Consider the following 144,179-nt stretch of genomic DNA (forward strand, 5'->3'; position numbering starts at 1 on the left):
ATTGAAAGCATCATATCATCAGATAGGGCCCACTGCGATCTGACCTTTGTTTTATATCTCTAACTTCATATCCTGAAACTTCCAACTTGCACTTTCACCCACGCCGAACTTCTTGTATTTCCCAGCCTCCCCGACCAGACCCCACCTGCTTCTAGAGCTCTCTTCTGCACCACCATCCCCCCCACCACTGTGGCCCCGCTGGGAGCATGGATGCCTTTCAGACCCTGCTTCCACACAGATCCTGCCACCATTCAGGGGTTGGAATTTTTATAATGGGGCTGGCCTGAGACTTGTGCGTGTCTCAGAGAGGCTGGTACACAGGGACCCCTTGGATAGTTTAACAACATTTGTTCCACATGTAGCAGGTGGATGCAATCTATGGGTATTTTTAATTTCCCCTCCAGCGTGCTGGGTGCCTCCACAAAAGCAGGACCCCGGTACATTTGGTCAAGTGTGGACATCTGAGTTCCCGGTATCATATTTTCAATTTATTCCATTGGTATCTTAGCATGGATATAGAGTGATATCCCTATAGACTGGCACCCAGGGCCACTTCCATGTGGCTTTGCTGGCTGTGGTGGTTTTGTAAAGGTCAGGAATGTCCTTCAATCGCGCACGGTTACCCTGCACTTTTCATTCCCCAAGGAACATGCCAGCCTTTGTGAATTGTGAGTTCCTCCAGCCTTTCTTGAACCTGTCTCCATCTCCAGCCTGTGCCATCTGTCAAAGTGACAGGCTGCCTTTGGGGAAACAGGATGTCCTACTCTGTGTTTTAAAGTTCCCTTGGGTGTCTAGACTTTGTCCTAAGATCCAAGTTCTACTCTTCATCTTCTCCATGACTTCACACACGCTTCATGAGTTTTTAAGGATGAAGAGGCGCTTTTTTTTTGGTCTCTGCCACTTAAAAATCGCCTTGCCGTGTGTTGTGGCCCCAGGATGCTATTTTACTTGCTGAAGAGGGGACCCTTCTTTTTGTGTGTATGTGCTGGACACACAGCATTTAACTTTGATTGCTCGCCCTTGGGGTTGTGGTTCCATGTTTCAGGCTTCTTTCCCCTCTGATTTCAAAACTTTATTCACTACAACCACTGAAATCGGTTTGCATTTGCTCCACAACACTCAAAAGCAAGAAGCATCACATTACTTCTCCTCTCCTGATCAAGTTCAATCTGCATCTCAACCGCTACTTACCAGGGCAGTGAGATGCCCAACGTCACCCATTGTTGGGGACACTCTCTCTTCCCCGGGGTCACCCAAGGAGCCAGTGGAACTTGCACAGTCCTGGAAACGTGAGGAAGCATCTCTGGTCTTCAGGCCATCACGGCCACCACTGAGATTCTCATGGCCTATGTTGCCCATTTATAATGGATGGTGTTCCAGGGCGCCTGGGTGGCTCAGTTGGTTAAACGTCCAACTGTGGCTCAGGTCATGATCTCATGGTTTAGGGGTTTGAGCCCGTGTCAGGGTCTGTGCTGACAGCTCAGACAGAGCCTGGAGCCTGCTTTGATCCTGTCTTTCTCTCTCTCTCTTTGCTCCTCCCCTGCTCATGTGCTATCTCTGTCTGTCTCTCAAAAAATAAACAACATTAAAAAACAAACAAACAATGGGTGGTGTTCCTTCTTCCTCCAGCTTGGGCACAGCGTTTGTTCGCTGTTGTTCCCCAGAGTCATACCCCTGAGGGCCCAGTACCCAGCATCTGTGTGCCACCCCTCAGAGGCCCTGCTGTGAACGTGAGGTGTCATTCTCACCTTGCACGGACTCACCTTCCTCCCCTCCGTCCCCACAAGTCACCCAAAGCCCCAAGCTCTAGCCTCCATTCCTTCCCATCAGGCAGAACCAAGCTTAACTCCTCAGTGAGGAGGGGCCATCTTCTAGGTTTTAGATGTAGCAGTCACTGTAGGTACACTGCCCCTAACCCCAGAGCTCACCTTTCTGGGGAAGCCAACAGCACCTTCCTGCAGGCCCCCGACACTCTGCCCAGGGACTTCTCCAGCTGCTTGGCACAGGGGTGTGCCTGGCCCAGGGTGCGGGCCAGAAGTACCCAGAAGCTAATGTCTCGAGAACAACTTCAACCAGTGATGAATAGCACTTGGTGGGTAAATACACCGGTTCTGGGCCCCTGGGGTGAGACAGTGCATGTCTGTGTTCCCCACAATCTCCCACAGGTCCAAGTAGGATGAGCCCAGGTGTCCCAAGTGGTAACCCACTCGTTAACATACCCACTTTGGTTCCCTTTCCCTCTGCTCCCCGACATGTGACTCCTGGGATCATCTCCCAGATTGTGTGCAAATCTTCGTCTTGGGGTCTGCTTCTGGGGACTCCAAACTAAAATTCCTGGCAGCTTCTGTTCTGGGCTCTAAAACCCAGAATCTATCAATACCTCCAGAGGCGAAGGAGTCTAGACCCTGTCTGCCCTTATCTGTTAAGAGAGGCAAGAGAAGAGAGAAAAATGACCTTTTCCTCCTTGGGAGAGTTTCCTACCACAAAGAGAATATGAGAAGTGAACACTCCAATACATCTTCCTGCCATAGAGCAATCACACACTGAACACCTACTGCATGTCCAGCCTGATCAGGGCCACGGAGTTGGGGTGATGAAGGAGAAAAATAAGAAGGTGTTGGGGCATCCGGGTGGCTCAGTCAGTTAAGCGACCGACTTCAGCTCAGGTCATGATCTCACGGTTCGTGGGTTCGAGCCCCGCGTCGGGCTCTGTGCTGACAGCTCGGAGCCTGGAGCCTGCTTCAGATTCTGTGTCTCCCTCTCTCTCAGCCCCTCCCCCACTCAAGCTCTGTCTCTGTCTCTCTCTGTCTCAAAAATAAATAAACATTAAAAAAAATTTTTTAAAAGGTGAAAAACTTGATACTTATGCCCTTAAGATCAGGAACAAAACAAGAATGTCTATTCTCACTGCTTCTATTCAACTTCGTACCTTGAAATTTACAAAAGACACTGGAACTAATGAGTGAGTGTACCAATATTGCAGGACATAAGATCTATATACAAAAATCCGTTGTATTTCTTTTTTTTTAAATTTTTTGTTAAGATTTATTTATTTTTGAGACAGAGAGAGACAGAGCATGAACGGGGGAGGGTCAGAGAGAGGGAGACACAGAATCTGAAACAGGCTCCAGGCTCTGAGCCGTCAGCACAGAGCCCGACGCAGGGCTCGAACTCACAGCCCTCGCAGACCGCGAGATCATGACCTGAGCTGAAGTCGGCTGCTTAACCGACTGAGCCACCCAGGCGCCCCGAAAAAATCCATTGTATTTCTATACACTAGGTACCAGTGATCTGAAGTAGAAATTGTTTTTAAACATTACAACATAGCAACAAATATTAAATACTGAGAGGGTGAATCTCACAAAAGATACGCAAGACTTATCCACTGAAAGTATCAAACACTTTTGAGAGAAATTAAAGAAGACCTAAATAAATGGACAGATATATGTTTTTCATGAGCTGGAAGACTCAGTAGTATTAAGATGTCATTTCTTCCTAAATTGATCTATAGATTCAATGCAATCCTATTGAAATCCAAGCAAATTTTCTTGTAGAGAAATGAACAAGTTGATTCTAAAATTTATATGGAACTACAAAAAACCTAGGATAGCCAAAATGAACTTCATAAAGAACAAAGTTGGAGAACTAATACTGATTTCAAGACTTATTATAAAACTATAGTAGTCAAGACAGTAGAGTATTGGCACCAAGATAGACAAATAGATCAATGGAACAGAATACAGAGTCCAGAAAAATACCGCACATTTATGAACAACTGCACTTTTACAAAGATACAAAGGCAATTGGGTGGAGAAAGGATAATGTTTACAACAAATAGTGCTGAAACATTTGGATATCTATATGCAATAGCATGACTCTGATCAATGCCTTACCCAATATACAAAAATTAACTCAAAGTGGATCAAAACCTAAATGTAAAATCTAAAACTATACAACTTCTAGAAGAAAAACATAGAATAAAACCTTTGTAAGTGTGGGTAAAGATTTTTAAATAAGACACCAAAAGCACAGACTATAAATGAAGAAATTAATGATTTGGACTTCTTTGAAGTGAAAAAAATTCTGCTCTTAAAAGACACTACGAAGGGAATGAAAAGACAAGCCACACACTGGGAGAAAATACAGGATGCATCTGATAAAGAATGTGCATTCAGAATGTGTGAAGAACTCTCAAATTTTAATAATGAAAACCAAGCAAGCCAATTAAAAATGTAAAAATGATTTGAACTGATATTTCGGCAAAGAAGATACATGGATGGTAAATAAGCATATGAAAAGAAGCTCAAGATCATTAGCGATCTGCTAATTAAAACCCTAGTGAGATAACACTGCACACCTAACATTGTAAAGGCTGATCATATCAAATGTTGGCGATCATGTGAAGGAACTGGAACTCACACACTGGGAATGTAAAATGTCCCAACCAACTTAGAAAACAATGTGTCAGTTTTTTAAAAAGTTAAACATACACCTATACACCATATGATCCAATCTTCCACTCCTATGTATTTACCCAAGAGAAATGAGCATATGCCCACATATAAATGTTTGTGGCAGCTTTATTTGTAATTGCCCCAATCCAGAAGCAACCCAAATGTCCATCAATGGATAAACAAGCTGTGGTGTATTTACCCAGCGGAATGCTACTCAGTGGGAAAAAGGAATGGACTGTTGCTGCACATAAAAGCATGGATGCATCTTAAAAAAGGGGGGAGGGGGCGCCTGGGTGGGTCAGTCGGTTAAGAGTCCGACTTCAGCTCAGGTCATGATCTCACAGTTGTGGGTTCGAGCCCTGCATCGGGCTCTCTGCTGACAGCTCAGAGCCTGGAGCCTGTTTCAGGTTCTGTGTCTCCCTCTCTCTCTGCCCCTCCCCCACTTGCACTTTGTCTCCCTCTGTCTCAAAAATAAGTAAACAAACAACAAAAAAAAAGAAGTATGGATGCATCTTAAAATAATTATGCTGAATGAAAGAATCCAGATAAAAAAGAGCAGATAAAAACCAAATATATCTGAATGATCAAAAAAGAAAACTGCAAACTTTTAAACCCCAGGCTTAGACTCCAGTTAGTGAAGGACACATGGATGGTAGAAAATTATTAGTGACCTGGAGTGCAAATCAGGAAATGTCACTTGCATTTTCAAAGGTGGATGAGAAATGGCAAGTGGCTTTCAGCAGTCAGAATCTCCCTGTTAATTCATGTGATCAGATGTAAATGTTCATCCATCCAAATCAATTCACCTGCAGAGAATCTGTTCTTTTTTTTTTATTATGGTAGATGATTTCAAACAATAAGAGTAGACTACACTGTATAATAAACTCTCATGTTCTCATTACTTAGCTTCAACAGTTTTCAACTCATTGCCTGTTTTGTCTCATCTATATATCCCTGTAACTCCAGCCCCAGCATCATGCGATTCCATCTGGAACTATTTGTTTGTATTTCTACCAAAAAAGATTATTTTCAGTCTCTGTTTTAAATTTCTAAGAATTCAGAACCAGTCCTGGCAACTTCATCTGAAAATCTTGGAGGAGTTTGGGAGGAATGCAGGACTGCCCACACATTGATAAAGGAGAAGCGATTTCAAGACATTTTTCTTAAGGGGAGGAAAAAGGCTGGTTTTCTCTGTTTACAAAAAAAAAAAAAAAAAAAAGGTGGATTTTTCGGTAGCTAGTGGGCAGTGATATCCGATTAAGCTCTATGTGACAGTCCCAGGGGCTGTTAGGTAACATGACTATTATTCAGGAAAGAAATGTGCATTTTTAGATGGAAACGTGCAACCTCTCCCCTGTGTGCGTTTGGGCTCATAAGGGCATCCACACTTGCTTTTATAGGAGGCCACTAGGTATGGGAGATCCCTGAACAGATGTTGCGCTCCTGGGAGTGCTTCTAGGACCTCAGCTCTCTGAAAATGTTTTCATGAGACAATGGGATTCTTTGTTCTTTAAAACCTTCAAATCTCTCAGCAACTGCCTTCTCCTCCTGCTCCTCCTCCTCCTCTTCCTTCTCTCCCTTCTTCCTTCTTCCTCTTTCTCTTCCTCCTCTTCCTCCTTCTTCACCTTCTCTTTCTCCTTCTTCTCTCCTTCCCTTTTCCTCTTTCTCCTTCCCCCTCCTCCTTCTTCCCTTCTTCCTCTTTCTCCTCCTCCTCCTCCTTTTTCTTTTTCTTCTTATGCTTCTTCCTTCTTCCTCTTCTCCTTCCTCCTCCTTTTTCTTCTCAGATGCGATAACCATACAAGTTGATGTCAAGGGAAATATTGCATTGAATCCAAAGCATTTTCAATGAGAAGGAAGTTGCTTTGGGGGCATTAAGCTCCTTCTCTCCTTTTTTTTTTTTTTTTTTAATTCAGGTATCCTATATATAAACAAAGTACGTGAATCTTACGTAGATAGTTTGGTGAATTTTTACGTATGTATATATTTGTGTAACCATCACCTAGGTGAAAATGTGGAAGTTTTCCAGGACCCCAGCAAGCTCTCTCATGCTTATCCCCAAGACAGGTGGCATGCCCGATCCCCTCCTTTGGATATCTGTATGACGGCAACACTATTCTGACTTGTACAATCAGAGGTATGTTTGCCTGTTCTTGAACTCACCTAAATGAAGTCATGTATTTTTTAATGTTTACTTATTTATTTTAAGAGAATGAGAGAGAGAGACAGAGGAAGAGAGGAAGAGAATCCCAAGCAGGCTTTGTGCTGTCAATGCAGAGCCCGAGGCAGGGCTCGAACTCATGTGAGATCATGACCTGAGCTGCAAATCAAGGGTTAGATGCTCAGCTGACTGAGCCACCCAGGTACCCCTGAAATTATGTATTCTTTTGTGTCTACCTTCTTTCATTCATCATTGTCACAAGATCCACTCAGTCATACGTAACAATAGTCCATTTATTTTTTACTAAAAATCATTATATGCATACTGTTCCGCTGTATGAATATGACGCAATTTATTTTTCTCTTCCGGTGACGGACATTTGTTTTTTTTCCAATTTGGGCCTGTTAAGAATAGCCACGATGCACCCAGTTCTGTGTGTTACAACCAGCTTCTTCCAGGCCGTGCCTTGCCTTTCCATTCTCTTAAGCTGTCCCGTGATGAAGAAGGGTTCTTAATTTTCATCAAGTGTGATATATTTATTGTTTCCTTTATAGCTACTGCATTCTGTGCTTCTAAGAAAGCCTTGCTTGCTTTCTCTAGAAAACATATGTTGTTGTTTTACTTCCGTGTTTATGCCTCTAATCACTTTCAATGTAAATTTTTGTCTGTGATGTGAGGCAGGGGTGACGATTCATGGTTTTTCCATTATGGATATCTGAGTGACCCAGTACCACTTATTTTTTTTTTACGTTTATTTTTATTTTTGAGGGGGGCAGGGGCAGAGAGGGAGAGGGGCCGAGGATCCAAATCTGGCTTTGCGCTGACAGCAGAGAGCTTGATGTGGGGCTCGAACCCATGAACTGTAAGACCATGACCTGAGCCAAAGTCAAGCCCTGAACCGGCCGAGGCACCTAGGCGTCCTGACCCAGCACCACTTATTGAAAAAGCCCATCTTTCCCTCACTGAAATTCAGTGACACAATCATCGACCAGGCAAGTGTGGGTCTGTTTCTGAACTCTAGTCTAGTCATTGAACTCTTTGTTCATCCTAATGCCACTGACAAGCCATTTTAATTTACCTTTACAGCAACTCTCAGTACCTGATAACATAAGTCCTCCTACTCTGCTTTTCTTTTTTCAGATCATTACAGCTGTGTTAGGCCCTTTGCATTTCCAAATGAAGTTAGAATCAACTTGTCAATTTCTACAATAAACTCAGAATTTTTATTGCTATTGCATTGGCTCTATAGATCATTTTGGGAAGAATAACATATGAACAATATTGAATCTTCTGATTGACATGGTATATCTCTCCATTTATTTAGGGCTTCAATGTCTCTTGAAAATGTTTTGTAGTTTTCCATGTAGAGGCCCTGCATACCTTTCATTAGATTTTCCTATTTTTAAATTAACAATTCAGGAAACAACAGATGTTGGCAAGGATGTGGAGAAACAGGAACCCTCTTGCACTGTTGGTGGGAATGCATGTTGGTGGGAAAACAGTATGGAGTTTCCTCAAAAAATTAAAAATAGAACTACCCTATGACACATCAATTACACTATTAGGTATTTATCTAATACAAAAATGCTGATTTGAAGGGGCACATGTACTCAATGTTTATAGCAGTTCTATCAATAATAGCCAAATTATGGAAAGAGCCCAAATTTCCATTGACAGATGAATGGATAAAGAAAATGTGGTGTGTATATATATATGTGTGTGTGTGTGTACACACACACACACACACATATATACGTATACATATATATATACGCATATACGTATACATATATACATGTATATACATATATAAATGTATACGTATATATGTGTACGTGTGTATACACACACAATGGAGTATTACTCGGCAATGAAAAAGAATGAAATCTTGCCATTTGCAATGATGTGGATGGAACTGGAGGGTATTATGCTAAGAGAAATAAGTCAGTCAGAGAAAGACAAATACCATATGATTTCACTGATGTGTGGAATTTAAGAAACACAACAGATGAATATAGGAGAAGGGAAAGAAAAATAAGATAAAAACAGAGGGATGCAAACCATAAGGGGCTCTTAAATACAGAGAACAAACTGAGGGTTTCTGGAGGGAGGATGGGAGGGGGTGAGATAAATGGGTGATGGGCATTAAGGAGAGCACTTTTCTGGGTGAGCACTGGAGTTATATGTAAGAGATGAATCACTGGGTTCTACCCCTGAAGTCAAGACTACACTATATGTTAACTAACTTGGAAATAAATTAGGGGCACCTGGGTAGCTCAGTTGGTTAAGCATCCAACTTTGGCTCAGGTCATGATCTCATGATTTGTGGATTCAAGCCCCACATCGGGTTCTGTGTTGACAGCTTGGAAGCTGGAGCCTGCTTCAGATTATGTATGTCTGTCTCTCTCTGCCCCTCCCCTGCTCATGCCCCGTCTCTCCCTGTATCTCAAAAATGAATAAACGTTTAAAAAAAAGAAAAGAAATTTTAAAACATGTAAAAAAAATAAATGTAGAAAAAAGATTTTCCTATTTTTGTACTGTAAGTGGCATTGTTTTAAATTTTATTTTCTAATTGTTGTTAATATGTACACATGCAATTTATTTATTTTGCTTTATATGTTATTTTAGAAAGAGAGAGATCACAAGCAAGGGAGGGGGAGAGGAGAAAGAGAATCATAAGCAGGCTCCACGCTCAGCACAGAGCCCAATGTGGGGCTCAATCCCACAACCCTCGGATCATGACCTGAGCCAAGATCAAAAGTCAGAGGCTCAACTGACTGAGCTACCCAGGTGCCCTTATACATGCAATTTAAAAAAAACACTGACCCTGTATCCAGTGATCATTCTAAATTCCCTTATTGATTCTCAGTTTTCTAAAGATTTGTTTCTATCTATACAGTGATGTCATCTGCAAATAATGATAGTGTTATTTCTTCCTTTCTAACTTTTATACCTGTTAGTTTTTCATTCTTGTCTTATTGAACTGCCTAGGATTTCCAATATAATGTTGCACAGAAGTGGTGAAAGTGGGCAAACTTTCTTGTCTGTCATCTCAAGCAGGTGGGGACACTGTCACTGAGCTTGTCGCTACTTATTTACTCCCCAAACCCATCAAAGAAGTGGAGGAGGGCATCACTATTTAGGTCATATGTGCCATCTTCCTTAAGGAAGCAAGGTTTGGAAATACCGGGAACCAAAGCGTTCTATAGCTGGGGCTCACCATTCTCAATTCTTCTACTCAAAACAGTACATCCAGGACCACGCCACTCTCAGTCACTCTGTATTTTCTGTATTTATTGTTGTATGGAAATTTCAAGTGATCATGACAAATCTCTCTAGGATATTCTCCACACACCGTGGGCCCCACAGGTCAGGGGGGTGGGTGGGGCTGGAATGAATTAGTCAAGAATTGTGCGCCATTGGGGCAGAAGTGAATGGTCCTTCCACTCCGGTTCTGGAGAGCAGCCAACTCAGCATCACTAAAGGAAGAGAGATAGTTGGGAAGTACTCCCTGGCTTTGGACTTAATCACATTGGTGACAACTGCCCTTCAAAATCTTCTCTTCCCTGGGAATTCTGGGTGGGCTAGGATAGCTGTCTCTGTTCTCTGATAAGCTTTATACCCCAGTGTCCACCATGTCTCCACCGAGAAAACTTAATTAGGAACCGCTTCCAGAGAGATTCAACTTGGCTGTGCATTAGAATCACCTAGACAGCTTTACAAACTATCAAAGCCCACAGTCCACTCCCAGAGGTCCTGATTTAATTGGCCTGGGGAGAAGGATCCAGACACCGGGACTTTTTACAAAGTTCCTCAGAGGATTCTCAAGTGCAGCCAGGCTTGCCTAGTCATATCATGCAGCTTATTAAAAGAGTACCCGAGGGGCACCTGGCTGGCCCAGTCGGTTAAGTGCTCGACTTCAGCGCAGGTCATAATCTCACGGTTCATGGGTTTGAGCCCCACATCAGGCCCTGTGTTGACAGCTCAGAGCCTGTGTGTCCCTCTCTCTCTGTCCCTCACACTCTGTCCCTCTTTCTCTGAAAAAGAAATAAACATTTAAAAAAAGAGTACCCAGGGATTCTTTTCCTTGTCCTCTAAGAGTTCATCATCTAACCAGGGGCATACTGGTTAACCCTGGTATCTGGGCGGAGATCCTGGGTGTCTGTGAGCTCCTTGGACATCGGTGCCCGAGGCTGTGAGGCACTTCAAAGTCAAGTTTAGAACTCACAGACTCCCCTCCTGAGGCCGCCCTTGGTTGAGTGTGCTTGTGTATGTGACTGTGTTATAGCAATAGTCCAGAGAGGTGAACTCAGAAGCCTTGACCCAGATGCAGACAGTTACACCCATGAGGGAGGTTGGCAGTGAGAGGTCCTGATGCTGTGCTGTGGGAAGGGTGGACCTAGGGCTGGATCACAGAACAGAGGCCTCTTCTCAAGAGGCTGTCACTACTCAGCTTTGGCCAACATCACCGTCAAGGAATGTGGGCCTGGTCTCAGCTCATCTCCCTATTTTTTAAGAGACGTCAGAAATCTGGATTTTCTGTTAAATTACTTGATTTTACTGGGTTGGGCTCAATTTTATTTAAACACACACATGAAGTGGGAAGACAAAACACGTCTACAGACTGGAATGGGACTCAGGCCCTCAGAACTAGAGGGAAGAGAAGACCAGCTCCTTGTGTTTTGGACTCAATGTGGACATTCCTCTCCTTGCCAGGGGTCTGGGGAGAGGTGCCACATGGTCTCCTGTCCGTTGGCTGAGGCCCAGCCGTGTCTCCCGTTCAGAGGCTGCAGCTGGGAGCCGGGTCCTGGAGAGCGGGCCCGGCTGTCCTGCACAAATCAACCACCAAGTAACCGTGTTCCTTGCTACCTGCTGCCCGTCTGGCTGCCACACAGTGAGGTGATGAAATCTTTGTTTCTTAGTGAAAGATGGCCCCCAAAGAAGCCAGCTGCTGGCATGAGGGTTTGAAGAGAAAGCAAAGGAAAGAGGATGGCCTTTGTCCAGAAAGTGGCAATGTTAGATGGGGTAAAGCTCAGCTCTGTGGGGGGCTGTGCCCCCCATATGCTCTGTTCATAGACAGTTAGAAAGCAGTTAGCGGGACTGTCTCAGCAAGTGCCTCCAGCAGAACCAGGTCATGGAGAGAAAGGCTGAACCTCAGAGAACGTGCCAAGGATGAGAGAGAGCTGGGGGCTAGGTTGTGATGAGCACTGGCTCTGGGGAGTAGTCAGAGGCTCCCGGGATGCCTGCACTGGTGTGTGTGTGTGTGTGTGTGTGTGTGTGTGTGTGTGTAGACAGTGCTAATACACTAGAAACCCTGGGGACATGTCACACATCATAGGCAAACTGAACTAGTGCTTGAGGCAGGGTGGCAGCACAGTGGCTCTTGACCTGAGCCCAGCTCACCAGGGCCCAGAAGCTCCTGCTTTGAGGATGGGACAGCAGGAATTTCCCCCACCCAGAGATCCACCTCCCCCACCCCCCACCCCTGCTTTCTGTGTATGGCTCCCTCTCATTTCTTCCCAACTCTGCATCTCTGCACTGGTTTTCCTTCACCATTATCAATCCTGGGCCCTTTCCGCTCCCCTCCTTGCTCTCTAGCCCTGCCCAGCTCCTTTTTTCCCTCTGACTTCATTCCATGGCTTTGCTTCCTGTTACCTGTCTCCAGCTCAGAATGGGAGGTCCAGCAGGGCAGGGCCACATCCCCTCCTTCCTGTTCTGGCAGTGCTGGGCACATTCCAATGCCCAACAATACCTGCGGAATGGCTAAGGGGGTGAAAGGGCTTGAGTTCCTGGAGGCTCATGGCCAGGTCCTTGGCTCTAGCAGGAATTCCTCCTCTCTCCCAGAGACTTTCCTTGCAGGTTCCATGGGCATCCCAGGTACAAGGGGGCACTTCCACACACATCTCCACCTCGCAGGCCTTTGCTGAGACCACGTATCTAGTCCAGGTCTGTGTGGGTACAACAGGCCCAGGCTCTACCACCCCAAGGCTCTCAGCCCACTGGGACAGCCAAGCCAGCACTTGGGCAAGGGCCCTGGGAGCCAGGAGAGGCATCCTCAAGCCTGGGAGGCGAGGAGCAGACTCTCAGAGCAGGTAGAGGTTGGTAGGCGGTTTTAAGGAGGGCTTCCTGGAGGAGGGTCAATCTAAGCTGATCTTAGAGAAGGTAAAGCAAGGACGGGGAGAGTATTGCTGGGGTGAAGGAAGTTACATAAGCAAGGCGTGGGCAAGACAGGTGTCTTTAAGCTGGAAAGCTGGTGCTGAAACTAGGACCCTAGGAGTCAGGAGAGGAAGGATCCTTGTCCACTGGCCACCTGGTCTAGCCACTACAGTGTGTAGAGAAGGAAGCGGTTTACCCAAGGTCACAGCACATTAAGTCACAATGCTAGGACTCAAACCCAGGCCCCCTGACTCCCAAAACTGAGCCCAGCCTCCTCCCTGACATCAGAGCAAGGGAAGAACACTGACCCAGGTGGTAGGCTTAGCCGGTCTGATGCTTTCAGTCTGTCCTCACCTAGGTTGTTTTTGCTGAAAAAACAGGTATGAGGAGTGCCTCCTCCTCCAGGAAGGCTTCCCTTCAGGCCCTTATCTTCCTACACCAGCTTTGTGATCTTCCTCTCCCTTTATTAGTCCGTAACATCTGTAAACATCTCCCCTGGAGGGACAGATCTGCCTGTGCTCTAGGTCCTCAGAGGTTGGCACCGTGCATGTTGGTGGCCTGTACTGCTGCGTGAATGCTGTGCCCGTCCTGGCCCAGACCTTGTCTTGAACTGGCTCCTGACCTGCTGGCAGCTCCAAGCCTGTCTCGGCTGCACACTCACCCTTCAGCCGTTTGCACCACTCCTCGATGATGACATGCACATCCAAAGTCACATCCAGTTCCACCTCTGGGTCCAGTTTGAAGCTGTTATCCCGTAGGGTTCACCCTGCTTGACCCTTGCTCCTTGCAGAGCCCACCCTTGGACACCCCCACCCCGGCATCGTCCAACCTGTTTTCCCACCGTGGTGACTAGCTTTGTGGGGACCCAGGCCCCAGACACATTCGTTCTTCCGGGGCAGGCCTTTGTAAAATGACTCGGGTTTGGGCTCAAGTGGGAACGACAAGACGGAAGACGTGAGAAGAGCCTGGAGAGGGGTTCCCACTTCTGCCTTATGAGGGTCTGGGAACACACCAGCCAGGCTGATGAAGGACACCCTCCCACGCCTCCCCACACAGCACTTAGTAAACAGCGGAAGGACTGAACAACACACTTTATTAGAAACGCTCCTCATTCATCAGTCAAATTCACATTAAAGTCGGGGGAGGCGGTGCCGTCTGGGGCTCTGGGATCCCACTGCGGTGACAATTTCCAGTTATAACGGAGTCTGGACACAGCTCTGGGAGCGCACGAGAGATGCCCGACAAGGGTGGTGGCGGCATCCCCAGGAGAGGACCAGGCTCGGGACCCGCACCCTTACGGGTCCGGGGCCACCTGTGCAGCCCCAAGCTGATAAATAAACAGCACATCGCACACACGCTTGAAACAGAAACAAACTCGTTCGTGTCTCCTAAAGTGAAAAAATAATTCGCTCAAATAAAGCTTTGTGACGGCTAGGTACATCCGAATGGACAGTTGCCTAGAGTCCCTCAGCACCCCAGGAAGGCTCCCCAGCCTGAGGCCATCATCCACTCGGGTGTCACAATGCCCCCACTTCCCCCATTAGCACCTTTGGACTACATACTGCCCTCACCACATTCCTCTTTTAAAATGCCACCAGATGTAAGATAATAATAATCAAGGCTACACTCTGTCCCCGGGGTGAATTAGTCAGACTCAGCTTCCCCGAAGAGAGGTGCCTGGGGTAGCTAGGGAACTGTGGGTCAGCGGTGGGGACAGAGGGTACATGAAAGGGTAAGTAAACAATGTGCAAAGAGGTAAGCTGGAAGGGGTCTACACACGGCTTTGTCCACTTGCCAATTCTGTCATCAGGCATCCCTGGGTAACAGTCTTTCAAAGGAGCACAAAGTCCCAAGGTGTCAAGAGAGCGTCGGCACCAAGCTGCTTTCGTCCTTCATCATTCGGCCGCACTTTCCTCCCCGAGCTGGCCAGTCTTCCCCGGCCCTGTCTGCACCCGGGCACACCACAGCGAGCCTCCCGCCCAAATGTTTCATTCATTCTCGTGAATAAGGAGACACGCTCTCTGATCAATACCGGGGCCGTTGTGTCTTCTTGGTCGGGGGGCAGGATCTCCGCTGGGCGCAGGCTCCGGGCTCCTCATGGCTCCCAAGGAGGCGCCTGACTTAGGAGGGCTGCCTCCAGGGTGGCAAATACTGTTGGCAAGGGACATTTCACTTTCAACGTTGGGAACGCATCCTGGTCCTTTCCAAGAACGGAGTGTCCTGGCGCTCTGGGGCGAGGAGGAGGACGCCTTCCTGAATGTACTGTGTGACTGTGAAATGACAGGCCCAGGCCCTGCTGTGTGTGGGTCCCCCACTGCTGCTCCTCAGCCTCACTGGTACTGCAGATAGTTTTTGAGAGATTGAGGCAGGGGCAGGGCGCCGATGTCCTGTAGGCGCTGGCGGCCCAGGGCCAAGCGGATGGATCTCCGGCACAGGTCCATCAGCGGCAGGGGCTCAGCTGCAACGAGAGGAAAGTGGATTAGTCTTGCCGCTGCCTTCACACACCTGCTCACCCCTGCCTACCATCTGCCCACCACAGGCGCACCTGCTCCTCTGATCTGGCCTCCAGGTCTGGGACTCCTCCTCCGGGAAGGCTTCTTCAGTTATACTAGCTGGAGGCTTAGAGCAGGGGTTTTCAAACTGTGGGAAGCAACTGATTAAAGAATCCTGAAACCGGGGCACCTGGGTGGCTCAGTTAGACTAAAGAATCCCGAAACCGGGGTGCCTGGGTGGCTCAGTTGGTTAAGTGTCGGACTTCGGCTCAGGTCATAACCTCACAGCTCATGAGTTCAAGCCCCGCCTCAGGTTCCGTGCTGGCAGCTTGAAGCCTGGAGCCTGCTTCAGATCCTGTGTCTCCCTCTCTCTCTGCCCCTCCACCGCTCACTCTCTGTCTCTCTCAAAAATAAGTAAACATTAAAAAAAAAAAAAAGAGGGGCGCCTGGGTGGCTCAGTCAGTTAAGCCTCTGACTTCTGTTCAGGTCATGATCTCACAGTTGGTGAGTTGGAGCCTGGCTGCGGACTCTGTGCTGACAGCTCAGAGCCTGGAGTCTGTTTCGGATTCTGTCTTCTTCTCTCTCTGCCCCTACCCCTCTCACACTCTGTCTCTCTCTCCCACTCAAGAATAAAAATAAATAAATAAATAAACAAAAAGAATTCTGAAATCAATTCATTGGATGGTGACCAGCAATTTAAAAAAATAATTAAAAAAAAAAAAAAAAACAAAGAAGAAAGACAAGAAAGAGAAAATGGAGAGCAATGACCATAGCAAGAGTAAGTATTCCACGAAAGCTGTTTCTCTGATATGCATGTTCCGTGTGTCTCAATGGAAAAAATACTTCTCTCTGCAGGTCCCGATAAAAATGAAAGCCTCTGACCTAGGAGGGGATCTGCAGTGGGCTTCCTCTTAGAAACAGGTTAGGCTTGGGGAGGCTGTTTGAAATTCCGTTGAACCCTCAAACTTCTCCTGTAGCACCTTTTGATAATCAGCAGAGGGATGTATTTTCTTCTAACATCCAGTTCTGGGAAAATTCATGAATTAAAATTCATAACCCATAGAACATCTGGATGTGGGACCAAGTTTAACTAGTTTTATTGCACATATTTATTAAGCTCTTATTCTCTTCCAGGCCCTCTGATTGGACCTAGGTATACAGAGATAACTAAACCAAGTCCAGAGGCAGTCCTGGAAGTAGAGAAGGGCTCAGGGCTGGAGTTTAAGCAGGTGAATACTTGTAACAGAGTGTAATAGATGCAATGATTCCTAAGTGCACAAGGGGCAGAAACTGGGCAGTTCCTATGGAAGAATTGTTTGAAAGGTTCAAAGAGAGGATTACTGAAAAGGTTTTGAAGGATGAATAGGAGTTTTATGTCACGTTAGGGAGGGGAGTATTCTAGGCCGAGAGAGCAGGCAAAGGCACAGAGGCATAAAACAGCCTAGAAGGTCTGGAGGGAGAGGAATGGTGCTGGTCAGCTGGGTCAGGAATGAGAGGATGGTGGTAACATGTTGTCTCATATGGCTTGTATAGGGCTAGTTTCCCCAAGCTGATGGTAATACATTAGAGGCCTAATGCTGCATCTTTTTTTTTTTAAGGTTTTTGTTTTTGTTTTTGTTTTTGAGAGAGAGAGAGAGAGTAGGGGAGGGGAGAGAGAGATAGAAAGGAAGACAGAGAGAATCCCAAGCAGGCTCTGCGCTGTCAGCACAGAGCCCAGTGTGAGGCTCATGACCCCAGCCGAAATCAAGAGTCGGACACTTAAGCAATGGAGCCCCCAGGCGCCCCCTGAAGCTGCGTCTGAACGCTTTTTTGGTAACAGAACAAGTGACAGTTTAAAAGCATCTATAATGTGCTAAGATGTCATAAAACTGTAAGTAGTGAATACTAACACAAGAGTTGTGATAGGAATAATATAAGGGATGGGAAAGAGGTCAAGAGTGTGTTTTGGAGGAATTTTCATTTACGAGAGCTGTGGAGTTAATATGGAGAGCCATTCGAGTTAAAGTAGGACGTGGCCGGTGCACTGGAAGCCACACACCAGAGTGTCCCCAGCTCTCCTTCACTCGAGACGAGGCTGTGCTGTGTGGCATATCCATGGGGAGTATTGGTGGCTTTAAACATTCTTGCCTCCGTATCCTCTTTTGACCCTCATACGAACACTCATGTTGGCCAGGGAGGCCTGGCCTCCTGTTTTTCAGGCCCAGAAAGCAGATCAGTCACCGTCAGTCACATGGTCACACAGTCACCATGCCTAGACCCACACCCGACACCTCTCTTGAGGCATTCCCATAGCTACATCCTGGTACCCAGCTCTCCTTCTCCCTGTCCTCCCATCTGGTTCTGATCCAAGCTTTGCGCTGCTCCCCAAATCATGCCTCTGTGAACACCCCCTCCCAAATCCCAATCCTCCTATCTAGTTATAGTTACTTTATATATATTTATATATTTATATATATTTATATATATATATTTTTATATTTATATATTTTTATATTTATATTTATTATTTATATTATTTATATATATATTTATATATATTTTTATATTATATATTTATATATATTAAATATATTTTATATTTATTTATATTTATTTATATTTATTTATATATATTTATATATATTTATATATACATATATATAAATATATATATATTTATTTATATATTTTTTTATTTGAGTATAGCTGACACTCAATGTCACATTAGTTTCAGGTTAACTGTAGTCACTCTTTACTGAAGACTTATGTGGTCAGGTGCTGTGGGGAACTGCTCACGTGAATGTATTATCAAACTCATATCACAACAACCTTTTGGGGTAGAAGTTATTATAACTATTATTATTACTCTCATTTTATTGATTTATTTTTTAAGTTTTTTTTTTTTAGCTTATTTATTTTGAGAAAGACGGAGATAGCATGAGTGGGGGAGGGACCGAGAGAGAGAGAGGAGGGACAGAGGATCCCAAGCAGGCTCTGCAGTGTCAGCGCGGAGCCCAATGCCGAGCTCAAACTCACAAAACCATGAGATCGTGACCTGAGCTGAAGCCAAGAGTCAGATGCTTAACCGACTGAGCCACCCAGGCACCCCATCCCCATTTTAAGGAGGAGGAAACTGAAACACAAAGAGGGTAAGTCACTTGCCCAAGGACTTATGGCCGGTAAGGGCCCAAGCCAGGAGCCGGTCCCCACTCGTGGCAGAGCCCACGTGGGCCCTGTGCACAAGGTGTCCTGACCAGAAGTGCACTCTTCCTCCACTTAGACAAACGTGGCAAGGGCTTTCAATTCCATTCCTCGTCACAAGCAGCCTGTGAACTTCTTAAAGGACATGACCCGACTCACCTGTCCTAGGACCTACAGCCCTCAGTCTGCACACAGGGGGATGGCCCGGAAATTGTCTGTTCAGTGAACAAATTGATGTTCTGCCTTGGGGCATGTCCTCTATAGGTGTTTTAAGCTATTGGAATAAATTGCTCTTACCCGGAAGCATGTCTGCCTTAGCTCCCCCATGCTCCTGTAAATCCTCCCCCGACCCAACAGGGCAGTTTTCAATTCAGGTGGGGATTTAACTGTGGTGGGGATTCAGTGAGCTGGAAAGTGTAACGCACTTAGCATGATAACACAGAGTAGGTGTTTAACACGTGCCATTTCTAGGTATCTCCTCCCCACCCGTGCGTTTGTTTGGTTGCCCTTGGTGAGGATAAGCTTGGGGAGGGCTGTTAACAAGGTAGGTTTTGGCTCTGAGGGGAGAGGGGCTGGCACTTTGCATCAGGAAAATTCTGAGCTGTTAATGTCTGATAATCATGCCAGAGCTTGAAAGCTTCCTTAAATATTTTAAAGCTCTAGGCACACATCAGGTCCTCAATGCCCAAAATGCTAAGCCTTGTCAAGCAAACCCAATGCCCTGTGTGTTCCCTGCCTAGTTAGGGGCTGAGGAGGAGGAAAGAACTCTGTTTATCCTCATTCCTCTGTGGTCTTTGAAATCAGTCCAGAGCCCAACTCCAAAGGAAGTGAGAAAGGGGGCTGGGGCTGGAGTTCAGGGCACATCTTTAGCTCTGAATAGGAAATAAAAATCATCTCTGCTAATTTCTGAGCGACCTGTAAACTGAAGGCTGCACAGCAATGCCAGAGTGCACAGAGCAAGGCCTTGCTGCAGCCGTGGAACTTCCAGCACTTCAGGGATGCCCAGTGTTGGCTGGGCCCACCCTCCAACTCCTCTCTCTGACTCCCCTTGGCTTTGGAAGCCTTCGGAGAACTGCCACATGCCGAGGCTTGGAAATGATCAACCAGGTGGGAAGAGAAACACAGAATCTTTCAGCACAGGAGCCATTTTCAGAAATGTTTTCCAACCAAAACGACAATTGAAAAGGAGTCATTGTTCACAAAAGCACATATGCAAGTGGCCAATAAGTATGTGAAAAAGTGCTCAACTTTATGAATCGCCAGGAAGTGCAAACTGACACTATAATGTGACTCTGCTGTCTGCCAGCCAGAATGGCCAAAATGGAAACAAGGCAATAGCAAGTGCAGACGAGGAGACAACTGGAGCTCTCATGACACTGAGAGCATGTAAGCTGGCACAACTGGTTCGGAAAACTAAAGCTGAGCCTGTGGCCTGCAGATTTCCTTCCAGTGTGCACCAGTGTGCTAAATGCAGGTACACGAATGCTCATAGACACATTATTGGTTTTTAAAATTTATTTTGAGACAGAGACAGAGAGCGAGCAGGGGAGGGGCAGAGAGAGAGGGGGAGAGAGAGAAATCCCAAGCAGGCTCTGCACTGTCAGCACAGAACCTGATGCGAGGATCAAACCCACAAACTGTGAGATAACAACCTGAGACGAAGTCAAGAATCAGACGTTTAACCCACTGAGCCACCCAGATGCCCCAGAAGCAGTATCTGTAAGAGCGCAAATCTGGAAACAATTCTACTGTCCACCAACAGTGGAATGTAAGTGTAAATTGTGTATCTTCACATAGCACGACCCTAACCAGCCATGAGAAGGAGGACCCACAATTATATGCAAAAACACGGATGAATCACAAACATAATTTTGAGTGAAAGAAAAGTACATTTTGTGTGACTTCACCTATAAAGTTCCCAAAACAAGATGATGACATTAGGGCAGTGGTGATACTGGGCAGGGGGCGATTAGGCAGGAGGAGGGGTGCCTGAGTGGCTCAGTCGGCTAAGCAGCTAGGCAGCTAAGTGTCAGACTTCAGCTGAGGTCATGATCTCATGGTTTGTGAGTTCGAGCCCCGCGTCGGGCTCTGTGCTGACAGCTCAGAGCCTGGAACCTGCTTTGGATTCTGTGTCTCCCTCTCTCTCTACCTCTCCCTGGCTCACACTCTGTTTCTCTCTCAAAAGTAAATAAATATTAAAAAAAAAAAACAAACAGGAGGGACAGGAGGAAGCTGGGGGACAGGTATTGTCCTGCTCTTTGAGTTCTGGTTGTACCTGTGTGTTCAGTTTATAGAAACCATCCAGCTTTGTCACCTGAGATTTGCATGCTTTCTGCATATTTATACATCAAAAATGCATTTGCATTAAGAAAAATAAAAGGTCACTGACTGAGTGGGGAGTGCCTCCACTCCATGGTTGGGGGGTGTGGACACAAGCCAGATGTCTTCCCAGCGGCTTCAATGGGGCCAAGTGAGGAGAGGAAGCTGGTTCGGAACCCCGTCTCCTGCTCCCACCACCAGTGGGCCAGGCAGTTGGCTCACCTTCTTGGGACCACATTTTTCTCATCTGTAAAGTGGGGACAGCAACACTTCCAGCCACGTGTTGTGACGATAGTATGCCACAGCATGCTCCTTGCCTTAAAGACATTCTCTCTATGGTAGGTCTTATTTCAGGCCATCAGCCCAAGAGGCACCATTAAAAATAGTAACAATTTACTTATTGTGTTTCTAAAAATGCCTCGGTACATGGTCCTAATTGACAATGCTCTGCTCTTGATGAAGATTTATTGAAGCTGGGGCTGCATGTCTGGTTCCACGCTAAAAATATCACAAGGCAATCATTTCCAAGGTTCTGTGGTGACCTGAATTCTTCCGTAACTCTCTACCAACCCCTTGTACAACCCCAAGTAAGCCACAGAACTTCTCAGGGACTCTGTTTTGCTGTCAACAAAGTGGGGAAGTTAGATCATCTGGCTTAGAGAGTCCATATCTGTGATGGAAACGGTGAATGGTGGAGATTTCACACAGGGATTGGTGGCTTAAGCAGCTTCCCTGGGCCCCTTGAGGTCTCCTCTGCTCGCAGTAGAAGATGCCAAGATGTGAGTCCTACCCTACATCCATCCCTACGTTGATATTTTGAAAAAAGATCAACAGTTTAAGGTCAGGAGATGAAATTCTTTTGCAACAGCTATAGACAGTGGTCAGCAGATAGGGGAAGGTTTGAGCGCCAGCCTTGAAACCTGAACTTCAGTACACGTGGGTACTGTTTGTTTTCGGGAAAAGAAATGAGAAGACACGCATATGGGCAATCACATACATGCTCTATGTGCCTGACACTGTGCTAATCACTCATCCGTAGACTATGGTTTTGGTGTCAGAAGACTCAGAGAATTCCCTGCATGCCTCTGGGCCTCCCCTCATGCTGCTCCTTCAGCTGTCAGAACCCCCGCCCGCCTGCCAGAAGCCTGCCTCCTCTATAGGACCCCAACTACGTGTCACCTCCTCGCCAATGGCGTGGCTTCTCTGCCTTCTGTGTCTATACCTGTCAAGTGTCGCTCCACTTAATTACACAAATGGACAAATATGTCATTACGCATTCACTTCTAAAATATATGGCATCCCTGTACCAACCGGCCCCATCATGCTCTGCAGGGACCTCAGCTCATATCTAGAAAGCATTTGGAATCTGGAGTTTTCTCTTAGCAAGCTTCACTGTTTCCCCAGCAAAAAGTGTTGTGACTGCAGCTGGGACATAAGCAGCGTTTTCTGATGAACTGTCCCAACAAGCGTCACTGGCACAGATGGTCCCCACAGCACAGGTGGGGTCCGCGTTTTTCCCCCGGGATAGAGAGCGAGCGAGCCCCTTCACGAGCATGGGAATGCTGCACAACAGAACAGTCTTAAATAATGCATGGCCTTCCCTAGCAACACTGCGGAGCAGGGACGTGGGAAACTTCCAGAGGGGAGAATCCGGAACAGAGTGTGCTAGGAAACACCACCTGAACTGTGTGAGGCTGTGCCTGAGGCGGCAGCCTGGACCCCTGGCTTCTACCTCTCCCGCCCATGTCTCTCGAAAGGGCAGAGGAGATGTGCACCTGTGTGCACGTGTGTGTTTAAAGGGTCTGACAACAGTACTGGAAAGCAAGACAGGCAGTCAGCAGCCTAGACGTTCGGATAAATTCTGGGAAGACAGGAACAGGACGGTGGAAAGATCAAGCAGAGAACTGGCAGCCCTGTGCACCAGGGGTGGACACGGCTCTCACCAAAGGAGCCCTGGAGAAGCCCCAAGCTCCAGCAACAGAGGGCAAGACATGGGCTTTCATCAGGGTAATCCCTTGGAGAACTACAAGCTCAGCATCTGGGACAGCTGAAGCCTCGGGGAAGCTCCTGGTCAGCGCTGTGGTCAAACAGAGATGCCGAGTGGAGCATGAGCCAGCCCTTCTCCACCGCAGAGGGCATGCTGGCCGGGGGGAGATGCTTCCATCTGGATGAAGCGCCCGTGGGTCTGGCCCGCCCAGCTCCCTGACCCAGTCCTCTCCAGAAAGGTGGGTCCAGAAAGACAGCGCTCCCATCGCAGGGGAACTGCACTGCTATGGAGCGAAAAGCAGCTACACTTCAGATTCTGAAAGAGGAGCCTCTGCCCACCCAGTCTGATTGTTACTCAAGGAGGTACTCCTGCAGAATGAAAACGTGCTCCAAGAAACAGGATGGCACGAGTTTCCAGGAAAAGGAGAGAGGAAATGGAACATGCATGTGAAGGAAGGTGGAGTGATGGGCATGAAGAGCCGTTAGATCTCCTGCCTGTGGCCGTTGCTTCTCTCAAGTGCCATCCTCCCCGTGACGCTCTCTGCCTCCTCACTTCTGGCCCCAAACCTCAGCCAATCTTCCACTGTGCTCTCTGGAACTGCAGCTTTGTACACAGAAAATGGCACCCCTGACTTCCCCAGGAGCTCCCCCCACCTCCTGCCTGAAGGGTCCGTAACATTCTCTCCCAGACTCCACGGCCCCTCGGCCTTCCCTGGGGGCCATCTGTGCCCGCAGGCCCAGGAGGCGGGCAGACTCCTTGCACATCTGAAGTTCCACACCTGCCATTCGCTTGTGAGAATTCCCAGCTCCTCTTTGCACCCCTTGGCTCTGACCCTTGCTTCTTTCATCCACTGACCTCTGGCCCCTTGTTTGTCAGGGTGCTGGCCCGGCCTCCCAGGTCCCCTCTCCGCCCACACCTGCTGCCTCCACCTCTGACGCAGTCCTCCACAGGCACAACCCTCTCATCACTCAGGCTCCTGGTTCTGGACCACCTCGTGCTTGGGACACTCCCCTCCACCCAGTGCCCACCCCTGGGTCATGCCACGGAGCTCAGCCACATTCCCTAAATGCCCATTTCAGCACCCCAGTCTCTGACCACTGGATCAGCTTCCCCCACTGTGGCCACAGGACCCTCTCCTTTTTTGCTCAACCCATCAGCATTCTTTTCTTTCACCTTCCTCCTCACCCCAGCTGAATGATTCACCATCCCCAGCGACAGCGACAAAGGATGGGGGGGCAGACGGGTGGGATGGGTAGCCACTAAGTGGCCGGGGGTGCAGGGCTGGAGACTGAGAACGTACAGGGAGCTAGGAGCCCCTTGAGCTCGGTTCATCTCTGTTCAGGTCCATTTCAGGGCCCCCTCGCCCTGAACCTGCTGCACAGCTGAGTGAAAAGTGGCTGAGCAGCTGGCAGCCCTGGGCTGTGGCAGGCCTCGGCCACCAGCTGGCAGGGTGGCTTCGCCTTCCTCCTTAGGGTCTCAGCCTCTATCAGCGTGGCAAGTGGTTTGGCAAGAAGGCTCAGGGTCCCTTCCACAGCTGACACTTGGCAGAACGGAAATCAGATTTAATCCTGGCAGCGGAGGGACTCTGACTGAACCCAATCAAATTAGGCTTCAATGTACATGAAAAAGTGAACGGCAAGGCTTCCGTGAGATAAATGTTAGATGAGCCTTGCAGATCTAGGGCCATGGCTCTCATGCTAGCACAGGCAAGGTGGGCTTCCTGGGGGAGGTGGTACTGAGCCATACTCTGCTGTGTTATCAAAGGCAGGGCTGGGTGCTCGGAGGCCGCACTCAGGCTTACCAAGTGAGACTCATGTTAGCCACAGGCTCACATTAGCACTGCCGAAGGAATGAAGAGTCTTGGTGACCTGAGTCCTTCATCTGAGGGCCTTCTATCCATGGGTGCTCTCTGCTCTCTTGGCCCGGATCTAGCAGAGCTGGGGTTGCCTGCCCACTCACTCTGCCGCTGTGCCCAGGCCCCGCCAAAGCCAGTGGGTGGGTGTCGGCTGCTGCCTTCACCCCACTGTGAGGAAGAATGAATGGCTCCAGGCAGGTGCTGGAGGACTCGGGCCTCTCTGGGGATTTGTGGCCTCAGCCCTGTTGAGCTGCCTCAGCCCCTAAGCGGTTGCAGGCTGAAGAAGCCTCTGCGTGTTTAGGCTGTGGGGGGGACTGGGGAGACGGAAAGAAGATCCCGTCACTTGCCCAGCCTCTTGAGAGCCTGGCAGGGGTGTGGGGAGCGGTGCTGGAGAGAAATCCTAGCTCGGCTTCCGTCCTCCTACAGGGCCAAGATCAGTCTCTGTTGACAGCAAACTTGAAATTTCCCTGAATGATGTAAGATCTCTTCGCTGGCCCATTCTGCAGATGGGGAAATCAAAGCATGAGGACATCACTGTTATTATTTTTTTTTAACGTTTATTTATTTTTGAGACAGAGAGAGACAGAGCATGAGTGGGGGAGGGGCAGAGAGAGGGAGACACAGAATCGGAAGCAGGCTCCAGGCTCCGAGCCATCAGCTCAGAGCCCGACGCGGGGCTCAAACTCACGGACCGTTGAGATCGTGACCTGAGCTAAAGTCGGACGCTTAAATCAACTGAGCCACCCCGGCGCCCCAGGACATCACTGTTATAATCAAAGTCTTCTTAAGAGGGCTTGGAGGGACACCAGAGGCCCAGTGTCATTTTGTGGACTTTGAGGATAAAGTCTTGTCCCTCTAATGCAACGATGAATCACAGATGCAGGCACTCATCATACTTCTACTTCTAAACTTGCTTTGCAGGACCTGAGCAGGGAGCTGGGCACACAGGGGCTCCCGGGGCTACAGATGGGACAGGGAGATGAGAATGAATGGTGGCAGCCCAGCTGGGTTTGTGTTTAAGAGCAGGAATTGTAAGGGGGGTTGTGAGAGCCAGGAAGAGGGGCACCTAGCCCAGCCTGGGATTATCCAGGATGGCTTCCTGGAGGAGGCTGCAAGTAAGAGAAGTTTCAGAAGATGAATAAGAGTTAGCTTTACTGCTGGGTGAGGATGCCTATTGGCTCCAAAGCCATCTCTCTAAGATGCGTTCAAGGAATCTCGTTTGTGTAAGTAACATTGGGAAAAGTTCACAGTTTTCTCAAATGACACTTTGAGGAAACAAAAACCAGCTGTTGAAGATCTAGTCTGTTAAAAGAAAAAGTCAGCGCGCTCCCTTTATTGGGAGTAGAGGCTGTACCCTCGATCTTAGCCAAGTGTCCATGAGGGTGCCCAGGCGAGTCCCAGGAGTGAATGTACACTGAGATGGTGTGTGCCTCACTCTTCAGATGAAGACATTTCCAGAAAGGCACATGTCCCTTTCCATTCTCATGTCCTTGAATTCTGACTGGAATGATCAGTGGTGGTGTTCCTGGAGCCTGAGGAACATTTCATTTTGGAGGGGAAACTAAAATGACTATCGACCTCAACTCGACAGGTACTTAGCCCCTGCTATTACCTGAGTCGGGGACAGCGTCACACCAGCCTCTACATCGGCCCCAGTCTGGGACCCTCGTGAGCCATCCATGGCCCAGGAGCATCAGCTTCAGCCGGCAGCCTGCTGGGAATGCGGGAGCTCCGGCCTACCGCGAACAGCTGCATCAGGCCCAGCAATTTCACAAGGTCCCCAGTGATTCCAACACAACGGTCTACAGGCCTGCTCCATGGGGCTGCTCCACACACATCCCAACACCCAGCAGAGAACCCACGTATCTCCCCCGGCCCATCTTCCTCACCACTGTGCTTCTCTGGTGGGATCCCTGTCCTAGGGGCCATGTCTCAGGCTCCTAAGCCCTCCTCTGCCCTCCAAATTGGCCCCACCAGCAAGCCCTGCCATGCCCACCTTCTAAACACCTCGGATCCATCCTGATATTGTCTTCACGACCAGCCCTCTGGTCACCTCCTGACCCCGCCATGAAAAGCAGCCTCCTGAGCATCCCCCTGCCTTTGCCTTCTCCCCATCTAGTATAGCTTCCTCTCTCTGCTGGGTGAGCCTGTCCCCCAAATACTTTCCCCAGCAGAGGCCTGTGAGTGGTTCTCATCATTATGGTGACTCGCCTGAGGAGTTCATGGGACAACCCCTCTTGGAAATATTCTGTCCTGTGGCCAGACATCACCATCTAACTTTCCGTTTGGGAAGTGTGGTTTCCCTACCCCCGACCTGTGATAAATCCCTGACCACCCCAAATTCCCCTAGAATCACTTCCTGTTGGTGGTGTTCTCTTCACCCCTGTAGATGCTGGGCTCCCACAGGTAGGGACTGGCTCCTATCCTTGCTGCCCAGCCCTTAAGGCTCTGCTCTGCACACGGTGGGTGCTCGGTCCCCGGGACCAAGGAGGCAGCTGCGATGAGCCTCATCTTTACAAAGGAAGTGGTATCCCAGCTCTTCTGGTGCAAGAAACACAGTTTTAAAAAGTAGCCCTTTTACATTGCCCTAAGCTGGCTGAAGAACCCTCCAGCAAGGTCCCACCGGCGGACAGAATTAGCAACACATTGCGCCAGTTCCTCGGTCTGGTGGAGGGATGTTCCTGACTCAGCCGAAAAATTTCCCAGAATATCTGGCTGTTTTCAACTTGGGGCTTGCCCTGGGGAGCTGCACGATGGCTGGACACCCTGGCTTTGGATGAGGACAGCCCCTGGCCATGCGGGGAGAGCCTCAGGGAGGTGGGGGGGAGGGCTCTGGCTGTGATACACCCTGCACCACGGATCGTCCTATGTTCCCAGAAGTCTTCCCTGCTACTGCAGTCCTGGGAACAGCTTGGTTGCCCCTACAGATGCTGAAAGAAACACATCCAGCATGGGATGACCACATAAGAGAGCACAATGGTCCTTCGGAGACAGTTGGTGCAGGTCCCATCCAGGGCAGTGCTGGGGCCCTCAGGGGTGGGTCCCCCTTTCTCATGGTGTGTCCCCTTCTAAAGGAGAAGAATGAGGGGTGTGGGGGCAGCAGGACTTGCCGACCACGTAGCAAGACTTACTTAAAGCCATAACAATGAATACAGTGTGGTATTCGAACAGATAAACTAGAAAAGTTCAAGAACTAAAACTAAATAAGCCATTGTTTACACGTATGTCTATAAGTGAAAAATCTAGGGGCACCTGGGTGGCTCAGTCGGTTAAGTGTCTGAGTTCAGCTCAGGTCATGATCTCGAGGTCCATGGGTTTGAGCCCCACAGCGGGCTCTGTGCTGACAGCTCAGAGCCTGGAGCCTGCTTAGGATTCTGTGTCTCCCTCTCTCTCTGCCCCTCCCCTACTCATGCTCTGTCTCTCTCCACCTCTCAAAAATGAATAAATGTTTAAAAATAATTTAAAAAGCAGTACATGAAAAATCTATAAGGAACAATAAACACAAAATTCAGAGAAGTGCAGGTTGGCAGGGATGAACCACGGATGTGCACGGGGGTATCAAACTGCCAATGTTCTAGTCCTTGGGTTGGGGATGGATTCACGGGAACATTAAATTATAAGGAAGTAAATACATAAAGAAGCAAGTTAGAATGAAAGAGGGCTATGCATGGCTCTGATGGCAGTATATCACAACTAAGGATTGTGTTTAATCCAATTCTCTGTATCAGAGGTTCGGTCAAAAACAAAAAAAGAGAAAGAGCAAAAGTGAGTGAGACAAGTCATGGACTGGCCTCTATCTGGCCAGAAGCTTGGCCAGAAGACAATTTATAGCTGAATTCGAGCTGATGAGTAATAACGGAGTCACCCTCGCCTGCCGAGAACTTAGAGCTGCTTAGGAAAAGGTGCCGCTGGAAGGAGACACAGCCCAGGCCTGGAGCTGAATTCTGGCTTTAAGCGGCCAGCTGCTTCCTCTGTAGAAGGGGGACGATGCCTGCTTTGTCGGTTGTGGGGGTGTGGGGGCACGAGATGAGGGGCACGGGCTTAGGCCCTGGCACACCTGGGTGATCAAACGTGACAGCTATTGTTTCAGAACAGTTGGTCCTTTAGAACAAAGTGAAAGCAGCTGGTGTAGACAGCGGGACGGACACCCCGTGTAGGATGCTTCCACGTCAACAACTGCTGGGGAGGCCCAGCAGCTGGTGCACCACGAAGCCCGCATCCGAATCTAGCTCGGTGAAATCCCAGACTCCAGCCCTCTCCATCAGCCCCTTCTACTTTGGGGATGTTCCTCCAATCTTTTCATCAGAAGCAGAAGCATGAGGAAAGCCATGAGGGTTGATCTATTTTCAAAGTCTATCTTGGTGTTCTTCTGGGCTCTTTGGCTGCATTTTTGGCAATAATAATAGTAAAAATCTAAACAGTCACAGCAAGGATGTACATAGCACTTCTAATGTCTGGAGATGGTCTAAATCTTACTGTACTTATGCCTCACTATCACCCAATGAGGTAGCCCACTTACAGACTGAGGAAACTGAGGCACAGAGAGAGGTTAGGTAGTTTACTTGAAGCCAGCTTCAAGTGGTTAAAAGGGACCAGAACTCAGGCAGTGTGGTTTGGGACACACCTTGTGTTGGCAGACTCTCCTGGGGAAGTGGGGTGACAGTCACTGAGGAAGAAACCTAGGTCTGCTGATTGTCCCCAGTCTCTTTGCCCCCATGCCCCAAGACTCATCCTTGCTCCGTGTGTGTGTCAGGGAGGGGTAGCTCTTTCTTTGTGCGTGGAGATCCCTGGATGGACTGGAGGTGAGCCCCTGGCCCAACAAAGCCCAGCCATGGCTGGCAGGCAAGTGGTGAGATATGGGGCCAATGAGGGACTCTGCCTAGTCAGGGACAGCTACTAATGCGTGGTCCGGTCCACCTGGTTGCACCTGGGATTTGGTCTGAAGAATTTGGAAAGGAGAAGGAAGCCAGAGAAGACTGCCTTCCACTGTCATCCCTTCCTGAATCAGCCCCAGGGCCATGTACCCTGCAACCATCGAGGCTAATGGGGACAGTTGACTCCTGTTTTCTAGCAAATAGCCAAGGTCAGGCAAACTTCCTTCCACTTGGGAAACGTCATCACCCTAGCCTCTTGCTAAACAGCATAAGCCTCAGGGGTTTAATACGAAGGCCTTCTAATGGATTTATGGTGTTTATTTGACCTTTCCAAGTGTGAGCTCAGAAACAGGCCCAGAGGACGATGGTGGAAGCTTGTTTTTCTTAACTTAAGCAAAGCTGATGAGTAAACTGAATTCTTGGATGGAGTCTGCCTAGTTTTCTCACCCTGGCTCCCCCTCCTTTAGCCAGAGGATCCAAGTAGCTCAAGAGGAACCCCGTATTTAGGGGATAGCTTGGGAAGAGAAAAAGTGTGTCTACTGAAAAGCGGCAAGTGATGATGTCTGTAAATAAAAATGTTCCGTGTGTAAAGAGCCATGATACAGCATAATAGCTAGCAAATTTGCAAACTCCTGCTCTATTTCCATTTCTCATTTCAAGGCAAATGGCTCTTGCTTTAGATAACTTTTTAAAAAGTTAATGGTCAGTACATGAATGAAAGCCACTTCTAGTATCACAGATGTGTTTGGATTTTAGACCAGAGGCGGCCAACTCCAATGCCTAGGGGCCAGAGGGGTGGCCTGTGTGAATGGCAGACGCAGGTGTGGGCAGTGGGCATGAGGGTTGGGAGGGGGAGTCCTCCACTAGAGGGCGCACACAAGCTCCAGCCACGGATCCACGCAGGAAGGTGCATCCGGTGTTACGGATTTCCTGCTCTTTCCAAAACCCCTGACATCCAGATTCTTATGTGACATTTCTGTGTCAAAACATTTCTAGGGCCAGACACAGACCCGAGCTAGTGGTGTCGGTTCACTGCCGAGTGAAGCTCATCCACCACCTTGTCAGAACCTGGTTAACAGTCATCCCACCCTGGGGGGAGGGGCACCCCCATCCTCGTAAACTTCTGGAAGGTCCGATCTAACCACGGAGGCACAAACTCGATGGGATCCAGCAATGTGCTCACTGTTCCTCTATGCTGAGGATGACCCGAGCTATAATATCCACGATGACACATAAGAATCCTGAACTTCACAAAAACCCCATTCTCTCTCTCTTGAGCGTCTCTCACCATGGATTCTGAGTATTCTGATTGGGAAGATCTCACTCACTTGGTCACCAAATGCACCCACTCCTTCGCACTAGGTTTTCCTTGTGTAGACAGACTGGCGAACCAACCAGGTTGGCAAAATGTACAACCTCCAGGGTTAGGACACCTGGCAGTCCAGGGGCACTGGAGGGATCACCACAGAGTATCAGTAATGATACCACCACCACTATCCCACCAACGGTAATAATGGTTAATATGGAGCTCGCCCAAGTAACAGACACTTGCCCTTTGGCAACTCATTCAGTCCTCCTCATCCTATGAGGCAGGTACCATGTTTACCCTCGTTGTAGAGACGAGGAACTCAGGAATCGAGAAGTCGTGTGATTCCCAAGGTCACCCAGAAAAGAGGGCAGAGCTGTTGGTCCCAGAATCTGTTCCTCACAAGACACTATTCAACACCCGGAACACTGATGTACTTGGTGTAAAATGTCCATATCTATTTTCCCATAAAATCAGACACCTTCTTATTTCTTATTTTACTCCAGACAACGGGTAGCAGATGGTAGAGGTTTAGCAACGAAAATATATTGGTAGAGAAAAATGACAGACAAAATTAATTTTTTGTTAGTATGAGTTGGACAAAGGCAGGAAAATATTTTAGTTCCGGTTGTGGCAAAACCAGTTTCTTAAAGGAACACAGATTGAGAATCCCCTTGACCAATCTTGCAAGGTGCCAAGAGAATAGATCTTAAATGAGAAGCTCTTACCACAAAAAAGATAAGGTACTAGGTGATGGGATGGAGGTGTTAGCTTCCCCTGCAGGGGTAATCATTTTGCAATATGAAAGGGTATCAAGTCAACACATTGTATATCTTAAACTTACACGATGTTGTATGTCAATTATATCTCAATAAAGTTGGGGGGGGGGGTGGAGGCTTGTTTCCCAATTATAATAATAATAATAAAACAGCCGAAGACGGGCAGCCGCTGCCCTCTGCTGGGCCCTGCATCTGGGCCCAGCTCTGCCCCACTAGCTTGAGATGCATCACCTCTCTGGGCTGGCATAGTGAGCCAGACACAGCACCATCATCCCATGTTATTTCGCAGCGAGGAAAACAAGCCAGGAGGCTTAAGCTGCTGGCACAATACTACAGACCTGGCGAGGGGCGGTCAGCGCTGGTGGGTATTCGCTATGCTTTCGTCAATTACCCCCTGGAGTCCTATGTTCCCTGAGGATCTGCTGTGTGCAAAGCTAGGTGCTGGGGAATCAGAAATGAGTCAGACACCCTCAATTTGGGGAGCACACAGTGTCCTAGGGGTCATGGGGGATAAAGGGTGCTCCCCAGTGCCATGCTCAGAGTGAGTGAGTTCACCCCTCCAATACTTTCTGCATGAGCATAACCGCCCTGTTGACTGAAGTCTGGAGACAGCTTCCTTGCAATGAATTTATTTTTTAATTCAGGTGAGGTGGACCTAACATAAAATTAACTATTTTAAAATCGACAATTCAATGGCATTTAATACATTCACAGTGTTGTAGAGTCATTACTTGAATCCAGTTCCCTTTTTATCCCTTTTTATCACCTTTTTATCACCCCCAGAGGAGATCCTGTACCCATTAAGCAACTAGTTCCCACCATCCCTCCTTCCTCCAGCCTCTGGCAACCACTAATCTGCCTTCTGTCTCTATGAACTTATCTATTTTGGATATCCCACATAAATGGAATCATACAGTACGTGGCCTTCTGTATCTGGCTTCTTTTATTTAGCAACAATGTCTTCAGGGTTCCTCCATGTTGTAGCATGTATCAGAACTTCATTCCTTTTTATGGCTAAATAACATTCCATTGTGTTGAAATGCCATATTTTGTTTATTCCTCTGCTGATGGACATTTGGGTTGTTTCTACCTCTTTTTTGGCTGTGTCTATGTATATTTGGGTACAAGTATTTGAACACCTGTTTTCATTTCTCTTGAGTATATAACGAGGACTGGAATTATTGGGTCATGTGTTGACTCTATGTTTAACTTTTTGAGGAACCACCAAGCTGTTTTCCACAGTGGCCACATCGTTCTACATTCCCACCAGCAATTTCCCCATATCCTTGTCAACACTTATTTTCAAAAATGTGAATTTAGTTGGATGAGATTCCTGGAGTGAGAGACAGAAGACCCAGGTCTCGGCTGTGCCACAGACTCACTATAATATGGTAGTAATAGCGGCCAGCATTTCTACGGTGTGTGCTACACCAGGCACTATTTTAAGAACTTTCCGCAAACTAACTTCGTTTAATCCCACAACAGCCATCGGTATCTTCCTTTACAGATGAGGAAAATAAGTCACATGGAGGTCATAACCTGCCCGAGATCACTCAGCCAGTGAGTGGTTCAGGAGGGATCCGAGCCCAGGCAGTGTTAACGAAGGTTCTAACCGCCGCACACAGGGCGTCTCTGGGCTGCGGTTCTCAGCCTGCGTGAGGCAAAAAGGCAGGTCTCTTGGCCAAAGCCACAGGAGTTTTTTGCAAATGAATTTTTATGTAGAACCACAGGTAGAAGGGAAGGTGACCAGAGTGAGGGGTGGGGTCTCAGGTAATACCCTCAAGGTGGGGCCTTGAGGACTTCAGAGGAACAAGGTTTTGGGACTCCTTTGCAAGACCCACGATTCTGGGAAATGAATGTTGACACAAAACCTCAGACTTTGGTCCAATGGCTAGAAAGGGCACATTATTTGATACACCTTACATTTACCAAGCATGTTGTCTCTTTTCTGAGGACCTTCACAAATACCCTAGTTGCTATCAGAGTGAATCATTCCACAAATACACTCTAGAATATCTGAGGCCCTAAAGACTTCTATTTACTAGGATAGGCTTTTTAGGAACCAAAGAGACCTGCTGATTTCAGTTAGTGCAGACTGGAGAATTCCCACTCTTTTCTTGTCTTGGTTTCAGGTCCTGTGGCAATCTCCCACAAGCTGGAGCCTCTTTCCTGTCTTGTCAGTTCAAGCTTGGGATCTAAAATAATCACCAAGTATTGAGCACTTACTACATGCTGGGCCTGGTGCTCAGAATTTTTGACACATCATCTCCCTTAATCCTCACTGCAACCCGTGAAGAATCCATGTGCCTTATCCAAAACCCTAGGGCCAGATTGTTTCAGAATTGAGAGAGTTCCAGAGTTTATTAATTAAGTTGCATATGCCATGTATTGCATAACATCCCTGTGGTCTGGGGCAGCGCCTGTAATCAAATACATTAATATTTCTATAGTGAGACCTATGAATATTCACACTGAGGGAAATAAGGAATGACTATAAATAGGCTCACACCCGTTCCAATGGAGTCTGGCTGCCAAATGAGTTTGCCCCAAACTTAGGAATAAAGTTCTGGTGTTCACAACATAGTCCTGCACCAATATCTCTGTTTTACAGAGAAATGAAGCTCTGAGAGGTTACATGACCGGCTAATTGGGGTAACGTAGCTGGTGAATACTGGAGATAGAATTTGAGTCAGAAGTCTGTCTTTAGCATTCATGTCTATAGCCACTTGGCAACATGGGGAAAGGGCACAGGGGTGCCCGGGTGGCTCCTCTGGTTGAGCGTCTGACTCTTCACTTTGGCTCAGGTCATGATCCCAGGGTCACGGGATGGAACCATGCGTTGGGCTCCATGATGAGTGTGAGGCCTGCTTAAGATTCTCTCTCTGTCCCCCTCTGCCCCTCTCCCCCATTCTCTCTCTTTCTCACTCTGTCTCTCTCAAAATAAAAAATAAAAATAAATTAAAAAAATTTTTTAAGAAAGGAAGAGAGCAAAGATTTCTAGGGAAAACAGCTGAATGTTCAAATCTCCGCTCTGCCACTTAGGAGCTATGGGAGCTGGGAAAATCCCTCACCATTGACCCCGAGCTTCTGTGAGGTCTTTAGGGCCGTTTTCAAATATTCCAGCTTTTACCCTCCAGGCACAGATCAGCTTTCCCTTTCCCTACTCATCTGCAGTTAGGTGTGACCATGCACTTACTTTGGCTAATGAAAGGTCAGTGGGAGTGCTGTGTATCACTTCCAAGTGGAAGTTTTAGCAGCCAGTATGTGCATTGTGTCTTCTCCTTTCCATTAGGGACCATTAGAGGCTGTTCCTTTTTCCCTGGACCTGAAGGACATAAACCTTACAAAATAGAGCCTTGGGCTGACCAGGGATGGGCAAAAACAAATCTTGGTTGTTTGAAGTCAGTGCAATCTGGGGTTTGTCTATTACAGCAGCAAGACCTGGCCTACCCTGACTGAAACGGGCCCCTTCCCTCAAAAACAAGTGACGTGAAGACTGAATGAGGTGGCAGTTAAACTCCAAGACACTGCCTGGCAGTGAACGTTAGTTAATTCCTCTTCCGGCCTCAGCCTGAATTCCCCAGCTGTAAGGAATGGGGTATAATTGTTATCCTTCTGTGTGTGAATAAGTAAAACTGCTTGTTAATACCATGAGGCATTAACGGAAAGCATTTTGTGGGTGTTTACTTGTATATTCAGTCATACATGTCCCTCACCCCACTCTGGCTTTGATGGAGAGGCTGGGGAGAGGTGTGGAGGGGGAAGGGGGGGGTTGGGGACAGAACCTCAGCCCTGAGATAAATGGCCACCCGAGGACTCCAGGTTCCTGATGGAAGGGACAGCTGTGGGCCAAATATCCCCAAAGACAGGACTGCAAAGGGCCCGCTTGTGACAGGAGGAGGTCAGGGGGGGCAGGCAGCCTGCTGACAGCTGCTGAGCACAGAGAAGGCACCATTTCCCTCAGGAGGGGCTTCCAGGCAAGCCCGCTCAGGCCGACAGATGGAGGGAGTGAGGCTGCGGGGAGGAGATTCTCTGTGATGAAAATGTGCAGTTGCCACGGGACTTGCATTAAGACCCCATTTAGCAACACCGATTAAGGAGCTATAAATAGCACCTGGGCTCTCTCACAGGCCATAAAACATACTTCCCTGCACTGCTCCCAGCCTGCAGCCTGCCCTGCTTAATTGGGGCTCAAAATAAAATACCTGGAAGGCCACTTTTTGATGGAAGGCCCTTGTTGTCATAGTGACCAGTTGCTGGGCTAGGGATGGGCCAGAGGCTTGACACAGGGCTTCTGAAGCAAAGGTGGGGGAGGAGAAAGCTGGGGAGGAGGAAGCGGGGGAAAGGGAATGGGGGGAGGGGAGGGAACACTGACAAGGGTTACTATGGAAGTCTGGAAGCACACATCAAGAGGCTAGTGGAGACATCAGCCTACTCCCCCACTGACTGTAAAAAATGGCAACCTCACCCATCACCTTTTCCGACCCATAGTCTAACAATGAAGACCATCGAGGCAAGGCAGTGGGCCTGGCTGGCCTTGGGTAGATATGAGAAGCAGAAGACTCGAGTTTGAGTCCTGGCTCAGTCACTGAAAACAGCAGCTGGGAGACCTTGGGTGGGCTTCCTACTCTTCTGGGCCTCTGGTCTTTTCCACCATCAACAAGAGACCGGATGAGAAGGTCTCTTCATGCACAGGTGGGGCTCTACAGCTGAACTCCCACCACTGTCAAGAAGAATGATGAAGCCCCTCTGGGTGCTGAGTCACCTCCAAGATATATGAAACGAAGAAAGCAAGGTGCACATCAGGGCATAAGGGGAATGCTGCTGCCTGCGTATCTGTGAAAAATCCCCTAGAAGAAAACCCAAGAACCTGACAGCAATGGTTGCCTCTGGGGAGGGTAGCTGGGAAAAAGGGTGGGCAGGAAACTTTTCACTGTTACATCTTAATTAAACTTTATGAATGTATTTAATATAAATACATTTTAAATTTAAAAAAATATGGGACTTCAAAAGGCCCAGGTTTAATGAATGAACAAATGACCAACTACATCAGTGGGGTCACCCTTACATGACTACTCTCTGCCTCATGTGCTCCTTGAACTTCTTGCAGTGTTCTGCACTTGGCTATGTGTTTTAAAGCCTCTGTGCCTTTGCAAATGCTATACCCATCTAGCAACAGCCTTTCCATCTAGCAACCTCATTAAATCTCAACTCCAATATCCCTCTTCTGTGAGCACTTCCTAGATGCCACAGCTGCCCCAAACACCTGTTATTCTCCCCACTGTACTTCCTAGAGCACGTGATTAATCTTATCTCACTGAATTACCATTATCTGTGCAGCTGCTCCAATAACTAGGAGATTTTTGAGGCCGGGCCCCTATCTGATTTCAGAGTGTATCCCAGGACCTCACATAGAATGCTGCTCAGTATCTCTCAGGGATCACACACACACAGAGCATCCATTCCAGATGATTCCCTGCAGTTTATCTGCTGAAATTTAAGTCTCTACTTTCACACCACCTCCTCCCTTGGCCTCATTTGGGTGTGCTGGGAAAGTTACATTTTCACATTAGTCTGAGCAAAATACAATTAGGAAGGGATGCCCTGCAGCAAGAAATAACCACCGTGGATGCACCCAGCAACACACACAGCGAGGGGCCTGCCCCACTGCTCTAAAGAGAAAGGATTCTGTGGATTCTTCACAGCAAAGGTTACATCTGGGCCTTCACCTCAGCTGCCTTCCTGCCTGGATACTCAGGAATCCCATGGAAATGAGGCACCCACAGGAAGGGGCTGCCAGGCAGAGGGCCTTGGCTCTGCAATTTAACTGGTTGAGAGGCCTTGGCAAGCCCCTGACTCTCACCGGTCCCCATCCACAGCACGGGGGCTTGGACCAGGGTCCCTAAGGCTCTTCCCATTTGAAATCTCTACCTGGAATTTTAAACATCAGCCCAGGCAGGGCAGCACAGTGAGCAAAATCTACTCTAGACAAATAGATCTCTGAGTGAACACCAGAGACCAGAGGAGGGGACAGAAGGATATCCCAGTAGTTACAGGATGATATCACATGCAAGACACCCTCCCATGGGTAAACCCACAAACCTAAAGAAATACCTCCCTTTTTCCAGGTCTTTAAATTGGAGTCATCACTGAAATGTGTCTTCACCAGGACTGCCCCCTGTGGATGGCAGTGCAGGGAGGACAGAATCCAGCTGCTATTAAATGAAACTCCGGAGACAATGAAGTGAGGTTATCAGAAGGATAGCCTTGATTATCACCCTGATTTATTGAAAGATCGATCATTTACACACTTTCATTCTGTTAACCCTTATGTTAGTTACTAATGGATTTTTGGTGGGTTTGCTTCCAGCATCTTTTCTCTGCTCTTTTAATAAAACATACTCAGATTCCCCTGGGGAATATGCGCGTTCCCAAGACCCTGCCCCATCCCACCTGCGTGGGTGGAGATTGTGACCAGGGCTCAGCTAATCAGCACATTCCAAGCCAGTGGTCACCGTGATTGGCTCAGGAGTGGGTATGTGACCCAAAGAGGGCCTTAGAATGCATTCCAGGACTTGTGCTAGTCAAGGCTGATACAACAGCCTGGCTCCTGCAAGATAAGGAGGGAATAGGTTGGGATGCCTGGGTGGCTCAGTCGGTTGACCATCCAACCCTTGACTTCAGTTCACATCATGATCTCTCAGTTGTGGGACTGAGACCTGCAGTGGGCTGTGCACTGAGCTTGGAGACTGAGATTCTCTCTCTTCCCCTGCCCCTCTCCTGCTCGTGCACATAGACACTCTCTCAAAATAAATAAAGATTAAAAAAAAAAAAGGATGGAACAGGTGGCCCCAGGGGCTTCTTGCAGGCATTCTGGGACTTGAGAAAGAGCCCAACCATGGTGCCTCCAGAAATGTGTGTGCAGAAGGGGCTTAAGAGGTGGGATGGGGCAGGGTCTTAGGAACACCCATATTCCCCAAGGGAATCTGAAGATGTTTTATTAAAAGAGCAGAGAAAAGATGCTGGGAGCAAACCCACCAAAAATCCATTAGTAACTAACATAAAGGTTAATAGAATGAAAGTGTATAATGATCGATCTTTCAATAAATCAGGGTGATAATCAAGGCTATCCTTCTGATAACCTCACTTCATTGTGGGATGCCCTGTGGGATGAGAGATTTGGAGACTGGTCTATACTTAAATTGTGTTATTTCATGGAGATTGAGAGTATGAGGACCTAAAGCCCCATGAAGTAGCCCTAAGTCACCACTGCATGCAAAGGAAGAAGAGCTGAGAAATGGAGAGAAAAACTAGACCCTGGCAATAGTGTTTGAACCCTGGATGTAGGTGAGGCTGAAGCCCGATTTACCCAAGTACTAGTCAGTGATAAAAGCATGTACATTCCCTTTATTAATATAAGGTAGTTTGGGTCAGGTTTCTTGTTGCTTACAAGAGAATACAACTAATAAACCACCCTGGCTGTGTTAGGCCTTCTCTAACCCTGGACTTGAGTTATGGGACTATGATCAGAGGTTATTTCAGATGGAGGCACTACAGTAGGTGGAAGAGGATCCCTGGTCCAGTGAAGAATGGAAGGAGGTAAGAATGGACATTAAGAGGCCTGGAGTCAGAAAGGATTCCAGAGAGGTAAGAAAACCGTGGCGGGCCATGCTATACAGTTGGAGGAGGAAGTCTGCCTTCATGGAGTAGCCTAAGGGCTCTGGAAAGCCCTCCTTGTGCAGTGCCAGTTTTCCGGCTGGTGCGTCAAAATCCACCTGAGCGTTTTCCCCTCAAGTTCAGTACTACGAAAGAGACACAGAGAGTCAGGGAATGTACAAGTTAGAAGGGATCTTCAGGGATACCAGTCCAGCAGGCACTGCACAGTCAAGAATCTGCTGCCCAGAGAGCTGAAGTGGCTGACTCAGTGCCCACATGGCCAGTCCAGGGCAGATCACAGGCCAGAACCCCTCAGATATGGTGTCCTTTCCGCTACCCATAGTTGTTGTCTAGTTAAGTCTGCTCTTTTTCAGCTCTCTCTCCTCTGCTATGAGAAAGCTCTGCCACCAGGTGGCGATGCGGAGTTGCCGCATGCTTTGTGGAATTGAGGTCAGTAGCCATTATGGATTTGCTTTTAAGAAAATGTATCTTTATTCATCTCAAAAGATAATTAGCATACAAAACTATGACTAGTTTGAATATAACTTGGAACACAAACCAAAGAATTATAATTGAGGCTACATATATTGTCGCTTCTTTACTAATTACGTGCCTCTTTCTAACCTGGCCAATGAAGTAGAGAGAAGCCAGGCATTGAAGTCAGACTGACTTGGCTTTCAAATGCAGCTCTGCCATGTAGTAGCTGTATGTCTTTGTCAAGTCATTTCTCTATGAGCTCAACTTATTCATCTGTAGCAATGGGTTCACTGCTACTATAAACAGCGCTGTTGCAAAGGAGAATCTCGTTGCTATATTCTCAGGAGCTTGTATATATAGTAGGTTTTCAATAAACCTCAGTTGGAAGAACGTGGTACCTAATGAAGTGCTTGGCACAGAGTGACAAGTACCCAATGACACTTATTACTAGAGGCAAAAGGGAAGTAGGTCTACCAGTGAATTGCAGGCCATGGTCAGCAAGAAAGGGCGCTTTGTAGGGGATGTAAGAACTCACTGGGAAGCTAGAAATCACAGTGTGTCGGTGGCTGCCCACTCCCTCATGACGTAAGACTGATGCTTTTTTTCCCCTTTTTTTTCTTTAATGTTTATTTATTTTGAGAGAAAGCATGTGAGTTGGGGAAGGGCAGAGAGAGAGAGAGAGAGAGAGAGAGAGAGAGAGAATCCTAAGCAGGCTCCATGCTCATTGTGGAGCCTGACGTGGGGCTAAATCCCATGACCCTGAGGTCATGACCTGAGCTGATATCAAGAGTCTGACACTTAACTGAGCCACCCTGGTGTCCCAAGGCTGATGCTTGGCAACCTCACTGTCCGAGGTCCTCTCCTACCAGGTACCTCGGCTCTGAAACCCTTCTAGAAACCTCTATGGCTGGTGGGCAAGTTCTGCAGGAGAATTCCCATTTCCCCTTCTTTGTGACTTCCCCAGCCTCACCTATGCATAAGGGGCTAAACTGTCCCTAAAAACACAGTGCTATAGAAGATTCTCAGGGAACTGGCCCTCCTCACCTAACTCCATCTTCTGGGCTGACTTTCCAGGCTTAGGGCCTCATTCTTTCCATCCACAAAAAAGCTGCAGCTGACTTGGATGGTGCCCACATCCCCTCCAGAGGTGGGATCCTGGGAACCGCCCCTCCCCCCCCACCCCCCCTCCGGGCTGACAGGCCTTTCCAGGGGCGCAGAATTCCCTTAACTTCAAACCTCCTCTCAACTCTCACGGAGCAAATTATGTGACGCTTTTATTTTTCCCAGCTTGAATGGGCAGAGCTAGCACCTCATAAAGCGACAGGGAAAATATTTGGCTGGTTTCGTAAACCAGGGCCACAAAGGCTCGCTTGTGAGGGACAGCCCTGCCCATCTGGGCAGTGAGGTCCACAGACACCACTGCCCGCCTGACACCGGCCACCTGTGTGCAGACCATGAGGCCTGGCAGCCTCTCGGCTCTGCCGGGCCGTCTCCTCCCACGCACTTCCCGACCCTGAGCTGCCAAAACCAACCCCGGCCATTGGCACGGCCTAGGGCATTCTCAGGGGCATGCCTGGGAGGCTCTCAAAGAAGCTTCTGTGGACCTGTCAGCGGCAGCCACCAGGAGATGTCTGCGGCGTATCCGGGTCACAGTCTGGCCCCAGCAGGCTCCCCTCAAGGAACCCACCCAAATGTTCCCCTTCCGCAGACTCAAGTGCTCCCCGCCTCCCCGCCTTTGCTCCTGCCTTTCAGCCTGCCTGGAACACCTCTCCCATCCCCCCCATCAGGCCCATTCCTACTAGGTCCCACACCTGCACAAGGTCCTCCTTGGTCCATCCCCCCATAATTCTGCACCCACAGGGACTGTGCCTTTCCACGAGCTGACAGCACTCATTGCCCATGCCCTCATTAGATAATTAATCACACCCTTCCCGGGGTGCCTTTATTATTTAATGCTGGCATTATTTCGCTGACACCTCATTTATTTGAAACAGGGAAAGAGCTTTTTCAACATCAGTGAATTTTTCTGATAAATTATCCTTTTAAGTACCTAAACCTACTTTTAGTTTGATCTCTTTGGGTGGGAATTTTTCTAAAATGCATTATGCCTTCACCTTTAATTTTTTTCCAGTTTTACTGAGATATAACTAACATATAACACTGTACAGGCTTAAGGTGCACCACAATGATTTCATATATGCATATACTGTGAAATGGTATCATGCCCCCATCTAAAACCAGTCACCCTTAACACAATGGAATCCTTTTTTTTTTTTTTAACGTGTATTTATTTTTGAGACAGAGAGAGATAGAACATGAATGGGGTGGGTCAGAGAGAGAGGGAGACACAGAATCTGAAACAGGCTCCAGGCTCTGAGCTGCCAGCACAGAGCCCGACGCGGGGCTCGAACCCACAAACTGCGAGATCGTGACCTGAGCTGAAGGCGGACGCCCAGCCGGCTGAGCCACCCAGGCGCCCCAATGGAATCCATTTCTGAGGATTCCGTTAGAAAAGAAAATGCCACTTTTGGTCCTGGTTCTGCCTGGCTGCTGGGGTGGGAGCTGCATGCCCCTTTGCTGTGCTCTGAGAGCTCCCGCTTGCTGCTGCTCTCCTGAGCGCCTCCATGTGGGTAGGTGGTCCACGCTGCGGGTCCACGCTGCGGGCCCGCGCCTGTGTGCTTTTCTCTGGCCTCAGTGCCCACGCTGGCTGCTGCTTCTGTTTGGCGAAGGCAGTGGGAGGCAGATGACCGGGCTGATGTAAATGCTAGTAAGGTGTGGATGAACAGAAAATAGTGTCTAAGAAGATTGCTCTAAACTTCAAAACAGAAATTGGGCTCCTTTCAAGGCCCTAAGTGAGTCTTTCCATTCATTCTCTGGGCTGAGGTTGTATAGGGCTTGAGGACGGAAACAACTGTGCTCTTCCCATGTTGCTGTGCCCTCGGGGTGATGAGTGGGCTCTGTGGTGCTTGACCCAGAATGGCTCCATAAGAAGACCCAGCTGACTTGCTTTGGGCAATGTGTGACTGGGATGGGGTCGCCCCAGGGCACCGTTCTCAGCTCTCACTTTAGAACTGATGGCTTCTTGAAGGGCGGGCTGCGTCATCTCTGCCTCAGAGGGGCCATGGCTCCAGGTCACTGGTGACTGCTGGCTCCAGAGGATGTACATTTGGGATGGGTGAGAATTTCTAAACTTTGCTGGAATGAGTTGTTCTGTCTAATCTCTGGTTCTTGGAAAACAGAGAGGTCAAACGACTTTATGCAGCACACAGGACAGGTATGGCCACTTAGGAGCCATTTCGTTTCTTACAAGTTACCACAGCTGGTTTGGGCTGCAATAAATCCTCTTTTAAGGCCTGGGAATAGAGGTGCTGAACAAAGAGTGGGCTGGGCGTGGTGAAGTACACAGCCACTACTGTCAAGGACAGTAGGAAGAAAGGGCTTGGGTGGCCCTTAGAGTTGCTGGGTGGAGGTGGAGGTGGAGGTGTGGCTTGGTTCACAGGCAGGTAGCCTGTCTGCCTGAAACGTGGTGAGTTCTGTCAAGCAGTGTTCTCCTCCCTGGCAGTGCTTTCCTTGGGCAGCCACTTCAACCACGAGGCATCTCCAAGGTGCCACTCGGCCACCTGCCTTTGGGCACTGTTAGTGAGTTTTTAATCTCATCACACCCCAAATTACCCTTGCTCGAAAATCTTACATACACAAAGCTTTACTTCTTGCTTTCTCCTTTTAACCTTTGGGAGACCCTGCTGCCTCTCCAGCCTTGTTTCTTGCCATGCTCCATGCATGCCACTTGTTATCTCCGTTCCTAAATTATACCAAGCTCCTTCTCACCTCAGGGCCTTTGCACATACTGCTCCTGCTGCCTGGAATACCTTTTTCTTCACTCCCACCCCGCAACAGACATCTTGCTAGTTAATTTCTCCTCTAAGTTTAGAGGTTCCCTAGATTGGCTTTTTCTGACTCCCAAAACAGACCAGAGCTCCCTCATGCCCGCTCCCAGCACTCTCTGCTTCCCCTGTGTGCCACCAGCACCATAGTAACCACAGGACAACTTCTATAATTGGTTGTGACATGTCTCCCTGCTGAGTTCTAAGTTCCAGGACGGGGTCCCTGGCTGCCCTGTTCACTGCCTTATCAGCACCTAGCACAGGGTCTGGCACAGAGTACATTGTCAGTAAATATTCAATCAATCACTACACCCTCCACTCCAACCCCAGCCAAGCTGAGGCCTCCAGCCCCAGACCCTGAGGCCTCTCATAACTGTGATTTCCTGCTCTTTCTGCCTGGATACACCTTCCTGCTTAAGTAATTCCTGCTCTTTGATGAAGGAAGGAATGAATCAACGAAAGCATGAACCAACGAACAAACTATTAGGATTTCAGTTAATTTATATGGGAGTCATGAGGCCTTCCACTGCATTGGAAAGGCTCTGAACGTGTGGCTGGAGAAGCATTCACGGAGAAAAGGGCCTGGAGTGGGAGCGCTGCCTATAACAAAGTGGAATGAATTTACAAGCATCCCTGAAAATGCTTTTGGGAAATCCTAAAAAGTCTCTGGTGAGCAAGGGCCGGTGAATGGAAATGAATAGTGCAGAACCTGTTATGATTAATTTAAGATGAGCACGCATCATTGATGCCTTTCATGTTTAGTGTGCTGTCTGCTGCTTAGCTTAAGGGAGAAGGAAAAATGTTCATAAGGTGGACAGAACTTGGGTGTCCATTATTTGGGGAGTATTATGCAGGTAATGATAAGAGTTACCTGGCAGTGGTCACTTCTATGTGCCAAAGTCATGCGGGGCAGTTTATATGCATTGTATTATTTATTAATGGTCAGGAGACCTTTGACAGGTGGGATCTATCTCCATTTTCCAGCTGAGAAGACAGAGGCTCAGAGAGGTTGAGGAGCTCAGCCATGATGACAGAGGAGCTGTGGCAGGGTTGGGCTCTATCCCTGGTAGCTAGACTCTGAAGTCTCTGCCGGGCTGCAGAGTGAGGTTCTGGGCAGGTGCCTGTGGGGGAGCGTCCCCCAAACTGAAGATGCAGTGTTGCCATGGAAACAAGGTTCCCAGCCTCGGGTCCGGCCGGGTCTGTTTGACCCACTGTTTAGTCAGGTGCTCCCCAGCCTCCCAGCATGGGCGTCTGCAGTGGGGAGGAAGGGGAGGGTGGGCCACTGCAGTACTCAGGCCAGCCTGCTGAGGGCTGTGGCAGTCTCCAAGGGGATGGCAGTTGGGCTCTAAGTTCCCCCAGCCTTCTCCAAAGGGACTCCTCCACTGCCAGCCTGGAAGGTCTGGAGAGCATGTTTTAAGACCAGTGTCACTCCTATGTGACAACTTCCACCTGTTCGTCTACACTTGCAGAGTTGCTGGTTTCACGAGAAGCCAGGCCTTCGCCTCCCTGAAGTGACGTTCCCTTTGTGGTCGTGGTGTATCTCCAACACTAGCAGGGTAGCTACAGGGCTTGGGCCTGGAAAGCAGAGGCCTCTGACCATTTCACAGGGACTCTGTCGGGTTTATGCAACAAGCATTGCCCAGAGAGCTGCCTGCAAGGGTACCCTTGCCTTCTCTCTCAAGGCTCCAGGCCCACACCCAGGGCTGCTAAGTCCTGGGATCCAGGATGCTCGCTCTGCAAGCTGTGCCCCTCCTCACCCTTGGCCTCACCTGTTGAAGCCATCGTAGTGCATCTTTCTGAGCACACAGAGGCCTTTGCTTCACGTTGATTGAGCAGATGAGCCTTTCCCCTACGTATTAGTTTGTTCGGTCTGCCCTAAAAAAAGTGCTACAGACTGGGTGGCTTAAGCAACAGAAGTTTATTGTCTCACAGCTCTGGAGGCTGGGAGTTCAAGATCAGGGTGTCCGCACAGTGGGAGCCTTCGAGGGCTGCGAGGGAGAATCTGTTCTACCCGCTTTCCCCTAGCTTCCGGTGGTTTGCAGGCCATCTTTGGTGGTTCTCGGCCTGTAGACATGCACCCTGATCTCTGCCTTCTTGTTCACACGGTGTTGTCCCTGTCTCTGTGTCTGGATCTCCCCTTTTTATAAGGACACCTATCTTATTAGATTAGAGCCCACTGGAGTGACCTCATCTTAACTTACATCTTATTGTATCTTATTTGGAAAAATAAGGTTATATTCTGAGGTTCTGGGGGTTAGGGCTTCAACATACCAGTTTTAGGGGAACATAAGTAAGCCCGTAACACTTTGTTTACTTTACGCAAGGGAAGATGAGGGCTACCAAGGAAGAACAAACCAGCTCAGCAGCTGGTACGTCTGGAGAGCCAGGAGAGAAAGACTGAAACAAATATGCAAAAGGCAGCACAGAGGGGCAGAGCCATGAGCCAAAGGACCACGACCCCTGCCACAGACTTGTGGCTTCTGGGCATGGGCAAGCCCAGTCAGGACAATACTTGGCCCATGCCCAATGGTGGTGTAGTTTCCAACAGTCTCTGGCAGAGGGGATTCTCAGAAGAAGGTAAACATAGACTCTGCTGGACTTGAGCTCAGGGGACCCCAAGAGGCCAGACCTGGCCTCAGCACTAGCCCATTCTGATGCTACAATCTCTTGTTCTGAACTAAGTCTGAGTTGACAATAAAACATCTTCTTGACAAGACTAACAACCAAGCTCACTTAATATAAATCTCCTCTAAGTAAATGGTCCCCCAATCTTGAGATTCTACAAGGCACTAGCCAATGTTCAAAGCTTTAACATATACATGTTTAATTAATTAGATAAACTCTTTCTGGAAAATCGGTTGGCACTCAGTGTCGGCAATCTCAAAAACAGTTTATATTTCTTGACCTATTATTACTCCTAACAATCTACCATGCTGATATAAATAAAGAGAACAGCTGGTATAGGTAAAAGCATTCACTGCAGTGTTATTTACAAGAGGGAAAAGTTGGAAACAAATGTATAAAATAGAGGACAGTTAATTAAATTATGGTATGATTAAATGGTGACATACTATTTATTTAGTTATTAAAAATTACATTATACCACCAACACCACGACTACTTATCACTGTTCTGTAAGTGAAAGAGGAAAAAGAAGGCAAAATTGTCATTTTCTGCAGATGGTTTGCTTGTATACCCAGGAGAACCAAAAGAGAACCTTCGAGAGAAATAAGAATGCAGTGAAGTAGAAAATTACTGGTCATCAAAAATCAACAGCTTCCTGCAGGCATATAACAAGTTGGGAAATATAATGGAAGGTAGGATTCCTTTCATAATAACAACAAAAAAGATAAAATACTTAGGGATAAACACAACAAGAAATGTGTAAGTCTTGTAAGAATAAAAATGTAAATCACATTGAAGGACATAACAGAAAACTTGCCTAAATGGAGAGATATATTTTATGCATGGACCGCAGTACTCAGTAACTCAAAGATGTCAATTATCCCCTAAAATAATCCATAAATGTAGTATGATCTCGATTAAAATACCAATGGGACTTCGGGGGGACCTTACTAAAATGATTAAAGTTTATCTGGAAAAGTAAACACAAAAGAAACAGAAAAATGCAAAAATAAGGAATAACGAGGCAGAAGCAGTCCTACAGGCTATTAAAACAGATTTTTAATCACTGCATTACAGTAATTAAAACCACTTGGCACTGGTGGAGGTCTAGACAGATAGTGAAATGCTGTACTTCTCCAGCAATTGGTGAACCTATCTGCTGCTGGGTGAGAAAATGGTCCTGACGGGGAAGAAAGGTCATGGATGTGATAAGCAGACAGGCCTGGGCTGTCCTCACAGCCTGTGTGGCCTTGAACACCTGCGGTACCTGCCCTGAGCCTATTTTTATTTCACGTGAGTATGGTAAGGTAAAGGTCATGAATAGGGCGTCAGATGTCACGGGGACTCAGTGAAGAGACACGATGATGGTCAGTAATTTATTATTTGTTATTTTTAAATTATTTTAATGACTGGATTGTTTTAACTATTTTAAGTTGTTGAATTTACCTTTTGGATATTACCCCACTGCCACCCAGTCAGAGGCTCACCGGCCTTCTTTCCTGTGGCACCAACCACATTCCAGTGCCATCTGGTCCTCCCTCCCAAGGGTCCTTGAGCCCATCTCTCCTCCTTTAACAGAGAGGAGGCCAGGCTCTCTCTCCCATGGGAGACAAGCAGAAAGTCAAAGTGGAGGCCTTAGGAGATACTCATAAGAAAGGATCAAGACTACAAGAAATGTAAGTCTTTGGAGAGAAACGTGGGCAGCCTCAGAAACAGTCTCCATTGCTGGAAAGCCTCTGTTATGGGCCCAGGATGGTGGTATTGAAGATCATCGCATCCCCAGGTTGGGAGAGAAGAGGGACAATGGTGGACATGAAGGAATCAGCATGGTGGGTCCAAGGGCCAACCAAGGCCCTGGCCTGACTTCAGGGATGGCCTGTGTTAGGACCAAGGGACTTGGTCACCCGGGGCTGGGAGCTGACGATGGAGAGCCCCAAATGCAGGCTGAGTGTCCTGGCCTAATTCCAGCTCCAACACAGACTGTCAAGAAGAAAATGGAACAAAAAGAAATGGTATTTCAGGGTGATGAGTCTGGAAGCCATGTATAAAAGGCACCAGGTTGCAGACAGGGGACCCAGAGGCAGGAAGTTCAGCCAGGATTGCTGATGCAGCTGACCTAGAAAGAGCAGGAAGATGCCAGGCCTGCTTAAACCATGCAACGCTCCAGGCATAAGGCTCTGTGGATTACAAACTTTCCAAGATCCTTAAAATATGTTTGAGATCGGGGTAAATTTATTGGTCCATTTATTGGCAAACTTATTGAAAGAAAGCTGCAAAACTAAAGTTAATACATTTAATTAAATATCTACCCTAGAAAAAGACCATTATGTCAAGAAGTCAAGTTCCGGGCAACACAACTGAACTCACCACTACACCTTCATTATGTTTAACAAAGGATGCTGCAAGGCTTTTTGAAATTAATTTTTTTAAATTCAAGTTAGTTAACATGCAGTGTAGTACTGGTTTCAGAAGTAGAATCCAGAGGTTCATCATTTGCATATAATACCCAGTGCTCCTCCCAACACGTGCCCTCCTTCATGCCCATCCCCCCACGCCCTCCCCTCCAGCAACCCTCAGTTTGTTCTCTGTATTTAAGAGTCTCTTAGGGTTTGCCTCCCTCTCTGTTTTTATCTTATTTTTTTTCTCTTTCCCTATGTTCATCTGTTTTATTTCTTAAGTTCCACGTATGAGTGGGAAATCATATGATATTTGTCTTTCTCTGACTGACTTATTTCGCTTTAAGGGTGTTATAAGTTTTAATGTGTTTGTTATGATGTTACCACATATGTAAGAAGCACAAGCTGGAAATGATAGATGATACCCAGTATGGAACTAGAAACCCAAATGATCTGCACACTCTAGGAAATTTGGCATACTGCAGTAAGATGGAACCTATCACGGTTTCCTATAAAGTCCTGCTTTTAAGCCTTGGAAATAAATCCAGCTGGCAGGACAGGGAGAGCTGGCCTGGCAGTGTATTCTGTGAAACAGTCATAAGCTCCCTGAGACTGGACAATGTGAGCTGGCTGCTTAGTTAGCTGAGACTAACAGAGGCTGCATCAAAAGCAGTATGAGGTCCAGATGAAAGGAGGGGAGGTCTCGCTATAATGTTTGTTGGAGAGGCCCTGACTATCTACCTCCTTGCTACCTATCTATCACTTGCTGGCTTATGAACTTATTTAGCTCTTTCCCCCTATAGTCCTAGATGGTCATCACATCCCAGCTTTGGCTCCTCTTCCAGAGGGGGCCTCTGCTTCTGCCTTGGGTGTTATTTCTACTCCTTCTATGCTCTTCTTATGGTTTGTCCAAATCCAGGCTCAGACTCCCAGCCCAGACTCAGTCACAGAGGTCTTATGGTTGTACCAGTTTGGAGATCTCCATCCTCTTGGGAGACTCCCCGCGCACAGTGCCAGCTCCCCCCGGCCCAGCCTCTGAAGCAGATGGCACTGGAGCCGATGACCTAAAATGTTCTGGGGGGATGGGGCACAAAGGATCCCTAGCCATCCCTGCGTTCTGGGTCCTAGCTGCTTCCCAGGAAGTTTGGGTGGACAACGGGCCCTCCCCATCGACCCCCCTCATTTATGGAGAAAAGTGAAAATTCCCTCTTCCCTCCTGATGTCTGGGGTCCTGCAGACAACAGAGACAGATGACACTGGGATTTATATGAGTTTTGACAACATCGAGTCCCAGAGAAGTCGCAGGGGAGCTGGGCTGGGAGCAGGTGGGGGAGCGAGGGATGAATAAGTCTGTTCTGAGCCCCAGGACAGCCTCTTCCATTATGCATTTGTATTCATCCCGTAGCCATGGTGCTCCAGGCAGTGGCCCAAACAATACAGAGAGCACAGCTGTTGAGGAGCTTACGGTCTCAAATTTTCCGCCTCAGAGTAGCCCGGAAATCCCTTCCCGAACATGCCCTCTGCAGTCTCGCCCAGAGCACTCTTCCCCAGGGATGGTGCAGGGCTGCCTCGTCACCCTGACACCCAGCGGCAGGCCCTCCTGCCCCAAGCTACCTGGAAGCTGGCCTGAGAGGAGCCGAGCCCATTCTTCCAATGGGAACATCCACTAGTTATGCCCTGCTGGGGAGCAGGATACATGGGTAGATAGTCCAGACTCTCCTTGACACCTTTTCCCCTAAAGTGCTTCCTTGGTGGCCCCTGGGGCACTTCTAAGCCCCCCATGTTCCCTGAGACAGAAAGTGCAGCCACAGAGAAAGCGTGTAGTGTAGGGGACAAGGGAATCGGGGGAAGGAGGGTGGGGGAAGGGACACGTAGGCAGGATGTGTTCTGCAGCCGGCTAGCAGCGAGAGTTGGCCGGAAGGTGCCCTCAGAGCGATCCCACCTGAGGACAGGGCAGCTGGGGAGTTTATACAGCAACCTCCAGACTGTGAAGGAAGGCTGCTCCCAGGGGACAATCGGGTGGCACAGCCATCTCTCACAGCGGGAAGTCAGGCCACAGGCATGGAGGGCACCAGCCAGTCTGTGCTCGGGCCCTGGGAGCGATGGGTCCTTGACCAGTCTCAGTCCTAGCCTATGACAGCTTCCTCCTCAGGGTGCAATAGAGTGATTTCCATCTGAAAGCCTTTTGTGACAGGACTTTTGGGGTAAGCTAAAAAAAAAAAAAAAAAAAAAAAAAAAAAAAAAAAAAGGCCAGGGGCAAATGTAATTTCCAATCCGTGTTCTCTTCAGGCCACCTCAAAAATTGCCTGCTCAGGGCACAGAAGTGTGTGGAAGGAACTGCTGTCTAGCCAGCTCTCCCTGAGGGGGATGTGCAGGCCAGGAGCCACCCCATGGGTGAGGCTGGCGGAGTCGCTTGTTCCTCGGGACACCCTGTGGTAGTCAGCACAGATCTGCATAGACCCAGAACACGAATTCAACCACCCACCAGGTTCCAAGCACCTACTCTGTGCAGTGTCATGGGGGAGGGTGGACAATGCTGGGTCAGGTAGAGAGGGCCGAGGCCGGGGGAGTCACAGGAGGAAGATGACGATGGACACAAGCTGCCCTCAGCTGCAGAGGGTGACCACTTGGTGGCCCCAAGCTGCAAGACTGCCACAGATATTGTTCTAGAAATAGAATGAGCACACCTGGCTACCACTCACTAAAGAGAACCAGGTCAGGCCTAAGTGGCATTTGTTAAACGCTGACTGGGTGCCGGGCAGCTGGCTGACTTTTTCATAGACGTCACCACACTAAAGCCCCCCTGCCATCCCAGAGGGAGGTGCTGCTAGCCCCTATTTCCCAGGAGGGGAAACTGAGGCCTAGAACTTGGCAATGGCTTGCCCAAGGTCACATAGAATGTCTACGTGGTGTTAGAGGAGGAGGCCGTCGTGCCGGAGTTCAGCAAGATGTGGCTCTGGCTGCAGATGGCCAAGGGAATAGGCGCATGGCTCTTTGTACACGACTGGCAAGGAAGACCCTTGGCTTCCAGTTTGCCTCTCTTGCAGAGGTTGAGCTGCTCGTAAAAATATATATGTGATAAATAGGCATGTGGAAGGAGGGAAGAAGGGAGCCCAGCCGGGCCCTGGCAGCTGGCACACAGCCCTTCTCCAGCAGTGCATGGTGGTAAAGTGGCTCTGGAGATCCGGAAGCTTCCCCAGCTGTGACTAATCCACCATGGGCCTCACGCCCAGCTTAACCTCTCTGGGCCTCCTCTTGGTCACTTCAGATCAAACGGGCTGATGAATTAAATTATACCTCAGTTAGAATAGCAGAAGGAGCATGTTTTTGAAATGAGACAGACCCGGGCTTGGATCCTGGCTCTGCCACTTATTAGCTGAGTGACCTTGGGCAAATCAAGTGACCTCTCTGAGCCCCAATGACCTCAGCTACAAAGTAGAAAAGAAAGTAACGTCTACTCGGCAGATGTGCTAGGAAGATTTACAATATGAAAAGTGCCTACCACAATATATGGCATTACTATATATTGTATTATTGCTGTTGTCATTATGGCCAGCTGGCATTTTTAGGTTCAACTTCCAAGAAGGCTTAATTTCTCCCTACAGACTCTGTTATGAAAAAGAACACCTTCATCTCCCTGCATGACCTCTGCAAATGTTCCCACATCGCCAGGGCTGCCCCACCCTCTGCCTCCTCCTCTCCTCTCTGAGTGGGGATCCTGGCACCTTCCATCTTCCGCTCCAGGCAGGTCAGGCTCAGCCCCACTGCTATCCCAGGCCCAGAGCCCGTCACTGAAATCTTCCCTGCGGGCTGGCAGCCACAGTGTGGCCCACGGCCCCCTCTGAGGGCAGAGGGAGGGAGGCAGAGCAGAAGGAGCCAGAGCCCAAGCATCAGACTGGCCTCGAAACAACTGTGTGGTCATGGGCAAGTTGCTTCACCTCCCTGAGCTTATTAAAGTGTGGTAAGCAGCCCCTCTCTGCAGTGGAGCAGAGGTGAAGGAGTCTAGAAGATATCAAGTATACACTGGACACAGGAGGGGCTCCCTTCTGGTGGAAGGAGGCAATGCTGCTTCTCTCTCTCTGCCTTGAGACAGTGCCCAGGCTACGTACCTATCCTTAGCTTCCCTCCCTGCTCTCCCTGGATCAGGGAACTGAGGGTAGGAGGCCCACTCCAATGCAGTCAGCAAGCGCGGGAGGCCCCTGGTGCAGGACACCGAGCTCCCATGCCAGTTGTTCCTCCAGAGGGCCAGCTCATGGGGCAGGACACCAGCAAAGCCAGAGGCTGCCTGAGCCGGGCCTGGCTGCCCTGAGTTCCTGGCAGAATCTGGCTTCCTCCCCACTTCAAGTCTCACTCCTGGTGCACAGGGGCACTCAGAGGTACTGGCTATATCAATGATGGAGGCCTTAATTGCAGCAGATTCTAATCAGTACTTTTTTTTTTTTTTAAGTTTATTTGTTTGCAAAGAGAGAGAGCACAGCAGGGGAGTGGCAGAGAAAGAGGAGAGAGAGGGGATCCCAAGCAGGCTCCATGCTGTCAGCTGAGAGCCCGACACGACACGGGGCTCGAACGTATGAACCATGAGATCATGACGTGAGCCAAAACACTTAACCAACTGACACACCCAGGCGCCCTTCTTGATAGACCCCCTTGTCGATGGTTGAGAGTAGATGTGGTTATTGAAGGAGAAGGGCTTTGGTTGAACGTGTGTAGGTTGATTTCACTCTTCATTTAGTTTGCTGATAACATTAATGCTAATAATAATCATGTCATCACCTATTTATCAAGCCCTGTTTTGTGCCATTCACTCTATATGTTATTTCTAGTCCATAAACAATGCTGGGAACCAAGGGGACCCCCCCCCCCGACCTTACAGAAGAGAGAGCTGAAGCTCAAAGAGGTAAAATAACTTACACCAGGAACCCAGCTGAAGACAAAGAAGTCGAGATCTGAACGCAGCTCAGCTCGACCCAGGGCCAACCCAGGCCTCCCCCGCAAACCTCCTATGCCACTAACTGGGTTCACAGCTTCTTCCAGAGTTAGCTGCTGTGCTGGGAGATGCACTGACCACCAGGAAAAGCAGTACCCGGGCTGAGCAGGGGTCCTGCAGGTTTTGCTGAATAGAGCTGGTATGTGAATGAGCTTTACCGCCTCATCTGCTTTGAAAAAGGCGGGTGTCTGACAAAAGGGAGTCACCCTGCCCTGTCACCACCTCCACAGGTTTCAGCCTGTGTCCCTGGCCATTTAGCATGAACCTGGGCCACTGGTACCACCAGTGGGGAACACTGCCATTGGGGCTTGTCCTGAGTAAAGCTGGCATCCACATTCTCACAGGTGAGTAGCACCTGTGCTACTTAATAAAGTCATTCGTCAGGCTTAACAGGCTGTGGTGGGAGGATCAGAGAAGCAGGGGTTTGGTGGGGGGGGGGGGGGTGTCCACACAAATCCTGGCTCTCTCACTAACCTGGTGGAAAGCTGGGCACCTCCCTTAACCTCTGTGAGCCCCAGGTTTCTCACTTGCTACACAGGGATACTTATGATGTGTCTTATAGCTCAGGACACTTTTTTAAAGCTTTTTTAAAAATGTTTATTTCTGAGAGAGAGAGGCACACAGTGCGAGTGGGAATGGGGCAGAGACACACACACACACACACACACACACACACACACACAGAATCTCAAGCAGGCTCCAGGCTCTGAGGTGTCAGCACAGAGCCCGAAGTGGGACTCGAACCCATGAACCGTGAGATCATGACCTGAGCTGAAGCTGGACACTGAACCGGCTGAGCCATCCAGGTGCCCCTCTCAGGACAGTTTTGATGGTCAAAAATAACAAAGTTGGGGTGCCTGGCTTGCTCAGTCAGTAAAGCATGCAACTCTTGATCTCAGGGTTGTGAGTTCGAGCCCTACTTTGGGTGCAGAGATGATTTTAAAGAAAAAAAATAAAATCTTAAAAAAAAACCCCAGAAAGTAGATTTGAAAGTTAAAAAGCATTTATAAGTAGGAGGCATTATGCTTATTGAGACCGTCATTACTCATTAATAACAACTATTTGTATCATTAATGACAACTCAGGCCTATGATACTCTTACCTATGGCCTTTATTGTGAAATGTTTAATATATGCATAACACATGCAGTGTCTCACATGATCTCTATGGCAGCCCTTATGAGATGATTCTAGTTTTGATTCCCATTTTACAGAAGGAGAAACTGAGGCTTGGTTTCTAAGCATCACAGTGCCCAAGGGTTTGGTCTGGGACCTCCTCCCTTTAGTAGCTACGCTCATTCCCCAGCAGACTTCACACTGTCTCATGGCTATAAAAGCCATATTTATGCGGGACTCTCCCCTGCACCCCATATGCAACTCCCTACGCAGCACCTCCTCTCAAATGTCCTATGGGCATCTTAACCCCCACATGTCCAAGGTAAGGCTCCTGATCACTACCCAACCTACAGTCTTCCTCATCTCAGTTGATGGCACCTCTGCCCTTGCCGTTGCTTGGGCCCCAAACCAGCAGATCATCCCTGACTCCTTGACTCTTCTCTTTTTCTCACCCACTCCAGCAAATCCCATTGGAATTTTCAGGACATATCCAGCATTCAGCTACTTCTCATCACCTCTTCTGTTACCTTCCTGATCCAGGCCACTAGCATCTCTAATAGCCTCCTAAGTGGCCTCCATGCTTCTACCCAGACCACCCTACAATCTATTCTCAAGACCACAGTAAAAGCGATCCCACTAAAACCTAAAGCAAATCATGTTGCTCCTCTTCCCAAGAGTCTGTATTGACTCCCCACCACACTCAGAGAAAAAGCCAAATGTCATACATGACCTGCCCATCCCCGTGCCTGGATCCTCTCTGGCTTCATACTGTGTTCCTGTACCCTTCACAGCACATGTGCCTCAGGGCTTTTGCACTTGCTGTTACTGTCACCTGGTGGCCCTTCCCAGACACACCCACTGGGCTCACTGCTGCTCTGTTTCAAGTTCTTTACTCAAATGTTGCTTTCTCAACAAGGCCTCCTCTAACACACTCTAGCCCCTTCCCTGCTTTACTTTTCTCTGTAGCACTTATAACTAGCTAACATTTTATTCATTTTTACTGCTTGACTTTGTCTGTCTCCACCTACTAAATATAAGCTTCACAAGGACAGAGTTTTTTTTAATCTGTTTTGCCTGTGTCATTTGTATCCCCAGTGCCTACTAGTAGTTGTCACATAGTAGGTGCTCAGTATGTGCAGAATAAACGAATTTTTAAAAAATGACTTGTCCAGGGTCAAACAGCGGAAGAGCTGGGGTTTTAAATTCTGGGCTGACCCTAATGTGTATTCCCAATCTGGGGAGTAGGCAAGGAGGCAGGGAGAGAGAGAGAGAGAGGAGAACTGTTCTGTTTACCCCTTGCTTTACAAGCAGTCTGGATGGGGGGGCAGGAGCTGAGAAAGGAGTAGGTAGCCAGCGTCACCTCAGACAAGTATTCATGAATGTTCCCATCACCTCCCCCCACCCACACACAATGGGTACACTCATTCCGTCAGCTGCTCTCGAAAAAGCAAATAGAGCAATTCCAAAGCAGTCTCTAAAGTGACTTTCCCAAGGTCACCCAGCTGATTAGTGACAGAGCTGTCAACACTCACAAATTCTGGAACAATTTCTGTGAAATCCCTGAAAATTGGTTTTTCAAAGATAACTGGCTTTTGACAAAGTCCCCAAAGAATGAGGTAAGGGCTTCTGTCCAAAGGCGTCCATCATCTCCTTTGTTCCTGACCCTAAGGCTGCTGGCAGACACAGGCCTGCTTGTGAAAGTCGTGATAAAAGAATCCATTGCAGTCGAGGAAAATGTCAGGCCGAGGCATGAGAAATACCACATCTGCTCCCTGTCCTACCCCCCCCCCCCCTCACCTCCACACCTCAGCCTGCCTCGCTCCTTTGGGCTCTACCCCACTTGGCAAACACCCAGGTTTCAGGACTCAGAGGTCCCTTCCTCTGCAGAGACCTACCTTATCTGCTATCTGTGCCCCCTCGGCGCCCTTTCTCCGCTTTCTGAGGTCTGTGGAAACCTGCAGCTCTTACTGGACTGTTCCTTTTTGCTGGGCAAACGGGCTGGACCATGCAGGCCTATCTTTGCAGCTGCAAAGCCCAGCCAGGATCTGGCCTGGGGGAAGCGGACAAGGCTCAGCCAGTGTTTGGACAGTGAATACGGACCTACTGGATGAGGACAAGGATTTGTCACATGCTCCCCTTCCTTGAGGACCAGTAACCTCTAGCTGGGATTGGTCCCGTCCTGGGGGACCTGGGTGTCCACAATAAGCAGGATCAAGGTCGCCAGGAAGGGCTGCTAAGTGCACACACCGGCACCTGAAATCCCACTGCAGTGTTCCACTGAGTCACAAAGGAAGCAAGTTGCAGAATGGTAAATACGGCCTGGTCCCGTTTGTGCTTTGCGAAAAAGCAAGTGCACACATCAGTATTTAGCTGTGGATACAGATGTGCTAGAAGACGTCTGAGGAGCTCTTCCAGAAATTGGTCAGTGTGGGCTTTTCTTGGTTGGGGCTCCCCTGAGATGAGGGCAGCAGATAGTTTCGGGGGATGGGGGGGGACGTGATGTCCAAAAATATGAGGGAAAGGGCAGAGTACAACAGGGAAGGGAGGAAGACAAGAAATGGTATGATTTTTGTTTTATAAAGTTTATTTGAGAGAGACAGAGAGTGCACGAGCAGGGGAGGGCCACAGCGAGAAGGAGAGAGAATCCCAAGCAGGTTCCGCACTGACAGCACAGAGCTCAATGCGGGGCTCGAACTCATGAACCGTGAGATCATGACCTGAGCCAAAACCAAGAGCCAGACACTTAACCAGCTGAACCACCCAGAAGCCCCAAGAAAGGGTATGCTAATGAGCTCACACAGATGGGGGCACCTGGGCTTATTCTCTCAGGTCCCTCTAAGCAACCCTCAGTCATACTTCAAAGCTGTCCTGGGGGCTGGAGGCATTTATCCCCTGGCCCCCCTCCTCACAGTAGTTGAGGGGTACCCCCCACGGGTACGTCCAGGTGGTAGCTGCACCCAGCTGAGGGGCCGCTGCAGCTCAGCACAGAGCAGAGCAGACGGAAGCCAGCACAGTGCCAAAGCGACGGGCCCTGGGAACGCCCACCACAGTGGCTCTGAAACCCAGTGGGCTGGGGGGATGAAGCATGGGCACCCCAAGAATCTGCTAGGAAATGGGGATGGATGGAGAGCACTTTTTATATCCCTGTGTGTGTGTTGATTTGTAAGGGACATTGAGCACAAAGAAACAGGAAATCTACCTCTCCTCCTGCCTAGAAGTAACCTTAGATAGACAACCTGTTTGGAGCGTAGCCTTCTAGCGTTAGTTTTTATAGTGTGTACTTTAACTTCGTACTTGTGGACTTACATATGTATCACTTTGTGCCCTCTTTGTGTTTCCCATGTAACACTGGCAACAGTCGCCTCTTGAAGCTGGTGCTAACAGCCTCTCCAGTCCAGGGCTGGGTCCATTTCCAAGACAGATTGGAAGGAGTTTTGGGTCCTGGTGGAAGTCAGAGAGCAGGGAGACCCCAGGAGGCCAGCTCCCCACCTCACGGTGCACAGTGGATTTATCACTCTGACACTGTGGTCCCAAGCTATTAAACACAGTGCTGCCTAAACGGCCAACAGGGCTTTAAATCTCTGCTCCAGGGTCACTTCCATTTTCCTGCTCACTGAGCACAACCAAACTTTTGCGTCCTAAAGAAAAGTCTATTCCTTAAGGTTGTAAACACAGAAGGGTCCCACCATGCCCACTCCTGCCACAGACAAGGCAGCAACTCCTCACCTGCCGCTCCCCGTCCCACTCTGCCTCTCCCCCTGCCCACGGCAGCCTAGGTGGGCAAGGCAGAGAGCAGGGCCCCGACCTTGGTACTCGGCTCTGGGCCCAGGTCCAGCTCTGCTGCTCCCTGGCTGTGCAACCTCAGGCAAGCCATTTCACCTCCTGAGCCTCTGCTTCCTCATCTGGAAAACGGGTACGTCATACTCGCTTCCCAGGACTCTCTGAGGATCAAACAAGATCATCGGATAAAGCAGCTGTCACAGGTCCTGACATCATTGGGACCCAGACACCGGGGCTCCACCGGCACACCTTAGGCTTTTGGCCTCCTGCTGGGTCTGTCTCCTGAGTGACCCCCCCCCCCCCCCGTGGTCTGCTCCCGCTCCACTCTCCAATCTTGTCTGCGCAAAGTCCACAGTGTCTGCCATCCCTCCACGTACTGCGAATCCTCCAAAAATGTGGCTTTCTTGGTGCCCCTCCAGCCCCTCCCTTGGATCCCACTGCCTGCAGCTAGGGTCTAAATGCAGCAGAGAGATCCAGGCCTGCCTCAGCCCAGCCCCACCGCCTTCCATGCCTGTCACCCGGCTGCTGCTGGCCACACTGCTGGCCACATGCGGCAAGGACAACCCACCTCAGAGGCAGGTCCCAGGAGCTCGTCCTCTGAGCTAGGGTCAAGGTCCTGCGTGCAAATCCGACTACAGCGGCTCAGAAGCCCTGGTCCTCGGTTGTGCATCACCTCAGGGGCAGCTGTTCCTGAAACTCTGGGGGCCCTCCGCCCCCAGCCCTTCCCCTCTTAATCCCAGGGCCTGCTCCTCTTGACGTTCCCAAGAGGATAGCACAGGCTCCGGGTCAGTTCACCCAGGAAGTCAAACCTCAGCTTCATGTCTCAGCAGCTGGGTGACCTTGGGCCAGCCCTTAGGCCTCAGCTGCCCCAGGAGGAACCTTAACAGCAGCCTACATCTATAGTGTTTTTAGGTAGAGGAGCTGTTGACAGAGCCTGGGACAAGGTATCATTATTATAATCTTTACCATAGTTCTGGCTCGTCAGGTGTCCTACGTGTCGCTTTACAGTTATTCTGTCACTAATCCTCAGGCTGCAAGGGAGGTCACGTTATCCTTATCTTACAAACAAGGAAATGGTGAAGAGGAGCAATTACCCAAAGACGGTGCTTTTTGGAGCTGGAACCTCTTACACGCACACATCACGTGCCAGGCTTTAAGCCCTTTCTGTACATTATCATACGGGTGAGCCTTCCAACAGCTCTGCAAGGTAGGTACTATTATTATTATTATTATTATTATCATCCCCATTTCACATAATGAAACCAAGGCACAGAGAAGTTAAGTAACATATGCAAGGTCACACGGTAACCAGTAGCAGAGTCAGGATTGGAACCCAGGCAGTTGGAGGCCAGAGCCTAGGCTCCCATCTGCCACCCTCGGTGTCTCTTCCCCGCTTTGCCCTCTCTTATTTCATGTGAGTCTCCAAACAGCCTCTCAAGGTAGGTAGTATTAGCCCCATTTCACAGCTAAGCAAAGGGGGCTCTGGCACACGGCAGGTATGAAATTAAACCAGGAGACAATCCATTTCCAGCTGTGAAAATAAAATGGCTCAAAACTTCCCTCAAATTCTTTCTGTATTATTACATTCTCGAAGTTCTCCTCACTGAGGAATGAGGCTGCAGCTATTTAGTGACATTGTATTTCTTTCTTGTCCTCCTAGTCCGTGCTCTCACTGCACAGCCCATTCTGTGCAAATCCCGGCTTAGGGAAGGGCAATGGATGCCTTAAGGAGGTGGTAGATCAGAAACGAAATCAGACTGCAGAACACCAAGAAACCCTTTGCCTTAATTCAGCTCAGCTTTGGGGCTTTGGAGACTGACTGGCCATGCGCTTGGCTCTATTTGCAGGAAGTGCACCAAAACACCATGGGAATCCCTGGGGAGAGGACCTTCTGGCTGTGAACCAACAAGACAAACACGGGAATGCATGCTAATTGGCTCCATGCCCACAATGAAGGGAGACATTATTAACTGAGCCGCCTTCTTTCCCACAAAGGCAAGGTAGGGCCTCAGGATCCTTCGCAGAACAGTATTACAGGCAGCACCTACTGACCAGAGCTACCTTTCTCATCTTCCTTGCAGCCGAGAGTGGTATGTGATAACATATTGACCATTGAGCTATAAGCAGAAGCATGGTATGGTATTTCTGAGACATCTTTTTAAAGGAAAGAGTGTGCCCTCCTTCGCCTCTTCTTTGGTCCTACTGCCCGAAGTGTGTGTGCAAAAGCTGGAGCTCTGGCAGCCATTCTGTACCATATGGTACCTTTGGGAATAGAAGTCACAAGCTGATGAGGTAGAGTAGCAGGCAAAAGGAACCTGGGGCACTGATCACCTCATGGAGGCTCACAATATCCTTGGACTGCCTGCTTCCTGATTTACCTTAAATGAGAGAGAAATGAATCTCTCTTCTTGTTTAAGCCTATATTAGCGGCAATTTTTGGCCACACACAGCCAGACCTATTTCATCCCAATACACCGCTAGCCCCGCTTTATTCCCCAGGTAGACTTCCAGCTGCTCTCCAGTTTGTAGGTCCTGAATCTATCAAGCTGCTTCACACCCCATGCCTGCCCCTGCCACCTGCTGTTCCTCTGTCTGAAACACACCCACCTTCATTTGGCAAACACCAACTCATCCTTCAAAACTCAGCTTCAGTGCTCCTCCCTGGGAAACTGTCCTAGATTCCTAGGTTATAGTACACCCACCTCTAAGTTCTCACAGTGCTCTGGGTCTCCTGCTCCACTGTAGCTCCTAACACTTTGTCCTGTAATAATCTATATCCATAGCTGTCTCTGGGTATACCCGGTGGTAAGGGCAACGTCCAAGCTTCCCAGTGGGCCCAGGCAAAGGAAGCACAGTAAATGCAGAATGAATGAACAATATATGAGTGAGTGCCTGGGGCCGTCAGACATTCTATGCCATAGAAGTTACAGTAATTGCTGTAGTCAAGGAAGGCTTCCTGGAGGAGGGGTTGAAAATTGTACAGAGCACGCCAGCTCTGGGGCTATTGAGCCAGGCTACTCCCTGGCCTGGTGTGGCAAAGCAGGCAGCACAAACCTTCCAGAGATCTTTATATGGCTTTAATGGAATGTTTCCAAGGCAGTCCCTAAGTGTCTCTGAGAGGTCACGGCCCCCAGCTAGAGCCTGGATCACGGATTGGGATTGATTGACAGGGCAGCTGCGTAAAGGAGCTCTAAGGCCCTGGGTCAGGCACGGGAGGGGTCAAGCATTGTTGGAAGCTGAGTTACTCTGTGCTGGCGATGTACGGCCATCTGGTTTGGGTCAGAGGTCTCCAGGGACAGGTTTGATTTATAGGCCAGTGCAGTCGCCCAGGCGGCATGGAGAGGAGGGCAAAGAGGGGCCAGCGCAGGGGTGTCGGGGAGGAGGATGGAAGGGCCAGGCAGAGGCTCCCTGGAAGGCTGAGCAAGCACTGTGCTTCTGCTCTGGGCCTTGGAGTGCCTCAGGTTGCATTTAATAGAGCAACATTACAAAAGAAAGATTGAAAAGAACTAAGAAGTTTTTATTGCATGCCCACTATCCACCTGGGAGTATATCACATGCTGTTACTGTTGGGAGAAGAAACAGCCACCTGAGCTCCATCCAGTGATGCCAGGCCTTGGGCACTGTGCTAGGCTTTTCATGCTGGCAGGCTCATTGGCCTCTCTGTCACCCTCCAGCAGAGCCATTATTAGCCACATTTTACAGATGATGGGAACAAAGCGAAAGTGCAGAGTCCCGCAGTTTGGAAGGGCAGAGCTAGGATTCAAGCTCGGGCTTTCTGCCCAATTCAGAGCCTTTCTCCTCTGCCCTGAAGGGCCTCCAGAGGTTCTGGAGTTAGTGGAGGGAGAGGTGACAGGGGCCAGAGTCCAGCAAGGAGGAGACACAGAGAACGACGTCTGAAGGTGTGTCACCAGGAAGGTGGTCGTGCCTTCATCTTTTCTGGGTTACAAACCCCGCAGGCCCCTACTATGCACCCAGATGTGCTCCAATGGTACAGAATGTTGTTACTACAGACTGAGATCATTAAAGAGGACTTTAAAAACGAAGTTGGGGGGCGCCTGGGTGGCTCAGTCGGTTAAGCGTCCGACTTCGGCTCAGGTCATGATCTCACAGTCCGTGAGTTTGAGCCCCGTGTCGGGCTCTGTGCTGATGGCTCAGAGCCTGGAGCCTGTTTCAGATTCTGTGTCTCCCTCTCTCTCTGACCCTCCCCCATTCATGCTCTGTCTCTCTCTGTCTCAAAAATAAATAAACAAAAAAAACAAAAACACACACAAAAAAAAACGAAGTTGGCATCTCTCTGACCTGTGAGAAAGGATACCTTTAGGCAGACGGAGAGGTGGGGCTGGCCTCCAGTCAGGGGCACAGCATAAGCAAAAGTGTGGGGGTGAAATTTGCCTGGTCTCAGGTCTGGGGGCCATACTCTTGTTTTTTTAATGTTTATTTATTTTGGGGCCATACTTTTGTGGTGGAAGTTCTGATACGCAGGCTCTGCGGAGGGAGGCCATGCACAGGGCGCATCGCCTTGGGATGGCCTAGAGAAAAGGGCACAATGAGGGCCCCTGCTCCCCAGGCCTCCCTCCTGACAAGAGGCTGAGAAAATGGGGCCCAAGTGGGGCCGATGCCTGTCCTATGTCTTGTGGCGGACATTTCCTGAATAAGAGGGGCACCATCCAGGGTTCTATTTGGGGTAGGGGGTGAGTGGGTAGCAAGGGGACAACAGGAAAACCACAGAGCACAGTTCCCATGGACTGGGGCACTCCATCCCTCTAGCTCCTTGGATACGTATGGTGTCCCCACTGTCTAGTGAGGACACCTGAGGCTCAGGGGGTGAGGGGGTCCTGTGGCTGGCCTAGGTCACACAGCTCCACAAAACCTGGCCTTAAACACACATCTAGAGAAGTTCAGATCGTCAAGTTGAGGCTAAGCAAGGAAAACAAGGATGCTACAGGGCATATCAGATGGTTTAAAAACTCTGCTACAGCTCATCGTGATCAGAGGAAAGATGCCAGGAGCAAGAAATGAGGCCTTCAGGACCTCCTGAAATGGAGCCTTTGAACTTGGAGTCAGACAGATAAGGTTCCAATTCCAGTTCTGGCCCTGCGACCTTTTAGCTTCTAGCAGCCTCAGTTTCCTCATCCACGAAATGGGGATATTAATATGACCCACACAGGGCCAAAAGGATGGGATGCATATATGTGTAAAACACTTGTTTGGGGCTGGGAGATGTTTATCAAATGGTTCTTTGACTTATCTTCGTTGCCACTTTTTTTGGGAAGCGTACCAGTTCTGTGGCAGGAAAGGTGGCTCTGGTGGGATTCGAGCTCCCCTCTCTGTGTTCTGCATGCCCATGGTGCAGACTTCATGAAAAGCCAGAGCCAGACCTGAGCAATGAACCTACCCAGGGCTGGTGTGTAGCAGGCAATCCATCATTGACAAGCCAGCCAGAAATGTCACCTCCCAGCTAGGAATGCAGACAAAAAGCTGATTTCTGCGTGGGGCGGGGGCCTACATGATGAAACCAGACACCAGGCTACTTCCTGCCAAGAGCATGTGCGAGGTACTGGCAAAGCCCAGCTCTGGCCTTTGACCTCTGCCCTTGATTTGTTTACACACAGTGGGGCTGGGGTCAGAGCCTGAGATGGGCCATGGGTTCAGAAAATGACAACCAGACCTAGCCAGATGTGCCTATGTGTCAGGGACAAGGAGAGTGTTCAACAACTCTCAGAGCATGGCTAGGTGTTGGTGAAAGGCCACCGGGTCAGGGGCAAAGAGGACAAGCCAGCATGGCCCCCCACATGGCGGCCACCGGCACTGTTCCATTCAACTGAGCAAAGGGAAAGTGCCTGAGTATTCGGGGCTAAGGAGACACCGGAAGAACGGGCTGGTCCCCTTCTCCAAAGAGCCTACCATCCAGTTGGAAAGACAGGACAGACACCTCAGGTCCTTAAAATCACAACTGAAGCCCGTCTGTGATTACAAGTCAACACAAATCGTCAACAGTGCTCTGTGAAGCACTCTCTAACATGATTTGGCCGTACCATTGACAGTGGGCTTTCAAGAGCCTGATTTTATTTCATCTCCATCAAAACCTTCATTTCTTCTTCCTCCCCTTTCACCCAAAAGGAAGTGGAGGCTCCATGGGCTCAGAAACTTGCCCAAGGACACAGACCTGGGAGTGGGTGATGGCTGCTCTCGGATCTTGAACCCAGGTGTCCAGACCTGTTGCCTCCTTGCAGCAGCCGCCCCTCCCCAGATGGGGCTCCTGGCCCCTGCTGTCCCCAGGCCCTCCTCTTTGGCATTCCTTGCATACCTCTGTCACTGGCCCCCTCCTGGCTCTCCTCACCCAGGACCTTTGATATTCTCTAAGGTTTCCTTCCTGGTTGTGCCCAACACTCCCTGGACGGGCATCTGTGCTGAATCTTCTTCCTATACCCACCTTGCTCAAGCCAGGCCCAGGGGAAAGCTGACCCTCCTCTTGGCACTGACTCCAGAATAGTTCCAGAATGGGAACAGAGGCCTGCACCCCTCTATTATGTTCCCCAGTCCTCCCCAGGGGCTTGAAAGCAGCGCTGGCCACGAGAACTTTGTGTGACGATGGAAACGCTCTGCATGTACCCATCCAACATGGTAGCCACCACCGACATGTTGCTATGGAGCACTTGAATGCAGCTGGTGCAACTGAAGCACTGAATGTTTAACTTAACTTTCATTAATTGAAACTCAAATCCAAGCACCTGCATGAGGCTAGCAGCTGCTGTACTGGACAGCACAGCAGTGTAAAATATTTGTCATCATGTGCAGATAGTGTCTCAATACTAGATAGCAAAACAGAACAATGGAGACGCTTTGAGGTCATCTTGTCCAATCCCCTCCTTCCAGTAGTAGAGAAATAAAGGCACAGAAAGGTGAGGTAACTTGCCCGACGTCACACAGAGCTGATGGCCAAGGTGGAATAGGTTGAACCAGCTTTTTTGGCTCCAAATCTAGCATTTTTTTCCAGGACTTAACTCCTCCTTCTCTTTTCCACCCAACACCAGACTCTAGGTAAATCAAGTTACTTCAGCCTAAAAATGTTTTTTCAACTCACATATCTCAACAATCCATTTTGCCACAACACCTTGAATAACTGAGGGAAGCTGACGGTGTCATCCAAAATGGAAACAAAGTCCTCCACCTGCCATGTCCCTCCTGGGTGGCTCACCCGGCCTGGAGGTGACAAGCCCCTAAGCCAAAAGACATCTGTCCCATCCCTGGAGCTCCATCATGTCAGGGGACAGAAGGGAAGGCAGAGCCTACCTGCCCAGAACCCACCCAGGTGTCCCCCTTCCCAGGGTGCAGCCAAGGACACGGAGGAGCAGAAGCACAGTGAACAGTGGCTGGCCCAGACCTTGGCCACAGTGGTGGCTCCAAGCCCTGGGTCACCCGCCCACCACCCAGATAGGGAAGACGACTGTGAACCACAAATCACCAGCCACAGCACCCTCAACAGCCTGCAGGAACAAAAGAACAGTGTGGGGCGGAGACTTACCCAGGTCCCCATGGGCTTCCCTGCTCTGGAGAGGCCCCTTCTCTGGGGCCTTCATCTGGACTGCCAGATGGCTCTTAGTAGACCCATGGAGCCCTGTCATGCTCACACACACACACCCCTAGGATCTGCCTCTTGAGCAGTGACATTGTGGAAAAATGAAAGATGGAGTTCAAATCAGCTTTCCCACTCACAGTGCGACCTGGGCAAGGCTCCCAAATTTTCTGGGCCTCAATCAACTCATCTGTAAAAATGGAAATGGCAATACCCACCTCAAACAAAGCTACCTTCACCAAACGTCCAACAGCGTGTCATTTGGTAGAACCAGGAGACATGTCCCAGTGGAAAAGGAACTTTAAATACTGCTTCTTTAAAATAAGGTTGTTTATGACTTTTTAAAAAACAGTGAATCATCTGGGTCTGTAGGATGGGAGGAAATGCCACGGGCTGCAGGCCCCCAAGTCCTGTCTCTGCCAACCCCTATGTCTCCCAGCCCTTGCTCTCCCCTGCACCACACCCGGCCTTGCTGGCTGCCCTGTTGGCCACAGACTTGCCGCCTGGTGCCCACCAACTCACTCTTCCCCAGATCTTCCCAGGGCTGCCTCCACCTTACCATAGATACCTCCAGGGCCCATCCCCAGCAGCAGCATATATGGAGACACCCCTTCCCATCATGGTCCCCTGTTTTGCTCATTTAACCACAATTTTCTATGTCTAGATTTATCACAGCATTTATTTGTTTTTTTCTGTTTCTGTCTTTTCTCCTAAATTGCCATCACAGTACCCCCAGTGCCTGGCACACAGGAGATGTTTTAAAAAATAGTCACTGACTGATAAGCTGAGTGATAAAAAGCCTCTCTTATTGTGACCATGGCTCTCCAGCAGACTGTGGCTCCACGGAGAGTGGAAAGCCCGCCCGCCTCCCCTGCTCACCACTGCAGCCCGGCTCCCGGCCCAGGTCAGCACAGGTCAGGCCCTTCACAAACACTGAGTGAAAGGATAAATCACCTCCTTACACCGCGGGACGTACTGGCCCCCGCAGGACGGCATGTGGTTGAGCGAAGAGCAACGGCTTATTTACACCAAGATCAAATTACTGGCTGTGGGCAGAGTGCGACTAATTTTAATTTACTATTCCTGGCTAATTGGAAACTTCTTAGGATTCTGTTCCCCGAAGTTTCAACGGGAAGCTTGTAAAGGCTTTTGTGCAGATGCTGTAGGAGGAATGTGCTCTTCCCTGGGCCTTGTCCTCCTCCACCCAAACCTGCAATGGTTTTTCACCCTGCCACGTGGACCCTCGGTTATCTAGTCATTCATTCAACAGAGGTCACTGAGAACCCACCATGTGCCAGATGCTGAGGACACGAGGGCAAAGGGGGCGACCTAGTCTCTGTTGACAGGGAGAAAAGCAGTGGCTCCGGACGTCGCGAGACTGCACCTCGGCCATCCCAAAGGTGCAGAAGTGGCACACACAGGTATGTTCCACCTCCTGGAGCCCTGGCTGAGGGACTGATTCGGGGCAGAACTTCCACACGATGGACCGATCGACCCCGACACCCCTTGGGACACCCCAGGAGGCAACAAGGGGAGTAAAGCAGCCTCTCCAAACTCAGGCACCCAACACTGACACTCAACCCGTTGAGGCAGCAGTGAGGTACATGAGCACACTCCCGTTCCTGGACCACTCAGTCCTCACACACCCTCACACTCACCCCTTTCCTGAGGCAACTCCAAAGGAGCTGGACTAAACGTCCCACCCTCACTCGGCACCCGGCCTCCACGTGAGTGGCCCCTGGCCATGTCTCCGGCCCCTCCCCACAGAGGCGGCCACACTGAGGGAGATAAACCGGATCCCACATGCCCCTCCTAGCAAGGCCCAGACTCAGGCAGAGATCTGTCATCCACCTCACTAAACACCAGAAGCAAACCCACTCTCACCCTGGGACTCTCTCCTGAAATGCATTTTGAGGGAGAAACATCAACAAATAGGGCAGGATCTGGAACACGGCCGTAGCTCCAAATGGATCACCTCAAACGCTTCTACTTAAATGGCTCCAAAGCCAAGACAGCGATGTCGTTGCTGGCAGCTCCCACCCCTCGCTGCTCCCCAGGGGGGTCGCCAGCCTGGGAGGTGGGAAAGATGAGAGGCACCAGGTGCCTCATCAGGTGTGGCCCCAGAGGGTCGTGGCAGGGCCGCCTGTGCCCCCCGGGGCTCCCAGGAGGTAGGGCACGAAGCGGGGCTCACAGCTCTGTGTAGAGAAGCGGCTGCCGCCCGGCAGTATTTTCCAAGCTCACGCTGTCTCGGCTTCATTTCATCCCAAGCAAATAAATCATTAAGGAGGCACCGAGTCTTGGAAGATGCGATGAAGAACGGCCCTTAAACGGGACAGGCTTAGCTTGAATTATGGAAGGCCTCAGACAAGCGGCCTTATTAGTGTCTGGGCTGGGCTGTAACTCATGCTAACTGCCCCCTTGCCTTAACCAAGGGACACGACTGGGAGGGTCAGCTGGCTCCCCGACCGCGGCAAACAAATGCTGCTGCCAGCCTGGCAGGCTGTTTGCTCTCCCCAGTCGTTTCAACACCGTGCTGCAAATCTGCTTACTCCGTTCATCGCTACCACCGCACCACCCACTCCGCGTCAGCACCGCTCCCACGGGCACAGGTGGGAATGAAGACAGTCCGGACGTCCTGTGTTTAGGGGGCTTAAATGCCATGGCAGTGGGTCTGCCGATGCCAGCTTCAGTAAACTCTTCTGCTAAGGCTCGAGACCACCAGCAAAGCGGAAGGAAGGCTCGCCGTGACCCCGTGCGGCCTGGAGGTTAGAGGTGGGGGTGCAGGGGGTTGGCGGCCTGGATTCCCGTGCAGACTGCTGCCTCCAAGCTTGTGCTGTGGGCGGGCTCTCCGTCTCTCTTGGCCTCAGGCTCCTCTTGCGGGAAGCGGGGCAACAGTACCTTCTCATCTGTGGGGATTTGATGAGCGAATGGGCACAGGGCACTTTCTAGCATTTGTATGGGGCTGGGGGGGTCTAAATAAGACGATGTGATGCATGAGCAGCGCCAAGCAGCATGTGGACTTTTGTAGGTGCTCAATAACTGTTTAACAAAGAGCCGTTTCTATTTGCAGTAATCTTTTCCCAAACAAAGTTGCCCTCATGGAAAATTCACGGGTTTACTTGTGTATACCTTGCTGGCAGCTGTGTGAATTGGGGTTCCAGGACAGGTAAAGTGGGTCACACGGTGGTTGGGGAGGATGAGAACAAGAGGAAAATGGGGCTGGATGGGAAATGAAGGAACTATGCTGAGGCACAGGTGGACATCAGAAGGCTGGGGAGTGTCGGGGGGCAAGGCACAGGAACTACCCTCACGTCAGCCAGGTGGGAGGGGCAGTGGGCAGAGGCTGGCTCGGTAACACTGGGCTTTGATGGGGGGAGGGGGGCGGGCCTGAGGAACAGGCCAATTCCAACAAAGAGGTCAGCACAGACCAAGGCGCAGAGGAATAAGCAGGTTGGCTTGGCTGCAGGATCAGAGTGAGGACGGTGGAAGTAAGGGACAAGCCATTCATGTGGAAGTCTTATCTTGTGCCCTGCCCTCAACATGCAGCTGCATGAGCATCACCTAGAGGCTTGTCAGACATGCAGAATCCCGGGCACGGCCCACACCTCTTAAGTCAGAACCTCATTTAACAAGATCTCCAGCTGACCTGAATGCACGTTAAGGTTTGAGAAGCACTGCTGACCACAAGTCTATGGGGTGAGTGCCATCATCAGACCCACTTTACAGATGGGAATACTGAGAAACTGAGAAGTTAGGAAACTTATGCCCAGCTCATCATAAATGAAGGGACGGGTGGGTCTCTGGTCTCTGGGCTGAACTCCCTGCTCTATGGTCTGAGAGGGGTAGGGACAGGGTCTCTGACATGTAGGAGGCACTGGGAAGCCATGGAGGGTTTCAACTTTGCTCAAACTGCAAAGGCTGCTTCTAGGAAGGCATCATTCTCCTCTTAAACTCCTATGTCCTCTGTCATCTATGTCAGGGTTTTTCAATATGGGCTCACAAATTGCATTGGATTCTCACTCTCTTGTTTCCAGCGAGGTGCATTTTCAAGGGGGATTGGCAGTCTGGGTTTTAGGCTAATTAGTTGGTGACCTTGGGCACGTCCTCCCAGCTCTCTGGTCCATTCAGCTCCCACCTATAAAGTGGGGGTCTGGCACTGGCTGCTGGATGGCATCTGTTCCAGTTATAATGCCTGGGGCCTGCCTTCACCCTCCTGCCAGCTCCCGAAGAGTGGAGACCGGCCACCTACTCCCCCTTCCCTTTCCTCCAAAGGTCCAGCAGGGGCTGGCCCACAGCCGGGCCTACTGACCATCTGTTCTCAGGCAGATGCTGCCCCTCGGGCCCACCACCTCAGCAGCTCACCCCCACTGAATATGCATGTGGGGCACAGCTGGCAAGGGGGTCACTTATTTGGACATCCTTGCTGAACACTCATTCACCAACCAAGTTGCCACCGGGAACTACAAAGTGCTTAAACCAGACTCTTAGCTGGAAACTTCTGAAACTGCTCACAAGGAAGGCTAAACACTCCCAGCTCATTTGCGACAAACTCACAGTGGTCTTTGAACCTCAGGTGGCATTTCCACCAAGTATCTTAAAGATAAAAGAGTCAAAAACCTCCCCAAACCAACATACTCCCTTATGTGAAATCCCTCAGATTGCACAATGTGGACAGAAATATTTTTTTTAATGTTTATTTTTGAGAGAAAGAGAGAAAGAAAGATCGAGATCGAGTAGGGGAGGGGCAGAGAGAGAGGAAGACACAGAATCTGAAGCAGGCTCCAGGCTCTGAGCTGTCAGCACAGAGCCCAACACAGGTCTCGAACTCACAAACCATGAGATCATGACCTGAGCCGAAGTCGGACGCTTAACCGACTGAGCCACCCAGGCGCCCCGTGGACCAAAATTCAATAACAATGAGTATTTCCACATTTAATAACTCTAACAGTAATTTTACCAAACTATGGGAGCTGCAATTGTCATAACCAGCAATTGTGAAACCTACTTTTTCCAGTATCTACTATGTGTCAGGCACTAGCCCACTTACTTTGTATATATCATCCACATGACAACTTGTAGCATGGTATGTTTCTATTACTATTATAGATAAGGAAACTGAGGCTCTGAAGTGAAGTGACTTGCTCAGGGTCACACCTAATGAGCAGCCCAGTCAGGAGTGAGCCCTAGCTTGTCCCACGAGGCCACACTGACGCCCTCTGAAAGGAAGATGGCAGGCGCGCATTGTTTGCAGTGCCCCATGTGTAACTGCAACCCGGCCCATGGTGACACTCTCCTGACTGAGCCTGAGCTCCAGAGCCCCCTTCCTACAGGCAGGGCTTTCCTCGAATGAACCTACCCACTGCTGTTCAAATGCGAAAAACCCCCACTCACAGCAGGCCACGGTGTCTGAGCAAAAGCTTTTTTTCAGCTCAAAGTCTGTTCCTTTTTGTGGAAAACAAAGGGCAGGGGCCACTTTCTGAATGTCAAGATTCTGAATTGAGTTGCCCAGCCCATCGTGCAGCCTTCGCCTGGCCTGAGTATGGGGACAGATGTGCTGTGCTCCACACACAATGAGAGGCGGGAATGGGTCACTCTAGGGTCAGGCTTCAAGAGGGCGGCCTCTCGTAGCCAGCCTCCCTCTGTTCCAGCTAACTGTGACTCAGGTCCCGCTGCAGCAGAGAAAAGAAAAGCTGCCACGGGTGGTAGGAGGCCAGTATATTCACGTGTACTTACTGAGCACCTACTATGTCCTCAGTTCCAAGGGGTGCAACAGCGGGTGGCCGAGAAGGCTGAGATGCAGTCCCTGCCTCCCAGAACCACCAGCTTCAGCAGCGGCAGTGGCAACAACAGAAGAGCAAGCCACGCTCATTGTGGACCCTCTCTGTGCAGGTAAGAGACCCGGTGACTTACCGCACTGACATTCACCCTACGAAAGGACCAGATTATGCGACTCAAATGATCTGAGTCCAGTACTGTCTGAAGCCTCCGTAACAGCAAATTAATGTCATTCTACTATATCTTAAACAAGAAGCCAAATCATTCACAAGATTCATCAAGTGTCCAGGATGAGTTCAGCACTGGACATGGTCCAATCGTTCATGCAGGGTAAGCGCAGTAATACCCACAGCCCCCTGCAGCACACACACCTAGGAGCCTCATGCTGGACCATGCTTTGTTTCTGCATCATTTCTCATGCAGCAATGATGCAAAGGTACATATGATTATTCCCACTGCACAGATGGGAAAACAATGGCTCGAGGATGTTAATTGGCCAGGAGGCAGAAATGAAACTTAAATTGGAATCAAATGATCATTCTCAAAGACTGGAAACTGCCTTAATGTCAAAACCCAGGGGTCTGAATTATTAAATTATGAGACAACCATACCAAGAAACTCCATACAGCTGTTAATAAAGAATGAGGCAGCTCTACATTAATCATATTAAATCATCGTCAAGATCTATTAAGGGGGAAGTGAGATGCAGAACAATGTTTACAGCATGATCACACTCATGTAAAAATTCTCTGTCATAAAATTCTGGAAGGAAACTCGAGAAACTGTTAAGGGAGGTTGCCAGCAGGGAGAGGAGCTGGGGAGCTGATGGGTGTAGGGGAGAGGGGTATTCCATTGTCATGTTTATATTTCAGTTTGCCTTTCAAAAGTAAATGCAGGGGCACCTGGGTTGCTCAGTCAGTTAAGCATCGGGCTCAGGTCATGATCTCATGGTTCATGAGTTTGAGCCCCTCATCGGGCTCTGTGCTGACAGCTCAGAGCCTGGAGCCTCCTTTCAATTCTGTGCCTCCGTCTCCCTCTCTCTCTCTCTCTGCCCCTCCCCTGCTCACCACTCTGTCTGTCTGTCTCTCTCAAAAGTGAATAAACATTAAAAAGACAAACATAAGTAAATACATACATATTTTAAAGTCTCTATGGCTTCCCCACGCATGCCTCCTAGGTCACCGTCCCTCGTCCTAAGGAACTTATTTCATATCTACTTAGGGAAAGAAGGCACACATGTGGAAAAGTAAATGGAGCAGATGAGGGACACTAGGTGCTGAATGAGTACGCAGGGGACAGCCTGGGCTGAGGGCTGGGGGTGAGCTGGGGTCAGGGCACAATGATATGACAGAGGGTGAAGGGGAGACCAGGTCTGGCCCTGGGTCAGGAGCAAAGAGGAGCTGAGTCTCAATGTCAGGGAGACCGGGAGGACCATGTCACCTGGGAGAGACACATGGGAGTTGAGCAGGAAGGTGGTGAGTTCAGTGCAGACTGGAGGATGGCTCTGGCAAGGGGATGGTGTCCTTGTACTCATCTCGGTATAAAACTCTCTCTGGCCTTCATCAATACCAGAAGCCTTGGCTGGCTGCCAGCCTCTTCTGCTGAGCCGCTGCGCCAATAAATACTTGTTGGCAGGTCAATTAAACCATCTAGGAACAACGTCTGGAAATACAGTTTCCCCGGCCCGATGCAGGTGGCCAAGCCCTCTCTGCCAATTAGACCTCAGATCCTATGTTTCCCGTTCTCCCCCACAACCCCCACCCCAGAAAATGAGCCCTGGGAGCCAACACCTGCTTTGTGGAATCAGGCCCTACTTGGTGGGCAAAATGGAGTCAGGGATGGTCTAGACAGCAGGAGGCAGGGCACAGGAGTGTTCGGGCCCGGGTTTAAGCACAGCTCTACTGCTGTCTGTCTGTGTGGCCTTGAGCACATTCACTAATTTACCTTTCCAAGAGTCCATTTGCCCATCTACAGAATGGAGATAATAACAGCACAATGCCTCCATGTTTATTGTAGGCACAAAAGAGAGAGGCAGGGGAGAGGGAGAGGGAGAGAAGAATGCCTGGCCCAGAGCACGAAACATGAATGGCATAAACAAACAAACAGCTTATAATTGTTATATGACTCTCAAATCAAAGCTGTGTGGCACTCCAAGCCTGCGCGTCTCTGTCTGGGGCTCCTCTCCACTTCCTGTGTCACTTATACTCCACTCACCACCCAAGATCTCCAAGACAGGAGACAAAGCCGTTCTGTCAACCTACTTTGCTGGCCTCCAACATGTGGAAGGAGGAGCCAGGGAGCAGAGGAGCAACTCCGGAAACCATCCTGGAGCAGATTCCAAAGGCCTGGCCCACCTCACAGCAGTTGGGCCAAACCTCACAGCAGTTGGGACATTTTCAGTGACATTCTCCTGTTAGCGACCAAAGCATGCCTGATTCACAGCCACTGCTGGGGCTGTCTTTATGCAGCTAACTTTTTAGAACACCCCGTGGAGCTCTGTGCTGAGCCAAGAGCTTTGAGGGCTAGAGATGAAGGCAAGAGCGAGGAGAGCTACCAGGACAGCATTTCAGAGTCTCACCTAGACCCACCGCTGAAGGAAAAGTCCAGTTGGCTGCGTGGCCACCCAGCCCGGTGGAGCAGCCTTTCCTGTTCCTTCCCTTCTGCCCCCTCTGCAAACGTCTCCACAAGGGGCCCACCGGGCCACTATGCCTCCCATTTGAATCCCAGTTCCCCCAGTTTCCAGTTTGGTGACCTTGAGCAACGTACTCAAGCTCTCTGTGCTTCAATTTCCTCACTTTAAATGAGATAATATAGGCATTGGCTGAATGAGTGGTTACAAGGATTAAATGAGTTAAAATTTGTAAAGTGTTTAGAATAGAGCCCAGCACCACCTAAGAGGGAGTTTAGCTTATTGCTGGTGTGCTATTACTGCTGTTATTATTTGGGCCCTGGATCTGATCATCTGGAGATTTGCCCACTTGCCCGGCCTTGGTTCCGCGCTTCATTCGAAATGGCAGAGCCCCCGGGGGTCCTGCAGCTCTTTGCAGCAAACTCTGAGAGGTAGAGCCACTTCACTCCATGCCACGGCCAAAGAACACATTTGCAACAGCAAAACGTGCTTCTAGGGGCTCCTGCCCCCAGCGAACACATGCTTCCGAGTTAAATGAAGTTAGACCTTTTTAGGTCTTGCTTTCAGAGTCATAAAAATTCAAAAATTGAGAAAAGGATATCCGTCAACTTCCTTCCGTCACATTAGAGGAGAAGCTTCTAATGAGGCCACTTTTGTTGTAACCCATAGGTCAACCCCAGGACCTGGCTCCACTCACCTAGCTAATCAAAGCAGAAGCACCACTTGCCATGTAACTGCTCTGTGTCGACGAGCTTTACTACGTCCATTTTACAAAGGAGAACAGTGAGGTTCAGAGCGGTAATCCTTGTGCCCGGCCTTCTGGTGAATGCTAGGGCCAGACTAACATAGTCTGTAAGGAGCCCTGGGCACAGCTCTCTCCCTGATGATCTTCCGGGGAAGCAACCCCAGAGAGCAGCCCCGCCTTTCTGCTCCAGAACGTGTCTCTGACTGTGCTCCCCTACATCCCTGTCGGTTGTGAGAATGGGGACTTGACATCATGTCCGCAACCAATGTTGGCACAGAATTCTCACGTACACAACCCCACATTGGGTCACCTTCCCTGCCCAGGGACTCCCTGAGGCCAAACACCTCCCAGTGCCCAGGATGCCCTTGGTGGACATCAGCCCAGGTCCCAGCTACAGGCATCACACAGTCCCTTCCCAACCAGCCCCTATCAGAGTCCAATGCAGCATGTCCTATGGCCCACTCCATAGTCAGGGCTTGCCCTAGGCTGACCATGGCCTTTCAAAGCACAGAAAAGTTGAGTTCCCCAACTTTTTAAAAACATTTTGAAGTTGATTTATTTACTTTGAGAGAGAGAGACAGAGAGAGTGAGCAGGAGAGGGGCAGAGAGAGAGGAAGAGAGAAAGAATTCCAAGCAGGAGTGTGGAGCCTAATGTGGGGCTTGAACTCATGAACTGTGAAATCGTGACCTGAGCTGAAACCAAGAGTCTAACGCTTAAGCGACTAAGCCAGCCAGGTGCCTCTGCTGAGCTCCTCCTTTTTGCAATCATACCCTGCCCATGATAGAGAACATTACTTCTAGCTGGAGAACAGGCCAGTGTCATAGCAGACAAGCCAATCCTGACATGGAACAACAGATGCTACAGGATCACATCACATCCTGGCCTTTGCTTGCCTCCTCGAGGAGCATTCCAGCTTCAGCCAACCTCAAAAATCACCACCAGTGAGGAAAAGCATGGAACAGTCCATGTTTCAGCCTCACCGAGCTTCTCCAGCCACCTGAAGGATCCAAGCACTCAAAATGCCCCCAACACAACTATCTGTTCCCACCTAGCTCCCCACCAACATTGCACCAAGGAGGATACCAGGGCTTGACTCCTCCTGATCCTAACACACATGGGGGAGCCACGGTCTATGACCTTGTTAGCATCTCAGCTTTGTGCCTGAAAACCAAGCAACAGATAATAGCTGGGCGTGAATCAGTGAATCAATACCCAAGAGGAAGCCCACCTTGGGGGCCCAATTGCTGGCTCAGGTAGCTCCTGCTGGGTATCAATGTCAGCCTTTAATCCCAGCTACGAGATCTCACAGCAGCTGTGAAAGAGACCTGATCCTGTCCCATTTTACTGACAAGCAAAATGAGCTGTAAGGCATTAGAATGACTCACTGAAGACGCAAAACCATCGAGCACTGGGGATGCAGTTGGAACTAAGGCATGTCAGACTCCAGAGCCTTGTGTACCAAGTCCACCCTTCTAGTCCCAGGATAAATTCTGGCAAGTAAATTTCCCAATTCTGCTTGAAAGAGTGTTTGTTGTTGCCATTGGTTTTCTTGGTACTGGGGTTTGCCTGCTCCCCATGTCTGTGAGGGTTCCAGACATTCTCCACATGGCACTGGGATGATTAAACTAGCCCTTCTCAGCACACACTCAGCTGCTCTGAGATCTAACCAGATAAATCAGAGAAAACAGAACAACACTTTGCCATCAATGGCAATCTCAGTTCAACAACCATGAAAAGGAAATCTGAGCAAGAATGTCACCTATTACACCAGACAGCTGAGCACACCAGCCACTTTCTGCTGGCCTGGCACCCTTGAAAACAGTCAACCTAACCTATACTCAAGTAAATATAAATTTTACTTGAGTAAAATCTTGTTCTTGACTTCTTTTCTTGGGTGTTACTCTCAGCGCCTCAACTGAAGGTGGGGGGGGGGGGGGAGCGTGGGAAAAGAATAAATTTCAGCGGCTGACAGACGACCTAGGTAGACCCTGGCTCTCTGTAGCTCTGCTCCCTGAAATGGGGGCAATTATATCTCTCATTTGAAATGAATAAACTGGAATTCAGGCTTTAAGCACCTGCCTCTGTGACCTGTGTCAGGGGTGTGGCAGGAAGTCTATTTGAATGAGGAGTGCATAAGCCCACAAGGCTCCGCTCAGCTGGTGGCCATAGATGCCTCTGTCCAGAGGCCACCCTGCCTCCGAATGACTACCTCCTAAAAACATAACCATTTTTGTTGCCGTGATTTTGAAGCTGCCTGACAGCATGATGGTGCATGTTAACTGACAGGAGGCCTTAGAGCTGCCAGGGATCAACCCCAGCAGCCTGGGGGCTTGCCTACAGCCTGCGAGGGTGTTTTGTTTGACGACGTGGTGTTTTCAGCAGCTGCCAACTCCTGAAAATTGGGATCTTTCACACAAATCTAGATTTCTGGGTCCTCTTGGAAAAATTAAGAGATTCTACAACTTTTGGCTCTCATTCCCAGGAGGCAATAATCAGCTAGAGATGATTATTCTTCACCAGGAAGAGCTGGGAATTGAGCGTCCAGTCCCTGCCTTCAGCTGGTGGTCAATACAGGAGAGTCGTTATTATCATCACTTACTACACTTATTATACATATTAACTCAGAGTGTATGGCATTCGTGTGCAGGGACTCTATCTTCTACCGTCCCTCTCCTCCTGCTGTGAGCTGAGGCCTGGCACAGAGGAGACCTCATTTTGCATAACCGTTATACAGACAGCAAGATTCATGATTCGCATCAACACAGGAAGCCCTTATTAGGTGCCAGTCACCGTTCTCAGCGTGTCATATACATTATTATGGTATGTGATCCTCACAACAACCCGCCCAAGGTTACTGTCCTTGTGCCACTTTTGCAGGTGGGAAAACTGAGGCACAGCCCAAGATCACCAAGCCAGTAAAGGAGAATCCACATACTCTACACAGCAGGGTTATGCCCAGCGACCACGGAAGGTGGGGCCTCGCCTGCTTCCTGCCGCCCTCCCCAACTGGTCCCGCGACAGGCCGCCTCTGAAACCGCCAGGCACCCCCACTCTGTACTTACGGTCAAGGCCGTTGATGTAGCGCATGGTGACTTCGCAGTGGCCCCACACCGCACTCACCACCGGGTACAGCTTCTTGCCCTTGAGGCCGCGGAAGGCCACGCCCAGATACTGGCCGTCCACCACGAAGCTGAGCGTGCCCTCGTCCATGTCCAGCACCACGAGCAGCGAGTCCGGCAGCGCGAAGGCCTCCTCGGGCCCCAGGAAGGCGGGGTAGGCCACTCCCGGCCTGTTCTTGCCATCGTGGTAGAGGCGGCTGCGGCCCAGGTCCCAGCCCCACGACTCCGCGTCACTGCCCACCAGTGCCGTGTAGCCCACGGAGTGCAGGGGGGCTCGAGCCGTGGCCACCCCCACTACGGCGTGGGTGCCACGCTGCCGCGCCGGCCAGTTGATCTGCCAGGCGTGCAGGCCCCGGGCATGGCCCACCTTGCCGCGGATGCCGTCGGTGCTCTGGGCCACCGGATGCCGGTGGAAGGTGAGCCGGTCGTCATCCTTGACGAAGACATTGAGCGAGCGGTCCTCAGGGTTCCACGCGTGCCGCAGCTGCACCGCCGGCCCCGCCGCCGGCATGTCCAACAGCTGGTCCAGCCGCGCCGGCCGCCCCGGCTCCGCTCCCTGTAGCTCCCGCTTGGCCGGCCGCAGCGCCGGCTCTCGCACCTCCACCGACTTGAGGCTCCCCGAGAGCTTCTGGCCCATGGCTCGCTGCCGGGAGGGGGCCGCTGCAGGCCACCGCTACCTCGTGGGAGCTTCCGCTCCCCACAGCCAGGGATGGGCCACCGGGCTGGGTACCAGGCTTCTGGACCGTCTACCTCCACAGCCTCTACCGGGCTGGGGCAGGGGCCCAAGCTCCTGGAAGGAAGCAAAGTGCACGGGTTACAACAGCAGCACGACAGCCAGTGATGCCCAGGGGCTGTGTGAATAATAACGTGAACATGGACACAGGACAGCCATCTGAGGGTGGGGTGGGGTCTCCATGGGAAGGGGAGCGGGAGGCAGGGGGAATGAGGGAGCTGGGGTCCAGGCTCTGGAGCCAGAAAAAGCTGCATCCAAATACCTGTCTCCAACTCGAAGCTGCGTGGCCTGCAGTTTCCTCATCTGTAAAATGGGGATAAATAGCACCCTCTGGGTGGGGTGGTAATCTGGAGAGACAGTAATACAAAGGGCCAAGCCTGAGACTCTGGGGGCAGGTTTTCCTCTCTGGCTCTATCCTCTGGGAATCCCACAAGCACCCCTTCCCTTCGGATAAGCATGCTTTTTCTTTGGGCACGTAAACACCATTAACAACACTGACCCCGGACAAGCTCCTCTGAGGCAAGATCCTGGTTTTCAGGGAGGAGGACTTGGCCACCATCTCTAGGAGGCCAGCCAGAGCCCAGAGTGCTTGGGCTGCTTGGACAAGCCCTGGGTGTGGGGAAAGATGGAGAGGTGAGCCCGGCAGCCAGTCCAGGGCAGAGGTATGTGCCCTCGCTTCTCTGGGCTAAGAGCTGCTGGGCTCAGAATGACTTCCCCTGAGACAGACCAAGAGGCAGGCATTTTTCATGCCCTGCTCTGCCTGGCCACAACCTCCCACCCAAACAGTGGCCCACTCTCAGCCACAGTCCAAACGGAGAAGGAAAGAAACTTGCTGCTACACAGCACAGCAAGTATACTATGGATTCCTTTCTAACTCTCCTATTTTATTCTCAACTCTCATTTTCTTTTCCTTCTATTTGCAGACCCCAACTTCAGCACATGCCAACCCTATCCAGAGAGCTCTGGCTAATGTTTAATCTGGGGGAAACCAGAGCACGTAAAAATTTGCAACACTAGACAGCCCGAAGATAGCAGAATACAGTTACTTCTTTTCATATCCCAAATCACCTAAAATAAAGGAGAAAGAGAAAGAGAAATGCAAATTTTATCTTCAGCAAAACCAGAACACATTTGTAACCCGAACCACAACTTATAAGGAAAGACTGCCAAAAACAGTAAAGGACTGCCAAAAGCAGCGAAGATCAAACGGGGGTGAGAAAACACCTACAGAAAACACCTGTGGCTGCAGATCTCGGATAAAGCTGGCAGAGCCAACCAGTAGCTGGCACTCTCTGATGGAAAAAACCCAACGGTTCCTAAACAGAACAGTGGGAGCAGGGTATGTGGTCTGGCAGTGGGAGCTGCCTCGGACACCCTGAGGACAGAGGAGGGCAGGGGTAGCAAGAAAACCACAGGCCTGCCATCGTCACAGGAAGCAGTGTGTTGTTGAGGCAGAGTGGGAGATTGGGGGAAGCTCATAGCTACAGAACTCTGCTGCTGGGTAGAAGGGAGGCCAAAAGAAATCACGGCCTCAGTCCTAGGAACAAAATTACCATGAACCGGGAGCAATCCTGCTCTCCTAAAATACTTCCTGGCACCTCCCCTCTGCATAAATCCCCTGCAAAACGTTGATTTAGAGGAATTAGCACACGACATAGTCAAAGATGCTTACAGGAGAAATAAAGGAGGGAGAGAACAACAACAACAACAAATGGCAAATCAAGAAAATTCACCGGAAAAAAGCTGTCACAAAGCATATAAAAATTGTGACTAAATTTGTAAAGTAATTTTGTGATCACTTATTTCAGAAGGGAGACAACTAGCACAGTCTAAAAAAAAAAAAAAAAAGATAAAATGCATCTTACATAGTTATAAAGGCAACCTCTAGAAGAACTAAAGTGCAAAGCTTCCAAACTGTCAGAAAGAACACAACACAAAAGACCGCACACTGAAAGATTCTGCTGTAAGAAGCAAGAGAAATCATAACACAAAGACATAAAATATGATAGTAAAACTAAGCCTGAAATACTAGCTGTGTCAATGAATGGCCATAGTAAAAAAAAAAAAAAAAATGTAAGTTGGAAAATAAGACAAAACTCCCAACCATATGCTACATATAAAAGACCTCTCCAGGGGCACCTGGGTGGCTCAGTCAGTTAAGCATCCAACTTCAGCCCAGGTCATGATCTCACAACCTGTGAGTTCGAACCCTGAGTTGGGCTCTGTACTGGCAGCTCAGAGCCTAGAGCCTGCTTCCGATGGATTCTGTGTTTCTGTCTCTCTCTCCCCCTCCCCCACTCATGCTCTCTCTCTCAAAAATAAACATTAAAAAAAATTTTTTTTAAAAGAGGTATCTCCAAAGCAAAGAGAGGCAACAATATTAAAGATCTAACATACCAAATAATAGCACCAAAATTCAGATCAAAAGTTACAGACAATAACAAGGAAGAACAGGCAGATAGATACACAGCAGAGGCAGGTGACTTTAATGTACCTTTGTAAGCTTTTGACAGATCAGTGAACCAAATTAGCAAAGGACATAAAAAAATAAAAATTGCATAATTAATAAGGCAGGGTTAATTGAGGTATATATCAAAACATTTCCCATTTATCAGGCCACAAGTAAACCTTACAGAAAAAGCAGAGATAATACAGAATCTAATAACATAAAAGAAAAACTAAAAATTAATCACAAAAATATGAGACAGAACCCTACCACTTGGATATTTTACAAAACTCTGTTTTTTCTAAAGTTTATTTATGTATTTTGAGAGAAAGAGAGAGAGAGAGAGAGAGAGCGAGTGAGCATGGGAGCATGAGTGGGGGGAGGGGCAGAGGGAAGGAGAGAGAGGGAATCCCAAGCAGGTTGCATGCTATCAGAGCAGAGCCCAACGTGGGGCTTGAAACCATGAACCATGGGATCATGACCTGAGCCGAAACCAAAAGTCGAAAGCTTACTCGACTGAGCCAGCCAGGTGCCCCTAAAAACTTTCTTCTAAACAACTCAAATCAAAAAAAGAAACCTAGATAGAATTTGCAGAATAGTCTACGGCCATACCACCCTGAACGCGCCCGATCTCGTCTGATCTCGGAAGCTAAGCAGGGTCGGGCCTGGTTAGTACTTGGATGGGAGAATTTGCAGAATATATACACAGTAAGAATAACAAAACACATTCCGTATCTTAAAACCTGTGGGATCCTACTACTCAGAGGTGTACTTATACTAGTAAGTATAAAAAATGAAAATACGTGAATTAAGCATAATAAAATAGAAAAACAATAGAACTAATGTGAGAACTAATTCTTTGGGAAAAAAGTACCACAAAAACAAAACAAAACAAAACCAATAAAACACAAAAACTGTCTAAGGCAATCATTTAATCTACCATATTATATTATCTATTATATGGTTATTAATTATTATATCATTATCATGCTGATAGTATGTCATGAAATGATAAAACATGATGTAATGAAATAGTACTTTATGGTCTTCTTCCACAAAACCCATAACCTCAGTCTAATCATGACGAAGATATAGGACAGATTCCAATGGGGGGCATCCAACAAAATACCTGACCAATACTCGTCAACACTGTTAAGGGCGTTAAAGACGAGGAACATCTGGGGCATCTGAGTGGCTCAGTCAGTTAAACACCTGACACTTGATTTTGGCTCAGGCCATGATCTCATGGTTTGTGGGTTCGAGCCCCACATTGGGCTCTGCTCTGACAGTGCAGAGGCTGCATGGGATTCTCTCTCTATCCCTCTCTCTCTGCCCCTCCCCTGCTCTCGTATTTGAGGGCACACACTGGCTCTCTCTCTCTCTCAAAAATAAATAAGTAAATAAGCTTAAAAAAAGAAAAAGGAACAGACTGTCACAGCCAAGGCGAGCCTACCTAAAGAGACATGACAACTAAATTTAATATGGTATCCTGGAACAGAGAAACGATACTAGGAGAAAACTAAGGAAATCTGAATAAAGCATAGTCTTTAGTTAACAAGGTATCAATATTGGTTAATTAGCTGTGATAAATGTACCATACTAATGTAAAATGTTAATAATAGGGAAAACTGGGTGTGAGTATATGGGAACTGTACATATTTTCTATGTAGTTTTCTATAAATCTACAACTATTCTAAAAATTAAAGTCTATTAATTAGAAAACTAATTTCTAAGTTCTAGAAAATTCAAAAAAATGTACAAAACTGTAAATCACCACCTATCTCATTAACCAGATGTAAACAGTGTTAGCATTTAGATTATTTCAGTTTATCTTTTTTTTAATTTACAAAATATTAGTGAATTTTCTTTTTAAAAAATGGCATCATGGGCCTTTATTCAGGTCATTTCACCTAAAGTTAAATAATTTATATTTTCATATATTGTTAACTGTACTTTAAATGCAGAACTTCAATGACTAAAATAAGGAAACAATAAAACACATAAACCATTTAAGCTAATCATGTAAAGGGTGGGGAGAAGGCACAAATATGAGACATAAGAACTGAAAATGGCAGGGGGCAGCTGGGTGGCTCAGTCAGTTAAGTGTCCAACGTCAGCTCAGGTCATGATCTCATGGTTCGTGGGTTCGAGCCCCACGTGAGGCTCTGTGCTGAGAACCTGGAGCCTGCTTCGGATTCTGTGCTCCTTCTCTCTCTGCCCCTCCCCCACTCACACTCTGTCTCTCTCTCTCTCTCTCTCAAAAAGAAATAAAACATTAAAAATTTATTAAAAAATAAAAAAGAAATGAAAATGGGAAATAACCAAATGGCGTAACAAAAAGCACTCATGAAAGAAGTTAGACTTGCTTATTGTTTTAATATGGGGAAATATTTAAGACACAGATTACAAATATATGACAAACAAATTGCTAAGAGAAGACCAACCCACATACAGAATGTGAAAGATACAAGAAATAGTTCACACAAAAAGAAAAACAAATGGCTCCTTTGGAAAGATGTTCCACCAAATGCATAATAAAAGAGAAACAGGTTAGGGGGCACCTGGATGGCTAGTCGGTTAAGCCTTGGACTCCTGATTTTGGCTCAGCTCATGATCTCACAGTTTGTGGGTTCAAAGCCCTGTGTGGGTCTCTGCACTGACGGCACAGGGCCTGTCTGGGATTGTCTCTCTCCTCTCTCTCTGTCCCTCACCTACTCACTCTCTCTCAAAAATAAACAAACATTTAAAAAGAGAGAGAGAAACAAGTTAGAACTGCAATGAAATGCCATTTTATTTATCAGATTAGCAAAGCTCAAAAAGTTGGATAACACCTTCCTGGAGAAGCAGACAGGCTCATATGTTGCTAAAGTGAAGGTAAAATGGTGTGACCTCAGTGGATGACATATTAACACCGTCTATCAGAATTGGAAATGCGCATACATTTTGACCTAGCTATTTCACTGCCAGTATTTATTCAGTATTAAATATGCAGAACTATGTACATACATATAATACATCAGATGCATAAAATACGTATTATATATAATATGTATATAATACATGTATATATCAAATATTTTATATAGATGTAATACACTGCAGCATTGTTTGTAATAGCAAAATATTGGGGGGAAACATAACTAAAGACAGGCTAAATAAATTATGGTAAATCCATGTAATGGAATACTATGCAACTGGAGAAAAGAACGTACCGATGATGAAGTCAAACAAAGTGCAGAACCTTATGTGAGGTGTGTTGCCATTTCTGTGGAGGGCAGGGGGAGGAGTAAAAGGGAAGAGGCAGGGGAGTGAGGAGGGGGTGGGGGTGTCAAACCCAAAGGGTCCAGACAGAAATGAGGACCCATTGTGTGTACAAGAAAACTGGACACTGTAGTTCAGTGAGCAAGACAACTTGCTTTTTTTCTCTATTCACCTTAGAGCTTCATAGCAACCTTCACTCAGCCCTTGAGCCTCAACCTGATTATGAGAAATAAACAAGATAACGTGTGAGAGGTGCAGGCTGTGTGTGGGGACTCCGTTAATAGAACCGACACTCATCCAGGGCCGTCTCTGTAAGTCTGTACAGTCTGCCCTGATGCAACGGACTATAAGGGTTGGAATCTGCCTCGAAGGCACCTTACAGTTCCAGCTAACAGACCATGAAACTAAGGTGCCAAGAGGAAGCAGCCTGACCGAAGCAAACAGCTAAAGGACAGCAGAGCAGTTCCCATCCTGCAGCCAAAGCCCCCATCGCACGCGCTCCTCTATGCTTTCTCCAACACTAACCTTAAGTATCTGCACTCGCTCTGTGCCAAGTGGCATGACAGCCGCTTCCCAGGAACTGTAAGGCATCTGCCCCTTTATTCAAATGAGGAAACAGGCTCAGAGAGGTTCCTAGCAAGCGGCAGGACTGAGAGGGACCCCTGGGCCATGGTAGGACAAGCCCATGCTCTCCCATTTTTCTTCCTGTAATCAGAGCTGTGTGGCCCACACAGGGCGAATCTAAGGGAAACTGCCTTATCCTTGTGCACAGCCAGGCCCGCTTGAGAGTTGTTGCTGTTGAACGGACACCTTTAAGGTGTTTGAGAGCAACAGCGAAACCACATCCCCAGAGGAGACCCGCACTGGGTCCCTGAGGGCAAAGGCTCTCCTTCCCAGCTGCAGTCTCAGGGCCTCAAGGCCTCTGTCCCAACAGTGGCATGTGGGGATCCCGTAGGCTGCCCACACTGGGGGTGAGGCAAGGCAGACATATAACAGATGGCCCCTTTGCTGCTCCCCCCCAAGGCAGGACCCACGCAGAGTGCTGATGTCCACTAACTAGCGACCGCACATTATAATGAAGGGCAGGGTTTGAATGCCTGGCTGTCCACTGGGCCTTGGGCAAGGACATCACCTCTCTGAGACTCACCTGAGAAGGGCTGCTAACTCTGTGCTAACCTTGCCTGCCTTTGCAAGGAGGTCTGGAATGGCCCAGGGCACTCAGGAGGTACCCAGTAAATGGTAAGTGCTCCTTTAAACTTGTATATTCTCTGACATTGCCATTTTGGGCCCTGAACGCACCCTAAAGACACAACCACGGGTGAGCACTAGGATTCAGCGACGGAGCGAAGGGCAGAGTGGTTCACAGCAGTGAAGAATGGAGACCAGCGCAAACGCTCAACAATAGGGGACTATGTGTTAGCTTCTAGCCCAGATCCTGGTCTGCAGCGGGGGCCCTATTCTGCTCTCACCTTCCCTGCACCCAGCCAAGACTCACGGCCTCTATAGTCTTCACCCCAGGGAAGTTCTAGCATCTTAGGTTTCCTGCAACTAGTGAGTGAATAATGAATAAAAGAGGGGCCAGGGGCGCCTGGGTGGCGCAGTCGGTTAAGCCTCCAACTTCAGCCAGGTCACGATCTCGCGGTCCGTGAGTTCAAGCCCCGCGTCGGGCTCTGGGCTGATGGCTCAGAGCCTGGAGCCTGTTTCCGATTCTGTGTCTCCCTCTCTCTCTGCCCCTCCCCCTTTCATGCTCTGTCTCTCTCTGTCCCAAAAATAAATAAAAAACATTGAAAAAAAAATTTAAAAAAAAAAAAAAAAAAAAAAAAAGAGGGGCTAAGAAATTTGGTTTTAGTCCCATGGAACCTGTCACGGGCAACGGTCAGGATCAGAATCGAGGGACAGAAGGACCAGCTGACAACCAGCTCGAGGCCAGAGCTGGGAGAAAGGAAATTAGCAATGCAGAGTCCCAACTCCTAAACCGGGGCACAGGTCAGTCTTCATGTCTGTGTCCAGGGGGGTGGAGTCCCTAGTCCTTCCTTCCTCATCTTCCCAATCCTGCCTGAGAGCTCCACCTTCTCCAGGAAGCCTGCCCTGATCCACCAGGACTCGAGGGACCTGCCCCAGACCTCTGTCCGCCCAGAGCCAGCCTGGTCTCTCTAGTCCTATTGATCTGCTTTTTTTCTACCTTTAGGGGTGCTCCTCTGAGGACAGGAATCTCTCACCTGCACGTCTCTGCTCCCCTCCAAGCACAGACAGAGGCACCATGCTCTAAAGACAGGGTAGAGTACATGTATGCATGTGGAGAGGTGACACTGACCTTCAGGGAGGTCTCACTTTCTGCTTTTTAGAGGATGTAATCAGGAGATGAGGACATGGGGCCTAGTTCTGCCATTAACACTGTCATCGCCTCTGATCACCTGACTCTTGGCTGTATCTAATCTGCCCCTTTGTTAGGTACTGCTGTGCACGCTTCCTGCCCTAGTTCTCATTTATTCATTCAACAAACACTTGGAGGATAGCTGCCACGTGCCAGGCTCTGTGCTGCTGAGAGCTAGGGATAGAGCAGTGGCCAGGTCAGGCTCAGTCCCTGCCTTCTCTCTTCAGCCAGAAGTGGGTGCTTGTCACATTTCTTGTCTCCACCACAGGACGTGGCACCAGGCCAGGCACACAGGAGATACGACAAAGTCCAACTTCCTGATAGGAATAATAACATCGTCTCTCAACCCAGTAAGCAGAGGGCATACTGAACAATGCTTAATGGTTCCTCTTTCACATTCCCCCCAAACCAAACTTAATTTCTTAGTCTACGCTTGGATGGGATGCTTAATGACATTATCTGGCAGGGTCCGCCCTGGGGCTTCAACGATGACTGAGCAAGAAAACAAAAACCCAAATTGCCACTTGCCCTTCCCAGGACCCTGGTGGGTCTTGCAACCTGACAGAGAAACAAGGGGATGTGAAGCGTGGAGGTTGCATCGCTTAAGGAGCCTCAGCGGTTTGCAAAATGTGACACTCAGCCTTCAGAGGCACGGGACCAGAAATCCCATTCTCAGAGGCCTGGCCAGGCTCACCCAGGCATGGGGTTTGCCACAAGACAGATGCTGCAGGAATTGGTAATGACTGGGTGAGCCACCCTCCTCTGAGTGTGGCCTTTGGCTTCAGACTTACGGGGTGGGTATGGATTTCAGTCCTACTTGTAACCAACAGTGATGCTGCCTCCCTGGGGAGCTGAGGCTACAGGGAAGTATAAAACCAGACCATGTCCCTCTAGGGAGAGCTCACACCAAAGAAGTCACACCCAGTGACAGGTCTGAATAATGACAAGGACTATAAAAAAAAAAAAACAACAGTGCAGTTTGATACCATTTGAATTCCTTTAACAGACGGCATACTGCTTTTCAATGTATACTACAGCATTTGTAAAATGCAAAACTAATTTAATCATGTCCCTGCTTACAATCTTCTGCAGCAGGATAAAGTGCAGACCCCTAACCCTAACCTCCCAAAGTGCTCCCCTGGCCTCCACACAAACCCCTTCACTGCATCCCTACCAACCTGCCAGAATTTCCCAACAGGCACACGTAAGCCCACACATTCCTGTCCTGACACGCTGCTGCCTTCGTCCCTTCCCTCTCCCTGCACACCCCCACAGGCACACAGGTGGGTAATTCAGCTCGGGAATCAACACTTCTGGGGAGCCTCCTTCCCTGCTCGCAAAGCCCCGATACTTGTCTCCACCAGACTAATCACAGGAGGCCGTGACTCTCCTTAGCTGCCTGCCCACCGCCAGCAAGGAAACAACTCGAGAGGAGGGCTGGGTCCCCTCACTGCAGTCCCAGGGAGTCTCCATGGCTCTGGCTCAGAGCAAGGGCTAGGTGAATGTCTACACAACGCACAAGCCTGAGCAAATGAGTAAAAGAACCTCCACTGAGGCATGAGCTGGAAGTACAGAGCTCCGGCAGCTCAGGCAATTCATTTCCATCTTTATTCTTTAGTGTTTGCCTCTCCAATGGTGCCAATGATACCTACCCTAATCTGGTTTGACTGGGATGTTTTTAAGATTCTCTTAATACAAACATTAAGTAGAGGGGCTGTTTCATCACAAGATGCTCATTCAGAGCGCAACCACCAATGATGAATGAACTAAAGAACCTCCAAGGTTTTCTCCACTGACGCCCATCATCTTTCCCCCTCTATACCCATGCTTGGAGCTCACGCTACAACTGGGTGGGCAAGTCTTTTCCTCCCCAGAGCTCACAAAGAGAGCCATCTGTCCAGTTCCAGGTGGAACCGTCTCACGCCTGTCTTCCTAGAGTGTGAATCAATGAGGCTTTCCCAAGCCTCTCCTTCTTGTGGGGTTTCCATGGGAATCCTCCCACGCGTGACTGAGCCAGGAGCCCCCAAGGCAGAAGCTCAGGCTGTCAGCCAGCAAGGAGAGCAGAGGATGGGATGAAGGAGGTTGCTGGGCGGAGACCAGGCCAGCGTGCTTCGCAAGGTCATTTGAAAGAGACACTCCTCTGAGGCAGCGGAGGCCAGGGGCCCTGATACACATACAGCCTGGGCAGGCCTGGTCACCCTGCAGCTGCTCCCATACCCAGAGGGCAGCCCCAGGCACATATGGGTTGTTCTGAGGGACAGCTGGCCTCCGTGAGGCGCAGCGTGGCTCGGGCTAGAGCAAAGCTGGACCACAGGGGCTGGGGGAGGGTGCTACACTTTGGGACCCTCTCAGGGAAAATTCCATGAGGAAAACACAATAATCTTCAGGTCCAGCACCTCGTTTGTCTCCCAAGCTGAACGTTGCCCATTTGGTTTAACTGGTTGTGGGAAAACACAGGATGCCTGAAAGAAAAGCAAAAGTATTCATGCCTCAGGCTTGATTGAGGAGATCATGATAGGCACCTTCTGGGATTTCTGAAGGTCCTCTGTTAAGCCTGAGGTCTCTGGGAGCATTTTTGAGATACCAGGGAGCAGGCAAGAGAGGAAAAGGGGCTGGTGAGGAATTGGGAAAACAGGGAGGCCAGAGAGGGAAGACAGTGAGACAGAGAGAGACGATGGGGGTGGGGGTGGGGGTGAGGAGGACAGGTGAGAGGGAGTCCCCGACCCCAGGAATCTGTAATTCAACCTATCTCACAGTATGCGGCAGAGAGGGGAGCCATCTCTGTGGTCTGGCTAACTGGAACAACCTCGGCTCCCTCCTGGAGAAAGTAGAGCTCCATGTTCCCCACCAATGACATTTCACAGCACTAAGCCAGGTGGGTGACTTGGGAGCTGCTCTGGGCCTCTCCTGTGCACATAGAGAGGTACAGAACTCGTGGCAGCTTCCTGCCACCTCCTGGCTCCAGGATGCACCTTGCCTGCCCCATAAACCTGGGGGTACCCCCTAGGTCACATCTTTTGTTTCTGCTCCTCTCTCTCTCCATGTGTCTTCTCTCATTTCCGGCCTCTGCAGATTCTTCCAAACTGGGTATCCAGCCCTGCCTTCTCTCCTCAGCACCACAACCCTCTTGCTGGAAGCCTCTGCCCACCAGATTAGGTGCTCCTTCAAACAGCCTTGGAAAGCCACCTGGTCTCTACCACAAGCCTCGTCTGGGGGCATGCTCACCTTCTTGGGATACCAGACATCTGGGGAGAAGATGACCCAACAGTACATGTCCAGGGCTCAACCTCAGCCTCTTCCCTCTCCAGCATACCAGGTTCCCCTCTGTGCACCCCCATTTCTGCCATGGATTTCCCCCCCATCCCTCTCATTTAATGCCTCCAGCTCTCCCTCAGCTCAGCTGTTGCCTGGATTACTACAATGGTCTCCTAATGGGGCTCCTGGACTCCAGTCTGTGTCCCCTAAGCCCACTTCCACAGTGCCAAGGGGTAAATCTGACCAAGCCACCACCCATCTTCTCATTCACCTCTCCACGTGGCTTCTCAGGGGAAGCTGCACCCCGTGGCTTGGCACAACAGCCCCCAAGACCTGCTCCTGCTTATTCCTCCCGCACTGCCTCCCAGCATGGCCTAGCCCAGGGTACCCATGCCAGACTCCCCCAAGCACCACATCTTGTCCATACCTTGGTGTCCTAGGAGCCTTCCCACTTTCACTTGCCTGGCTGATTGCTCCCCCCAGGCAGGCTGGGCATCCTCTCTGCCAGCCCTCCTGCTCTGTGCACCCTCATCTCTGCTGTCTTCTGCAGTGCATGCTGCATTTCTTGCTGGCAAAGCCAGCACCCGACTCTCCTCTACCTCCTGGCAGCAGCCAGCCAGCACCTGGCCCCTTGGGCTAGGTTAGAAAGTACTTGTTGGGTTGAAGAAGGAATATCCACTCCACATCTCCTGTATATTTTGCATTTTAAGCAATAAACACTTTTTTCAAAATTAAAGTACACATTAAAAAAAATAATAAACCAAGTACACACTTTAAAGGGGGATTCAGTTCTAAATTCAATATGTGAAGCAAAAATCACACACAGTCAACACTGCCCTGGAAAGGTCCACAAGGCCCATGATATCTGATTTGGGTTCACCATCCTCTTTCCCAACGGGTTTAGCAGAGACGACTTTTTCTCACAGCCTCCGAACAGATCCTTATTTCTTGAGCTGAGCAGCAGCAGATAAACTAGTTGACTTATTTAGGAACCATGTTTTATTAAAAATGTGTTGATATTTTACATATATTTTGCTGTTGATCTTCTTTAACCAAATACGTATGGTTATGTCCACAAAAATTAAGCGCACACATTTATGTACTAATTTTTTTAAATGACTATGAGGCAGACGCTTCTGCCTGGTAACTTCACCCCAGGTCCCACCACCCTCCTGATTTTCCACACAGAATGGCCTGTTCTAGCCAGGGAGCTGCCCTGAGACCCTTGGTTCTTATAACAAAGAGAAGGGACCTTTCAAGAGCCTGGCTATGTGACAACAGGCCAGGCAACTCAGAATTAAGTAGCCCCCATTTGGTGAGTTGAACTGGGTCTGTTCACAGAGAGATGAGGAACACTGTAGTGGCCTGGGCCTGGGCCACTTCCTGGGAGAGGAGTGAAGTCCCCCAAGGACAGGCCTGCCCAAGCTAGAAGAAGCTGCCAGTCTTAAGAAAAGCGAAGAGAAAAAGTAGTCTAGGAGGGGGAACAGCAAATGAAGTCCTTGCACTGTTGCAGCAAAACCAGAAAGGCCGGTAGTGGAGGGCAATGTGGGAAGAAAATGATGGCAAAAGGGAGTAGGGGGCAGTAACCAGACCTGGAAGACCCTGGCGGTGACCAGGCTCTACTGTGTGGCAGCTTGGAGAAGGTTCTAAGAGAGAGAGGGCTTTGATTTAAATTTTAAAAGATGTTTCTGATAAATGCTTATTGCTAATATCTGCTGAAGTGAAAAAAAAATATATCTTATTGTAGCGTGTTTTCTGTTTGTTTGTATTTTAATAGAGATAGAACACAAGCAGGGGAGAGGGGCAGAGAGAGAGAATCTTTATCAGGCTCCATGCTTAGTGTGGAGCTCAACTCAGGGCTCACTCTCACGACCCTGGGATCATGACCAGAGCTGAAATCAAGAATTGGTAGCCCAATCAACTGAGCCTCCCCAGGGCCCCTATCTTACTTATAAGTAAGTAAGTGAAAAGAGTGCATGTTTTCACTTGCATTCTTATTGAGGGAGGTAGAGCATCTTGTCACATGTTTAAGTGTCATTTCGCTTTCATTTTGTGTGTGTGGACTGTTTATGATCTTTATCCAGTTTTGGTCTTTTGCTTATTGACATGAGGAACATTTTACATATTAAAGAGATGAGCCCTTTGGATAGGAGTAATAATTCTCCCCCTACTTTGACTTTTGACTATTTATGGTGATTTCTTTCCCGTGCAGAGTTTCTTTTCATATCATTGAATTTATCAGTCTTTGAAATAAAATAGAAATGCAAACTGGAGAGGTATTTGAGTGGAATGGCCAGCAAGTTGAATGTTGTTTGCTTCTTGCCAAAGGTGGCTTAAAGTACTTTTATTACTACTTTTTAAGGAAGTTTTAAAATTGAATCAATGAGAAAGTATGTGTTTCAGAGGAATATGCCCTTGTGTAAAGCTTGCTTATATCATGCTACTGACACTTTTTGTCTTTCTGCAAACTCCATTAATCTGCAGAGCTTTAAAAACAAATGAAGGTTTTGCAGGATGAGAAGAGGTTCCCCCATCAGCCTGACAGAAGGGGCAGAATATGTCTGGAGGAGAGAGTTGAGAAGGTGGGGAAACAGAGATGGAGAGATGAGAGAGATTTAGTACATTGATCTCTTCTTATGCTGCGGTGACCGGCCGGGAAGAGGGTGGGCAGATCCTGGATCCTCCTTTTAACAGCGTTTCCCTGAGGCTCAGGCATAACATTTCACGTCTTCCGGATTTAGGCTCATCAGATTGCGGGGAGGGCAGAAGGTGGGTGGAAAGATGGGGGCTCAGATTCCTAGAGAGGAGAGAACTCCTTTCTTCACAACCCCCCACCCCCAACCGCCCCTGGAGGAGGATAGGGCAGAGGAAGAAACTAAACTGGGAGAGATTAGAGTACTTGCCCAAGGTCACACGGAGGGCTGATGGTGGAGGCGGAATTCGAACTCTAGCCTGTCTCCAGAGCCCAGAACTCTCCGCCTCTTGGTGACAGCGGTACAAAACTGCCCTCCCCTCCTTTCCAGTCCGCAATAGTCCACGGTCGGCCATTAGGGAGGCTGGATAGGTCACTTTCTCAGCTTATCCCACCAGAGAGAGGTCCTGGGCTTGGTGTCCCCTCCTGGCTCGGAGCCCGTGGCGCGTCCTGCGCTACCCGAGCAGCCACATTTGCCGCGCTCCAAGCTCTGGCCTCCTCCCGCCTTCCCAGACCCCACCTTCTACCCCTATCCGTGACTCGCAGAGCTCGCGACCCCTTCCCTTCCCTTCCTGAGCATCACCAAGTTTGTCTCCAGGCAAGGCCAGAAACTGGCCCCGAGCAGCGAGCAGCGCTCTCTTACCCCAGCGTCTAGAGTAAACGATAACAACAGACACCACTTCCTCACAGCCTACTGCGTGCCAGGCCCTTAATTTCCACGGCTCCGAATCCCCTGACCCCGCCCAGACCCCCACAATCTATTCAGTCCCCGTTAAATAGACGAAGGAGCTGCTACAGCTCCGGAAAGTTGTGACACGCTTGGGCTCACCCAGCTAATAATAATGTAGCTAGTAGCATTTGACTGAGTACTTCCTCTGTGCCAGGCACGGGTCTACGGGCGTTACAGGCACCACCTCGTAGATCCTACCAATACTCCTATAAAATACGTACCATGACCATCCCCATCCTACGGATGAGGAAACTGAGGTTTGGCTCCTTGCCCAAGGTCACCCAGCCAGTGAATGACGGATCTTGGACCCAAACCCAGGCAGGGTGACTCGGGGGCCAGTTTTTCGTGCTGTCTCCATTACAGAGAAGCGGCAGGCTTCGAACCTACGGCAAGAGGGGCCAGCCCCAAACGCCCCAAAGGCTGAGCGCAAAACCAAACCAGCTGGGACCGCCACAGCCTGCAGAGAGGAATTCCCGGGAACCCGAACAGGACCCGTGCCAGGAGCTCCCGCTGTGGTGAGTGCCTGCCCGCACGAGGTCCGCGCTGCCAGATCTTGGCGCCCGGCTCCAGCGCGCCCAAGGGCGCCCCTCGCCAGAAGCTGGACAATACTCACCATAAAAGAGAGGGCGAGCGCCTGCCGGGAGGAATCGCCAGCGCTGGCAGGTCCTGCACTCCCTGAAGAGGCGTCTGCCGCCGCCGCCGCCGCCCACTCAGGGGCGCCCGAGGAACCTCGAAGATGCCGGCTGACTCCCCAGGGCCAGGGGCGCGTCCTCACGGCCGGTGCCCAGCAGCAGCGCCCCCTCTGCCCGGCAGGGTGGCCTGGAGTTGGAGCGTTCTTGGGGAAGTTGGCGCTCGGGCGCGGCGCTCGGGCGCGAGAGGTCGGGTGGGAGTGGGGCAGTGCTTTCCTGCGCGGATTCCGGGGACGCGCCAAGGCCCGCGCGCTAGCCGTTCCGAAGCTCCGCGCCTGACCCGGAGGGCGGCGAGTCCCGAGCTCAGGGCTCAGGGCTCACGGCCCGCGCCTCGGCCGCTGGCCCCTGGCGCGCCCTGCGTCTTCCCCGGCGCCCTGGGCGCACGTCTCGGTAGTTGGAGCTGGGGTCCTGGCCCAGGCTGCGGTGTGCTCATCGCCTTCCCCAGGGGCTGGGCGCCTTTGTGCGCGGGGCGCGCCGGCCGCCGCGGCCAGCTCTGGATGCTGCAGCCGCCGCCGCCGCCTCCCCCTCCTCCTCCTCCGCCGCCGCCCGCTCCCCGCCTTCCCGGCCGGCCCGGAGGCTGCAGCTGAAAGCCGATCCGGCTGAGCTCATCCCTGAAGGCCACTAATCCAATAGCCGCGGAAGGCGCGGCCGCCGGGAACGCCCCTTCCCCCACCATCCCGCGCCCCGGCCCGTCCCAGCTCGGGCCGCTGCCGGCGCCGCCACCTTCCCGAGGCCACCAGCTGGCGGGAGAGGGAAGTGGAGCCCGCGCCCGCGCCCCCGTGCCGAGTCGGCGCGGTCGCCATTCACCCGCCCGCTCACCCGCGCACTCCCTCACTCCCGCACTCATTCATGTGCACGGGTCCTCCCCCATTCATTCAAGCGCGCGGGGAGCTCCAGGGTGGGTGCCCCTGAGAAGGAGGAGACACCCTCGGTCACTCGGCAGCTTTGGTGTCTCTACCCAGCGCACGTGGGAAGTAGCAGCCAGGAAAAGAGGATGGCTTAATAGCCTCTTCTTCAGACACGTGTCCACACTTTATTTTTAAAGACCAGGCTTCAGCTCGTCTTTAAATCCCAATTTCACACTGCACCTGCTTCGCGGAGCCTTCCCCACCCACCCGAGGCTCAGGGAGATGGGTCTCTCTGCTGTACCGGCTCCTAGAGCTGATGGTGGGCAGCCTCCTCCCCAGCCTGAGCGGAGACCTAAGGCAGAGGGCGTGGCCAGAGCGAAGGCCGAGGGGGTGCTTCCTTGGGGAAATTGAAAGTTCCTGGTCTGGGTGTCCTCGTCTCTGCTCCCGGGGTTGACTTCAGTTCCATTCCACAGTCATTTGGTCTGATCCCCGTTCTCTCTGTGCCAGGCACCAAAGAGCCTAAATGCAACAAGCGCCGGTTCGCCAAAAACACAGACAGGTAAAGACCATTCAAACCAGTGAGGGAAATGTTTTGATGAAGGATCTGGAGCTCCTTTCCCGGGCTGGGAAGGGCAGTCTGGGAATGTTTCCTGGTGAAGGTAGTTACAAGAATTAGCTCCTGGAGGCAGACGGACGGGATGATCACCTAGCTAGGTACCCACCCCAGCACAGAGCCTATAGCATGACTGGTGTGTGGTTAAGACAAAGCTGGAGGGACAGACAGTGGTTAGGCTGCTTGAGGGCAGCCGACTCACTCCCACAGTGAGTAGACAGCCAGAGCTGTCTTCCTAAAGTCAGTGTCCTGGTACTTTTCCTAAAGTCAGTACTCTCTTTCCCTGGTACCCCATGGCCTACAGGATGCTTTCCCACTTCTTAGCTGAGGCTAGCTCCTGAGCTCCAGTCTCATTTTTTTTTTTAAATTTTTTAATGTTTATTTATTTTTGAAAGAGAGAGAGCATGAGTGGAGGAGGGAGAGAGAGAGAGGGAGACACAGAATCCAAAGCAGGCTCCAGGCTCCGAGCTGTCAGCACACAGTCCAACGTGGGGCTCAAACTGATGGACCCGAGATCATGACCTGACCCAAAACCAGATGCTTAACTGACTGAGCCACCCAGGCACCCCACTCCAGTCTTACTTTTATGCAACTTTGCTCTGGGCCACACTGTGCTGAGACCCTCTCAGCAGCTCCAGAAAGTTGAGCTGTCTCTCTCTGACACAGGCCTTTGCACACAGTGATCTCTCTGCCTGATAGAGCCTGACCCCAGATAACTCTGATTCACCCTCCAGCTCTCTGCCTGTATGCCAATTGTCTCCAGGGAGTCTTCCTGGCACTTACATTTATTTATGTGTTTATTCACAATATAATACACCCATGATCCCACTATCCAAAGCCAGGCTCCTACAGTTCCCTGTGTGCCCCTTTCCTAGTACATCTTTTTGCCTCTGCAAAAACAAAACAAAACAAAACAAAACCCACTATCTGTATTGATATACTTACACATATGCAGACACTTGAAAAAAGTTATATGTATATGCCTAAACATCATCTTATTTAGTTTTATGTATTTGTTTTTTGAACTTTATTAATGCTATACTCTTGGACTTGCTGTTTGGACTCAACAGGATTCATCCACACTGATGCATGCACCTGTAGTTCCTTCATTTTCATGGCTTATAATAGTTCTTTGGGTGGACAAACAATGCTAAACCATTCCTGACACTTGCAAAAGATGGTAAGGAAGACTTTGTTCAAGGGTGAGGGGGGCTTCTACAATGGGGTTTTGTTGTAGGGGAGAAAGATTAGGCTCAACTCAATACAAGGACAAGTGCGAATTTATAGCCGAGGAACTAGGTGGGGGTCAGTGGATAGAAAATTAGCACACATCAGAGGTGATGGGGATCCGTGCTACACCAACCCCACAGGGTTCTTGCTGAAGGCAGACTAGGGTGAGAGATGAGGAAGTTGTTCAGATACGGAGGGTGGTCAGATACCAGAGTGGGAGATTTTCACTAAACTGACTTAGCAAACTTCATTTTTCTTCCTTCTTTTTCTTCTTCTTTTTAAATGCAGATACTACCTTGATTGCTAAACTGTGTGTCAGCCCAACTGTGTATTTAACCATAACTCAGAGTCTGTGAAAACAGCATCTCAGTTTAGAAGTTTAGCTCTATGCTTGAACAGAGATAGGGCTTTTTTAATCAGATAGATTCTCAGTACCAATAATTTCTACTAGATTCAGAGCATCTTTTTAAAAAAGCTTTTTTTTTTAAATAACTGGTTTAAGGGACTACGCTACATCTACCACATTCCATTAACACATTTAATTTTTTTTCCGGACTCAATAACATGATTCCTACAGAGCACAATCCAAAGTATTTAATGATGAGCCTTTTCAGGAACTCAGAAATGACCTAAAGTACTATTTAATATTGAGTATCAGTCTATGTGTACTGTATGCATTAAAAATATAAATATTTTAATGACTAAATGTTGAAGTTCATTTAGACAGTATGGAAAAATATATGTTCATACACTGAGAATACGATGGTAGATTTAATGTTAAAAGTAGTAAAATAGAGGAGCTCTTGGGTGGCTCAGTCACTTAGGTATACAACTCTTGAACTCAAGCCTTGATCTCAGGGGTGTGAGTTCAAGCCCCGTGTTGGGCGTGAAGCCTACTTGAAAGAAAGAAAGAAAGAAAGAAAGAAAGAAAGAAAGAAAGAAAGAAAGAAAAAAGGAAGGAAGGAAGGAAGGAAGGAAGGAAGGAAGGAAGGAAGAAATAACATAGAACATGAGCACTCTCCTTGTTTATAACCATGGATGGAGATTTACGGGTTTTTTTCTCTTTTTTACCCCCTTTAGCATTTCTTCCCCTCCACCCACCCACCTGTGACAACCACCAGTCTATTCTTTATAAGCTTGGTTTATTTCTATTTCTATTTCTATTTTTTTAGATTCCACATATAAAAAAGATAATAGAATATTTGTCTTTCTTTGATTTATTTCACTTAGCATAATACCCTCAATGTCCATCCATGTTGTCATAAATGGCAAAATTTCATTTTTTATGGCTGCATAATATCCCATTGTGTGTGTGTGTGTGTGTGTGTGTGTGTGTGTATATATATATATATATATATATATATATATATATATATATATACCAAAAATTTCTCTATCCATTTATTCATCAGTAGACACTTGGGTTGTTTCCATATCTTGACTATTGTAAATAATGCTGCAGTGAACATGGGGTGCAGATATCTCGAGTTATTGTTTTCATTTTCTTCAGATAAATATCCAGAATTGGAATTCCTGAATCATGTGGTAATCCTAGTTTTAATTTTTTGAGGAACCTCCATAATGTTTTCCATACTGGCTACCCCAATTTATATTCCCGCCAACAGTGCACAAGGGTTTTACTTTCTCCACATCCTTGCCAATACTACTATCTTTTCTTTTTTTAAAAATGCTTATTGATTGGGGTGCCTGAGTGGCTCAGTCGGTTAGGTGTCTGACATTGGCTCAGGTCATGATCTCACTGCTCCTGAGTTCAAGCCCCAGGTCCAGCTCTGTGCTAAAGGCTCAGAGCCTGGATCCTGCTTCAGTTTCTGTCTCCGTCTCTCTTTCCCTTTCCGGCTTGCACTCTGTCTCTGTCTCTCTCTCTCAAATATAAAATTTAAAACAATGTTTATTTATTTCAGAGAGAGAGAGAGAGAGAGCAGGGGAGGGGCAGAGTGGGAGGGAGGGAGAATTCCAAGCAGGCTCCACACGGTCAGTGCAGAGCCTGATATGGGGCTCTAACTCACAAACCATGAGATCATGACCTGGGCTGAAATTAAGAGTTGAACCCTCAACCAACTGAGCCATCCAGGTACCCCTCTTACCTTTTTTGTAATAGACATTCTAACAGGTGTGAGGTGATATCTCATTGTGGTTTTGATTTGCATTTTCCTGATGCTTAGTGGTGTTGAGCATCTTTTCATGTGCCTATTGGTATCTGTTTTTCATCTTTGGAAAAAGGTCTATCCAGATCTTCTGTTTCTTTTTTTTTTTAATTATAAAATTTTTTTTATATTTTTATTTTTTAAACTTCTGCTTATTTTTTTAATACGATTGGTTTTTTAAATTTTCTTTCCATTAAGTTGAATGAGTTCTTTATACATTTTGGATATTAGCCCCTTAGTAAATATGGGCTTTGCAAATATTTTCTACCATTCTGTAGGCTGTCTTTTCATTTTGTTGATGGTTTCCTTTCCTGTGCAGAAGTTTTTTAGTACGATGCAGTCCCATTTATTTATTTATTTATTTGAGAGCAAGAGATGGGATGGATGGCAGAGGGAGAGGGAAAGGGAGACTCTTAAGCAGACTGACATGGGGCTCAATTTCACAAAATGTGAGATCATGACCTGAGCCAAAATCAAGAGTTGGGCACTTAACTGACTGCCCCACTCAGGCACCCCTGTTGCTTTTTACTTTTGATATCAGATTCAGAAAATCGCCACCAAGGCCTATGTCAAGGAGCTTACTGTCTGTATTTTCTTCTAGGAGTTTTATGGTTGCACATCTTATATATAAGTCTTTAATCCACTTTGAGTGATTATTTATGTACACTGTAAGATAGTGGTCAAATTTCATTCTTTTGCATATGGCTGTCTAGTTTACCCAACACCATTTATTAAAGAGACAGTCCTTTCCCCATTGTATATTCTTGGCTCCTTTGTTATAAATTAATTGAACTTACATGCATGGGTTTACTTCTTGGCTCTCTATTCTGTTCTATTGATCTATATGTCTGTTTTTATGCCAATACTATACTGTTTCAATTACTATAGCTTTGTAATATTGTTTGAAATCAGGAAGTGTGATGACTCCGGCTTTGTTCTTCTTTTTCAAGATTGCTTTGGCTATTCGGGGCCTTTTATGGTTCCATACAAATTTTAGAATCCTTTGTTCTATTTCTGTGAAAAATGCTATTGGAATTATGGTAGGGATTTTGTTAAATCTGTAGATTGCTTTGGACATTTTAACAACATTAATTTCTCCAATCCATGATCACAGAACATCTTTCCATTTATTTGTGCCTTCTTCAGTCTCCTTCATTAATGTCTTACAGTTTTCAATATACAAGTCTTTCATCTCTTTGGTTAAATTTGTTCCTGGGTTTTTTATTCTTTTTGATGCACTTGTAAATGGGATTTTCTTAATTTCTCTAATAGCATATTAATAGAAATACAGATTTCCACATATTGCTTTTGTATCCTGCAACTGTAATGAGTTTGCTTATTAGTTCTAACAGTTTTTTGGTGGAGTCTTTAGGGTTCTACATAATATGTCATCTGCAAATAGTGATAGTTTTACTTCTCTAATGGATGCCTTTCCTTCCTTCCTTCCTTCCTTCCTTCCTTCCTTCCTTCCTTCCTTCCTTCCTTCCTTCCTTCCTACTGTCCTACCATCCTACCGTCCTTCTTTCCCCTCCCTCCCTCCTTTACTTCCTTCCCTTCCTTCCTTTCTTTTTTTGCCCAATTGCTGTAGCTAGTACTTCCAATACTATGTTGAATAAAATTGGCAAGAGTGGGGCACCTGGGTGGCTCAGTTAATTAGCCATCTGACTCCTGACTTCAGCTCAGGTCATGATCTCACAGTTCCAGATTTCAAGTCCTGTACTGAGCTCTGCACTGACAGTATGGAGCCTGCTTACGATTCTCTGTTTCCCGCTCTCTCTCTGCTCACTCTCTGTCCCTCTCTCTCAAAATAAATAAACATTTTTAAAAAGTGGCGAGAGTAGGCATCCTTGTCTTGTTCCTCATCTTAGAGGAAAGACTTTCAACTTTTCACCACTAAGTGTGAAGCTGGGGGTTTATCATATATGGCATTTATTATGTTGAGGTATGTTCCCTCTACAGCCAGCCTTGGTTGTGAATTTTTAATCATAAATGGAAGTTGAATTTTGTCAAATGATTTTTCTGCATCTATTGAGATGATCTTATGGTTTTCATCCTTCATTTTGTTAATGTGGTATATTACAATGGCTGATTTGTGGATATTGAACCATCCTCATATGCCTGGAGGAAATCCCACTTGATCATGATACATGGTCCTTTTAATGTATTGTTGAATTCCGTTTGCTAATATTCTGGTAATGATTTTTGCATCTATGTTCATCAGGGTTATTGACCTATAATTTTCTTTTCTTGTGATGTCCTTGTGTGGCTTTGGTATCCGGATATTGCTGACCTCATAAACTAAGTTTAGAAGCATTCCCTCCTTGTCTATTTTTTGAAAGAATTTGAGAATGTTTTGAATTTGAATGTTTGATAGAATTTTCCAGTGAATCCATGCGCTGCTGAACTTTTATATGTTAGAAGATTTCTGATTACCAATTCAATTTCCTTCTTAGTAATTGATCTATTCAAAATTTTTTTTATTTCATCATGATTCAGTATTGATGGGTTGTATGTTTCTAGGAATGTATCCATTTCTTCCAGATTGTCCAGTTTGATGGTATGATTTCTCATAGTAGTGTCTTATGATCCTTTGTATTTCTGTGATATCAGTTGTAATATCTTCTCTTTCAATTCTGATTTTGTTTGAGTCCTCTCTCTTTTTTGTCTTGGTGAGTCTAGCTATAGGCTTGTCAATTTTGTTTATCTTTTCAAAGAACCAGCTCTTAGTTTCACTAGTCTTCTCTATTGTGTTCATAGTCTCTATTTCATTTATTTATGCTCTAATCTTGTTATTTTACCTCCTACTAACTTTGAACTTCATTTATTCTTACTTTTCTAGCTCCTTGAGGTACAAAGTTAGGTTTTTTTATTTAAGACTTTTCTTCTTTACTTGAGGTAGGCATTTGTTGCTATGAAATTCCCTCTTAGAACTGCTTTTGCTGCATCCTACAAATTTTGGTATATTTCTATTTTTATTTACCTTAAGATATTTTTTTGATTTCTTCTTTTATCCGTTGTTTGTTCACGTAACAGGTGTTTAATCTCAACATATTTGTGAATTTTCCAGTTTTCCTTTATAATTATTTTCTAGCTTCATGCCCTTGTGGCAAAAAAAAAAAAAAAAAAAAAAAAATGCTTCCTATTAAATGTATTAAGACTTGTTTTGTGGCCTAACATATGATCCATCTGAGAAAATGTCTCACGTGCACTTAAGAAGAATGTGTATTCTGGTGCTTTTGGATGCAGTGTTCTGTATATTATCTGTCAGTCCATCTGGTCCTACATGTCATTTAAGGCTAATGTTTCCTAATTGATTTTCTGCCTGAATGATCTATCCTTTGATGTAAGTAAGGTATTATACTATTATTATATTGCTGTCTATTTCTCCTTTTAGGTCTGATAATATTTGCTTCATGTATTTAGGTACTTCTATGTTGGGTGCATAAATATTTACGAATATTCTATCCTCTTGTTGGTTTGACCCCTTTATCATTATGTGACATCCATCTTTGTATCTTATTACAGTCTTTGTTTTAAAGGCTATTTTGCCTAATTTAAGCATAGCTACTCCAACTTTGCTTGGTTTCCATTTGCATGGGATACCTTTTTCTATCCTTCACTTTCAGTCCATGTGTGTGTCCTTATATCTAAAGTGTATGTCTTGTAGGCAGCATATAGATGGGTCTTTTTTTTTTTTTTTCCTATTCAGCTACTCTATGTCTTTTGGACAATTTAATCCATTTACATTAAAAATAATTATTGATAGGGGGGCTCCTGGGTGGCTCACTTGGTTAGGTGACCGACTTCAGCTCAGGTCACGATCTCACACTTTGTGGGTTCGAGCCCCGCATCAGGCTCTGTGCTGACACCTCAGAGCCTGGAACCTGCTTCAAATTCTGTGTCTTCCCCTCTCTCTATCCCTTCCCTGCTCACGCTCTGTGTCTCTCTGTCTCTCAATAATAAATAAACATTAAAAAAATTAAAAAAAATACTTATTGATAGGTATGTGCTTATTGCCATATTGTTAATTATTTATTGGCTGTTTTTATAGTTCCTCTTGGTTCTGTTCTTTTCTTGTTCTCTTCCTTGGTGGTTTGATGACTTTCTTTAGTGGTACACTTATAATCCTTTCCCTTTTCTCTTTGTGTGTTTACTATAGGTTTTTACTTTGTGGTTGTCACAAAGCTTACATATAACAGCTTGTATCTGTAATAGTCTATTTTTTTTTAAGTTTATTTATTTTGAGAGACAGAAAGAGCAGAGGAGGGGCAGAGAGAGAGGGAGAGAGAGAATCCCAGGCAGGGTCCGTGCTGTCAACACGGAGCCTGATGCAGGGCTCAAATTCACGAACTAGTGAGATCATGACTTGAGCTGAAACCAAGAGTCAGACATTTAACCAGCTGAACCACCCAGGTGCCCCTGTAATAGTCTATTTTAAGTTGATAACAACTTAAGTGTGATCCCATTCTAAAGTTTAACATTCTTACTCTCCCTCCCCCCATTTTATGTTTTTGAGATCACATTTTACATCTTTTCATCTTGTGTTTTCCTTAACCTATTATTATAATTATAGTTATTTTTACTACTTTTGTCTTTTAACTTTTATACTAGCATTATAAGTAATTAATCTACTACTTTTACTACATATTTGCCTTTCCAGTGAGATTTATTCTTTCATGTTTACTTGTTACTAATTAGCACCATTTCTTTCAGTTTAAAGAAGTCCCTTTCACATTTCTTATGAGGCCAGCCTAATGGTAATGAACTCCTTTATTTTTTATTGTCTGAAAAAACTTTGTCTTTCCTCCAATTCTTAATGATAACTTTGCCAGGTAGAGCATTCTTGGTTGGAAGTGTTTTTTCTTTCAGCACTTTGAATATATTGTGTCATTCCTTTCTGCCCTGAAAGTTTCTGCTGAATAATTTGCTGATACTGTTATGGAGGTTCCCTTGTACATACAAGTTGTTTTTCTCTTGCTGCTTTTCACATTCTCTCCTTGTTTTTAGCATTTGACATTTAAATTATAATGTATCTTTGTGTGGATCTTTTTCAGTTCATTTTATTTGGAACAACACCAAGAATGACCCTAAGGGAAACTATGGATTTAGAGTGATACCGATGTGTCAATGTAATACTGATCTATCAGTTGTAACAAATGTATCACTCTGCAGGGTATGTCAACAGGGGAGGCTATGCAGAGTGTATGCAAAATCTTGGTATCTTCTGCTCAGTTTTGCTGTGTCCTTAAAACTACTCTAAAAAAATAAAGTCTATTCTTTAAAAACTATTTCAGTCTAGCCACAAAACACACAGGGTCATATACACCAAAGGCATTTTGCATCGTTTATGGGAGAGAAAGATTGACTCAGGGATCCCAAACACCATTTCCTTGGAATACTTTGCATATAAAAAAATGATTTGCATACTGACATAGCTACAGATCCCAGACCATTCCATGCCCCCATCCCATTGCCCTTTACTTGTTAGATCATTAGAGCTAGCAGGGCCCAGACATCTCAGCACCCCAGGAGACTCTGGAATATACCTGAGATAGTGTGTAGTAAGAAAAAGTGAGACTTAGTAACAGAGATACCCAAATTTATCCAATGAACATTGAACTTGGTGCAGGACAAGATGTTAAGGACACACAAATGCACACATGCAAATGCACACCTATACCCAGAGACCTGGAAAGTTCTGCTGTCACGAGTCACCTTGCTTCACTGGGATGAGGTGGTAGGATGGAGGGCAGGTTACAGCAGGGTCACACCACAGGACTTTGAGCTTTTTAATTGATTTCTATAATGCTCGTTTTTCTATTATATAAACCAGGGTGGTAATAACTGCCACGGAGGGCTGTGAAGATTAAAGGCAGTGAGGTCTGTAAGCGTTTTGGCCAATGCTTGTTCTTCAAACTGTGATCTTGCACAAGTTACCAAATGTCTGGGAAGCTCAGTTTCCAGTCTGTACAATGGAAGTAATAAAGTGCCTTTCTCTAGTGCTTTTCCATTGTCACTTTTGGAAATCCAGCATCCGAACCACCTTCCTAAGCTTGAGGAACTTTGCTCCACATGAAGGAGGGAAGTTCCCTCCCTCCCTCTGGGTAGGAAGAAGAGTCGCCTCTCACTGAGGGACAAAAAACCTAGCACTCATTCATGGCTCTTTCAGATCTCTTGCAAACCCTCTTCACATTTTATTTTTGGTAAAACCAAACAAACAAAGCCCCTGCATTCCCTAGCCTCCCTTGCCACTCAGTGTGGATATCATCTGGATTCTGCCAAACAGATAACACCAGTCTAATTCAGAAGTGAGCTACTTGAGGGGTGCCTGCGCGGCTCAGTCGGTTAAGAATCCAACTCTTGATTTCGGCTCAGGTCATGATCTCACCATGCATGGATTTGAGCCCCACATCAGGCTCTGCACTGACAGTGTGAATCCTGCTTGGGGTTCTCTCTCTCCCTCTCTCTCTGCCCCTCCCCTGCTTGTGGTCTCTCTCTCTCTCAAAATAAGTAAACTTAAAAAACAAACAAACAAACAAAGTGAGCTACTTGAGCAAACTCTCTGAGCCTGGGACACCCATTCTGGCTAGTACTTCTGGGGAAGTAGAGGCAGCTCTTTTCTGGGATCAGGAGCAAGAGCTCAGTTGTGGCAGAAGCTGCCTTATCAGGCCCTGCTCTGCAGTGTAATCTCAGGTATTTTCCTGAAAGTTCTGTCTGTAGCCTAGTTTTCAACAATTCCAAGGATTCTGTGAACTATTTAATCTGTCTCACTAAGTCCCCACCTGTGTGAAGCAGGTGGCATTGATTCTGTTGTTGACAACTAAGAACCTCTTCTGTCACCCTGTCTTATCCTGTCTTCTTGACAGCTTGGCTGATCAGAACCTCCTTCTTGGGTCTTCACAACTGGAACCAGCCATTCAAAGAAGCAAAGATAGCGGAGAATGCATTCTGATGGGGGCAGGGTTAGCAGCAGCTACATCCAGACCCCAGCAATACCATTAGCCATGGTGCCCACCCCCGTGCCCAGTGTCCAGGGACCTGGCCGTGGCAGCAGTGTCTGCAACAGATCGTGTTTGGGCTGTGATTCCAGCTGTGGTTCTGGATCTGGTTCTCTAGTCCCCCCGTCATTCTGCCATTTCCCCATTTCCTTTCTTTTTGAGTCTGGTCAAACAGTGAATTACATTGACTGAATTTTGAATGCGGTACTAGCTTTGCATTCTGAGGATAAATCCCATTTGGCCATAATATATTATCCATTTAGTACGTTGTTGGGTTCCATTTACATCTATGTTTATGGGGGATACTGGTCTGAGATTTTGTTTTTCTTGTTATCTTTGCCTAGCTTTGGCATCAAATTCACAAGTGAGTTGAGGTGTTCTCTTTCCTTCTATTTTCTGGAAGAATTTATGTAGAATTTGTATTATTTCCTCTTTAAATGCTTCACAGAATCCACCAGTGAAGTAACCTGGCCCTGGAGTTTTCTTTGTGAAGAGATTTTTAAATAGAAATTCAATTACTTTAACAGATACAGGGCTATTCTCTCTCTCTCTCTCTCTCTCTCTCTCTCTCTCTTTTTAAATGTTTATTTATTTTTGAGAGAGACAGAGACACCATGCACGTTGGTTAGGGGTAGAGAGAGAGGGAGACACAGAATCCGAAGCAGGCTCCAGGCTGCGAACTGTCAACACAGAGCCCAACGCAGGGCTCGAACTCAGGAGCTGTGAGATCATGACCTGAGCCAAAGTCAGACACTCAACCGACTGAGCCACCCAAGCCTTCCTCTCTCTCTTTTTTAGTAAACTGTGGTAGTTCATTATCTTCTAAGAAATTTGTCATTTCATCTAGTTGTTGTCTATATTGGCATTAAGTTGTCTATAATATTTATTATCCTTTAAAAATTTTTTAAATATTTATTTATTTATTTTTGAGAGAGAGAGAGACAGAGAGAGAGACAGAGTGTGAGCAGGGGAGGGGCAGAGAGAGTCAGTGAAACAGAATCTGAAGCAGGTTCCAGACTCCAAACTGTCAGCACAGAGCCCAACGTGGGGCTTGAACCCACGAGCAGTGAGATCATGACCTGAGCTGAAGTTGGACAGTCAACCGACTGAGCCCCTTCCTTATTATCCCTTTAATATGTGTGGAATCTATAGTGGCACCACTGCTCATGTTTCTGATAGTGGTAACTCAGGTCTTTTCTCTCCTTTTTTGCCTGTTCGGTCTGGCTAGCAGTTTATCGACTTCATTGATCTTCTCAAAGAATCAGCTTTTGGTTTCATTTATTTCTTTGTTTTTCTGGTTTTGATTCCATTGATTTTTGCTCTGATCGTTCATTACTTTCTTTCTTCTGTTACTTTGGCGTCTGCTTGCTCTTCTTTTTTTAGTTTCTTAAGGTGGAAGTGGAGATCATTGATTTGCAACCATTTTTCTTGTCTAATATAGGCCTTTACTGCTATAAAGTCCTTTTTAAGTACTGTTACAGCTGCATCTTGCAGATTTTGCAATATAGCGTTTTCAGTTTCAGTCAGTTCAAAATATTTTGTAACTTTAGCAAACTTTCTTTTTGACTCATAAATTACTTAAAATCATGTTATTTTGTTTCCAAGTATTTGGAGATTTTCCAGTCATTGTTCCATATTAATTTCTAATTTAATTCTACTGTATTTAGAGAACATTCTTTGCCCTCAAACTGCCAGTTCTCACCATCCACCTGTCTCAATGGCCTTTCACCCCACAATGAATCAATCAACCCCCCTCCCACAGTAATCAGAGTCCACTGGGCAAAGACAAATTAAGCAGAGGACAGATATCCCTAGGATGAAGGAAATGCTGATGGGCAGAGATGTGCTCACCCCAATACTTCTAAAAAAAAGTATTTCTTTGAACAGACATGTACAGGGAAATTTACTTCTAGACGAGGATGTTAATAACAATCAGCGGCTATGGTAAATTATGTTATTGTTCCAATTATCAGCTCCTCCTTCTGTAAGAAAATCTTCTGTAAGAGTCCTCTTTGCCAGGACTCTCCGCGGGTAGAGTACAGTGGTATTCCATTGAGTTTCAGGATGGCCATATCACCTGCTTTGGCCAATAAAATGTGGGAGGACGCAATAGCCACCACATCAGAGCAGAAACATTAACTGCATTTCAGTCGTTTTTTTTTTTTTTTAAACGTTTATTTATTTTTGAGACAGAGAGAGAGACAGAGCATGAACGGGGGAGGGGCAGAGAGAGAGGGAGACACAGAATCGGAAGCAGGCTCCAGGCTCTGAGCCATCAGCCCAGAGCCCGACGTGGGGCTCGAGCTCACTGACCACAAGATCGTGACCTGAGCTGAAGTCGGACGCTTAACCGACTGAGCCACCCAGGCGCCCCTGCATTTCAGTCGTTTACTTGGCCTTAGGCTCTTGTCTTCTCAGATGATGTTACTTTCCACCTGGGTCCCAGAATGAGGAAGCCTGGTCCTCAAGGTAAATTAAGCACAGCTGAGTCATGACAGAGTTAAGTAAACCAACATACCAGCAGACACATTAGTTAGAAATGTTTGTTATTGTAAGTCACTGACTTACACTGACTAAAGTCAATGTACTAGTCGGTTTTGCTGTGGCCACAAAGAACTGATAAACTGACTAGTACATTAACTTTAATTGAACACTTGCTGTGTGCTGGCACCGTCCTGAGCATTTATATGCGTGCATTACATTCATGTAATCCTCACATTAATCACGCAAGGTAACGTTTCAGCCAGGGTTTTCGGTTGTAAACATCAGAAACTTACTCTGGCTGTGTCCAACAGGAAGTGCAAAAGGAAGACTTCTGCTTCCAGCCAAGGTGAAAGAGCAGAGTCTGGATGTGCCCTCCCACCTGAAAGAATGCATGGCACTGGATGGATAACTGAATGACTTTCTTTAGTCTTCAAGGCGCTACTTTGATCTTAGGTGCCCAAGTCTTTATTCCTTGTCACTGGTGCAGGAAACAGGGCTTCCACGATGCATCTGAGAAAATCAGCCCATCTTTGGAGGATGCCGGTCATTTTCCTTCTTCATCCAAGAATCTACCCCACCTGCCTCAGCCTGAATGCTTTTGCTCTTCAATGAACTCTAACAGCCTTTATTTCAGGGCATTTCACTTGCAGTGAATATAGGCTGTCCTGTAAGAGATCTTCTGTTACATTATTTAACTCCAATGTGCTTTGAGGAAAGAGGAATTCAGATTTTTCCATGTGCCTACTCTGGGCCAACTACATGTAGTGGCTATTCCTTTTTTTTTTTTTTTTTTAAGTTTTGTATTGTTTATTTTGAGAGAGGTGGGTACAGGGCCGAGAGAGAGGAGGAGAGAGAGAATCCCAAGCAGGCTCTGCACTGTGAGCACAGAGCCCGATGTGGGGCTCAAACTGAGCTGGAATTCACAAACTGTGAGATCATGACCTGAGCCAAAATCGAGAGTCGGACACTTAACCAACTCAAGCCACCCATGCACCTCCATGTAGTAGTTACTCTAAACCTGATGATGTAGGTTTAGACCTACAGACCTGGTGGGTCTGTTTTACAGGTGAGGAAATAGAGGTACAAAGATGTTACATGACTATTCACGGTCACATAGCTAGTAAGTGCAGAGCTGGGACTGAACCCAGGTCTGTCTGCTATGCATTGTGCTTACTTGGGTCCTTAACTGGGATCTTATGTTCCTGGGAAGCAGGGACCACACCTTATATTTCTTTGTATCATCCACAAAATTCAGGACAGAAACTGAGTGCTGGGTAGGTGTTTAAGAATATTATGAACTTGTCTTTATAAACAGAGAAGCAGGTGACTTAGTGCTCCTTGAGTCCTGAAAGAAATACGGGGTGTGATATTGGAAGAAGCATGGTTCCTCTTGGCTCTTGTTTCTCTGGTGTCTAATCTTCATGGCTGGCTAATGGTACATTAGGCTGAGGCCACTGTGTAGCTGAGAGGATATATGGATAAATAGGGCTTTGTCGGGGCACAAAAGTAAATCCATGGAAGTCGCAAAGGGGGAAGGGAACACTCACTCACTGTGTGTCTGTGTGGTTGGCTTTCATCATTCATTATCTTACCAAAGGCATATCTTACACGGTCAGGATTTCTTACCCCTTTGTAACAGCCCAGCATTATACAGCGATGAATAACAGAGCTGGAACTTGAATACAGGTCTGGCTGACTCCAAAGTCCTGACTATTGTCATTACTCCCCACTACTAACATGGATAGCATCACTTCTGCTGACAGGAAGCCAGGTCAGGCCATCACGGAGGATGCCTGGCCTTGAGCACATAGGGAATTAATAACTTGGAATATATTCCACCTACACAGGTTAGAGATACCTACTCTCCACTACCTGATCTATACTGCCACTTGAAGATTTTTTTTTTTTTTTTTGTCAGCTATTACTTGGGTGGTAGTCAAGCATTTCATCTTTTTCATTAAATTATCTCATTATGTTCTTGACATAGTCTCTCATTCCCTCTGAAAATAAGTGGTTTAAGATGAAAACTACAATTACGATGCCATGTATTAAAAGGATTTGAGATTCCTGTAGTGTTGAAAGGAATAGGCAATTGCCAATTAAAGAAAAACGTGCTGTTGGCCAAAACCATTGATTCGAGGTAAATTTGGAAACATTTTCTGAGCAACATCATAGACAGGCTCACGTCTTTTCTCCCAGCACCAAAGTGTCCCATGTGGGGCTCAGAGAGATTAATAACTTGTCCAGGGTCACACAGCTAGTATTCTCCTGACATTGGAGAGTGCATATTTGAAATGTATTATCCAGAGATCTTACAGACTAGAGTACATAAGATTCTAGAAGGGCTCAGCTGATTTCATGTGCAACATGCCCCTAGTAGCCTTCCCTGGTTCAGGCCTTTATCATCTCTCCTCTGGACGTTGGCAGTCCAGTCTCCTCTCCCTTATGTCACTCCCTTGGTGTTCACCAAATAGCACCTAGAGGAACTGCAAGCAACTATTATTGATTGCCCACCAAGAAGCTTTCCCTGTCCTTTACATTAACAGAACAGTAGTTTTTATCCAGTGACAATATACCCAGCTTCAGGGACAAATCCTGGTATGTTTAGCCACTCCTGGCAACTGCATAAATAAATACACAAGTCTTGTATTTTACTTAGCAGATTTGGTTTTCCGTAGTAGTGTGAGTATAAGAATTCTGGAACTATTTTCTATGTTTTTAGGTCCAAACAAGTAAATGGATATACTAATGTTGGAAATCAGAGTTCTCACCCTGAAAGAAAGGAGAGGTGACCATGAAATGGGGCAAAACAAGCAAACCCTCCAGAGTTAGATTGGAATTAGAGATACCAGGATTTCTACCTTTGTCCATGGAAGGACCTGGAAACACCAACACAGCCGGCAATGAGCACACTCTAGCATACAGTGTTTTTGGTCTCCAAAAAGCATTCTCTGCTACAAGGAACCAGAGATCCTTGAAGAGATGGCTTATTTGAGGACTGGGTAAGGCAAGAACAAGATGAGTTTGGAACACTGGACTGTGACAGAATAAGAAATAATCGGAATACATCAAGAGTACATAGGAAACACCTGAAGGCATGAAGCATCCAAATAGATGACAATAATGGATTATAATCAGTTGAATATAATGAGAATTCAGAAGTCCATACAAATATATACATCCATCCCTAAAGGACAGCTCTTCCTTGCTGTAGAATGCCAATATTCAACATAAATGCAGAGAGAATTATGGTATTAGAAAATCACCATCCTATAATGGATCCAGGCAAGAATCATCAAATGATGAACAAGATATTTACAGTCTCAACAAATCTCTCCACAAAAAATAATTATTAATTACAAAAGGAAAATAGAAACTTGTCAGGCACCATTTTAAGAAAACGATCAATGTTAATATCACCGGTAATGGACAAATCGTTACCATTGCCTACTGATATGTTGCACGGAGAAGAACACAACATCACTTCTGTGGCATTCTGGCCCAAAGTACATAATCTAAAACTAATAACGAGAAAGTATCAAACCCAAACTGAGGAACATTCTACAAAACAATTGGCATGAGTGTACTGTTCAAAGTGTCAAAAGTTATGAAGGAAAAAGAAAGGATGAGGAATTGTTCCAGATTAAAGGAGACTACAGAGCTACAGAGGCCTGATAACTAAAGGTAATACATGACTCTGGATTGGAATCTAGACCAGAAAAACATTTGCTATAAATTATTTTATTTGGACCCTCACTGTTTTGGGGGGCGGGCTGGTAAAAGCACTGGGCCGTAGGCCAGGTTGGGGCGCCCCGTGGGTTGTGTGCGTGTATTGTGGGGCATCCGGAGTGTCGGAAGGTCAAGATGCCGAGAAAGCATCTTTGCTGTGGCTGGCTTTCTGTCATGTGTGTCTGTTTCTCCTTCCTCGCTCAGACGTCTTCCCTGGCTCTCCCTCAGGACGCGCGGTCCCCCTCCTGCCCTGATCTGTGGCCACCCCAGCCACTCATCTTACCCCTTCCTCTTCCTCCTTTCCAGAGCCATCACGGTCAGCCACCCGCTCTCCGCCAGAGCGCTCGCGTTTCTCCGGTTCCCTGGGCGGGAGAGCCCAGAGCCACTGCAGAGCACGCCTAGAACGCCCATGCGCCAGTTAAAACACGCAACGGGGCTCCCAGGCTGGGGGTAAAAAGCAGCACCTGCACAGAGACCAGCTGCTCTTGACACTTTTAACAATTCCTCTCTATTACAGGGAAGGAGACTGAGGCCCCCGGTGGGGGGAGGGGGGGGGCTTTCCCACTGCCCTTCAAAATAAGACAGCACCTTGCTCACAGGACATTGGATGTCTCACAGGAGACTGGTGAGTGCTGAAACCAGCGAGACACCCAGGTGAGTCAGCCTCTGCCACTCGCCTGCTGTGTGGCTGTGGGCAAATCACTTGCCTTCTCTGAGCTTTCATTTCCAGGGCCCCGCTGTGATAATATTTCCTGCCCCTCATGGTTATGAATGATGACCAAATGGACAACAAAGGTAAAATTCTTCCACACGGAACTCATTTGATTTCTTCAGCTGTGAAGACAGATCTGCCTGCTGGTGATTTTTCCTTCTGAATGTCTTTCCTTACTCATTTTATGTTGAAATATTAAAACGGAAATATCCAAAGCCTCATGTCATATACATAAATACAAATTGAACTATTTCTCCCCAATTATTTGAAGCCATTCTTTTCCTCCTCCATTTCTCCCACTTCCCTCCCCCTATATATAATCACACACCCTCAGTCCATGAGTTCTCCCGGTGCTTGAGTCTAACTTGGAAAAAGTCCACGGAAGGAAAAGGAACCCCAGTGTACTGTTGGGAATGCAAATTGGTGCAGCCGCCATGGAAAACAGCGTGGAGCTAACTCAAAGAATGAACAATAGAACAACCAAACGTTCCAGCAATTTCACTCCTGGATATTTATCCAAAGGAAAAGAAAACACTATCTCAAAGACATCTGCACCCCCATGTTCATTGCAGCATTATTTACAAGACATAACAACCTAAGTGTCCATCAACATGGTGAACAGATAAAGAAAATGTGGTGTATCTATACACGATGGGATACTATCCAGCCAAAGAAGGAAATCCTGCCATTTGCAACATGGGTGAGCCTTGAGATCATTACGCTGAGTATCAAGTCGGATAGAGAAAGACAAATACTGTATGATCTCATTTCTTTTTTTTTTTTTTATAAAATTTTTCTTTTAACGTTTATTTATTTTTTTGAGACAGAAAGAGACAGAGCATGAACAGGGGAGGAGCAGAGAGAGAGGGAGACACAGAATCCGAAACAGGATCCAGGCTCTGAGCTGTCAGCACAGAGCCCGACGCGGGGCTTGAACTCATGGACCGTGAGATCATGACCTGAGCCGAAGTCGGACGCTTAACCGACCGAGCCACCCAGGCACCCCCGTATGATCTCATTTCTACATGGAGTGTAATAAAGCCGAACTCATGGGAGGTGGGTGGGGGATGGGTGAAACAGGCAAAGGGGATTAAGAGCACACATGGTGACGAGCACTGAGGAATATGTAGAATTGCCACATGACTATATTGTGCACCCGAAACCAATGTAACACTGTATGCTAATTCTACTTTGGTTAAAAATTAAACTAAAAATGGAAACGGATGTTTTGAGCTGAACTCCCAAAAATAGGGAATTGAAGGGTGGTTACCAGGGGCTGGGAGTGGGGGAGATGGGGACGTGTTGGTCAAAAGGTACAGACTCCCAGATGTGAGATGAGTAAGTTCTGGGGATGTAATGAACAGCATGGTGGCTACAACTAACAGTGATACACTGTATCATTGATAGTTGTGAGGTGAGTAGACTTTGAATGTCATCACTACCCACAAAAAAAGGTAATGATGCGAAAGGGTAAGGGTGCTAACTAACCTTATGGTAGTAATCATTTTGAATATCCGTGTGTATCGAATCATCACATTGTACACCTGAAATTTGACAGGGGGTATATGTCAATATATGGATAAAGCTGGGGGGAAAAAGTAAGTCCAGGGGCATTGCAGGAAATTTACATCAGAGAGAGAACTTGCCACCTAAATGTGTTACATGGACTCATGTCCAAAAAGGAGGAAGAAGAAGAATAGTTCACAGAAGACAGAACTAACTCTGCATAAGGTTCCCCTAAATCCAGACCCACTTGTGTGTCTAGGCCTGGTCAGTCCCCACACAAACTCAGAGCTGTCCCTGTCGAGGGAACGGCACCAAGGCCTGAGTGGACAGCGAGGGAGTTTAGGAGGCTGCTTGTCCGTGGCCATCCTGTCCTCTGTCCCCTGCAGTCCTGTCCCTAAAGCCCCCCTTCAACGTCCTCCACAGGGGCCCAGCCATTGGCCCATCTGGGCTTGGCTGTGAGGCCTCCGGGCAGACACAAAGCAGAGGGCTGACCTGGGCCCCAGAAGGCGTCCCTGCATTGTTCTGAGGGAGGCCCTGGGCGCCCGAGGCCGGGGGAGGGGAGCAAGCTGGGCTCAGATGGCAGGCGGCACCCCTGGCCAGACAGATGGTGAAAAGGGGAGTCACACAAAGGATGCAAAGGCACCAGGGGGGTCTCCACCCAGGGCCTGGACCTCAAACTGGCTTGACACAGCAGGGAAGGGGGAAGGGGGGGTGCCTTTTGCACTTGCCCGTGTGAGCTGGGAACAAACCAGTTTCTGCATTGCAATTTCACAGCCAAATTCTAACTCTCGTTTTACAGATGAGGAAACCAGATCTGAGAGATGCTTGTCTGAGGTCACACACCAGGATTTAAACCATGCAGTCTGCTTCCAAAGCCTATATTTTGATCTTCTTCACTGATTCTTTCTATACGGTAAATATTGAGTTCTTGGCCTCCTGTACACGACTTCTATCCAAGATCACAAAGACGAAACCCTAAAAATTCCTCAACCTGTGTTCTCAAAAGCCAGGAAACATCCGAATTCTCAATGGGGACAAATGAACCATGCTGCCAAATTGCTCGACTTAGAGACATTCGTATCACAATAAATGTGTGTTTTCAGATGTTTAAAACAATTGTTTTTTTTAAAAGGAGGGAGTTTTTGACCACACACAGTTGTGCTGAAGCACGATCAATCTGAACAATTGCTGGGTCCGTTAAACGTACTTTGTGGGGTGCCTGGGTGACTCAGTCAGCTAAGCATCCGGCTCTTAGTTTCCGCTCAAGTCATGATCTCACGGTTTGTGGGATCAAGCCCGGTGTCGGGCCCTGTGCCCAGAGCACGAAGCCTGCTTGGGATTCTCTCTCTCCCCCTCTCTCTGCCCCTCTCCTGCTCTCTCTCTCTCTCTCTTTCTCGCTCTCTCTCTCTCAAAATAAATACACTTAAAAAAAGTGCAAAACTTAAACAAATATTTTGCAAGCATCTAGAGGTGGCCTCACCAATTGCTGTGTAGCACTCCTCCCCAGGGGTTTTGCCAATTCTAGGCAAAATTCTAGGGCTCTCTAAAACTACCGAAGAGGGTGCATGGTGACGTGAGGTGGCTGTCATACGGCACACGCATGCTGACTCAAAGGCTGCCTGTGTCTCAGTCTCCACAAAAAGGAAGAGAAATGGACCCGGCAGAGAGAGTGAAGATGAGAACAGTTACACTTGTCATGTCACTGAGTGTCAGGACTTTGCGGATCTCACTGAATGCTCAGGTGGGCAGCATCAGCTCCATGCTACAGATGAGGAGTGGAGGCTGGAGACGGTGAAGTGATGAAGGCGTAGGCATACCCGTGTGCCTTCTCTGCCAAGGATCAAGTCCCCCTGCCGGCAATAGCAACCCCCTTTCCCCTTGCGCCACTCCCAGTCTACTGTGATTCAGGCGAGGCTGCTGGGCTCCCCTCTGATCTAATTAGGCCCCTCACCGCATCTGATCCCTAGGACACAGTGATTGGCTCAGGGGTGTGCAGGAGACCCCGGTCAGTCAAGCAGATTCAGTCCAGGGGGTTCTGTCGGCCGCTTGGCCAAGCAGAGCCCTCTCTCCACTGAAATGGCAGCAATGATGGGGAGTGGGGAGGTAGTTGGCCTCAAGAGGCTACGGGCGTCCTGTGAAGTCAGAACCTTCCTGAGACCGAACCACACAGAGTAGGAGCAGCAGATGAGCGAGATCCAGTCCTAGGGGCCGCTGAGTTCTTGCCCGAAGCCTCTCAGGGATGTGAGAAAAGCAATACCGATTCTGATCAAGTCCATTGGTTTTCTTTTCCTGCGTATCTCCCTTTACTTCCTTAGCTCTCTTTCTCTTCTTTGTAACCTCAAGTGCAGATGTAGGGGCTAATCATACTCCTCAGTCATAATCCATCATCATCAGTCAGAGGACGGGCACTTGGGAAGACATGCTTCCCAGCCTCCCCTGCAGTCAGTAGGGCATGTGACTGAGTTTCAGTATTTCTTTTGCATCCATCCTATCTACATCCACTCACCTTTCCCCCACCCCTGCCATTCTAAATGAAATTCTAGACATCTGAGCATTTTACCCTCAGGTAATGAGTTTTAAAAACATCACCACAGGGGCGCCTGGGTGGCTCAGTCGGTTGAGTGTCCGACTTCGGCTCAGGTCACGATCTCGCGGTCCGGGAGTTTGAGCCCTGCGTCGGGCTCTGGGCTGACTGCTCGGAGCCTGGAGCCTGTTTCCGATTCTGTGTCTCCCTCCCTCTCTGACCCTCCCCTGTTCATGCTCTGTCTCTCTCTGTCTCAAAAATAAATAAACGTTAAAAATTAAAAAAAAAAAAATAACAACATCACCACAATACCATTATCATACCCACAAAAATTACGGTAATTTCTTAAAATCATGTAATACCCAATCCACGTCCACATTTCCTCAGTTATGTGAAAATGTCTTTTTGTCATTGGTGTGTCCAAATCAGAATCCAGTTATGTTCCTTTTGCATATGACTTATGTCTCTTAATGTCTTTTAAATGTATTTTAATCTACAATAATACACTCTCTCATTCTTTACCCCTGCATCATTTACCTGAGAAACAGAGTCATTTATCCTGTAGAATTGCCAACGTTCTGGTTTCAGCAGGTTATTTCCTCAGAGTTTTTCTTTCTTTCTTTCTTTCTTTCTTTCTTTCTTTCTTTCTTTCTTTCTTTCTAAAAACTTTTTAATGTTTATTTTTGAGAGAGAAAGAGTGCGAGTGGGGGAGGGGCAGAGAGAGAGAGAGAGAGAGAGAGAGAGAGAGAGAGAGAGACAATCCGAAGCAGGCTCCAGGCTCCGAGCTGTCAGCACAGAGCCCGACGTGGGGCTCCAGATCATGACCTGAGCCGAAGTTGGATGCTTACCCCACCGAGCTGCCCAGGCGCCCCTCCTCACAGGGTTTCTTAATACATTCCTCCACCCATTGTGTTTTCTGTCAAGTAGCTGGAAGAAGACATAGAGGTGTGGTCTGATTCAGGGTCACTCTGGGGGGGTGAGCATACTTAAGCGTGGTGCTGTGTGTTCTCTCCGGCACCACACCTGGAAGCACATCACTTCTGGGTGCTGAACTTTGGCCGATGTTAAAACTGATCTCAGGGTTCAGGCGTCCACTCGATTCATCCACTTCAGAGTTTTAATAGTAGTGATGATTGTGGCTTAGATCCACTATTCCAATATGGGTTGCAAAATGGTGGTTTGCTAATTCCATCATGTTTCTTGCTGTTATTAGCCAAGATTCTTCTCCAAAGAGAAACTTTTCTCCATCAACTATTTGATCATTCTGAAATATCCAGTAAAGACAAGATAAATGGTCGTTTCTTTCCTTTCACTTGACTGTTTTCAGAATGATTTATTCCCTACCAAACACACAAAACCCATAGCAAGTTTTTGATGAGTATCATTTAAAGAGGATTTAAAGCACATATTTCAGTGAATTGTAATCATTATTCCATTTGATGCTCAAAGTGCCTCATCTTTGGCCACGGCAAGCCCCTTCAGATTGGACTCCATTTCCTTTCCACAGGACCTGGTAGCCCAGATAGCTCCCTCGCTTTCTGGCCCAAGATGTCCCAAGCTTATCTTGCCCATGTCCAGAACCACAGCCTCGGAGTCAGTCATTTCTCCAAGGAGCCTGGGTTCCTTCGGTGGTAAATGGTGCTTAACTGAACACAATCGTTTTAAAAGCCCTTCCCTGTGGAAGTGAAACAGACAAGCAGTTCCCATAATCACTGGTCAGATCTTTTCTGGAGCAGCCAGGGGAGACAGATGCTGCAAAAGCAACCTCACCACGTTCAAGATTTTGGCCTCTGGCTGGCCCTGCCGGAAAGGACCATGGAGAAAAGCCCAGAAAAACCCAGCCCAGCTGTCTTCGCATCCTTCCCGCAGAGCAACTGGCCAAGAGCTGGCAGGTGTGAGGCGAGTGTTTTCCTGAGACCTGGGTCCTCTGCTGACCAAGCTGATGTCTGAAGCAAAGCATGAGCTGGGTTTCTCACGGAGGGCCCCCCCGGGTGCTACCTACCGCTTGGTGTGTGATTGGGCCTGTGTGGGAGGAGGAGAGCTGAACAGTCCTAGAGGGTTTTTGGTAAGATCTTCACAAACAAGTTAAGGCTCACAACCACCCTAGGAGATAAGTACCATTTGTATCCCCATTGTACAGCTGAGGAAAATGAGGCTCAAAGAGGTTAAGTCACTCAGCTAAGGTTACCACACAGTAAGAGGACAGGCTACAGTGTAACCAGAGTCTCTTAGGAGCTTCCTAAGCCTGGGGAGCAAAATCAGTATCACTAGCAGGAGCAGCAAATGAAATTGCTAAATGCCACCCCAACGTCCATTCTCCTTTTCTTTCTTACTATCAGAATTCCCATTGTATTCTGGAGAACACGCACATAGCTGAAAGACTACATTTCCCAGCCTTCCAGGCGGCAGTTGGGGGCGGCGCATGAGATGTAAGCAGATGTTGTTGGATGGGACTTCTGGGTGCTCCTTATAAGGGGACAGGCAGCTTCAGGGTACCCCATTGCCCACGTCTCTTTCCTTGCTCTCTGCCTACATTGTGGCCAAGACGACTAGAACTCCAGTGTCATCTTGGATCATAAAACAGGTCTGAAAAATGCAAGGCTGGCACCAAGGATAAGGGAACAGAAAGATAGGAGACTGGGTCCCTGAGGACTAAGACATTGCCACCCCTGTGCTGCCTGCGACCACGGTTCTCCCCTGGATCTAACTCTATTCAGGCTGCCCTGTGCTCTCTTTCCAACCAGGGCCTGACGTTCAATCTTCTGTGACATTCCTGACATTCATCTCTGCATTGTCCAATTTTAGCAAGAATCCTGCTAAGTCAGTTTAGCAGAACCACTCCCGTCCTCAATATCTGATCACCCTCGATATCTGATCAGCTTCCTCATCCCCACCATCCTCCACGTGATGTCTGGTCACCATGCCCTGCCTTCAGCAAGAATCCTGTTAGGTCAGTTTAAGCAGAACCCTCCTCACCCCTGATATTTGCTCTTAGCAATTTTCCATCCACTGACCTCCACCCTGCTCCTTGGCTGTAAAGTGCCTCTTGTCCCTATTGTGTTCAGAGTTGAGCCTGGTCTCTTTCCTCTCCAACAAAATCTCATTGCAGTAGTTCCCCCATCCCCCCATTCCCCCCACCTTGAATAAAGTCTTCCTTCCCGTCTTTAACTCAAGTGTCAAAAAGAACTTTTTTGTTTGACAACAATCTTTGGAATTCGTTTCTGGGACAGAGAAACAGAATTCTGTCTTGTTGAAGCCATTTAGTTGGACATTTTATTCAGGGCAGATGAGCCTAATCCAAATAGATATAAACAACATCAAAAGCAGAAGCAGCACACAATCCTGGATCTTCAGAGATGCTCTTGTTTGGAGCCTACCAGCCTTCCTGATAAAACTTTCTCTTGCGTGACAAATATTTTGCAAGATCCCCTTTATCGTTTTGAAATAAAAATCACATGTAATATACCCAAAGCAATATAACATTCCAATTCTAATATAAAGGAGAAATAAAAAGAAAGCAGACACAGTGAAGTAGTCAGAGGCCAATACCTATACATAAAATCCTATATGAGGCAGCTTCCAATGCGGGCTAAGAGGAGTGCTTTATTAGTGACTCAAATACACCAATAGCTTTGTCACTGGTGTTGTGACTTTCTGAAATGGCAAACATCTCTAGGGAAAGTTTCCATAATAATGAAACAAAGCATACTCTTACCCTGATTTACATAGATGCATTTCCAGAAAACACAGTATCAGACCAACACTAACGTACTCGATTTGTATATAACACAGGAGTTCTTAGGCGAGCTAATTATCAACAGATTTTTCACCTACATCATTTTCTGGTAGGACACCGAGAATTTGTGTGGGGGTGAAGGACAGCTCTGTTGTATGGGGCTGTCCCACGCATTGCAGGGGACAATGCACCACCCCCCTCCCCGCCCCCGCCACACCCGCCATTACTCCTCTCCAGTCAACCTGAGCACGGAGCTCAGCGCCCCCTAGTGAGTGGTACTGATCCGGCTGAAAACTGCTGGCGGAACACAGCTCTCTCCGAGAGGCAGACGTCAACTCAGCAGCTCCAGAATGAGAGCGGAGTTGCCACAATGAGGAGTGCCTTCTATTTCATGCTCCTTCTGGAGCCCAAGGGCGGCTCTGGAGGGCCGGGAGGTACCATTGTCCCCATATGCCAGATGAATAAGCAGAAGTGATGGGAAAATTATCGATGCCCAAAGAGCTGTGCCTTGAGGCACTCAACAACTTAATTTCCAAATTGCTAAGAGGTCTAACAAAGAATAAGGAAATATAATTATCAACACAATTCTTTCTGTTTTAGAAACAAACACCTAGCCAACACTGCACATTTATCTTGTGAGGCACTTGCCACTTAAATTTGGGTTGGCTAATTGATCCTTGGATGATATGAAATTATAATCTAAGGATGCTTTGCTTGTATTGTAAGAATAGAGAGAAAATGCCTTTGTGGCAGATTTCCGCTGACGAACATTCAGTCTGCAATGCATCATGGATGAACAGGAACTCTCTTTAGATTCAGTCCTGCAGCCGGCCCTGGCTGATACTCAGTTGCAAGAAGGAACTTCTTATAGCAGTTCCCAAGACCAGTGACATGAGAAGTAGCAGTATGAAATACACAAAAATGCACATTTCCTCTACAAAAAATTGACCAGCTTTTTTTTTTTTTTATCTTCCAGCATCAGCTTGACTCTGCAGAACTTTGGCATGGTGAATTTACAGTGTGATTTCTCTCCTGTCAGTAGGCACTGGGTGAACGCTCAATTTACTGACATATTCCCTTTCATTGTTTTCATGTATATTTTTTCATTAAAAAATGTTAATTTATTTATTTTGAGAGGTGGGGAGGGGCAGAGAGAGGAGAGGGAGAGAGAATCCCAAGCTGGCTCTGCCGTCAGCTCAGAGGCTGACGCAATGGCACAGAGCCTAACGCAGAGGGCTTGGTCTCAGGAACCCGGAGGTCATGACCTGAGCCGAAATCAGGAGTTGGATGCTTAACCCACTGAGCCACGCAGGCACCCCTATGTTTTTCATTTTGAGATAAAGAAAAAAATGCTTCCTTTATTCAATTCTTCTCTTTGCAACACAAAGTTTATTGTTGCTGTTTTTGTTTTTGTTTTGTTTTCTAGAAACTGAAGATTTAGACTGGCAGAAGTTTCTTGAAGCATAGGTCAGGCAGATGGTGGGTTTAAATGAAGGTGCTATTGGGGCGCCTGGGTGGCTCAGCCAGTTAAGTGTCCGACTACAGCCTAGGTTATGATCTTGCGGTTCCAGAGTTTGAGCCCCGCGTCCGGCTCTGTGCTGACAGCTCGGAGCCTGGAACCTGCTTCGGATTCTGTGTCTCCCTCTCTCTCTCTGCCCCTCCCTCACTCACAAGCTGTCTCTCTCTCTCTCTTAAAAATAAATAAACATTTAAAATAAATAAATAAATAAATAAATAAATAAATAAATAAATGAAGGTGCTGTTGACTTCTCTCCTCTTATTGGGTGACAAGCGGTCCCAAAGGATATTGCACAATTTGGCTTTTTGTGCAACAGGACGTTCACACGGGCTTCCCAAGTATAATGCTCAAAGAAGCTGTGTTGGAGTGGGTATCATACGTCTCATTTTATAGATGGGAAAAATCAGACAAGATGATTTGCTCAACTGCCTAGAGCAGGTGCCAGGTGCAGGATCTGAACCCAGATCTGTGTGAACCAGGCAACCATGGTGATTCTGTCACACCCGTTGATAATTACCTGATTGAGCAAATTTGCCCTTCTCCACTGCCTCACACAGGCAGGGTGTTCACTGCCCCATCGGGCAGAATCATGTGGCATGGTGAGCTGAACTCTCTGCCCTTGTAATCTGTCTCAATCTCCAAATCTGAAAGTCTGAGGGTGTAATTGGAAATGCAAATTCTACCTACAGAATGCTCTAGAAAGCAGCTCTCTCTCTTTCTGGCTCTGTCCTTCCCACAAATAGAACCCACTACAATTATATTGGTCTTTCACTATGAACAATGAAGAACTATTGAAGGAAGTGCTAAATTCCAGCGAGCTCTGCCAGGATTTCTCTGTAACTCAGTAAACATTTGCTGAATATGAATAAACGAATAAATAAGAAAACTGATGAACATATTCTGTGCTTCCGAGGACTGAGAATGCACTCTCAGGGATGGGGACAAAGGGTGGGGCTGGAACAGCCTATGGCGGTCATGTATGCTCCGCTGTGTCCCACCTGCTTTAAAGTGAAACCCTCTGAGAACAAAGAGGAAATTGCACCAATAAACACAGTGTTACTTTAAATCCTTGATTTCCTGTATGGCACAGCAAAGTAATTACTCTAATGCCCACTAAAGGCAGCATGAAATCCCATCCCCCAAAAGGAGAGGGGCTAGAGGAAGATTAAAGATTAGGGCATTTATCACAACTGCAATTAGAATCAGAGTCAAACTGTTTTAAAGATACAATGTCAATATTTTGCAGACTATTCCCTTATGGGGCAGAGAATATGGGAGCACCCAGCTGCTGTTTTCTTTTTTTTTTTAATTTTTTTTTTAACGTTTATTTATTTTTGAGACAGAGAGAGACAGAGCATGAACGGGGGGAGGGGCAGAGAGAGAGGGAGACACAGAATTGGAAACAGGCTCCAGGCTCTGAGCCATCTGCCCAGAGCCTGACGCGGGGCTCGAACTCACGGACCGCGAGATCGTGACCTGAGCCGAAGTCGGGCGCTTAACCGACTGAGCCACCCAGGCGCCCCCCAGCTGCTGTTTTCAACTTCATAATCTCATTCTGGCTAAATTACCTCATTAAACCATAGAATTATTAATATGCAGCCCACATTTGCACATATACAACAGCACCAAATAGTATTTTAGAGGACAAGTACCTAATGGTGGATATATTTATTCAGATTACATTTAATTTGCCTTCTATCATCACAGAAGACTATAAAACCATTCTTTATTTCTCTCCAATGTTTTAATGTTTGTGATTTATCAGGCCCTTAGGCATCTCCCAGATTTTCCTAAATTATTAATGTAACAAACTTTCAGGGTACTCCTCTGTGGAGGGATGATGTTTCCAAGTTCTGAGGGTTTTGGGCGCCAGCTCCTGGGCTCAGAAAGGAAGAGCCCGCTGCAGACCCCGGAGACAGACAGGCAGCCAGCCCCAGAGCAGCTGCCGAGCGCCCCCTAGGGCTTCCAAAGGGGTAAGACACCTTATTTCTGCATAAACCTTAATCTTATTTTGTTCCTAGGGCCTTTTCAACTAGGAAAATGTTTGGATTGAGAGAAACATTGGAGTGGATTTTTTCCTAAACTATTTTTCATGTAAATCAATACTTAGATTGTATTTGTAATCATTTTCTAGTTGTTTCAGGAATAGAATTATCAGATATTTAAACGCCTACTTGTCTTCCTTCCCAAAGTGCCTAAACTCATTGTAATCATAAGGATGGACTCAAACTCAAATTATGGGTCATCCTACAAAAGAATTGGTCTGTACTCTGATGAAAAATATTAGTGTCTTGAGAGTGAAAAGCTGAGAATTGCTCCGGAGTAAAGGAGTCTAAAGAGACGTGACAGCTACATGCAGTGTGTGACCTTGTAACTGGAGCACTATCAGGGCAACGAGCAATATCTGTACATTTGTACACTAGAAAATAGTGTCCTATGCTAGGTATGTATCCAAGGGGTACAGGTGTGCTGTTTTGAAGGGACACATGCACCCCAATGTTTATAGCAGCACTACCAACAACAGCCAAAGTACGGAAAGAGCCCAAATGTCCATCGATGGATGAATGGATAAAGAAGATGTGGCATATGTATACAATGGAGTATTACTCGGCAATCAAAAAGAATGAAACCTTGCCATTTGCAACTACGTGGATGGAGCTGGAGGGTATTATGCTAAGTGAAATTAGTCAGAGAAAGACAACTATCATATGACTTCACTCATATGAGGACTTTAAGATACAAAACAGATGAACATAAGGGAAGGGAGGCAAAAATAATATAAAAACAGGGAGGGGGGCAAAACATAAGAGACTCATAAATATGGAGAACAAACTGAGGGTTGTTGGAGGGGTTGTGGGAGGGGGGATGGGCTAAATGGGTAAGGGGCATTAAGAAATCTACTCCTGAAATCACTGTTGCACTATATACTAACTAACTTGGATATAAATTTAAAAATAAATCAAAAAAAGAAAAGAAAATAGTGTCATATAGGGGCACCTGGGTGGCTCAGTTGGTTAAGCAACCAACTCTTGATTGGGCACAGGTCATGATCCCAGTGTTGTGGGATCAAGCTCATATTGGGCTCTGTGCTGAGCATGGCACCTGCTTAAGATTCTCTCTCTCTCTCTCTCTCTCTCTCTCTCTCTCTCCATCCCTCTCTGCTGCTCGCTCTCTGTAAAAAGAAAATGGTGTTGTGTAAATGTTACTTTTCCCAAATTTTATAATTGTACTCCACTGTATAAGCATATCCTTGATCTCTGAAACTTACTCTTAGCTGAAAAAAATTTAACTTAAAAAAAAGGGATGAGAATATATATGTATGTGATATGCACATTGTATTAGTTTGCTGTTGCTGCTTTAACAAATTACCACAAACTTAGTAGCTTTAAATAACACAAATTCATTACCTTACTGTTTTGGAAGTTGGAATTATGAAATGGGTCTTATTGGGTTAACATCAAGGTATCTGAAGGGATGTATTATTTTCCAGAGGATCTAGAGGAGAATGTGTTTTCTTGCCCTTTCCAGCTTCTGGAAGCTGCCCTCATTCCTTGGCTCATCATGGCACCCTTCATTCTTCAAATCTCTGGATGGATGGATGGTCGGGTCTTTATCCCCCTGCCATCTTTTTGGTCCTGACTCTTCTGCCTTCCTTCTCCCCATTTATAAGAATTGCTGTGATCACATCTGGCCCACCTGAGTAACTCAGGATACTCTCTTTAGTGTAAAGTCAGCTGATTTGCAATTTTAATTGTGTCTTCAACCTTAATTCCTCCTTGCCCTTTATATATATTCATAGGTTCCAGGAATTAGGATGTGGACATCTTTGGGGCTATTATTCTGCCTCACACACACACACACCACACTGAGAAAGAGAGAAAGCAAATGTGCTAAGATGTTAACAAGTTATATTGGGACCTCATCAAGATAAAAAGCTTCTGCATGGTGAAGGAAGCAATCAGCAAAACTAAAAGGCAACTGACAGAATGGGAGAAGATATTTGCAAATGATATATCAGACAAAGGGTTACTATCCAAAATCTATAAAGAACTTATCAAACTCAACACCCAAAACACAAATAATCCAGTGAAGAAATGGGCAAAAGACATGGATACACACTTTTCCAAGGAAGACATCCAGATGGCCAACCGACACATGAAAAAATGCTCAACATCACTCATCATCAGGGAAATACAAATCAAAACCACAATGAGATACCACCTCACACCTGTAAGAATGGCTAACATTAACAACTCAGGCAACAACAGATGTTGGCCAGGATATGAGAAAAAGGAACCCTTTCTCACTGCTAGTGGGAATGCAAAGTGGTGCAGACACTCTGGAAAACAGTATGGAGGTTCCTCAAAAAATAAAAATAGGACTACTCTATGACCCAGCAATTGCACTACTAGGTATTCCAAAGGATGCAGGTGTGCTGTTTTGAAGGGGCAAATACATACCAATGTTTATAGCAGTACTATCAATAATGGCCAAATTGTGGAAAGAGCCCAAATATCCATCGACAGATGAATGGACAAAGAAGATGTGATATGTATATACAATGGAATATTACTCATCAATCAAAAAGACTGAAATCTTGCAATTTTTGGCAACATGGATGGAACTAGAGGGTATTATGCTAAGCGAAATGAGTCAGAGAAAGACAAATATCCTATGACTTCACTCATATGAGGACTATAAGACACAGAACAGATGAGCATAAGGAAATGGAAGCAAAAACAATATAAAAACAGGGAGGGGGCAAAACATAAGAGACTCTTAAATACAGAGAACAAAAAGAGGGTTGCTGGAGGGGTTGTGGGAGAGGGGATGGGTTAAATGGACAAAGGGAATTAAGGAGGACACTTGTTGGGATGAGCACTGGGTGTTATATGTAGGGGATGAATCACTTGATTCTACTCCTGAAATCACTATTGCACTATATGCTAACTAACTTGGATGTAAATTTTTTAAAAAGGTGTTAACAAGTTAACAATAAATGAAGAGTATATGGGGGCGCTTGTCTGGCTCAGTCTGTAGAACATGCGACTCTTGGCCTTGGGGTTGTGAGTTCGAGCCCCATATTGAGTGTAGAGATTACTTAAAAAATAAAATCTTAAAAGAAAAAAGAATATATGGAAGCTAATTGCAATATTCTTGCAAGTTTTGGTGGGCTTGACATTTTTTCAAAATAAAAAGTTTAATTTAAAAATCATCTTACAACAGTGCTAGAACTTTCAAGTAAACACAGATGCACGATCCCTTATCTGAAATGCAAAAGCTCTGAAAACAGTTTTTTCATAACTCCTGTGGCTTCAAAGCCCTACCTGAACTGTCATGAGGCTCTTCACAGGGTCTATTTACTCCTTGCTGTGACTGCTCCTCAGTGTCCCTTCACTGTTTCTCCTGGTGGAGGGTTCATGGGCTAACTAAGGCTCCGGGCTGACTAAGTCCTGGGAGGCAAACCATGGGGATGGGGCGCTGCCCTTCGAGGGCCCAGAGACAATGGGGCCAATGCCCGAGGTGCCTTGAGATCAGCAGAACCCAAGCTGGGCCTGAGTGCAGGGAGACAGCAGCCAGAGCAGAGATGGGTTTTGGCAGGAGGTAGAGGAGAAGAGAAGGTCCATGAGGAGAAGACATCCAAGGTGGGAGAAGTGTGGGGAATACTTGGAGACCGGACAACATAGTGGGTTTGAGAAACCCAAGTCAATCAGTCTGATGGGAGGAATGGTGGAGGTCAGAGGGAAACAAGGTCAGGTCATGAGGGGGGCTTCTTAGCACAAAATGACCATAGAAAGGAAGCGACTTTAGGGGCACCTGGGTGGCTCAGTTGGTTAAGCATTGACTTCGGCTCAGGTCATGATCTCACAGTTCATGAGTTCCAGTCCTGCATCGGGCTCTGTGCTGACAGCTCAGAGCCTGGAGCCTGCATCTGATTCTCTCTCTCTCTCCCTCTCCCTCTCTGCTCCTCCCCTGCTCACACTCTGTCTCTCTCTCTCTCAAAAATAAATAAACATTTAAAAAAAAGAAAAGAAAGGAAACGATTTTGATCCTGAAGTTCCTGAGGAGCCCCCAAGAGGGATTTTTATTACAGAATATTTAATAGAGAACAAACACACTTTCAAATATATGTTGTCAGCAGCTTTTCAAATTGCTGTCAGTGACTTTTGCCTCCTGAGGTTCACAGTCGGGTGTAATCCCCCTCCCAGCGTGGCTGGTGTGTGACGTGCTTCACAGGTAGAGAATACAGCAATGGAGAGAGCACGGCAAAAATAATGGGCTGTCACTGCTGACATTAGGTTATAAAGGCTGGCTTCCTTCTCGCTTACCTCTTTTGCTTCGGCTCACTCTGATGAGGCCAGCTGCCACGCTGTGAGCTGCCCTAGGGAGAGACCTACGTGTCAAGGAACCAAGGGTGGCCTTTGGCCAAGAGCTGTCAAGGATCTGAGGCCCTCCGTCCAACAACCGGTGAGAAACTGAATCTTGCCAACAATCACATGAGTGAGCCAGGAAGCAGATACTTCCCTGTGGAGCCGTAAGTTGATTGCAGCCCCAGCTGACAACTTGCGGCCTCTGAGAGTCCCTGAGACGAAGGACTCGGATGCGCAGAAACGCTGTGTGTCGCTTTACGTTGTTAAGCTTTGCGGTAATTTGTTATGCAGTGAGAGATAAGAAAAAATTTTAAAAATCATCTGGCCCGCCAGCTGCTTGAAGAAGCATTGGTTCCTTCAAAGCCTCCTGTGTGCCTTCTTCCCACCCCACCCTACCCCTTTCTCCTGCCAGAGGTGACCACTACCCAGAATTGTCTCATTACACTGCTTTAAAAAAAAAATCATTTTAACACATGTATGTTTGCCTAAGCACATTTTGTTACTTTACAGGTTTGTGAACTTCATACAAACAGAATTGCACTCTACGTATGCTTCTGTGATTTGCTTCTCTGATTGAAAATTAAGTTCCTGGGGCACCTGGGTGGCTCAGTTGGCTAAGCCTCTGACTTCAGCTCAGGTCATGATCTCCTGGTCTGTGAGTTTGAGCCCCGCGTCGGGTTCTGTGCTGACAGCTCAGAGCCTGGAGCCTGCTTCAGATTCTGTGTCTCCCTCTCTCTCTGCCCTTCCCCTGCTCTCTCTCTGTCTCTCTGTCTCTCTCAAAAATAAATAAACATTTTTAAAAATTTTTTTAAGAAAATTAAGTTCCTGAGATTGAGCCATGTTGATCACGTGGTTCATTCATTTTCACTGATGTGTATTTCTCTGTTGTCCTGTCCTTGGACGCTTAGAATGTTTTCAGTGTTTTGCTATTGCAACCAGGCTCCTATGAACGTTCTTGTGCATCACTCTTGGAACATATGAGACAGGGTTTCTCTAGGGTATACACCTAGGAATGGACATTCCAGCTTATAATGGTATAAACATCTTCAACTATCTAATAGAATGCAATCTTTTTCCCCAAAGTGATGATACCACATTACAGCCCCAGCTGGAGTGCCTAAGAATTCCTTTGCTTTACATCTATTTGAGATTGTGTGATGTACTCATTTTTGCCTTTTGGATGGTTGTAAAATGACATCTCATAATTTTAATTTGCAGTTTCCTGATTATTACTAAAATGAACATTTTTCCACATATTTCATTGAATGTTAGGTTTTATTCTCCTGTGAACTGCTTATTTACAGCTTTTGCCCAGGTTTTTATTGGGTTGTCTTTCACTAATCAATACACACGAGTTCTTTATATATTCTGATACTACACCTTGTCAGTTATATGTGTTGCAAGTTTATTCTTTGAATTTTTGGAGGATCTTTTTATTCTTTTTGACGTATTTTGAGGAAAAGAAGTTAAAAAGTTTAAGGTAGTCTAATTTATTAATCATATCCTGTATGACGTGCACTGTTAATGTCTTGCTTAAGAAAACATTTTACTCAGGGCACCTGGGTGGCTCAGTCGGTTAAGCATCCGACTTTGGTTCAGGTCATGATCTCACCGTTCGTGAGTTTGAGCCCTGCGTCGGGCTCTGAGCTGACAGCTCAGAGCCTGGAGCCTGCTTTGGATTCTGTGTCTCCCACTCTCTCTGCCCCTCCCCAACTCATGCTCTGTCTGTCTGTCTCTCTTTCAAAAATAAATAAACATTAAAAAAAAAGAAAACATTATACTCCCACTAGCTTGTAAAAACTTTATCTTGCATTTTCTCCTTTTTTAATTTTCATTTTTTTTAATGTTTATTTATTTTTGAGAGAGAGAGAGACAGAGACAGAGACAGAGCATGAGCGGGGGAGGGGCAGAGAGAGAGGGAGACACAGAATCCGAAGCAGCCTCCAGGCTCCGAGCTGTCATCACAGAGCCCGACGCGGGGCTCGAACTCATGAACTGTGAGATCATGACCTGAGCCAAAGTCAGACGCTCAACCGAGTGAGCCACCCAGGCGCCCCTCTTGCATTTTCTTCTTAATGCTTTAAAAGTTTGGCCTCTCACATTTAAGTCTACTCCCTCTGAAATGGATTCTTTTCGGATGGTATAAGGTATCCATTAATTGGATAAGAATATCCAGTTTCATAATTTTTCAAATGAACAACCTTGAACAAGTAGCGTGTTGAGTGGTCCATCCACCACTCTGCAGTGCTGTCTCTGACACAATCAAGTTTGTGTGTAGGTGTGGTCTGTGAGCTCCACCTCCATTGTTCGGATTATATATTCCTGTATCAATAACATATGTCTTAATTACTCGAACTTAACAATAATGTCAGTGTATCCTTCTTTAGAAGGGTCAGGCTTGTTCTGGTCCTTTGTTTTACCAAATACATTTTGCAATTATTTAAAAAAAATTTTTTTAACGTTTATTTATTTTTGAGACAGAGAGAGACAGAGCATGAACGGGGGAGGGTCAGAGAGAGGGAGACACAGAATCCGAAACAGGCTCCAGCCTCTGAGCCATCAGCACAGAGCCCGACGCGGCGCTTGAACTCACGGACTGTGAGATCATGACCTGAGCCGAAGTCGGCCGCTCAACTGACTGAGCCACCCAGGCGCCCCACATTTTGCAATTATTCTAATTAAATTCGAAGAAAAATGCTGTTGAGATTAAAATTGTACAGAATCCATAGGTCTATTGGAGGCAGCTGGTGATATTCTACCACTAAGTTTTCCTACCCATGCCATGTCGTATCTCTCCAATAGTTTGGGACTTCTTTTAACAGTTTTCCAAAAGAGTTTTGTCATTTTATCCATATTTTCTGAGCTCCAGTTTCAATACCTTTATTTCTTGCTGTTGCTATCATAAATGGTATTATTGAAAATTTATATTTCTTGTTGCTACCATAAAACGTAATTATTGTTATATATCCAGCAACATTAGTAAACATACATTAACTAATAACTTACCTATAGATTTTTTTGAGTTTTCCATATAAGCAATCATAATAGCTCATTTACTTTCTTTTCTAATCATGTCTGGATAGGATCTTAAGTACAATCTTATATAAAAGTGGTAATAGCAGGCATTCTTGGCTTATTTTTGGAAGAATTACCATAATACTTATAAATGTGATATTCACTATAGGTTTATTGAAGGTATTTTTTTGTTTTATCAGATTAAAAAACTCTCCTTCTGGGATGCCTGGCTGGCTCAGTCAGTAGAACATGTGACTCTTAATCTCCAGGTTGTGAGTTCGAGGCCCACGTTGAGTGTAGAGATTACTTAAAACAAAACAAAACAAACAAACAAAAACTTCTCCTTTTCCTAGCTTATTAAGAGTTTTATCATGAATGAATATTGGATTTCACTGAATGCTTTTTCATACCTGTGATGATCATATGGTTTTCCTTCACTAATCTGATGTGGCAAAATTAATAAATTACTTTATGTTAAACTAACCTGGTGTTGGTTGAGATTAATACAGCTGGGTCACAATTTACTGTCTTTTTAAATTTTTTTTAATGTTTATTGATTTATTTATTTTATTTTTGAGAGAGAGAGAGAGAGAGAGCATGAGCAGGGGAAGAACAGAGAGAGAGAGAGCGAGAGAGACAGAATCTGAAGCAGGCTCCAGGCTCTGAGCTGTCAGCCTGACACAGGGCTCAAACCCACAAACCGTGTGATCATGACCTGAGCTGAAGTCAGACACTCAACCTATGGAGCCACCCAGGCCCCCCTATTGTCTTTTTTAAAACAATGATATTGATTAATTCAGGCTCAGTAAGTTTATGAAGTCCATGAGTGAGATTGGCCTCCAATTTTTCTTACTGTACTCTTGCTGCTGTTTTTGCAATCAAGATATAGTAACTGAAAAATTAGTCAGAGAGTTGGGGCACTTGGGTGGCTTAGTCAGTTAAGCGTCCAACTTCGGCTCCGGTCATAATCTCACAGTTTGTGAGTTTGAGCCCCATGTCAGGCTTTAGATTCTGTGTCTCCCTCTCTCTCTCTCCTCCTCCCCTGTTAGCACTCTGTTTTTCTCTCTTTCTCAAAAATAAATAAATATTAAAAAAAAATTTTTTAAGTAAAACTGTTTTCTTTTCTCTGGAAAAATACATGTAAACTTGAAGTTATCTATTCTGTAAGTTATTGATAAGATTTGATGATTAGAACCTTTTAGGATTTGTCCATACTGTGAAAAAAACTTTTAACTTTTAACCATAGATTAAATTTCTCTTCATAAGTCAGTTTTTAAATATTTTTTTAAATGTTTATTTATTTTTGAGAGAGAGTGCAAGTGAGGGAGGGGCAGAGAGAGGGAGACACAGAATCTGAAGAAGTCTCCAGCTCTGAGCTGTCGGCCCAGAGCCTGACATGGGGCTTGAATCCATGAACCGCAAGATCATGACCCGAGCCGAAATCAAGAGTTGGACGTTCAACCAACTGAGCCACCCGGGTGCCCCTATTAAGTCAGCTTTGATAACTTTGGTAAGTGGTTTTTATTAAAAATTTGTTCATTTCATTTAATTTGCAACTTCATTCACATAACATTTTCATAACCATACAGTTAAGAATTACATCTGCCTGTAACCGAAATGCAAAACCTAGTGGCTTAAGCAGGTTTTGTTTTTCTCGTGTAATGGTAAGATCAAAGGCTGGTTATCCAGAGTGGCTATATGGTTCCACAATGTCGGCTGGGACTTAGATTCCTTCGTTTTTCTGCTTAATCACATACCGTATGCTTATAACTGGCTTGTCACTGGTTGGTTGTCCTCAAGCATGATGACTACACTCCAGGTAGGATGAAGTGAAAAGGTAAGGGAACAAGACATGGTCTGCATGGAGACAGACACCTGGCACAAGGTTTCCACTGCACTGTAAAAACTGTGGAAGTGAGTGCACTATGCCTTTGAAAAACACGGAGGAGCCGGTAACCACAAGGATGTGGAATTGGGTGGCTATCACTAAATTCTATTGCAGCTCTAGAAAAGACAATTAATAAAAAGCTAAGAGTGATTCACATGCAACTGAAAGCCAGTTACGAAAGCCAGAGGGTTTCCTTGGCAGGACACAGAGAAGGACTCATCTCTGCAGTGGGGCAGCAGAGAGAGCTGAGGCCCAGGCCCAGGGCTTAATCATCAGAGCAGTCCTGCTCCCGAGAAGACTGAATTCCCAACCAAGGAAGGTCTGTTATACCCAGGGCAGGGCTGTGTTTGGGAAAGAATACTTTGACACTTGTGTCTCGGGTTCTCTGGGTTGATGCCCCTGAGAATGGGCCCCTACTTGTCAAGGCTCCTCTAGCTGCTGCTGCCACCAAGTGCCCAGCCTTCCAGTAACAGAGACCAATGCTGAGTGCCCAACTTGGCAGCATTCCTTGAGAGGACCAAGCAACCGCCAAGTGGAAAGTTGAATCGAGTTGCTGTCTCGTGTTTGGGAAGAGCCAGCAATCGGTTCTGACAGGACTAGACACGTATTTCAGGGGTGACTCTGCCTGTAAGCCTCACAAGCACCACCGTCCGAGAACTACAGAGAGTTTGATCAGCTGGCACATCACGCCAGACCAGGGGCCCCACTTTTCAGTGAGGGAGTGTGGGAGTGGGTCCGTGATCACCAGCTTTCCTGGTTGTATCATGCGCCGAGCCACCCAAAAGCTTCAAGCCTAACCGACCGAGCATTGTGATGGCCTGTTGACGTCACAGCTGAAGCTATAGTCCACAGGTAATATTTTATTTGAATACCGTCCATCCTCATGGGTCCAAAGGGGGTGATCTCACGTCACATCACTCACAGCTGGTGAATCTCATCTTTTCACGACTCGGGGCCCTGAAAATTTAGAGGTCCTGGTCCCCAAAGGGAGGAACACGTCTGTCAGCATAGACAGCAAGAGTCCATTTGAACTGTAAGCTGCATCTGCTACCCGGGCACTTCAAGATCTTTGTGTCCAGGGACCACCAGGCGAAAAAGAGGAGTTGCCATTTTTGGTGGGAATTTTGTCAAGGGATATTGACGCTGATTATCATTAGGAGAAACTTAGGGTTTCTGTTGCATGATGAAAGCAGCAAAGAATATGAGGAGGACCCAGATCTACTCAGGTGCCCCTTGGCTCTCCCTTACTCAGTTTTTAAAGAAAAAAAAATTTTTTTTAACATTTATTTATTTTTGAGACAGAGAGAGACAGAGCATGAGCAGGGGAGGGTCAGAGAGAGAGGGAGACACAGAATCTGAAACGGGCTCCAGGCTCTGAGCTGTCAGCACAGAGCCCGACTCGGGCCTCGAACTCACGGACCATGAGATCATGACCTGAGCCGAAGTCGGCCGCTTAACCGACTGAGCCACCCAGGTGCCCCTCCCTTACTCAGTTTTGATGGTAACTGGACAAGTGCAGCAAACCTGTCCTGAAAGGGCACAGTCACCACAGAACTCAGACCCTTCAGAGAGGAGAGTCTGGTTCATGTCACCGTATAAGCCACTGAGAACAACGTAACTTTGACTTGAGAGGGAGGAAAATCTAGAATGGGGAGCGGAACAGAGGAACGATGAGTATTAGTTGCAGCTCCAATACCAACTGCAGTGCTGGGGGCTGTAATTCATCTCACTAACCTTCCTCTTCCCCAGGAAGAGCAGCCTGGCACTCTAGAGCTGCTTTCGGAACATAGGGGAAGAAAGGGATCTGAGCGTGTAAACTGTAGCGGACAGAGAGACGCATCACACATTTCAAGGAATTCATTCATGTCATCTAAGTTGTTGCATTTATGGGCATAATGTTTTTTATATGTTCTTATCCTTTCAGTACTGTGGTATTGTAGGATAACTCTGCTGTATTTCTAATATCACTTACTTGTGTCTTATTCTTTTTTATAGTCTAGCTAGAATTTTTGAATCTTACTGATTTTTTAAAAAATTTTTTAATGTTTATTTATTATTTTTGAGACACAGAGAGACAGAGCATGAACGGGGGAGGGTCAGAGAGAGAGAGGGAGACACAGAATCTGAAGCAGGCTCTAGGCTCTGAGCTGTCAGCACAGAGCCTGACGCGGGGCTTGAACTCATGGACCGTGAGATCATGACCTGGGCTGAAGTCGGACGCTTAACCGACTGAGCCACTCAGGCGCCCCTGATTTTTTTTTTTAAACAGCTTTTAGGGGCACCTGGATGGCTCACTCAGTTGAGCGTTCAGCTCTTGATTTCGGCTCAGGTCACGATCTCACAGTTTGTGAGATCAAGCCCTGCATGGAGCTCTGTGCTGACAAGTTGGAGCCTGCTTGGGATTCTCTCCTCCCAATCTCTCTGCCCCTCCCCTGCTCCTGCTCTTTCTCCCTCTTTCTCAAAATAAATAAATAAACATTTTTTAAAAATTAAAAAAAAACAACCCAGCTTTTAGTGTCGTGGATGTTTCTCATTTTTTACCACCATTTCTTAATATCCTTGCCAAAACTGCATAACCTGATTAAATGTGAAGAAACATCAGATAAACTCAAACTGACAGTTTACAAAATAACCGGCCAGGGCTTTTCAACAGTGTCAAGGTCATGAATAACAAAGAAATACTAAAGAACCATCAAATCTAGAGGCAACAAAGGAGACATGATAACTAAATGCAGTGTGGCATCCTAGATTAAATTCTGGGCCAGAGAAATAACATTAGTGAGACAATTGCTGAAATTTGAGTAGGGTCTATAAATTTGTAAGTAATGTTGTTTCAATGTTAACTTCCAAGTTTTGATAATTGTATATAATATGTTATCTTGTGGGAAAGGTAGATGAAAGTATATGGGAACTCTTTGTTCTCTTTTTGCAACTTTTTTGTAAGTATAATATTATTTTAAAATCAAAAGGTTTTAAAAAATACAAACAGCACAGGGGTGCTTGGGTGGCTCAGTTGGTTGAGCATCCGACTTTGGCTCAGGTCATGATCTCACGGTTTGTGGGTTTGAGTCCTGCATTGGGCTCTGTGCTGACAGTGCAGAGCCTGGAGCCTACTTTGAGCTCTGTGTCTCCATCTCTCTCTCTGCCCCTCCCCGGCTCATGCTCTGTCTCTCAAATGGTAATGGTAATGTCTCTCAATGGTAATAAACATTAACAAAAAATATTTTTTTTAAAGTAAAAGCAGCATGCAGTTGAATTTTACATTGCTATCCAGTCTGACAATCTCTGTCTTTTAATCAATTGTTCAGACCACTTATATTTAATGTACTTATCGATGTAGTAATGTTCATCTCTACCATCTTGCTATTTGCTTTCTATTCATCTCATTTGTTCTATGTTTTTCCAAAACCCTTCTTCTAGCTTCTTTTCAACTGAGTATACTTTAGTATTCCATTTGTCTCCACTACTGATTCATTGACTATACCTTTTTGTTTTATTTATTTTTAGCTGCTCTAGGATTTATAGTATTTTAAAGTATCACCATTAGTCTTCTTAAAGAACCAGTTTTTGGCTTTGTTGATTTTCTATTGTATTTTTAGATTTTAGTTCATCAAGTCCTGCTCTTAATTATTTTATTCTTTTTAGGTTATTTGGGTTTATTCTACTTTATTTTTCTAATTCATTGCAAAGGATGTGGCCACAGAGTTCTTCACACAAATGCTTCCTTTTCTTTCTGGGCCAACAGCTACTCTATATTTCCCAGCCTTCCTGTCAGATAAGTGTGATCACATGACTGGGTTCTAGCCAGTGAAATGTGGACAGAAGTTATATACCCATTATATACCCATCCATGCTCACTGTTCTTTCCCATTAACTTAGATATAGATAATCCAAAGTTCAGTGGGGCTCAGAGTATAATCTCTGAACCAACAAAAGCAGCATGTTAGAAATGCAAATTCTTGGACTACAGACTTAGGTGAGGCTACAGAATAAAATTCCAGGGGAGAATACCAAGCAATCAGTGTTTTAACAAGCTCTCTAGAATTTCAAGCTGAAATGAAAGGGCACTAATCAGTAATATGAAAACATATGAAAATATGCAATACCTACAAGACTAAGTATAGAGTCAAATTTGGCATATTTGGCATATTCTAATACTGTAATATGATAGTGTTAACCACTTAATTCTAGTATCAAGGTTAAAGGACAAGAATATTAAAAATAACAATAAAAAACATAATAGACTCTTAAATATAGAGAACCAACAGAGGGTTGCTGGAGGGGTTGTGGGAGAGGGGATGGTGTAAATGGGTAAGGGGCATTAAGGAATCTACTCCTGAAATCATTGTTGCACTATATGCTAACTAACTTGGATATAAATTTAAAAAATAAATTAAATAAAAATAAAATAAATTAAAAAATGAAAAATAACAATAACAATAGCTACAATAATTTGTTAATGAATACACACTATGAAAAAAGTAAATTGTGACCTCAAAAACATAAAAGGTGGGTGAGTAAAAGGGTTAAGTTTTTATGCAGTCAAAGTTAATCGTTAACAATGTAAAGTAGACTCCTATCTATAAGATGTTTTATGTAAGCCTCATGGTAACCACAAAGCAAAAATATACAGTAGATTCACAAAAGGTAAAGCAGGAAATCAAAGCAAGCCAGGAATGAAATCATCAATCCACAGAGGAAAGCAGAAAAAGAAAGAAAGAAAAGAGGGCACAACAAACAGCCAGAAAACAGTTAATTAGATGACATTAATAGTCCTTACCTATCAGTAATTACCCTAAACGTAAAAATTAAACATCTGAAAAAGAGGTAAACAATCCCATAAGTACCATCAAAAACGATAGAATACTTAGGAATAAGCTTAACCGAGGAGGTGAAAGATCTGTATGCTGAAAATTATGAAAGAAAATGACGAAAGAAAATGAAGATGACACAAATGGAAAAATATCCTGTGTTCATGGATCACAAGAATTAATATTATTAGAATGTCCATAGTACCCATCCATAGATTCAATGCACTCTCTCCCAAAATTCCAATGCTACTTTTATAGAAATAAAAAAAAAAATCTTAGAATTCACACAGAACCACAAAAAAACCCAGAATAACCAAAGCAATCCTGAGAAAGAGGAACAAAGCTGAAGAAACTACACTTTCTCATTTCAAACACCTGTATTTCAAAGCTGTAGTAATTAAAACAGTATGATATTGGCATAAAAACAGACACATAGACCAGTGGAATAGAATCAAGATCCCAGAAATAAACTCATGTATACATGGTCAACTAATAATCGACAAGGAGGCCAAGAATACCTAATGGAGGAAAGATTGTCTTTAAAAAAATTTTTTTTAAATGTTTTATTTATTTTTGAGACAGAGAGGTACAGAGCATGAACAGGGGAGGGGCAGAAAGAAAGGGAGACACAGAATCCGAAGTAGGCTCCAGGCTCTGAGCTGTCAGCACAAATCCCGACGCAGGGCTCGAACTCACAGACCGTGAGATCATGACCTGAGCTGAAGTTGGATGCTTAACCAACTGAGCCACCCAGGCACCCCAAGATTGTCTTTTTAATAAATGGTGTTGAGAAGACTGGATATTCACATGCAAAAGAATGAAATTGGACTCCTATTTTCCACTACTCACAAAAATTAAGTCAAAATGGATTGAAAACTTAAAATTAAGACATGAAACTGTAACACTCCTAGAAGAAAAGATAGGGAAAAAGCTCCTTCACATTGATATTGGCAATAATTTTTTGGATGTGACACCAAGAGCAAAAATTAATAGGTGGGGCTACATCAAACTAAAAACCTTCTGCGCAGCAAAAGAAACTATAAAGCAAAATGGAAAAGTAACCTGTGGAATAGGAGAAAATATTTGCAAACCTTCTATCTGGTAAGAGGGTAATATCCAAAATACATAAGGAACTCATACAACCCAACAACAAAAAACAAATAATCTGATTAAAATGGGCAAATAAACTCAGTAGACATTTTTCTAACGACGACATACAAATAGCCAACAGGCATATGAAAAGATGCTCAGCATCACTAATCATCAGGGAAATGTGAATCAAGACCACAATGAGATATCACCTCACACCAGTTAGAATGGCTAGTATCAAAGAGATAAGAGATAACAAGTGTTGGTGAGGATATAGAGACAAGGGAATCTTTGCACAGTGTTGGTGGGAAAGTAAATTGGTGCAGCCACTATCAAAAGAGCATGGTGGTTCCTCAAAAAATTACAAATAGACCCAGCATCTGAGCCAGCAATCCCACTGTGGGGTATATATAAAAGGAAAGGAGGGGCGCCTGGGTGGCGCAGTCGGTTAAGCGTCCGACTTCAGCCAGGTCACGATCTCGCGGTCCGTGAGTTCGAGCCCCGCGTCAGGCTCTGGGCTGATGGCTCGGAGCCTGGAGCCTGCTTCCGATTCTGTGTCTCCCTCTCTCTCTGCCCCTCCCCCGTTCATGCTCTGTCTCTCTCTGTCCCAAAAATAAATAAAAAACGTTGAAAAAAAAAATTTAAAAAAAAAAAAATAAAAGGAAAGGAAATCACTGTCTTAGTGAGACATCTGCACCCTGAAGTTCACTGCAGCATTATTCACAATAGCCAAGACTGGAAACGAATGAACAGATAAAGAAATTCTGTGTCTATATACACAATGGAATATTATTCAGCCATAGACAAGAAAGAAATCCTGCCTTTTGTGACAACATGCTAAGTGAAATAAGTCACACAGAGAAAGACAAATACTGCATGATCTCATTTATATGTGGCGTCTAAAAAATGTGAACTCAGGGGAGCCTGGATGGCTCAGTCGGTTAAGCATCTGACTCTTGAATTCTGGTCAGGTCATGATCTCACAGTTTGTGAGTTCAAGCCCCGAGTCAGGCTCTGTGCTGAGGGTGCGGAGCCTGCTTGGGATTCATTCTCTCTCCTTTTCTCTCTCTCTGTCTCTCCCCAGCTCTCTCTCTCTTTCTCAAAATAAGTAAACTTAAAAAAATCAAAAATAAAAAAGCTGAACTTACAGAAATAGAGAACAGAGTGGTAGTTACCGGGGGATGCAGGGAGGCAGAGGCAGAGGAGAAATGTTAGTCAAAGGATGCAAACTTCCAGTTATAAGATGACCAGGTTCTGGGGATCTAAAGGACAGCATGGTGACTATAGTTAACAATACTGTACATCTTAAATGCTCTAACCACATACACACAAAAATGGTAATTATGTGAGGGGATGGAGGTGTTAACTTCTTGTGGTCATCATTTCGCAATGCGTACGCGTATCCAGTCATCAGGTCGTATACTTCAAACTCACACAATATTGTATCTCAATAAAGCTGAGGCGGGGCAGGTGGAAGAAAAGACTTTGGTAATGGTATGGGAAAAATACACTTAGTAGTCCTATTCTCTGAATTTTTTTCCCAAAATGATGGCATTTTCCCTACCTGCTTACAGCTTATCTAAGATAGGTAACATGTATTTTTTGTTTTAAACAACACCAGAAAAACACAACAAGCCTTCCATGTGATTTGGATACAGGCTGAGGTCTAACAACCATGGCCCTAGGCCACCTTGGAAGGCAAATGTTGAGAATGGTAGAGCCTCCATCAGCTGAGTCCCTGAAGAACTGTTAGAGAGGAACCAACCTGCTCCTCTAAGATCGTAAAGTGAGCAAGCCGTAAAATGTCTGTCAGTTTCAGCCACTGTGCATCTGAGTCTCTAACTATGGTGCCCTAGCTAACCCTAACTAATACAAATGTGTACTTCATTAATTTTCAGCCTTTTTGTCTTGGCAGAAAAATTTAGGTTTTTCTCTAAGGACTGTTTGATTTGCATTCATCAGTTTTGACATTTAGAACTTTTATTATTGTTCAGCTCAAAATATTTTGTCCGTGTGGTTGAGCAGACCTACAGTTTATTTGGAAGCATGTGTCTAAATTTCCAAATTTATGAAGTTCTTCAATTATTTATTTGTTGATTTCTAGTTTGATTGCATTGTGGTCAGAGAACATCCTCTGTATGATTTCAACACTTTGAAATCTGATGAGGTTGCTTGGGTCAATTTCTATAAATAGCGTGCATATTCTGCAGATGTTAAGTGCAGTGTTGTATGCGTTTCCATTGGGCCAAGGTTGTTAACTGTACCCTTGAAGTGTATATGCATACTTTTTTTTTGTATCAATTTTTGAGAGAAGTTTGTTAAAGACTCCCACAATTGTGGATTTGTCTGCTTCTTCCTGTGGTTCTTTCAATTTTGGATCTATATGAGGAAATTTTATCAGGCATATGAATATTTTAAATCATTGTATATTTGGTGAAAAAAACCTTTTATTACCACACGATGATGTCACAACCGTCCTGAATTCTGGTAATGCTTTCTTGCATTAAAATCTGTTTTCTCTGGTAGTAATTTGGTTACATCTGTTTCCTTTGGGTAGTATTTTCAAGTCTTATCTTTATTCATTCTTTTACTTCCAACCTTAACATGTCCTTATGGTTTAACCATGTCTCTCACAAGTAACTTTTTGTTGTTTTTAAATCCCAGTCTGACAATCTTTAAACTGGAGTATTTAGTCCATTTTCACTAATATTAACCACTGGGTTATTTGGATTTAAAGCCTATTATTTCTGGGGTGTCTGGCTGGCTCAGAATGCAACTCTTGATCCCGGGATTGGGAGTTCGAATCCCACATTAGGCATAGAGTTAACCTAAAAAAACAAACAAACTATAATTTCATGTGGTTTATCTCTCATTTCTGGCACTCCTTTTATTTGTTTTATTTTTAATTTATTTTTGAGAGAGAGAGAGAGAGAGAGAGAGAGAGAGAGAGAGAGAATGCACACAAGTGGGGGAGGGGCAGAGAGAGGGAGACACAGAACCTGAAGCAGGCTCCGGGCTCCAAGCTATCAGCACAGAGCCCATCATTGGGCTTGAGCCCACGAACTGTGAGATCATGATCCGAGCTGAAGTTGGATGCTTAACCGACTGAGCCATCCAGGAACCCCTCCGGCACTCCTTTTTAACTGATTTTTGAAAAGAATAATTTCATATGTTCCACTTTGACTGGTATGGAAGTGGTACTATTTCCGTTCTTTCATTGGTTATCCTCCATTTTACAACACACACTTACCATTTATTTTTATTTTTTTAATGTTTATTTTTGAGAGAGAGAGACAGAGAGAGACAGAGAGAGACAGAACATGAGCAGGGGAGAGGCAGAGAGAGGGAGACACAGAATCCAAAGCAGGCTCCAGGCTCTGAGCTGTCAGCACAGAGCCCAATGTGAGGCTCGAACCCACGAACCACGAGATCATGACCTGAGCTGAAGTCAGACACTTAACTGACTGAGTCACCCAGGCGCCCCCATACTTAACATTTAAAATGAATTAAAATCTTCATCTTCCACCTGGGTAATGGGAAGCTCATAGAATACTTTAACTCCATTTATCCCCTTCCCTTCTTTCATAAAATCGTAATGTACTATATTTTGGTCAAATTTTTAAAAATCCCATTGTTATTATTGCCCACCTAACTTACTTTTTCATGTAGCATTTTTCCCTTGCCTCATAGGCCTTCCATCCGTACTTCTGCCTGAAGTGCATCTTTTAGGATTTCCTTTGATGACCCACTGATGGCGCACTCCCAGTTTAAATTTTTCTGAAATTTCTTTATTCCATTCTCACGCCTTAAGGATGTCCTGGGTATAAAATTCTAGTTTGGCAGCACACTGGAAGAAATTGTTCCACTCTCTTCTACTATGCATGTGAAGTGAGTGGTCAGACTGGCTGTCACTGCTTTGACGGATCTGTCAGGGGTAAAATTCTGGCTGTTTTTATCCCCAAACCTCTGCTTTTGGTTATCTAGTTTCACGATACTGTGTGTAGATATGGGTTCCTTTTTGTGTATTCTGTTTGGGAATACTTAGGATTTTCAATCCACGGAGGCGAGTTCTTCATCGGTTGTAGACAATCCTCAGCCTCCATCACTTGAGCTGACCCCTTTGATCCACTCTCTCCGCTTCCCTGGGACAGCAGTCCACCTGCCCGGGGCTTCCTGTGTGTCCCGCCTGCATCTCACCGTCTCCTCTGTATCTTCTGGTGACTCTTCGCAGCATTCTGTTCCATCTTTCAGTTAAACAACTTTTATCAGCTTTGTCCAACTGTGCTTTCTACTTTAGTTTTCACTTCTAGAAGTTATATTTGGTTTTCAAATCTGCTCAGCCATTTTTTAGCGTCCCATTCTCCTATTTTCAAGCACGCCTTATATTTTTAAAAATGTGCTCATTTGCATTTTACAATCCATATTTGGTAACTGTA

At 46.9% G+C, this 144,179-nt stretch overlaps 1 protein-coding gene across 1 annotated transcript; it reads right to left on the reverse strand.

The window, feature by feature from the left end:
* Positions 1-13,850: 13,850 nt before the first annotated feature.
* SPSB4 (splA/ryanodine receptor domain and SOCS box containing 4) lies at positions 13,851-95,399 on the reverse strand. Its single transcript, XM_060638798.3, has 3 exons — positions 94,430-95,399; positions 78,269-79,115; positions 13,851-15,226 (listed from the first exon to the last, which is right to left on the reverse strand). Exons 2-3 carry the CDS (start codon positions 78,960-78,962, stop codon positions 15,099-15,101), a joined length of 822 nt encoding a protein of 273 aa, XP_060494781.1. The 5' UTR covers positions 78,963-79,115; positions 94,430-95,399; the 3' UTR covers positions 13,851-15,098.
* Positions 95,400-144,179: the final 48,780 nt, after the last annotated feature.

This window comes from Panthera onca, chromosome C2 (assembly GCF_046562875.1).
Source record: "Panthera onca isolate mPanOnc1 chromosome C2, mPanOnc1 haplotype 2, whole genome shotgun sequence".
NCBI lineage: Eukaryota > Metazoa > Chordata > Mammalia > Carnivora > Felidae > Panthera > Panthera onca.

Bases quoted from the DNA above. Each gene is read 5' to 3' on its own strand.
- SPSB4 (XM_060638798.3), bottom strand. From the start codon at position 78,962: ATGGGCCAGAAGCTCTCGGGGAGCCTCAAGTCGGTGGAGGTGCGAGAG. The intron at 15,227-78,268 runs GTAAGTACAGAG...CTCTCGTTGCAG, and splicing joins CTACATCAACGGCCTTGACC to CTGAGCCCCTGCCGCTGATG.